This window comes from Chrysemys picta, chromosome 1, assembly GCF_011386835.1.
Source record: "Chrysemys picta bellii isolate R12L10 chromosome 1, ASM1138683v2, whole genome shotgun sequence".
Classification (NCBI taxonomy): Eukaryota; Metazoa; Chordata; order Testudines; family Emydidae; genus Chrysemys; species Chrysemys picta.
In genome coordinates, this window is record NC_088791.1 from 297,240,909 (window position 1) to 297,385,087 (window position 144,179).

At 44.6% G+C, this 144,179-nt stretch overlaps 2 protein-coding genes across 5 annotated transcripts; one reads left to right on the top strand and one right to left on the bottom strand.

Annotated features, from left to right (window-relative positions):
• The first annotated feature begins 2,300 nt into the window (after positions 1 to 2,300).
• Positions 2,301 to 69,315, top strand: CYSLTR2 (cysteinyl leukotriene receptor 2). 4 transcript variants are annotated; one of them, XM_065581233.1, is made up of 3 exons: positions 23,271 to 23,632; positions 52,895 to 52,980; positions 64,224 to 69,315. In XM_065581233.1, exon 3 carries the CDS (start codon positions 64,265 to 64,267, stop codon positions 65,186 to 65,188), a length of 924 nt encoding a protein of 307 aa, XP_065437305.1. In that variant the 5' UTR covers positions 23,271 to 23,632; positions 52,895 to 52,980; positions 64,224 to 64,264; the 3' UTR covers positions 65,189 to 69,315. The 4 variants fall into 4 exon arrangements, with proteins under 4 accessions (XP_065437306.1, XP_065437305.1, XP_065437304.1 ...); XM_065581232.1 differs by lacking the exon at positions 23,271 to 23,632 and adding an exon at positions 50,950 to 51,489; XM_065581234.1 differs by lacking the exons at positions 23,271 to 23,632; positions 52,895 to 52,980 and adding an exon at positions 2,301 to 2,875.
• A 15,186-nt stretch (positions 69,316 to 84,501) lies between these two features.
• On the bottom strand, positions 84,502 to 85,906 carry LOC135981065 (tigger transposable element-derived protein 1-like). Its single transcript, XM_065582394.1, is given in 5 exon segments — positions 84,502 to 84,650; positions 84,653 to 84,868; positions 84,871 to 85,191; positions 85,194 to 85,388; positions 85,391 to 85,906. Coding segments are annotated over 5 exon segments (1,023 nt in total). The 5' UTR covers positions 85,533 to 85,906.
• Between the last annotated feature and the right edge of the window lie 58,273 nt (positions 85,907 to 144,179).

Here is a 144,179-nt window from a genome sequence, read left to right on the forward strand (position 1 = left end):
AGCCACACACCTATCCTTTGCCTTGTGAGAAAAGCCCCCTACATTTGCACAAATGACAATCTTTTCACTGAGACAAGGTAGGTGAGGTAATATCTTTTAATGGATCAATTTTTGCTGGTAAGAAGACAGGCTTTTGAGCTACACAGAGCTTGTCTTCTTCAGGTCTGGGAAAGTTACTTTCCCCAGGTACCTTTCAGACCTGAAGAACAGCTCTGTGTAAGCTCAGAAGCTTGTCTCATTCACTAACAGAAGATGGTCCAATAAAAGATATTTACCTCACCTACATTTTCTTTCTAATATCCTGGGACCAACATGGCTATAACAATCTGCAAACAGTCTTTCTATGTGAGTAAAAGGAAATTTGTCCTATCACCCGTGTTTTTTAAGTTGAAATATCACCGACTACTTCGTGAAATCCTTCAATGGCCATGTCAGATATCAAGATGCCAGTACTAAGTTTCAGTTTTTGTCATTCTTAATAAAACTGTCATTAAGAATCAAAATCCCCAATGTGAATGTGACATTCTCAGCATTCAGGATATTTTCACACTCATTTTTGAGTTTCACATTCATTGTAGATTCCTAAGAAAAACTAGAATTGAACACACTTCCACCACACATCTACTTTTACAGCACTTTTTAGTTTGTAGGCACTGTTTGCATCAGCTGTTTCATAGGGAAAGTATAATTGGGTTTTTGACTTTCCCCCCCAAAGTTTCATGGTTTACCTCACACTCTGGCTGTTGTTTATGCTACTGAAACTGACCACTACTGACATCACGGCCCTAGTCCTGCACCACTAAAATTAATGAAGTCAATGGGATTTTTCTCATAGATTTCAATAGGCACCACGTGTCAAACATGGAACTCCCTCTCTGCTGCTGACCCTAGTTAGTGTTGAAACAATGATGTTAAACATGGCAGTTCCTGCAGTGTAAACAGGACCCTACACATATATTATTGATTGTAGTCAGTGCTACAGCACAACTGTTGTAAACTATTCAGATAATAATGAAACTGCAATTCATGAATAAAACAAAGTCACACCATTCCCTTGTGCTCAACTCCAGGCTATGGAATGAAAGGAAATTGAGTGTGCAGAAGGAAATGCCCAAACACTTGTACTCCTGCAGTATTGTCAATCACATAGTTCAGCAGTTCACAACCTCAATCAAAGGCAGTGCTAAATATCCATGAACCTTTCCTGGAGAAGTCCTATCATAGTTTCTTTACTAAGAGCACAGAATGTGAATAGACATTTAGGGCAGGATTTTCAAAGTACTCAGCACTAAACTTCAATGAGAACAGAGAGAAGCCAATGCTGAACACTTTTATCAATTGACTTGAAAAGGAGCCAAGCTAGGCCAGTGCTGAGGAGGGTTGAACTGATAGGGTTTTTTTTTCCCCTGAAGAAACAGTTGTTGGAAAATGCCTATTCATCAAAACCCAAGTGTTTTTGCAGGAAAGGGTCAGTTTCAATGAGTTTTCTGTTTAGAAAAAGTTTCAAAAAAACTATTGAAATATCCTGTTTTGAAAGGTTTAGGGTTTTTTTGTTGTTGTTCAAAATTATTTTTTGTTTCTTAATTAAAGTTAGTTTATAGTAAAAATATAAAAAGGAAAAAAAAAGATTGAAATCTAAACAAAGATTTTTGAAATGATCAAAATTAAGCATTTTGGTTTTTTTCAGATTTTTGGTTTATTTTTTTTTTCTTTTTAGATTTCAAATTTTTGGTCCAAATTGGAATGGGAAAACTGTTTCCCATCCATCTCTAAAGCTCAGTACTGTTGAAAATCCTGCTCTTATTATTAGATATAATATCTTATCAAAACAGCCATTCACTTAAACATTTCAATAATAGCCTAAACATTTGGAAGCCCACAACACACTTAGGCCATTTGGAGTCTGGCCCAACTGCTCACACTATTCCTACAGCACTGGAAATTACTTTGTAATCAAAGTGATTTGTAGAGAACTATCTATTTCTATATTAAGACAATGTTTACATATCTCTAAAACTAGGGAGATGTGATTCATAGTCATATGAAAGTTCTCAGTTCTGTTTAGTGATAGCTGGTAAGCATGTCAAATGATTAAATTAAAATGAAAAATGAAGGATAATTAAATAATAAATTATATTTGTGACTTCAAGTACATTGTAATTTAAGTACCACTTGTGATGGGGTGTCCTCCTCCCACAGGACTGGAAGGGGTTATGGCCAGGTAGCCGATTAACTCCACAGACTGCACCTGGAGGAAGACCCAGGGAGCAGGGAATCAATTATAAGTAGGTTCAGCTGTGCAGGAATAGGCAGGGCCTATACAGCCCAGAAACTGACAACAGATAGGGACTGCTTCTGGGTAAGGGCAGTCATCACCTAGGAAGAGGGAGGAGTGTTTGAAGACTGCTGTGATGTGTAGGTTGTAGTCACTCCCTGAGAGATAGGGTTGGAGCAGTTACACCCAGAGAAAGGTGGAGAACCAGAAGAGTAGGAAGCAGTCCAGGGAAAGAGCAGTTAGGGCTGGGAGAGTAAACCCCAGAACTGGGTATATGGTCCCTAAACTGGAACCCAGAGTAGAGGGTGGGCCTGAGTTTCCCTACTTGCAATTGAAGGAGTGGTACCAAAGGCAATGAATGAATGAATGAGAAGACTACCTGTGACTGCTGAAGGAAAGACTTGGATACAGCCCAGAAGGGGAAAAAGCTGAGTGACCTACCTGGAGGGCTGAGTCATGAAGAGGATGCTGTAGTTCCTGGGATGAGAGAAGAGCAACAAATGAGAGAGAGAGTCTGTGTGATGGTGTGGGACCATGGGAATGGGTGTTGACCTGATAAGCTAATCCCTAGTGTGACCAGGAGAAGGCACTGGACTAGTGGTGAGTGGCATGCCCTGTGACACTGCTAATAATTGGTAAATTCAGAGCTATACTTATTAAGCCATCTGCCCCTCTGGCCCAATTCAGAAGTCAAACTTCACCTGTGGCCCTAACTTAGATGAAAAGGTGTTTAACTTCTGTGTTCATGTACTATGTGATTTATCCTTGAGTTATTTTCTCACCCACTGTAAAGGAACCTTAGTCACTTGTTTCACAAGAACCTTTTATTAATCCTTTCAGTACACGTGTCCCATAGGTTTGTTGAAAAAGGCAAGAGGTGTGATACAGGAATAGAAAGGGACCAATATATTGCATGTTAGCTTTTGGAAGAAATGTTTTAGGGCAATGGGTCACTTTAGGTCATCACAATTTAAATTAAACTGAATTTAATATCAGAAGGCTTTATTATATTTAAAACCTCAAATTGCTCATCCTGTTGAATAATAACCTTTGAAGTTTTGGATTCCATTAAACTAAAACAGATAAAAATTAAAACAAATCAAAAGTGTACTGTTCAATTAAATACCTGTTCATTTTCACTGCACATGCACATTCCACCATCTGTGTTGAAGACAAATAAACATTGCAGCTTTATGGATGATTCTGAATAGACCACTAAATATGGATAAACACAATATGTATAAATATATGGCCAGATGGTGAGTCTTAAGCCACAGTCTCTGGTTGGAAATGAGAAGAGAATTGAGGTGCGATGCATCAGCAGGAGTCCCAGGAGGAATTCTAGTTGACTGGGCCCTAATTCCTTAAGGGACATCTGGGGAGAATAATGCTTGGTCCCTTTTAAATGGATTTTGAGTGTGCTCCCCCTCAATGATGGGCTGGGCTTGTTGTCTGGTGTATGGGCAAGGAAAGGCCAGAGCCCTGAGCTAATGGGAGACTGGAACTGCTAGTGGTGATGTCTGGGAGTAGTCTATGTTCCCCAATTAAATGTGGTGCAGTCACTGCACATGTGAAAAGGCTCTGTGTACCCTTTCTGCTCTCTGGAGTATCTATAGATTTAGCTCTGACAGTGAATAGCTTTACAGAATAAACCTATTCTTGGGCAGATGGTCACCTTGGAAGTTACAGCACAATGATCTTATGAACTTAATAAGAATGTTTAATGATTTCATTGGAACTACAAGTTATGATTGTACATATAGAGGTGTGTATGAATAAAACTAAACAACTATCTGAGTAATGTGACCCTGAGGTAGAGTGAGTGTGTGTGTGTGTGTGTGTGTGTGTGAGAGAGAGATCTATATCTTCCCTCCACTCTGTGTTTCAGTGGGGTTTTCTTGATTAGCAAAGCCTTTTTACTTGGACTTTACTCCCATTTACTAGTTTATGCTCAATGTTAGGCAAACCTATTATGATTCCTTCAGGAAAAAGGCTAACACAACCTCTCACTACATGATTTTTATCAGTACTCAAACATTTTATTCAAATATCTAGGACATTTTTCCTCTCTGGTAACTTTCTTATTTAAACAAAAGTTTCCCAACCTTTCTTTGGTATAGCACCACAAGAAAGTCATTTTAAGGAATCTCTTCTGGATAAGATCAGTACTTAGTAATTCACAAATGTAGTGAATTGCTGAAGCTGCCATTCCCCCTCTCTTCTCTCCTCCTCTCCTCTCTTCCCCCAATTCCTAAATCTTAGACCTAATTCTTGCTATCTGTCGGTACAGGCATCCTAACTTTCTCTGGTTTGGATTTTTGTGGTTTTATGGATTTAATAATTTCCTCTATTGGTTTTACATACCCTCCTTGAATTTACTGATACGAGATGCCCAAGACTTGTCCTATTATTCAACAGGCTGAAAACAGAAGCCATTTTGCCTTAGCTCAGTCTCAGAATAGACTTTTCAGGGCCTTTTTCAAGAGCAGTTAATGAAATTGAGAGATTTTTAGATTTATTTTCTTGGACAGGCTTTAATTTGATCTCCCTGCTTTTTGTGAACAGGGCAGTTGCTCCTATAACGTACACTTTTCATGCACCATTATTATAGTTTTTATTTACACTATGGTAGCATGTATAGGCCACGGCCAAGACTGGGGCCCCATTGTGCTAGGAACCATACAAATATGTGAGACAGTATGAACTGCAAAACCAAAGGACCATTGAATTAAACAAAGATTTTGATGAAGAATGCCTTTTATGCTAATTAGACCGTGGGGAACATTCAGCACAAGATAACCCACAATGCAACATCATTGCACCATGAAAGGGTCCAGAGAAGAGCAACAAGAATGATTAAAGGTCTTGAGAACATGACCTATGAAGGAAGGCTGAAAGAATTGGGTTTGTTTAGTTTGGAAAAGAGAAGACTGAGAGGGGACATGATAGCAGTTTTCAGGTATCTAAAAGGGTGTCATAAGGAGGAGGGAGAAAACTTGTTCACCTTAGCCTCTAAGGATAGAACAAGATGCAATGGGCTTAAACTGCAGCAAGGGAGGTCTAGGTTGGACATTAGGAAAAAGTTCCTAACTGTCAGGGTGGTTAAACATTGGAATAAACTGCCTAGGGAGTTTGTGGAATCTCCATCTCTGGAGATATTTAAGAGTAGGTTAGATAAATGTCTATCAGGGATGGTCTAGACAGTATTTGGTCCTGCCATGTGGGCAGGGTACTGGACTCGATGACCTCTCGAGGTCCCTTCCAGTCCTAGAATCTATGAATAACCCATGAAATCTGTTATGTGTGATGTCATAGCATGATGTATTCTGTGATATTTTCACTGGAAGAGGAAGTACTTGGAAGATTTAGGAGGGAGAGCAAACATTCAAAATCTATGCTTACATCAAGTTTAATTCTTACTGTTCAGTTCCCTTCTAAATCAGACTACACTAGCAATCCAAAAATAGGTTGCTATCCTCTTTGTTAGCCAGGCATTATTATGGGCCATTATTAGTTCCAACAATACTAATTCTCTCTCATCTCATAGTTCTTGTCTGCTGAGGAAGGAATTTCCACTTACATTATCTGGATGTACTTCGAAAGGGAAAGCAGCATATTTTTTTTTTTTGAGGCAATATAGAGTTGCATTCTCACAACTAATGACTGAGCTTTCTTCATGTTAGATACTCTTCTTTTTTCAGAGTTACTGATGATACTCAGATGTGGAAAGCCAGATATTTTGAGAACACCATTCTATTAAGGGTATGTCTACACTACGAGAGTAGTTCGATTGTACTTAAATCGAATATGTGGAATCGATATTACAAAGTTGAATGTGTGTATCCACACTAAGGACAGTAATTCGACTTTGTGAGCCCACACTAACAGGGCAAGCGTCGACATTGGAAGCGGTGCACTGTGGGCAGCTATCCCACAGTTCCCGCAGTCCCCGCTGCTCATTAGAATTCTGGGAAGCCCCCAATGCCTGCTGGAGGAAAAAAATGTGTTGAGGGTGGTTTTGGGTAATTGTCGTCATCCAACCGTCACTCCCGCCCTCCCTCCCTGAAAGCGCCGGTGGGCAATCAGTTCGTGCACTTTTCTGATGAGTGACAGTGTGGACGCCACCACACTGCGAGCATGGAGCCCGCTGCAACCATCGCTGCAGTTATGGCTGTTGTCAACACCTCACACCTTATCATCCACCTTTTCTAGAGGCAGATGCTGAGAAATTGGGCGAGGAGGCTACGGCAGCGCGATGAGGACATGAAGTCTGAGAGTGGCACAGACCTCTCACAAAGCACAGGACCCCGCGCCGTGAACATGATGGTGGCAATGGGTCATGTTGATGCTGTGGAACGGCAATTCTGGGCCTGGGAAACAAGCACGGACTGGTGGGACCGCATAGTGCTGCAGATCTGGGATGAATCACAGTGGCTGCGAAACTTTCGTATGCGGAAGGGAACTTTCCTGGAACTTTGTGAGTTGCTGTCCCCTGCCCTGAAGCGCAAGGACACCCGGATGCGAGCAGCCCTGACTGTCCAGAAGCGAGTGGCCATAGCCCTCTGGAAGCTTGCAACGCCAGACAGCTACCGGTCAGTCGCGAATCACTTTGGCGTCAGCAAATCTACCGTGGGGTTGCTGTGATGCAAGTAGGCAACACAATCGTTGAGCTACTGCTCTCAAAGTTAGTGACCCTTGGAAACGTCCAGGTCATCATAGATGGCTTCGCTGCGATGGGATTCCCAAACTGTGGTGGGGCTATAGATGGAACTCGCATTCCTATCCTGGGACTGGACCACCAGGCCAGCCAGTACATTAACCCAAAGGGCTACTTTTCAATGGTGCTGCAAGCACTGGTGGACCATAGGGGACGTTTTACAAACATCAACGTAGGATGGCCGGGCAAGGTTCATGACGCTCGTGTTTTCAGAAACTCTGGTTTGTTTAGATGGCTGCAGGAAGGTATTTACTTCCCGGACCAGAAAATAACTCTTGGGGATGTGGAGATGCCTATAGTGATCCTCGGGGATCCAGCCTACCCGCTAATGCCTTGGCTCATAAAGCCCTATACAGGCACCCTGGACGCTGAAAAAGAACTCTTCAACTACCGTCCGAGCAAGTGCAGAATGGTGGTGGAGTGTGCTTATGAACGTCTCAAGGGGAGATGGAGAAGCTTACTGACTCGCTCTGATCTCAGCGAAACCAATATCCCCATTGTTATTGCAGCTTGCTGTGTGCTCCACAATCTCTGTGAGAGCAAGGGGGAGACCTTTATGGCAGGGTGGGAGGTTGAGGCGAATAGCCTGGCTGCTGATTACGCCCAGCCAGACAGCCGGGCGATTAGAAGAGCCCAGCGGGATGCGCTGTGCATCCGGGAGCCTTTGAAAGCTAGGTTCCTCAGTGAGCAGGGTAACCTGTGGCTATTAAGTTTGTTTAAAGAGAAGCAGAACCTGCCCCCGTTTCTTTACCCACTTACTGTTGATTATCCTCTCCAGCTACATACCCCGTTCACCCCGTCCCCCCCTTCCAACACACATTTAAAAATAAAATAAATGGAAATTTGTCAATGAACACAGTTTTCTTTATTACGGATTTCGTGGTAAAGTGTTGAAACTAGGATGCAGACTGTGGTGGGGAGGGGGCGTAGTGATGGAAAGGATGCTTCTAAACTCGAGGAATGACAGGCTCCTGCTCCTAGAGAGGTCCGCAGTGGTGGACTGGTTGTTTCAACAGAGCCTGCCACCCCTCCTTTTCGGGACTCTGTGTGTGTGGGGGGGGGGGGCAGCTATGTGACTTTGTGGCAGGGGAGGACAGTTACAGATCACCTGCTGCGTGGCTCTGTGATCCAGGATAAGGACCGCAGCGTAAGATCTCTATCCACCCTCCCCCACCACAAAGTCACATGGCCCCCCACACACAGAACATGAAAACCACCTCCCAGACTGACCAGGGTGCCTAGTGACTGCAATGTGTGTGTGACCTTCTGCTGAACCTGCCCCCGTGTCTGTACCCTGCTAAAGGTGACTGTCCTCTCCAATTACCAACCCCCTTCTCCCCCCCCCTCTTCAAACACACTCTCCCCTAAAAGAACATGATGGAAACAGTAATTAACAGAAACTTATCTTTTATTAGCAACTACACAGTTAGGGGATGAAACTGGGATGGGGGCTTGGGTGAGGTGGGAAGGAAAGGACTTATCAAATTTTTGGGAATGAGAGCCTTCTGGTACCTGAGCAGTCTGCAGGGGTGGAGTGACAGTTTTCACGGCCCCTGCCACCCCTCCTTCTTGGGACTTTGGGTGAGGGGGGTATGGGAGTTTGTGGCGGGGGAGGGCGGTTAGAGATAGACTGCAGCGGGGCTCTGTCCTCCTGCCTCCGTTCCTGCAGAACATCCACAAGGCGCTGGAGCGTGTCCGTTTGCTCCCTCATTAGTCCAAGCAGCGTTTGAGTCGCCTGCTGGTCTTCCTGCTGCCACCTCTCCTCCCGTTCGCTGTGTGCTCGCTGGTATTGCGACATGTTCTCCCTCCACTGGGTCTGCTGGGCCGCATCGGCTCGGGAGCAGCCCATAAGTTCTGAGAACATGTTGTCCCGTGTCCTTTTCTTTCTCCGCCTGATCTGCGCCAGCCTCTGGGAGGGGGATGCCAGGGTAGGTCGGGAGAACGTCGCAGCTGTGGGATGGGAAAAAGGGAGTGAATTCCTCACAAAGATAATTTTTTGTGAACAATGAACATAGTTTTTCTCTGTGAACAAGACCATGCACAGCACCTATCACATGCGCACTTGGGACAAGGTTGAATTTTCGGCCTTCACATTCAGTGCCTGGGGTCTTGCAGCGGAGATCAGACAAGCAGGGCAGGACAGCGGAATTTGGGTAGCAGGCTGACATGGTAAGCTGTAGACTTTTGGCTGCTTAAAACTAGGGTTACCATATTTCAGCAAGCAAAAAAGAGGACGGGAGGAGCCCCGCCCCTGTCCTGCCCTAGCCCCGCCCCTGCCCCGCCCACTTCCTGCCCCCCTCAGAACCCCCAATCCTCCCCCCTGCTCCTTGTCCCCTGACTGCCCCCTCCTGAGACCCTCCCCCCCCATCCTAACTGGCCACCTAGGACCCTACCCCCTACCTGTGCCCTGACTGCTCCAACCCTTATCCACACCCCCACCCCCAGACAGACCCCTGGGACTCCCATGCCCCATCCAACCACTCCCCACCCCCTGACAGCCCCCCCCAGAACTCCCAACCCATCTAAACCCCTCTGCTCCCTGTCCCATTGACTGCTCTGATCCCTCTCCCTACTCCTGCCCCCTGACAGCCCCCCCCAGAACTCCCAACCCCCCCCCCCCCACTCCTTGTCCCCTGACTGCCCCCTCCTGGGACCCCTGCTCCTAACTGCCCTCCAGAACCCCACCCCTACCTAAGCCTCCCTGTTCCTTGTCCCCTAACTGCCTCTTCCTAAGACCCCCCCCCCACATCCTGACTGCCCAAAACCTTATCCACACACCTCCCAGAAAGCCCCCCCGAACTCCCGACCCCCCCCGTCTCTTGACTGCCCCCTCCAAAATCTCCCTGCCCCTTCTCCGACCCCCTGGCTCCCTTGTTGTTGGCCTTCGGTTCGCCTAAGGTCTCTCTGGGAGCTTGCTGAGTCTGAGCCGTTCTCCCGGCACGCTAAGCAGCAGTGGGGGAGGAGCTCCAGACTGCCGGAGGTGAATGCAGGGAGGGAGGGAGTGAGTGAGTGAGCCATGCTGCATGGGGAGGAGGGACTCTCTCTCGCTGTCGGAGCCCCATGTAAGTGGCACCATCCGGCTGCCCTGTTAGCCGCACGTGCTCTGCATGGGGGGAGGGGGGAGAGGGAAGTCCGGACATTAACAAATTCCCCCCCGGATGCTATTTTTAGTTCAAAAATCCGGACATGTCCGGGGGAATCCGGACAAATGGTAACCCTACTTAAAACTTAAATTAGAGCAGTGCCCTCCTTTCACGTTCAAAGCAATGCTCCTATCGTTGGGCAGTTCCTGCTGCCGGCAATCCGGCAAGCATGAACTCTGCCCCTGTCCCACCCCCTCGTGGCTGTCCCCGGGAAAGATCCCGGTATGCTGCCCCTCTCCCGCCTCCACCGCGTGGCGGTAAACCGCCAGTGACAGTTCTGTAAAGGAACAGGCAAGCAGTCCCAATAGTAACATTCCCCTAATTCTAAGCAGGTCACCATGAGCGACATCACTCTGCTGAGAATTTCTGAGACCGAGAAAGAACACATGCTGCCTGAAAGCCAGCAAAAAACAGGGCCATATGCCGCCATGCTCTGCAAGGCAATGATCCCAGAGTATGTGATGATAGCCTGGCGAGGAAAAGTTTCCTACCACGGAGGACACAATAAGGCCGCTCTCCCCAGGAACCTCATGCAAAGGCTTTCCAATTACCTCCAGGAGAGCTTCGTGGAGATATCCCATGAGGATTTCAGCTCTATCCCCGGACATATAGACCTTCTTTTCCAGTAGCTGCACTGGCAAGGACTAAAAAGTAGAGTGCCTAGGGCAAACAAATCATGAAAAAACCCATTGTTAATACTCCTGTTCTGTTCAAAATAAATGTTTACATGTTTAAAACACTTACCGACTGATCCATCCCCTGATTCAGGGTCTGGGTTAACGCCTGGGGACGGTTGGTAGGGGATCTCTGTGAGGGTGATGAAGAGATCCTGGCTGTCTGGGAAATCAGCATTGTAAGCGCTGTCGACTGCCTCGTCCTCCTCATCATCTTCCCCGTCCGCTAACGTCTCCGAGGAAGCGGCCGTCGACAATATCCCATCCTCAGGGTCCACGGTCAGTGGTGGGGTAGTGGTGGCAGCCGCACCTAGAATAGAATGCAGTGCCTCGTAGAAACAGCATGTCTGGGGCTGGGATCCGGAGCGTCCGTTTGACTCTTTGGTCTTCTGGTACGCTTGTCTCAGCTCCTTGATTTTTTTCACGCAGCACTGCGTGCATCCCGGCTGTATCCTCTCTCTGTTGTGGCTTTTGAGATCTTGTAGATCTTTGCATTCCGTCTTTTCGATCGCAGCTCCGAAAGCACGGACTCATCGCCCCACACGGCGATCAGATCCAAGACTTCCCGATCAGTTCATGCTGGGGCCCTCTTTCTATTCTGAGATTGCATGGTCACCTCTGCTGGAGAACTCTGCATCGGTGCCAGTGCTGCTGAGCTCACCACGATGTCCAAACAGGAAATGAGATTCAAACTGCCCAGACAGGAAAAGGAATTCAAATTTTCCCGGGGCTTTTTCCTGTGGGGCTGGTCAGTGCATCCGAGCTCGGACTGCTGTCCAGAGCGTCAGAGTGGTGCACTGTGGGATAGCTCCCGGAGCTATTAGTGTCGATTTCCATCCACACCTACCCTAATTTGACATGGCCATGTCGAATTTAGCGCTACTCCCCTCGTTGGGGAGGAGTACAGAAATCGAATTTAAGAGACCTCTATGTTGAACTAAATAGCTTCGTTGTGTGGACGGGTGCAGGGTTAATTCGGTTTAACGCTGCTAAATTCGACATAACCTCCTAGTGTAGACCAGGCCTAAATCTTCAAATCCACCTTGAGGCAATTAGAACAATTGTTCAGAGGGAATATTACTTAATCCTCACCAATTGTACAATCAGATCTAGTTTTTTGTGAATTTACAACCTAGAACTGCACTGGATTGGTTTACTAACTGAACTCTGTCAACACAGTGTTTGGCAGTATCTGCTGAACTTTGGCAATTGGATCTATATTATTTCTGTAGATCTTAGGATCTATGCACTTATGTTGGTTTTTACAGAAAACAGTAGTTTTTCCCTTAATGGAACTGACCTAATTTTCAAACTGCATCAGATATTGTAACTTGACTGAAGCAGTTAGTCTTTATTTAAAAAACAAAACAAAACAAAAAAAACACCAAACTGGCAGGCAGCTAGCTGAGTTTTGACTTTCCCTCAGTACTCTTTATACCAAATGGAAGTCTTCCTTCACTGCTCTGACTGTGCCATTCCTCCAGTGGCTGGTAGGGGAGCCCACACCCACCCGCTACTCTGGGTTCCAGTCCAGGGACCCAATCTCTAACAATGGAGGCCTGCTTACTCCCAGACCATGTTGCACTTCCCCTAGACTCCTTCCTACACATTCCTATTTCTTAGCTCTACCTTCTGGCTCTCCCACTCTCTGGGTTACCAATCCAAATTCCCTTCTCCCATGGAATGACTGCAGACTACTTCCCCTACAGCCTCCTTTCTGCTGTCAACTTCCTGTCTTTATACAAGCCTTGCCCGTTCCTTCTCAACTGGGCTCCATCTCCAGGCAGCTTTTCCATCCATGGTTCTCTCTGAGGTGCAGCCTTTCAATTTAATTGGCCCCTTCTCAGCCTCATTAACACTTTCAAGGCTGGTATGGGGTGAACACCCTGACCCAAGCCTCCATGCTCATCTAACCTGCACTGGGTCTGAGCCAGGGAATTGTAACTCCCCACGCTGCTGTGGGGCCTTTTGGATTGTTGGGTCCAGTGGAAGTTGTATGCAGCAGGGGATCTCCCACAGTATATTCACTTATTAGGTTACTCAGCATACTTTAATTATTCAGCATGCCTGTTGAACTGCTACACAGCAACAGTATTGGTGGTGATACTGTCTCAAGTACTACATTATGATACAAAATCAAATTCCTCCTGATGCTTCCAAAAGGATTGTAGAGATCACGTATGGTGGGATTTACTAAGTATGCCCAAGTAAAGTCACAACCATAAAACGTGGCATACAAGCTGAAAATACTCAAGTCTGGATTCACCAGTATACTCTGTCTGTCTGCTTTGCATTATTCTGGTGACAAAGTGGCCTTGCATTGTTGGAGCTATGCAAAGCAGCTGGAATGTATTTGTGAATCTAGACTAGCCAGGCATCACTCTGCCTCTACAGTACTGTTTTGTCAACATACTCTAGTTCAGAATTCCCATACAAAGTCAAATGAGACAATGAGTTAAAGTGTGCAGCTGAACAGAGCCAGCAATAATAATGTTTTCAGGGTAGATTTAGTGTAGTCAAGTCCACTCAGTCTCTGTCTGTGAGATGTAATCATTAAGCTATATGCACCAGAATGAAATAGGAATGTGTATTGTTGAGTACACACTTATCCAGTGGATAACTATAGTAGTGCCTTAACCTCTGAAATGTAATTAAAAACAAACATTGGATAGTGACAGAGGGTGGTTATATATGAAAGATATTGGCAACTACAGGGAACTCTTGTTTCCAAGTATTCAGATTATTAATTTGTATTAAAAATAGGATCCATTTTCTTTATGAAAGCTTATTGAGCTGATGAAGATAGCTTGTTTGAATTTCTCAATATACAGAACAAAAATGTGGAACACATTTTTTTGTTTTAAATCATCCAAATACATGGGGCCAGATCAGAACCTAGTTTACATGGACTTGGCAGGGACATAAGGGTGCATAAGACCATAGACATACTATCCTGCATGGCCTTCCTGGACTTGGTCTTCTGGCATGTGTGGGTGAACAAGCTCTGTGTGCCTACTACTCACCTTTAGCAAATGGGCCGGAGTGGTGGAAAAGAACATTGGCTCAACCTCTGCATTGCAGTGGCCACTGTATCTGAGCTAGGGCAGGGTTGTCTTAATCTGGAACTAGTCAGTAAGCGGAACAGAGGAATATCCCAGGAGCAATGGAAAAGAATTCTCTCTGTGGGCAACACAGCTATGCACCATTCCTTACGCAGGGCAGATTGTATAAATACCGACCCACCCTCTATTTTTATTAAGATGGGTATGAGTTTTTTAATACAGTGACCATTTAAACTGGACATTTTGCCTATCTTATTTAGACATGCAAATACTGAGTGAACATGCTTCTATATTGATATTCCATATCAGAAAATAAATCTATTGAATCCTACATCAATAAATCATTAATTTAACTGTAAGTAAAACCACACAATACAGAATAATAATGTAATATAAGAACTAGGGGCCACCAAATGAAATTAATGGGCAGCAGGTTTAAAACAAACAAAAGGAAATTCTTCACACAGCACACAGTCAACCTGTGGAACTCCTTGCCTGAGGAGATTGTGAATGGTGTCCCTAGCCTCTGTTTGTCAGAGGGTGGAGATGGATGGCAGGAGAGAGATCACTTGATCATTACCTGTTAGGTTCATTCCCTCTGGGGCACCTGGCATTGGCCACTATCAGTAGACAGGATAATGGGCTGGATGGACCGTTGGTCCGACCCAGTGTGGCCGTTCTTATGTTAAGCGACACGTCACACTACTTGTAGCAATGTTTCAGCAATGCTGCCACCTGCAGGACCAAATTCCAGTGTCTTAATATTATCTCTCAGGTTTATAGAAACCCAATACTAAATATTGTTTAGCTGGTATAGCACCCCAGACCGGCTTTACCAGTTAGACATTGTGAACTAAAAGGCACACTGGAACATATACAAAGCTGTGCAAATGGAACCTGATTACCCTTGTGACTGGGTCCCTGAGGTGCATCCTGTACTGTGGGACTGCTGAGCCCTCCAAACCCACCAACCTGGGCTGCCTCTCACACTGGTGCTGGTGTCAAGCTACAAGCCTCTGACAGGCCCTGCACTTAGACATCCATAGGCAGGGACGCACCCAACTCAGTTACATGAATGATCTCCCAACCACTCATGAACCATCAATAGGGAGGCTTCAGCCAGTTTCCCTCACCCGAGCTTCTCAATCTTACACCCAAGAACTGTACTGTCTTGCACTGGTCAGAAGTGTGGCCAGTGTAAGCTCATTACCTAGTTTACCACTTCTTCATAGGAAAGTGGACATGCACCAGCCTTTGAAACCTGTGTTGAGATTTTTCCCAAGCACTTCAGCCACAACATACTGTTTTGGGTTAAAATATAAAACACATTTATTAATTATAGAAAGATTTTAAATGATTATAAGTAACAGGCATAGAGATCAAAGCTGATTACACAAGAAATAAAAATAGAATTTAAACTCTGTTTCTAACTTTAACAGACTAAGCAAGATTTGAATGTCTCACCCTAACAGATGGTACAGACTGGACCACTTTCCAGCCTGAGACCAAACTTCCCCAGTTCTTAATCTGTGTCCTCCAGACATTCTTCCGGATGTTGTGATGTGGGACGGAGGCGTGTGTCTCCTTCCCTGGCTCCCCTCCAACAGAGTCAGAGGCCCTGCCTCTTATACTTCCTGTCCCGCCTCTCACATTCCGGCATGAGGGTTAGATCTCCCTCCCCAACAAAAACTTATAGGGTTATTCAAGAGGATTATATAGAACTTCTAGAGGATCAAGTGAGAAGAATAGCCGAAACCAGCAACTATCTCCTTGTCTTCACTGAATCCATCTCCACTCAACCTGCTGATTGCAAAATGTTTCAGGAATGCCCGTGTTAGCAGATTGTTTATGCACTATGTCACAAGATACTAGATATCTTAAAGTCCTCCATGCCTGGAAGATTGGCCATGCCAACTAATAAGTGCTGTTGGAGCCAGCAATATGTCTATGGTAGATACTGGCATTAGCAGTGTCTACCTCTAATAAGGCAGAGAGATAGTTTCAGGTTCTTTCAGTTGGGTTTGAATATCTCTACTCACACCCAATACCTGGATCCTTGGTGGTAGCTGCAGTGCATGAGCCATCCAGGCAGCAAGGGCCTCAGAAAATGATTTCAAAAGAAAAGGATCCCAAAAAATTTAGATTTGGCAGAAAGAACTATTTGTGGTCAAGTTTATAAACGCACTTTGCTAATTACCAAGCACTCCTGGCCAAATAAGATTCTTATCTGGGACATGGTATCACAATTTGTTGGAAAACTCCCTCAAGACAACAGGGAAGAATGAAAGTCCATTATTGGTGATTAACAACTGGTGACCTTTACATCTTTGCTGACTGATGTTAGATGCACCATACACAGTGGCATGAACAATTGCCATCTTCAGAGATACCAAAGGAGGTCCAGACAACAGTTGAGGAGCTCACATTCAAAGATTGTGATTTCTTCAGTGCAAAAAACAATTAAGCCCTGCACTCCCTAAAATGCAGCAGTGTGGGAACTGACCATTAGCCAGAGCAACTTGGTGACCGATTGCTGTAGTACCAACTTCTCATTATTGTCCTTTTAACATGAAATTTTCTTAAAGTTTTAAAAAACCTACTTAGATCCAGTCTCTACTCCTCAGGCTTCTCATCCTAGTCCGTCTCCTTGCACAACCAGTCTAGTTCCCCCTCCTGGCTCCTTTCCTGGTATCTCTCATCTCCTCCTGGTCTCCAGTTGTCCCTGTTTCCTGCCCTCCATCTGGTTCCCAGTCCCAGTTTCAGTCATCCCGGGGTTTATCATAAAATCTGTCATTCCCCTACCCATGCTCTGGTTCCTTCTCAGTCTCCACCCCTTCCCTGTTTCTTCTCCTTGGCTCCTTGTTCTAATCTCTTTTCCCAAACAGACCCGGTTCTCCCCATCCAAACAAGCTCCTTGTCAGATGTATCACCTCTGCCCCCATTCCTCCACTCAATGGCTTCCAGTATGTCTCTTTGTACAGACAGTCCTAGTCTCCTCCTCTTCCCACAGCTTTTTATCTGATTTCAGTGTTCTCCCAACTGGCTCTCAGTCCTCTTGCTCCCCCCTCCATTTCCCTCACCTTCTCCCAGTTCCTGTCTCCCCCAGCTCTGTCAGTCTCCTTGCCCAGCAACTCCCAGTCTCCCTCTACTCCTCCATCCTCCCAGACCCAGTTTTTCTCCCCACAATCCCACTCTCAACAGGCTCCTTGTCCAAATCTTTTTCCTTTTCTTCCTCAACCCAGTTCATCGCTTGTCCCTTCTGTGTTTGAGTCAGATGGCTTCTTCCTCCATGCTGCTTGGGGCTAGTCTCTCCTGTGCTCTCAATGATACCCTACAAACTCCCTGTTCTCAGTTATGGTGCCTGGCCCCACCTTATATTATGGTAGTCTTTAATTACATCATCACTCACTATCTTTTCCACAGAATCCCTTTGTCCTTCAGTGCACAGAATGTGGATCTGCTCTAGGGATTAACAAGAATTGTGTAATGAAGGGTTGTCTGTAAGACCCCCTGCTCCATTTGTTTCGGATGCTGGAAGCTGTGTGCCTTTTGTGAACTGGGATAATGGCAGGCCTATGACTGCTCATAGCTCAAAGGCCCCTTCCTCAACTGAGGGGAAGAGGCCAGTGTAATTGCAGGGGACAACAAATGAAAAAACACAGATGGGAGTGAAGGTCAGAGGATGAAAATCAGATAACCGGAAGGGGACATTGAGTAGACACCCAACATTGCCCATTGCTCCTCAAAGATGTCTAAGGAGTCAGTGGACACTAACCAAGAGAACTCTGCTTGGAGGTGTGACTGAACAAGGGAACAGAAATAGGACCCACAGTTGCAGAGTACCCCCTGTCCAACTTCCTCCTCCAGGTATGATGGATGGCCATTTGGTCAGCACCAGGAGGAGGTTGATGAGGTGGTCTTGCAACTTTGTGGGGCCATGGCTAGGATGTACATAAATCAGGTGTGTGACGGGTTGGATCACAGAAACCCCCTTGGGAACTGCCAACTGATGTGCCAAGATTACTTCTGCCACTGCTTTCCCTGCCAGCTTGGGACTCCAGCACCCTGTCTTGTTGAGCCAGACATGCCAGTCTGCTCCAACACAGACCCAGGGTCTGAACCACATGCCCCAAAGTTGCAGACTTAACTGAAAGCAGGTTAAGAAGTGTTCCTGTCTTTAACACTCAGATGCCCAACTCCCAATGGGGTCTAAACCCCAAATAAATCCATTTTACCCTGTATAAAACTTATACAGGGTAAACTCATAAATTGTTCGCCCTGACTAACACTGATAGAGAGCTATGCACAGCTGTTTGCCCCCCCCCCCCAGGTATTAATACATTCTCTGGGTAAATTAATAAGTAAAAAGTGATTTTATTAAATACAGAAAGTAGGATTTAAGTGGTTCCAAGTAGTGACAGACAGAACAAAGTGAATTACCAAGTAAAATAAAACAAAACATGCAATTCTGAGCCTAATACAGTAATATAATAAAACTGAATACAGATAAAATCTCACCCTCAGAGAAGTTCCAGTAAGTTTCCTTTTACAGACTAGTCTCCTTCTAGTCTGGGTCCAGCAATCACTCACACTCCCTGTAGTTACTGTACTTTGTTCCAGTCTCTTCAGGTAGCCCCTCCACCCCCAAGGATATCTCTTTAGCCAGCTGAAGATAAAATGGAGGGGACTCCCAGGGGTTTAAATAGACTTTCTCTTATGTGTGAAGACCCCCTCCTCTCTCCTATACAAAGTCCAGCTTCAAGATTGAGTTTTTGGAGTCACATGGGCAAGTTACATGTCCATGCATGACTCAGTTTTTACAGGCAGCAGCCATTGTTTATATGCTACCCTGAACGTCCTCAGGTAGACTTCTTATGTGGATTGGAGCCTTCCAAGATTCATTGTCTTTTAAGTGTTTCTTGATTGGGTACTTAATTTGCACATTCCTTTCTCAAGAAGCTGACCAAATGCTTTACTGTGGATCTAAGGCTACTTAGAAATCAAGCAAGTACACAGCCAATATTCATAACTTCGAATACAAAATGATGCATGCATACAAATAGGATGAATAGATTCAGTAGCTCATAACCTTTACAGAGGTTACATAGCATATGTAGCATAAAACATATTCCAGTTATGTTTGTTTATTTTATATATATATATATATATATATATATCACACACACACACACACACACACACACACACACACACATATTCCTAAGCATATTTCCATAAAGCCTTATGGCGTGCACTGTCACAAGGTGATGTGGATTAAAGTGCAGCCTCTGGAGGAGTCGGAAGAGGGGCTGCAACCTGATCTACGTAAATGTGCACCAGGGTCTCCCTCTCACTTCAACAAGGACAGGTGTCTGACTTTTTTCCAGACTAAGACTCAAGACAAGATGACCGAGCTATAGGCTAAAATATCCTTGCACCATGTTTCTGCCTGATTTTAAAGCAGGGACTTTTTGCATGTGAAGCAACTGTGATAACCATTACATTACAGAAACCCACCTTGGAATGTGTTTGGTGAATGAGGCAGGTGATTGCAGGGAAAAAAAGGACAGTTTCATGGTTAAGTCAGTTGAGTGCTGGCCTGGAGAACTGGAGACTATCCCTGCCTCCGCCACAGAGTTCCTATGTGATGCTAGGCAAGTTGCTTGAACCAGACTTTTCCCAGGTAGTCACTAGTTGTGAATTCCTCACTTTTGGGGTGCTCAATTTTGAAATCCTGATGCCTGATTTGCAGAAGAGCAGAGCTCTCTCAGCTGAAACTGAAGTCAATAGGAACTGTATCTTGAGCAAATAATGTGCTATATAGTGCTAAGTATTCTGAAAAATCAGGTCCTAAATGTCTCATATTGGGCAGTCAAATTTTTTCTCTTAATCTGTTCCCCATCTGTAAAATAGGGAAAACAATACCCACTTGTATCACAGGGATGTTGTGAAGATTGATTGATATTTGTTAAGCACTCAGATCCTATAGAGATGAGCACCGTAAAACTCATGTTTGAAATTAATAGTTCTGTACTGAAAGCAGGGTTTGGCTAGTGTGTAGTAAATCAGACCTAGGGCCAAATAACGAATATTTAAAATAATTAAAAATATTGAACAGCTGTTCATTAAATGAGTACCATCCCTCCTGTGCCCTGAATCAGGCAGGGTTTTGTGTTAAAAATAGTATTCAGTCATGTAATTAAAGACTGTATCATAAGGCATGTGTACCAGGGAGCCAAAGTAAGGTTTTACAGGCATATTTTTAATTACTATATAAATTGTTGGAAGGCATGTCTGTGCTACAAATATAAGCAATGTGTTGGTCAATATATGCTGGTCCTGTAGTCATTATTTAAATAAAGCCCAAGTATCCACTTCCTAATATGTACCTGTGTATATAAATGTTTTATCTGCACCATATATACATTAGTGTGCATTAAGCACAAATAGTATAGCAGTTGTATAGCCTAAATTTGCCTACACCTTTACTATAATCCTATTCTTATTCTAAGTATCCCATAATACTTGGTATTTAACTAAAGTAAGTTTTGGCTTAAGTTGATAGGAAAGTTGTCAAGATCCGTCATATGACTATTTTATCATAGCAACAAGTAGAGAGTTTTTCTCACAGGCCAGTACTGGAGTGTCCCAAAGGAGGACAAGACATATGATTGTTCTATCCTATTACAAACCTGGGAGAGTTGCCTTAATGCCCTTTGGTACCTGGAATGTATGTGTTCACAACAAAGATAAGGAGTACAGCATGGTATCAGAAAAACAAGGTAGAAAGCTGATTAGTTAAATCTAGTTTCAGATGACATACACAATACCTTTTACTGGTAAACAAGTAAGGTATAAAAGGGTGTAAATTTGGGAGCACACCTGCATAAAGTGAATGTAACAATGCTGCATGAGACTGCTTCCCAGACAGGTTCTATATGATATCAGATTCTCCTATACTATAGTTAAATTGTCTTATAGCAATAAACCTGACTGACATTGGTTATTTGGTCTCAAATAGATTCCATAACAAACCAAAGTCTGGTCATGCAACTGACTAAATGTTTTACCAACAAATGAGATTTCTGTCCTGGAAGTACTACTGATTGCTAATTTTATCTTTCCTTTTCTCAGTAAACTCACACTAGAGTATTTAGGCATAACCACAGGCTGCAGAACTTTTGATTCTTCGGAAACAGTATGCAATTTGAATTTTCATATATACTTACAGCTAGCCAGGTTTCTGATAAATGGTTTTTCCAAAGTATTTAACTTGAATTGTGATTATCTAAATTGATCATTTGGCATTGCAGTACTTTATAAAGCATGTTTAAAATCAGAAAATGTGTTGTGTCTTTTTGCAAATATTCACATAATGGAATAGCAGATTCCTCCTCTTCAAAGATGTTGAGCTTCAGGGAGACAGAAGTACTTAAATACAATAGTTGGCAATACTTATTTATAGTGACATGTGTTCTAATCTAAACAGTTTAAATGTTGAGCTGTGATGGAGTGACATGGTTCTTGTCCTGTTGGCTAAAGAGAATGGCCTTCTGAGAGTCAAGCCAGTAAAAACCATTTCTTAACCTACTGTTTCTGTGGTTCTTTGTGTTGCCCACATGTATTGTACTTCTGATGACCATGCCCCCCATGTGCATGAGATCAGATTCTTTTGGTCAGCAGTGTTTGCTGAGGCCACATGTGCAGCCTAGATGTCCTCATCCTTCCCCGTGCCACCTAATGGTATAAAGGATAGAGTAGGACCAACTGTGCCTCAATTCCTTTGCCAACACAGAATCTGTTATAGGATGCCACAGTAGCATGGAAGGAGGGGATCATGGAATAGATATGGACAACACTTCTCAAAGAACCAGACTTACCATAGGGTAAGTGACCATTCTTTCTTCCTTGAGTGATTGTCCACATATATTCTACTTCTGGTAACTCACAAGAAGTAAGCTCATAGACGGGAAGTGGATACTTGGACTTTATTTAAATAATGATTATAGGACAGCTCTACCAAAGTGGGCATCAGATCTTGATGCGTTAACAAGGTAACAGTGCTGTGTGAGAGTTTTGAATGTTCTTCCTGTAAATGCGCTGCAAATTTCTGAAATTGGTATACTTCTCAGGGAAGCTGCAGCAGCTATCTGAGCCCTGGTGGAGTGGGCTTTAACCTACCTAAGCAGATCCAGTCTAGATCACTCATAGCATGATTTACTGGAACTAGATACTCATATAGATAGCTTTTGGGTAGATATTGCCTCGCCTTTCATCTCATCTGCATATGCTACAAACAGTCTAGGGGAATTCCTGAATGACTTTATTCTGTCACGGTAGTATGAAACCACCCTAACATCCTGAACTGTATAGTTTGGCTTACCCATGGCTGGGATAGGGCTTGGGAAAGAGAACTGGCAGATGAATCATCTGGTCCAAATAGAAGTCTGAAAACCATCTTGGGTAGAAACCTAGGTGGAGGCCAAAGGGTCACCTTATCCTTAGTAAGGTGGATCATCCATAAGTGCTTGTTTTCCTCTTACCCTTTGGGCTGGTGTTAAAGCTACTAAAAAGATTATTTTCACAGATGTAGTATGAGACCCCAATAACCTGACTAAAACTATATTAAGATCCTAGGAAGGATGGGGCTCCCAGTCTGTGGGAAACACATTCCTTAAGGGTCTCATTTATGTATCAGCTATAGGATGGGAAAATATGTTGTAATCCTGAGCCCTGGTGAGGAGATATTGCTGCTAAGGGTACTCTTGTGGAGCTGACAGATCGCTCTGAATTTTTTTAGGGATAGCAGATACTCCAGAACAATGAGACTCTTCTATTTGGCTGCTTAGGTCAGCCTAGCAAAGTCCTTCCTGCGGTGAACTAATATATGCTGGGCCTCAGCAGAGCAGGTTTTTCAATGGTAGTTAACTAGCAAGATCCATGATGTCAGATGCAATGATGTGAGGTCAGGAAACAGGAATTGACCTTCATTCTGGGAGATTCTCTCTCACCTGATGTGATGTTATCAAGAGTTAGACATAATGAAACTTTCAACTTGAGAATTGTGTGGGCCAAGCTAGTGCCAGGATAATCATTACTGCTGAGTCCTGCCTGAGTTTCCTCAGGACCCTTGGTATTAACAGGATTGATGGCTAGGCATACATTATCCCTGGGTCCATGTGATGAGGAAAGCATCTGACAGAGCCTGGGCTCAGACACCCTGTGATGGGGTGTCCACCCCAAACAGGACTGGAAGGTGGCCAGGTAGGCCTATTAACTTCACAGGCTGCACCTGGAGGAAGAGCAGGGAGTTGATTGCAAGCAGGTTCAGCTGTGCAGGAATAGGCAGGGCCTATAACACCAGGAAGCTGGCAACAGACAAGGGCTGTTCCTGGGAAAAGGTAGGAAGTTTTGGAGCTTGTACATTCAAGGCAAGGAGGGAAACCAGGAGTTGTAGGAAACAGTCCAGGGAAGGAGCAGTGAGGGCTTGGAGAGGAAGGCCCAGAGCTTCTGGACTGAAATCCGGAGGAGAAGCCTGGCCCAGGTTCCCCTCCCTGCCACTGGGGAAGTGGTGCCAGCAGGGGAGTGAACCGGAAGACTGCCTGGGTCACTGTGGGAGTGACAGACTTTGGAGGACTGTACCCAGGAAGGGGGGGAAATGCTGAGTGACCTAGCCGGAGGGCTGAGTCAGTTCCTGGGACAAGAGAGGAGCTGAGAGAGAACTGGTGTGATGGGGACCAGGAGGAGGCTCCAGACCAGTGGTGAGTGAAGCACCCCATCACACATCCCCTTGAACAGAACACTTAACCCTTATTCCTGCCTGTAGTGAATAGATCTACCCGGGGGGACATGCTCTGCAGGATTGTGTCCTTAACAGGCCATTCCTGGTTGCTTGTGAATTGCCCACTGAGTTGGTCTGTAAGGACATTCTGTAAACTTGGCAGGTAGGGAGCTAGTGGTATAATCTGGTGACAAATGCATCAGTTCCAAAGAAGAGCTTCTTGGCAAAGGGAGAGAGTATGAGCATGCTCCTCTGTCCGACAACAGAACATTACTGTTCTGTTGTCCATCATGACCTAGACATGTAGCAGATGAAGAAGTGCTATACAGCCTAGACAAACAGTTCTGATTTGCAGAATGGTTATGTGAAGGTGAGTATCCTTGTGAGTCCAGAGGCTTGGGGTCTGAATATGGTCCAGGCAAACTCTCCATCTGAGCACTGAGGCATCTATCATCAATCTACTGGTAGGCAGAGCTGGAGAAAACAGTACCCTCTGCATATCTGGAGAGGGTCCTTCCACCAATTTATCCAAAGAAGGTCTTCTCTGTGTCTGTACCTTCATGTTTTTGTGATGTCCATGTGGTAGACAGGGCTGGATTAACCTTTTGTGGGCCCAGCACCAACCATATTTGTGGGCCCCCATGGAGGCAATGGAGCATGGCACAGGGAGGTCAGTCCCCAGAGCGAGGGGCCAGCCAAGGGCAATGGGGCATAGCATGGCGGGGTGGCCCCACTCCACCCAGCCCAGTGCAAGGACACTATTTACAAACCAGCATTTGCCAGACACACAGTGGCCTGCCCAGCCCCATTCTGCTAGCATGCCCCTATCCCTCGGGGTGGGTGTAACGATGCTGCCTCTGGCAGGACACCACTGAGAGTATCAATTCAGGATAAATTCCTTAGAGCAGGGCAATCACAGCCCAAAAGCTGGGCTTTCTTTATTACTAAGGCACACCAAACACAGAGGATTCTGGTTTACCCCACTGGCTAACCCGAAATCATACAAGCAATTCCCTCAGATACTCCAGTTCCCTTGTATCACCACCAGCGCCACTCCTTGTGGGGATGAATGGTTATGAAAACCAATACCCCAGTAAAAGAAAAAAGGTTCTCCCGATCCCAAAGGACCAAGCCCCAGACCCAGGTCAATATGCCAGTTAGATCTTACCCACAAATTACACTGTTGCCAATCCTTTAGAATCTAAAGGTTTATTAATAAAAAGAGAAATATAGATGAGAGCTAAAATTGGTTAAATGGAATCAATTACAGACAGCAATGGCAAAGTTCTTGGTTCAGGCTTGTAGCAGTGATGGAATAAACTGCAGGCTCAAATCTCTGGAGTACACCCACAGCTTGGATGGGTCATTCAGTCCTTTGTTCAGAGCTTCAGTTTGTAGCAAAGTTCCTCCAGAGGTAAGAAGCAGGATTGAAGACAAAATGGAGGGGATTCCAGGGCCTTTTATATCCTCTGTCACGTGGACGGACACCCCTTTGTTCTTACCGTGGAAAATCACAGCAGCAAGATGGAGTTTGGAGTCACATGGGCAAGTCACATGTCCATGAATGACTCAGTTCTTTACATGGAGAGCAGCCATTGCTCACATGCTACCTTGAACGTTCCCGGGAAGATTCCTTATGTGGATTGGAGTCTTCCAGGGTCCATTGTCAGTTAAGAGTTTCTTGATTGGGCACTTATTGAGAAGGGACTCTTCAGATTAAGCTGGCCAAATGCTTCACTGGTGCTATTTAGAATCAAACACATTGAGATACAAGTACATAGCCAATATTCATAACTTCATCTACAAAAATGATACACACATACAGACAGCATAATCATAACCAGCAAATTATAACCTTTTCATAGACAACTCACGTGACCTCCTTTTGTACAAGATTTGGTGCAACTATAGGACCTTGGTTGCAACAATGATCTATAGTCACAGTTCATGTCAATAACATCATACCCCCAATGCAAAATTGATGCAGGAAGGGATGACACAAACATTGCTAACTACATCCCAAGAGCTTCCCATCTTTGGTTCTGTCTTACTATAGCTAGTATTGGTGTATAACAGAAATGGTTTATTCAAGTCATGTTCAACAACATGATTGAATCTCTTTACAAACTCAAGGTAAAACTTGATTAGAACAATAGTGGATTGGATTTGCTCTTGCAGCAGGGTTCCTGTATGTCTCATGACATTGATCTTGCCAAGAGCTAAAGAACATAGCTACTTTATTCATACAAGCTCTGGCAAATGTTTGGAACCCAATTAATATCAAGACAATGTAGATATTAATGCTGTCCATACTATAGGAATCTTGGCATTTAGCCATGAAAGCAATATAGTAGTGTGCCCCAGTTTCCCTCTTTATATACTATCCTGCTGTTAATTGAATTGTCTTATTAGACTGACCTTACACTTGGTAAGGCAACTCCCATCCTTTCATGTACTTATACCTCCCCCTGTATTTTCCACTCCATGCATCTGATGAAGTGGGTTCTAGCCCACGAAAGCTTATGCCCAAATAAATGTGTTGGTCTCTAAGGTGCCACAAGGACTCTTCGTTGTTTTAGCTATTAGCAAGTCTTTCTCCCTATCAGCCAGGAAATTTGTATCAACACAGGAGCCTGTTCAGCAGTTTTCAGATCCTTAACTGCTACCAATTTCAAGGCTGGACACTCATTCTTCCCTTCATCAGGATTGGGTTTTCTCCCCCCCCCCCTTTTTCCTAGAAGGTTGAAAACTGAAACTTCCTGCTCACAGTAATGCCTTTGCTGGCTAGGTGCATTTACCAACTGCAGATCCTCTGTGCTATGAACATCATCACCAGGGGTAGGCGACCTATGGCACGTGTGCCGAAGGCGGCACGCGAGCTGATTTTAAGTGGCACTCACACTGCCTGGGTCCTGGCCCACTGGTCCGGGGGGCTCTGCATTTTATTTTAATTTTTAAATGAAGCGTCTTAAACATTTTTAAAACCTTATTTACTTTATATACAACAATAGTTTATATATTATAGACTCATAGAAAGAGACCTTCTTAAAATGTATTACTGGCACATGAAACCTTAAATTAGAGTGAATAAATGAAGACTCGGCACACCACTTCTGAAAGGTTGCCGACCCCTGATCTACACAGACGCTCTTCTGCATGCTTGGTTGTGAATCTACCATGACCAGCAATTTAGACTGGATTCTGTTTTAAAAAGATACCAAACCAATTCAAAGCACCTAAGGGTGAGAGTTTGCTTGCTGTCCCCTGCATCCTTAAGCATTCAGCCATAAAACTGTTCTGCTCTGATACACCAGTAACCAAATCTGTCCTCAGACCCTGAAGCACAGGCTGCTTACTCAAAGAATCAGCATGGAGCCAGTCCTTTCCCAATACCATTGTTTTCACAACAAGCTGGTCAAACACAGCCACTTGGTCTTAGGGCTGGTTAAATTCCCTGACAAGTCTCATTTCATCTGAGACCTTCTCTAAGCGATCCACACTGGATCTTTCAAAAGGAAAGTCAGTGGATCCATTTACAATGGAAAATTTCTGGCTGTTAAGAACTGAAACTTCCTTGATCAAATCACTTCCACACCCTTCAGTTGCAGCAAACTGCTTGCAAAGATTACCCTGAAAATTTTTCTCTTTAGGAATCTTTCTAAGCACCAATTCACCTTTACCTTGCTCCACAGAAGCATTGCTCTGCTGAGCCACTACCAACTCCTGAGTTTCACTTACGTCCACAATCACCTTTTGGCTTATCAGGTGGACTCCTACACAATCAGGGCTGGTGCTACCATTAAGGCACACTAGGCGGTTGCCTAGGGCGCCAAGATTTGGGGGCGCCAAAAAGCGGTGCTCCCAATTTCTTTTTTTTTTTTACAGTGTTCCTGGGCTGGGCTACTGGTGGCGCACTGACACGTGCGGCTCAGACTCCCTCTCCCAGTGCAGTGGCCGCTCCACTTCTCCCGCCTCCCAGGGGTTGTTCGGCGCCGTAAACCTGGGAGGGGAGGAGAATTAAAGCGGGGGCAGCGTGCTCGGGGAGGAGGGGGCGCGGGGCACAAGGTGGAAGTTTTGCCTAGGGTGTGAAACTTCCTTGCACCGGCCCTGTACACAATCCCCTTTTAGACAAACTGCTAGATTTCATAGTCAAAAGGTCAGAAGCATTCTCCTTCCCCTTGCCACCCACAAGTTCAAGAATTTTTTCCTTCTTGCTACAAGTTTCTAAACTGTCAGTAGGTAACACAATTAAATTACCTTTATGCTTTCCTTGTGTCCCAGAGAAATTGATTTTTTTTTTTTAAACTCTTTGGGCTGGTCACTTGCTCTTAGTGTAAAACTCTCCTGACATAGGGGGAGGAGTGGGGGGAGGGGAAGGGGAGAAGGAGGTTGGGGTTTACGGAAGAGGCTAGCTCTGCAATGTTCCCTTCGTGAATTTCCTCCCACACTGTTCCATCTGGGAATTGGGTTTGTCATCACGGGGAATGAACTGTGGGGACCACCACCCCAAACTTGGAGAACCCAGGGAACTTCAGAAGGCCAGGGTTATCACCCTATACCTCTGTACTAGCTGTTGAGTTCAAATATTTGCCCCTACCCAGTGTTCCCTTTGACTTTTCCCACTCATGTGCAGAATTAATTTTATATGCACCCATATGGAGGTGATGTGTGACACATCACCTCCATATGGGCGCACATAACAAAATTCATGCAGTGGGCGTGGGCCCGAGCGGTTCAGAGTGTGTGTGTGTGTGGGGGGGAGCTCAGGCCTGGGGAAGAGGATTGGGGGGTGTGAGGGCTCCAGGGTGGGGCTGGGGATGAGGGGTTTAGGGTACAGGCTGCCCGGGGTTATGGTAGGGAGAGAGGACTCGCAGCAGCACCTGGGCTGGGGGCAGGGATGAGAGGCGCCATGGGGAGATCCGGGGCTGGGTTGGGGCCGGAGCGCTTTTGCCATGGCAAGTCTAGAGCAGGTCTGTGTTGGGTCCAGGGAAGTGGCACCTCTCCCCCATCTGCAGCAGGTCCATGCTGGGGGAGAGGTACCTCTCCCTGCTGCAGCCCTGAGCCCCTGCGCGGGGCTTAATAGGCAGCTGTGCAGCCGCACAGCTTAGAGGGAACTTAGCCCTTACCCCATATCCTTGGTAGCACAGCTCAATGGAACTATCCCATTGATACCTCCCTTGCCCTGGCTGCCTCTGGAACTGCTACCCCTTTAAATGAGGGTCCCCGTTGCAGAGGCGGATCCGTGAGAAAGGTAATCTCCCCAGAGGCCAGCATGTCCCATCTGTACCTCCCACATCCTCTACAGAGATACCTATTCCCGTCCTCAGCATCAAACCTCCTTAAATGGTCAGTTTTCAGACTGGAGAGAGGTAAATAGCAGGGGGCCCCCAAGATCTGTACTGGGACATGCGCTATTCAGTATATTCATAAATGATCCGGAAAAAGAAAAAAACAGTGAGGTGGCAAAGTTTGCAGCCAATACAAAATTACTCAAGATAGTTAAGTCCAAAGCAGACTGCGAAAAGTTACAAAGGGATTTCACAAAACTGGGTGACTGGATGCCAAAGTGGCAGATAAAATTTCATGTTCATACGTGCAAAGAAATGAACATTGGAAAACATAATCCCAACTATACATACAAAATGATGGGCTCTAAATTAGCAGTTTCCCAGATCAGTTTCTTGAGTGGTGTCATGGATAGTTGTCTGAAAACATCTGCCCAACATGCAGTAGCAGCCACAGAAGTTTACATAATATTAGGAAATGGATGGATAATAAAACATGTCACTATATAAATCTATGGTATGGTTATACCTTGAATACTGTGTGCAGTTCTGTTGCATCATCTATAAAAAGAGAGGCAACAAAAATGATTAAGGGTATGGAACAGCTTCTATATGAGAAGAGACTAAAAAGATAAGGACTGTTCAGCTTGGAAAAGAGATGACTAAAGGGGGATATGATAGAGGTCTATAAAATCATGAATGGTGTGGAGAAAGTGAATAAGGAAGTGTTACTTTTCCCCTTCACATACCACAAGAACCAGTGGTCACCCAATTAAGTTAATAGGCAGCAGGTTTAAAACAAACATAAGTACTTCTTCACACAATGCAGTCAACCTGTGGAACTCGTTGTCAGGAGGTGTTGTGAGGGCCAAGAGTATAATTGGGTTAAAAAAAGGTCATGGAGGATAGGTCCATTAATGGCTTTTAGCCAAGATGGTCAGGGATGCAGCCCATGCTCTGGGGGTCTCTAAGCCTCTGGTTGCCCAATACTGGGACTGGGTGACTTGATAATTGCCCTATTCTGTTCACACCTCCTGAAGCACTAGGCATTGGCCACTGTTAGAAGACATGATACTAGGTTATATGGACCATTGGTCTGACCCAGTATGGTCGTTCTTATGTCCCTAATTCAGCAGAGTGCCCTCCCCACAGTCCTAGGCTGGGTAGAGGAAGATCTCTGCATAGGTAGCTGATACCTATATGCATAAGAAGGAGGTTCCCCTCCACTAGTGTACAGGAACTCCTCACTTAAAGTCATCCGGTTAACGTTATTTCGATGTTAAGTTGCTGATCAATTAGGGAACATGCTCATTTAAAGTTGTGAAATGCTTCCTTCTAAGTCGTTTGGCAGCCGCCTGTTTTGTCCACTGCTTGCAGGAAGAGCAGCTCCTTGTAGCTAACTGGTGGGTGGTTGGAACCAGGGTGGACCAGCAGCCCCCCATCAGCTCCCCACTCCCCTAAGTTCCCTGTGCAGCAGCTGTTCCTCCCCCTCCCCCCACTGCCATGTGCTGCTCCTGCCCTCTGCTGAAGCTGCTCCAGAGACTCCTGCTTGCTGTACGGGGGGAGCTAATGTCAGGGTGTCTCCCCCTCCCCGCTGCTCCTGCACCCCACTTACCCCATCTTCCACAGAGCAGGGGGGACACACGACCAACAGAGGGAGCTTCTAGGCAGTAGCTGCGGGTCTCAGCAAGCTGATTTAATTAACAAGGCAGTGTACTTAAGCCTGGGGTCAGCTACTTAAAGGGGAAATGCACATTTTTTTTCTCTCACACACAGGGTGTGTCTCTGTCTGCCCTCCCTCCTTTCCTGCTGCCTTGTAGAGTGTTGAGAGTTAACCCTTCAGGGCTCAGTCAATTGCTAATTCATTTAGCAGTAAGGCATTCCCTGGGAAATATCCACCCTCTGACTCCTCCACCTCAACCAAGCTTCACAATCATCATCACTGTGTACCAGTATTAAATTTTTTGTTTAAAACTTATAGTTTGTGTGTGTATTTTTTATATAATATATATAGTCTTTTGTCTGGTGAAAAATTTATCCCTGGACCCTAACCCCCTCATTTACATTAATTCTTGTGGGGAAACTGGATTCGCTTAACATCGTTTCGTTTAAAGTCGCATTTTTCAGGAACATAACTACAACGTTAAGTAAGGAGTTCCTGTATCTGGGATGTCTGATCTGACCCTTTGTTTGTTATTAACAATTATTTAACTCAAATACACAAAACAGAATTGAGTAAAACACTGTACCTTCAAAGTAAAACTGGAAAACTTTAGATTTTCTTCCCATTTGCAAAGCGGCAAAAGGGGAGTGCAGAAAATTAATTTGTGTCCTGTTTTTTTTGTTTCTTTTTCACTCTCAGCAAAAAGTGACATTTGCTAGTTGGGCTGAGTCAGTCATTGTCCAGTTACTAAGATCATGATGATATGGGGACAATTTTTCCTCTTGTTTATGTCCAGCAACCCCATTGATGACAATGAAGTCTCATTGTTTTGGCTCAGTGGAGAATCTGGTTCTTCATTTTATTGCAGCAATGATGCTGAGTATTCTAATATAGAACCAGGGTTAGAAAAATTACATATTCACTGTGTTGTTCTTTTAAATAAGGAAAGACATAAAAGAGGAGTTGATGCTAGGCATCTAGAGCAGGAGGAAGCCTTTTTATGAATAAAATCCTTTTCTTCTGTCATGTGAAGAATGAGTCATATTTTTTTACAATCTTGCATGAGAAATGGTGCGGCTGAGGGACTGAGATAAAAAAGAAGCAGACTGATAAAAGCTGGAACCTGCTGAACAAACAGTTTATTTCGTTTTATTTATTTGTTTCTAACACACTCCGTCTCTGGGTATTAGGAAAGCTACGCAAAATTATAAGGAGAGGCTTAATTCATCTCTGGTCGAACAACCCTGACTTCCTTGGAGTTACACCAAGGAATGAATTTGGCCTAATAACAAAACCAGATTGACCTAATGTCCCAGAAAAATCTGCTGCTCTAACAAACAGAACTGAACAAAAACCAAAAAAAAAAAAAAAAAACCCCACTCCAAAATCATGCACTTGTTTAATTTCCCCCTAGAAACAAGCCAGTTAGCCATTGCACAGCTTATCTTCACTGCACTAAAGGCTCGATGCTTCCCTATGCAGGAATAAATGGTAACTCTCCACCTTTGTATCTGTAGAGTTTCCATCTACATATTTTGTCAGGGGATAGGTTTTGCCCACAGTAGATTTGGCTCCCTAGATCTGAGGAGCTTGAGGTGCTGTAGATCCACAGAATGGTTTTTGTGAAAGCACTGTGACTCCCCCCTTTCCCCACCTCCTTTCCACTTCCAGCATGCATCTGTCCCTTTGACCTGTGTTGCTAACGTTACCCTCAACCACTGCTGCCTCCTAGATCCCTCTTGATTGGGTTTGATGACAGCATAGTAGGGGAATCATAATAATTAATTTTTACTGGTTTGCCCCATTGCTTTTTGGGGGAGGATTCTGTCCAGTATGATCAGCACTACTCATCCTGTTCTCAGCCTGTCCCCTCTCCACAAGTAATGTATGAATCCTGAAGAGCGTTCACAAAGGGGTTTCTACAGAGGGAGAGGTGGAGCATGCTGCAGAGCAGGTACTGTCCCCTTCAATGCCCCCAGACAAGGATCTGTGGGTGCAGACTCTCCTATTACCTGCATACATGAGTAGGGTTACCATATTTCCACAATCAAAAAAGAGGACACTGGGGGGAGGGAGCCCCACTCCCCTCCACTCCCTCCCCACTTTCCACCCCCTGACTGCCCCCCTCAGAACTCCCAACCCCCCCTGCTTCTTGTCCCCTGACTGCCCCCTGTTGAGAACCCTCCACCCTAACTGCCCCCCAGAACCCTACCAGTCCCCTGACTGCCCCAACCCTTATCCACTTGCATGGGTGGCAGAAATTTTGGTGGTGCCCAGAACCCGCCCCCTCCCACCTGCCTAAGGCTCTGGGAGGGGGGTTAGGGGTGGGGTGCAGGTCCTGGGCTGGGGATTAGGGTGCAGGAGGGGTGCAGGCTCTGGGATAGAGTTTGGGTGCTGGGTGCAGGCTCTGGGCTGGGACAGGGGGTGGATGTGCAGGAGGGGATGAGGGGTGCAGGCTCTGGGCTGGGGCAGGGGGTGGGTGAGCAGGAGGGGATGAGGGGTGCAGACTCTGGGATGGAGTTTGGGGGTGTGAGGTGGTGCAAAGGGAGGGGGTGCAGGCTTTGGGAGGGAGTTTGAGGGCAGGAGGGGGTGTGTGGGAAGGGGGAGGGGTTTGGAGGGAGTTTGGGGATAGGAGGGAGTGCAAGGGTGAGGGCTGTGGGTCTGAGGATGAGGGGTTCATGATGCAGGAGGGGGCTCAGGTCTGTGGCAGAGGATTAGGGTGCGGGGGAATGAGGGTTGGGGCTGAGGATGAGGGGTTCATGGTGCAGGAGGGGGCTCAGGGCTAGGGCAGAGGATTAGGGTATGGGGGGATGAGGGCTGGGGATGAGGGGTTCATGATGCAGGAGGGGGCTCAGGGCTGGAGCAGAGGATTAGGGTGCGGGGGGATGAGGGCTCAGGGCTGGGGCAGAGGATTAGAGTGTGGGGGGATGAGGGTTGGGGCTGAGGATGAGGGGTTCATGATGCAGGAGGGGGCTCAGGGCTGGGGTAGAGGATTAGGGGGCTGGGGCTGGGGATGAGGAGTGTGGGGTGTTGGAGAGGCTCGGGGCTAGGGTGGAAGGGCAGGGTAAGGGCAGCCTGTCTTGCCATTAGTGGATGGGGGGCACTAGGACCCGGGGGCAGCAGACAGCAGTTGCTTCTGGATCTGGCAGTACAAGCAGGCAAGGGAGAGGCAGGCAGGGAGTGGGGGGATCCACGGGGGGACGGACACGCGGAGGGGGGTGGCAGGTGGAGGCCAGGGACCCATCCAACCCTCCCCCTGCTCCCTGACTGCCCCCTGGGATTCCCCTTACCATGCCCATGTCCACGTGTAGGCAAAACATGCTGCAGGGCTGCAGGCGGGGGAGGAGAGCAGGGGAGGGGCTCTGGCTGCTGGAGGCCAATGGGAACGGCTCAGTCAGGCCCAGCCACCCAATCAGCAGCCGCACTCTGCATGGAAAGGAGGGAGGGAGGAGAGGGGGGAAAATCCCAGACCTTTTAACCTTGTTATCAATTCCTCCCGGACGGCTAGTTAGAGACTCAAAAGCCGGACACGTCCAGGGAAATACGGACGGATGGTAACCCTATACATGAGGGCACCCCACCTTTCCCCAATTCATAGGGCTCCAGGCAAAAAGCATCTACCCTTACCCAATTCGTAGGGCTCAGAGCCACCCGGACCCAATTCGTAGGGCTCAGGGTGTAACTAACCTGGTCAATTTAATTACCCACACCCTTTCCCAATACGTAGGGCTCCAGGTGTACACTACTTCTACAGGTTTGCAGGACCTTTTACCGGTGAAAGAGCCTTACACAGTAATATCCTTATCCTCTATTTATTAACGATCACCAAAAACAGAATGCGCACACTACACATACCGTGCTCACCATTCCCAATAAGACAGATGAACTTTTCTTGAGGGCCAGTCAGGATCAGGTCCATCTGGGGGACTCCAGTTTCTGCATCGTGTCATTGGCAGAGTGTTGAGGTCTGGCAGCTCTGATCTTTGGGGCTGTGTTCTGGAGTTGATTCCCAAAGAACTTCCTTTTGGACCCCAGTTTATATAGTGAAATTTGAGTCCTGTTTAGCTGTACCTTAACTAATCATTATACTAAAATTTTACTAACCAATCCTAACATAGTGTAACAAAATTCTCTAATCAATCCTACCCTGACACCTTAATTAATTTACACCTAGCAAAATGAATTATGTAACAGACAAACAATTAAAGAACCAGACGGAGACCATACAGATAAACAATAGGGAAGTGGGGACCATAATGACAAAACAATAAAGAAATGAGGATTTCACAACTACAACTATTGATAAGTCATTTCTTGCCAGACAGAATGCTATCAAACTAAGTTTTCTTTAACCATCTAAAGATCTGTTTCTTTATCTGGTGATAGTGGGTGCCATTAGGACAGGGTTCTTCTTAACAGCCTGATATTACATAGTTTTAGTGTAGTTTAGAAGGAATGTGAGGATGTGACTTCCTGCTTCTCACCTAATGGCTGCTGCTTGGCTGCTCTTTTAATCTGGCTGCAGAGGAAGGCCTTAGGCTTTAGTAGGGTGACCAGATGTCCTGTTTTTAAAGGGACAGTCTCATTTTTTGGGACTTTCTTATATAGGCGCCTATTACACCCCCACCATCCCCTGTCCCGTTTTTTCACTGTTGCTATCTGGTAACCCTAGGCTTCAGGCCTTACAATATGGCTGCCGACAAAGGCCTTATCCTTACACTCCCTTGCTAATGAAAATGAGGGAAATATTTGGCTCTGTAGCAGCAGTTTTTTATGGGGGAGATGGCTGTAAGATGAGGGACCCTTATCTACCCTGGGCAAGAATTTATTACAGGAATCTTATGTTTTAGTTAGTTATATTAGTTGAAGAAAGCACTTGCCTGGAGACAGAACACTGGGTTCACAGTGAAGAAAAGCCCTAGTGTGGTAATACTTAGGTCTGTTTACAGTAAATCATGGGCAGTAAAACCCAAATGTTTGTTTTGACCTTAATTCTTTTCAATTTTTTTTTTTGACATTGCCTGTTGGGTGTAATGTTTAAGTTGAAATCCCATTTTATAACAATACTCATTCGTTTCTCATCCTATGTATCTTGTTATCATAGAAAATTAATACTGGCTTTAGAATAGTATAAGTATAGAGTTTATACGTAGAGCTGTATGAATAATTGATTTTTTTTTGTTTGTTTGGTGGCTATTCTGGAAAAAAATTCCATTTATAACCTAATTTGAAATTGTTCAGAATTTTTGATGAATTGAAAAAGTCCATTTTGTGTCTGTTCTAGAGCAGTAATTTAAACCTGGGTCTCCCACACCTCATCTGAGAGCCCTTACCACAGGGCTAAAGGTTATAAAGGCATGGAGCTGTGAATGGTACTACCAATGCCAACAACTTCTCCTCGTTCTCTGACAGTTTTGTGAATGGCCAAAATTGGTGTCAAATTCCCAAATAGTTTGGGTCAACCAAAACTGCATTTTTCAGTGAATAAATTCTTTGTCTGAAAAATGTCACCCAGATGTAGTTATGTGTGATAATGATGCTATGCAACCCTCACGCTAACCACAGAAGCAGGGGCAAATTCAGCCTTGACTATTCAGGCACAATTCTAACTTCAGAGCGGAGTTTGGACTATAATAATTTAGTCTTAAAAATGAGGAATTCTGAAAAGATGTGAGGTTCGTCTTTTAAACCAGACAAATTTTGTCAAGTGTTCCTCTGTTGCTAGCTAATATACACCAAGAGAGGGAGATAGTCTGGATTTCGTTGTTATGCACTTAGAAGTGGCTGTGACAGGTTATATTGGGGAAATCTAGATTCAGCTATATGAATGGTGCTGTAAAACAGATTGTTTAGGGATGTAAGAGCAAGGAGCAGCCATTAAATTTTCACTTTTATTACTCTGGTGACATCATTAAATTTTACAGTAATTTACATGAAGAGGGCAGAGTAGGAGAAGAATTTTGTTACTGTGAAGTCCACTGTGAACAATCACCATGCAGATCTAATTGACCTGTTCAGTGCTTAGATAGCACTTTGGTGACAGGCAGTATAGAAATATCTAAGAGAAGAGAGAGAGAGAGAGAGAGAGAGAGAAACTGCCAACTAAAAGGAAAAACAAAACAGATTCCATTCTGAGTCTAGAAAGAAGAACATAATACAAGAAAAATAAAAGTTTCAAAAATTCTAACTTACATGTAAAGATGCTTCCATGCCCTTTTGATATGAGCCAGATCAGAATTTTTGCAAAGTTTAGAAGTGTTCACATCTGTGACTTTGATTCAGCCCATGTAGAGAGAGGGGATAGCTATGATGTTCAAATCCAGATACAAACTTTTCATTTCTGGAGTTTTGGTTGAGGGTCATTTCTAATTATATTTAGTACAATGAAAACTCTGCAGCAAGAACAGCCCACTGGTAAGAATTGGGGGAGGAAAGGAGCAATCAGTTGACATCCTGAGCAATAAACTCCATTCTGTTCCTTAAATAGGAAAGATACTCCCTGTATAAACGAAAGCTTTTGTGGTAACTTCTATTGTGTGCACACAGTTATGCTGTTCAATATATGCTTGTAAAATATGATGGGGTTACTTAAAATCAGCATTTGTCTTTGAAGCATACCATTGCTATAGTAATGTTAGCCCTTTTTGACCCGAGTGGCTAGTCAAAGTTTGAAGCCCTGAGGATGTTCCAGTTGGGAGTGGAAATTGCCACAGTCTGGTATTTTCTTTGATGCAATCTTGTTTATTAGCAAGGAATTTGCAAAATCCTGGATTTCCAAATGCAGGAGGAACCAAAAAGACAGTTTCTTTGCTTACAGTCCCAAAGTCTCTTTTGCTCATGTTGGGATTCCCTCCGAGACCTTTTCCACTCTGTTATCCAGAACTCCTTGTCCATTTCTAGGAGGGTATGTCATCCGGTTCTCTGGGATCCAAAAAGCTCAGTTCAACTCTGGATTTCATCATTCAGGTTCAGTTGGCATACAGAAAAGCTACTCTGAGTTGAACAGACTTAAGTGTAAGGGCATAGCACACATCTAAAGTTACCCAGCAAAACTTCAGCTTCTATACATTTTTACTAACACTAATAACACATGCATTCTTAACCATACATTGCATCATATGCCTCATGATTGGCTTGGTTATTTTTCAGGAACCAATCCCTGTACAATATGCTCTCTGTCCATGCATTGCCCATGCTTAACCTCATCTCTACATTCCTAGCTTATCTTGTCCAGTCTTATCTTCTTTGTAGTAAGTGGTTCCCCAGGGTGTTCTCCCTCTTAGTTAGCTGGCTCAGACGTCCTGACTCCAGCATACTGCTTCTTAAGCCCCTATTTGCAACTTAACCTTCCATTCACTTTCCCAATCATGGCCATTAAAAAATGAGGCAAGTTACTTATGTCAAGCCAGGCCTACAACCCGCACCAGATCCAGATTCCATCTCTCTAGCTTCTTGCAGGGTCACACACCCAGTTTGTCCAGACTGTCTCTCAGGGCTCGTTGACAACATTGCAGTGTAGACAAAACTTTTGTCTTTTGCTGGGGGGGGCTTTTTTAAGTACCCCTGAAAGACAAAAGTTTTGCTGACACAAATGGCAGTGTGAACGCAGCTTTGTCGGCAGGAATGCTCTCCTACTGACAAAGCAACTGCCGCTTGCGGGGCTGGAAGTATTTTGTCAGCAAAAGTGCCGACAAAATACCAATAGATAGTGTTCACACACGCTGACTTTTAGCAACAAGGGTGTGTCGACATAGCCTTATCACTAAAATCTGCATAGCGTAGACAAGCCTTCCATTTCTCCCAGTCTGCCTTGCTTCATTTTGTCTTGTGCCTCTCTCTGGCAACACATACAAAATATTTGCACTAATCAAAGCCTTAGTCCCTGTGTTTGAAAACGCTTGGGCAACACGATTCAGCTTCTGCTCATGTTTCTATGTGCCTGTGTTTAAGTGCTGCTGCTATTGTTTCAGCACCTGGTTACAATGGCTTATTTACATTTATTCTTAATGGAAGGCGGCAGCTAGGCCTGACCTATAACAAGGTTTAGCCCAATCCATTACACTATCATTGTAAAATAAGTAAATATTGCAAAATATTATGGACTGGTTTGAGCAAATCTAAGGCCCACTAGAAAGCCAGTCAGCTGAATCCTCCTGGCTTCAAATCCCAAAATTCAGCATGCAACCTTGTCCCCCCAGTCCTATCATAACTACCATGCCAAGCTACTTGTGCTAGTAGAGGTGTGCGTGTAGATTCACTCCCATGCAGGGAACAGTGGGGATATGTGAAATATACCCAGGAATAGGGTAGCCAATGCTGTCAAAGCTGTAATCATGTGGGGTCTGATGGGAATTTGATTTACCTCTGTTACTCCAGAGAATCTGGCCTTGCAATAGAGTTCCACAGGCATAAAACTGGGGTAACAATAAAGTAGAGGTGAAAGAGAGCCAATGTGTCCAGAAGTACTGTGTGTGTTTGTGGGGAGTTAGGAAAATGTACTTATAGCCCTGTGGACCCTTGTGGCTGCAGGTGTGACAGTACTGGATGATCTTGCACAGGACATACTTCACATATTCCCACAAATTCAGAGGTGATGTGTAAGGCGGCGTATTGTAAGTTAGACTTTGGCCAGTAGGTGTGAGTCCAAATGAATCTAAGGGACTTGTTTACACGGGCTATAAGGGCTTGTCTGCACTAGCCTTCTGTGCACCAACTGTCTGTGTGGACCCTTGTAATGGGGTCTAGAGGCCCCACACTGAACCAGAGCTGGGAGTAGAGCAATACTGGACTAGAAAGGCCCGCCTCTTCTCAGATACAAAGTGTGTTGTTGTCTGAGTGCTTGCACATGTCCATTCTGATTTTAGGTGTGTGCATGCCCCAAGCACAGCTGTTGGAGATTTTTCACCTACTGGTTTCTGTGGGTTTGGCTTTGGCGCCCCCTGGTGCCACGCGCTCATAGCACCGGTATAAAAGGGCCCCGCTGAGCCTGCACTCCTCAGTTCCTTCTTACGGCCCAAGCAGCTGTTGGAACTTTCCCTCTTTGCCTTGAGCAAAGCATCTTAGTGGTTTTCTGTTGTTTTTTATTGTAAACATTTCATAGTTTATAGTTGTAGTAATTTCAGTTGTTTTAGTATATTTAGAGTTGTAGGTTAGGATTCCTCTCTGTATGCGGCGAGGCAGTCCCTCCCTCCCCCGGTACTGGGGCATGCCTCAGGCGCCGGGGTTCAAGCAGTGTTTTTCATGTGGCAACCCTACTGCCACCTAGTGATCCGCACTTCAGTTGCCTCAAGTGTTTGGGAGAGGGTCAGAGAAAATAACGCTGCCACATTTGTCGGGGATTCAAACCCGCAGAAGGACAGAGCGGCAAGACTGAAAGTTCTCCTCATGGAGGCAGCACCGAGATCTGCCTCGGAGCCGAGATCAGACTTGGCACGGAGTACTTCAGCATCAGTGCATAGTGAGCCACTGGCCACAAGCTCTCAGCACCATTCCTCCTCACCAGTGCTGAAGAAGGAAACATTGAGGCCACTGGGAGAAGACCTGTTCTCTGGCACTGAAGGGAGACAAGCGGGCAGAATGGGATAGAGCAAAACCCATGCCGGGCTGCTCTCCCTCCCTCTCCAGTACCGCGGCAACCGTCGGCAGTGTCAGCAGCACTGGCACCCCAGACTCCAGATGTTCAACCGGCTGCCTGGCACTGGACAGACTAGTTCATGGTGCCATCGACCCTCGAGGCCTATGTGGCAGCAAAGAACATAATGACTTTGCTGGTACTGAGCCTGGCTGGGAGGCAGGACGCAGCACCGCCGGCGCCACCCAGTGGCACCGAGGCATCAAACAGCTTTAGGCTGGTCTCAAGGCCAGCCTGTAGGGGGAAGCCCCCTTTCATTGACTCGCCGGAGATGTCTCCACGGCACCGATCACTGGCACCAGGAGGATTGGCGCTGCCATGGTCACTGTGGTCCTCCTCCTCATTTTTCAGTTTGGACTTGGGGTCTGACTTCTTGAGATGCCGGCACTGGTGGGAGGTTCCACGTCAATCTCCGCACCCAGCTCTGCCTTCAGGGGTGCTGGGAAGAGTGATGCCACAGAGTACCTGGCCCATGGGTCCATGGGGTCCGGCACCACTGCAATGGCCATTTTGGAACCTATAGGGGTTTCCCCTGGGCCAGGGCATCCGCTCAAGGTGCTTCTACTTGGTGTGCTCGGAGACTACAGTGGCACCAGGGGCATACCAAGAGACTCTGGGACCAATGCCGGAGCAAGTCCCAGTACTGAACACAGCACTGACCCGGGCCTACTCCACAGTACCGAAACCAGCACCGGGGCTGGTGCTGGTCAACAAGAACAGGCTCCTCAGGAGGAGGTTGCATTGGATGCTATGGCAGCACATGCCTCCTCCTCATCTTCTCCAGAGGACGAGCTGATGCTCAAGGGTCCTCCCTGCCAGTGGACGACCTTAGAGCCCACCAGGATTTACTAAAGCGGGTGGCCTGTAATCTAGGGTTGCAGGCGGAGGTCGTCAAGGAACCATCAGATGGATTCTTGGACATTTTGTCGGACGCAGCCCCTGCACAATGCCATCATGGGACCGATCAAGGCCCACTGGCAGAATCCTGCTTCCATCCTGCCTACGGCCAAGAGAATAGAAAGGCAGTACTTTGTGCCTTCTAAAGGCTGCGAGTTTCTGTTCTCGCTTCTCCTATCAGGGTTTCTTGTTGTAGTGGCTGCCAACAAGAAGGACCACCAAGGCCAGATGGGGTCTACCCCCACACCTAAGGAGCCCAGAAAGATAGACCTTCTCGGGAGGAAGGCCTACTCGAGCGGGGGAGGGTGGACTTCAGTTACGGATAGCGAACCAGCAGGCGTTGCTGGGTCGCTATGACTTTAACATGTGGGAGGCTATGAGCAAATTTAAGGACAGACTTCCACATGACAGCCAGCAGGAGTTCTCAACCCTTGTAGACAAGGGCAAGACAGTGGCTAGAGCCTCCTTGCAGGTGGCTCTTGATGCTGCAGACTCAGCAGCTAGATCTGTGGCCACAGCTGTGACCAAGCATAGGAGTTAGTGGCTGCAGGCATCAGGATTCCCTCAAGAAGTACAACAACTGTCATTTGCCTCTTTGGAGCAAACAGATGCCAGGCTCCATGGCTTCAAAGACACCAAGGCAACACTGAAGTCGCTGGGTCTGCAGTCACAATCACAGCCTAGGAGACAATATAGGCCACAACAATATGGTCGTTTCTACTCCCACCAGACCGTTAAAACCACAGGAGACGTAGGAACAAGGAATCGGGATGTAGGCCTCCCCCACCTTCCTCCTCCTCTGCAGGGTCTGACGCAATTGGCTGCATGTCACTTGGGCACCTCAAAACACCTGCTTTGAGAGGTTTGTCGAGGGCAGCATACTGATTCCTCACAATCCAGATTCAGTTATTCCTAATTTTTCCGACCGTCTTTCCCACTTCCCAGAGGCCTGGAAACTGGTCACCTCCGACCGCTGAGTTCTAAACACAGTGGAATTTGGTTATACCCAATTTATTTCAACCCCACCTTCCCACCCACCTTCCCCGTCCCTCGTAAGGGACCCTTCTCACGAGCTTCTGCTAGAGCAAGAAGTTCAATCCCTCCTCAGAAGGGAAGCAGTGGAGGAGGTTCCACTATATCTAAGGGGAAAAAGGTTTTATTCCTATTATTTTTTTGGGAGGTCTAAGATCCATCTTGGACCTGTGTTGACTCAGCCATTATCTCAAGAGGTTGAAGTTCCGTATGGTATCCTTGGGGTCGATCATTCCATCACTGGATCCAGGGGATTGGTATGCTGCCCTCAACTTAAAAGGTGCATACTTCCACATATCGATCTTTCAAGGTCACAGAAGATTCCTGAGGTTCATGGCAAACCAAGGACATTACCAGTTTGTGGCCTGCCGTTCGGCCTCTTGGCAGCCCCAAGAGTTTTCACCAAATGTATGGCAGTGGTAGCGGCCTTTCTCAGGAGAAAAGGAGTTCGTATATTTCTTTACCTCGATGACTGGCTCATCAAGGGCAGGTCTCGAGTACAAGTGCAGTTGGACATCGCCCTCTTCCAATCAACCTTCCGTGCGTTGGGCCTTCTGATCTACGTTCAGAAATTGACCCTGATACTCATTCAGAGAATAGAATTAATCGGGGCGGTCCTCGACTCCCAGCTGGTGAATGCTTTTCTCCCAGAGAGTCATTTTCAAGTGATTACAGAGTCAATACATCGCATTCAGTATCAACCGATCACCACAGTCAGACTCTGCTTGAGCCTTCTCGGCCACATGGCTTTGTACACATATGTCATTCATCACATGAGGCTGAGACTCAGACCTCTCCAAGCCTGTCTGGCTAGCGTATACTCCCCTGCAAGGCACCACCTGGACAAGGCAGTCACAGTGCATCCTCATATCCATGGTTCCCTGTCATGGTGGTTGGATCACCAAGTGGTCTGTGAAGGGATTCCCTTCACAAAACCTCAGCCAGCGGCACACCTGGTCTCTGACGCCTCAGAACTGGACTGGGGAGTCCACCTAGGGATGCTTAAGACCCAGGGTCATTGGTCCGCAGAGGACTTATCACCAGTGTTCCCTCTAATTTTTCCCATGCATGTGCTGAATGAATTTTGTTATATGCACCAATACGGAGGTGATGTGTGCCATAGACAGATGCAGAGACAGATAAAGCCTGGAGCTGAATGCCTGGCTGCGAGGATGGTGTCACCAGGAGGGCTTCAGCTTCCTTGGCCACAGGATGCTGTTGCAGGAAGAAGGACTGCTAAGCAGAGATGGGGTCCACCTATCAAGGAAGGGGAAGAGCATATTTGGCTACAGACTGGCTAACCTAGTAAGGAGGGCTTTAAAGTAGGTTCAACACGTGCAGGTGCAAAGCCCACAGGTAAGTCAAAAACATGGAGACCTGGGAGAAGGGTCAGAATCTGGAGGGAGCATGGGCTGTTATAGCAGAAATAAGGAGAGACAAGACAGAACTTGGGGGGGGGGGAATCAAATCAGTATCTTAGATATCTGTATACTAATGCAAGAAGTGGGGAATAAGCAGGAAGAACTTGAAATGCTAGTAAATAAACACAACTATGACATAGTTGGCATCATGGAGACTTGGTGGGATAATATGCATGACTGGAGTATTGGTATAGAAGGATACAGCTTGCTCAGGAAGGGCAGGCAGGAAAAAAGGGAAGAAGTGTTGCCTTATATATTAAAAATGTATACACTTGGACTGAGGTTGAGATACAAATAAAAGACAGACTTGTTGAAAGTCTTTGGGTAAGGATAAAAGGGGTAAAAAACAAGGGTGATGTCATGGTAGGGGGTCTACTACAGACCACCTAACCATGAAGAAGAGGTGGACTAGGCTTTTTTTAAACAACTAACAAAATCATCCAAAGCAATGGTGGTGATGGGGGACTTCAACTACCCAGACATCCATTGGGAAAATAACACAGCAGAGCACAAATTATCCAACAAGTTCTTGGAATGTATTGGAGACAATTTTTTATTTCAGAAGGTGGAGAAAGCTACTAGGGGGAGGCTGTTCTAGATTTGATTTTGACAAATAGGGAAGAATGGATGAAAACTTGAAAGTGGAAGGCAACTTGGGTGAAAGTGACCATGAAATGGTAGAGTTCATGATTCTAAGGAATGGTAGGAGGGAGAACAGCAAAATAAAGACAATGGATTTCAAGAAGGCAAACATTAGCAAACTCAGGGAGTTGGTATGTAAAATCCCATGGGAAGCAAGTCTAAGGGGAAAAACAATTGAAGAGAGTTGGCAGTTTTTCAAAGAGACATTATTAAGGGCACAAGAGCAAACTATCCCACTGCGTAGGAAAGATAGGAAGTGTGGTAAGAGACCACCCTGGCTTAACCAGGAGATCTTGAATGATCTAAAAATCAAAAAAGAGTCCTACAAAAAAGAGTCCTCAGTCAAATTACAAAGGATGAATATAAACAAATAACACAAACAAAATGTAGGGACAAAATTGGAAAAGCCAAGGCACAAAACGAGATCAAACTAGCTAGGGCCATAAAAGGAAACAAGAAAACATTCTACAAATACATTAGAAGCAAGAGAAAGACCAAGGACTGTGTAGGCCTGTTACTCAATGGAGAGCGGAAAGACAATAACAGAAAATGTGGAAATGGCAGAGGTTCTTAATGACTTCTTTGTTTTGCTTTTCACCAAGAAGGTTGGTGGCGATTGGATGTCTAATATAGTGAATGCCAGTGAAAATGAGGTAGGATCAGAGTCTAAAATAAGGAAAGACAAATCAAAAATTACTTAGACAAGTTAGATGTCATCAAATCACCAGGGCCTGATGAAATGCATCCTAGAATACTCAAGGAGCTGACTGAGGAGATATCTGAGCCATTAGTGATTATCTTTGAAAAGTCATGGAAGATGGGAGACATTCCAGAAGACTGGAAAAGAGCAAATATAATGCCCATCTATAAAAAGGGAAATAAGGACAACCCAGGGAATTACAGATCAGTCAGCTTAACTTCTGTACCTGGAAAGATAATGGAGCAAATAATTAAGCAATCAATTTGCAAAGACTTAGATGATAATAAGGTGATAAATAACAGTCGTCATGGATTTGTCAAGAACAAATTGTGTCAAACCAACCTGATAGCTTTCTTTGACAGGGTAAAAAGCCTTGTGGATAGGGGGGAAGTGGTAGATGTGGTATATCTTGACGTTAGTCAGGCTTTTGATACTGTCTCACATGACCTTCTCATAAACAAATTAAGGAAATACAACCTAGATGGAGCTCCTATAAGGTGGGTGCATAACTGGTTGGAAAATCTTTCCCAGAGAATAGTTATCAGTGATTGACAGTCATGCTGGAAGGGCATAACGAGTTGGGTCCCGCAGGGATCAGTTCTGAGTCTGGTTCTGTTCAATATCTTCATCAGTGATTTAGATTATGGCATAGAGAGTACACTTACAAAGTTTGCGGATGATATCAAGTGCTTTGGAGGATAGGATTAAAATTCAAAATGATCTGGACAAACTGGAGAAATGGTCTGAAGTAAATAGGGTGAAATTCAATAAGGATAAATGCAAAGTACTCCACTTAGGAAGGAACAATCAGTTGCATATATACAAAATAGGAAATGACTGCTTAGGAAGGAGTACTGTGGAAAGAGATCTGGGGTCATAGTGTATCACAAGCTAAATATGAGTCAACAGTGTAACGCTGTTGCAAAAAAAGCAAACATCATATTGGGATGGATTAGCAGGAGTATTGTAAGCAAGACGTGAGAAGTAATTCTTCCGTTCTACTCTGCACTGATTAGGCCTCCACTGGAGTATTGTGTCTAGTTCTGGGCGCCACATTTCAGGAAAGATGTGGACAAATTGGAGAAAATCGAGAGAAGAGCAACAAAAATGAGTAAAGGTCTAGAAAACATGACCTATGAGGGAAGATTGAAAAAAATGGGTTTGCTTAATCTGGAGAAGAGAAGACTGAGAGGGGACATAACAGTTTTCAAGTACATAAAAGGTTGTTACAAGGAGGAGGGAGAATAATTGTTCTTCTTAACCTCTGAGGATAGGACAAGAAGCAATGGGCTTAAATTGCAGCAAGGGTGGTTTAGGCTGGACATTAAGAAAAGTTTCTTAACTGTCAGACTCGTTAATCACTGGAATAACTTGCCTAGGGAGGTTGTGGAATCTCCATCATTGTCCAACCTGCTCTTAAAAATACCCAAACACCTGTCGGGGATGGTCTAGTTAATACTTAGTCCTGACTTGAGTGCAGGGGACTGGACTAGATGACCTCTCGAGGTCCCTTCAAGTTCTATGATTCTATATTAGTGCACATAACAAAATTCATGTGGAAAGGGTGGGGCTGAGGGGTTCAGAGTGTGGGAGGGGGCTCAGGACTGGGACAGAGTGTTCGTGTGCAGGGGGAGAGGGTTCTAGCTAGGGGTGCGGGCTCTAGGGTGGGGCAAGGATGATGGGTTTGGGATGCAGTCTGCCCTGCGCTGCAGCGGGGAGAGAGGGAACCCCCAGCTCTCTCTCCCCACAGCAGCTCCAGGACTGGGGCCGGGGGAGGCATGCCTCTCCTTCAGCAGGTCCAGGCCAGGGCTGGGTTGAGGGTGGAGGAAGGGCACCTCTCCCCAACGCCGCAGGTCCAGGACTGTGGGAGAGGCATCTGTCCCCACAGCAGCCCTGAGCGCCTGCGTGGCACTTAATAGGCTGCTGCGCAGCCACACAGCTTAGAGGGAATGTAGCTTATCACTCCATATCAATGTCGGGGAGCTTAGGTCAGTCTGACTGGTATGTCAGGCTTTCTTACCCCACATTGCTAAAACACTCTCAATCCTCATGGACAATACATCGGCTATGTACTACATCAATAGACAGGGAGGGGCTTGTTCTTCCCCCTACCCCCCATGTTGAGAAGCAGTCCGTCTATGGGAATTCTGCATTGCATACTTGATCGAGAGCGAGGCCTCATACCTGCCAGGGGTGCAGAAGCAGCTCACAGACCGGCTCAGCCGGTCCTTCTTGACTCATCACGAGTGGTCCCTATGCCTGAATGTTGCGATGAATGTCCTTCACAGGTGGGGCTTTTCCCGCATACACCCGTTTACCACATGGTCCAACAGGAAGTGCCAGCAACTCTGCTCCCTGAGGAGTCCCAGCCCCGGCTCCATGACAGATGCCTTTCTACTGAAGTGGTCTCATCACCTTTCTATTCTACACCTTTCCTCCCATCCCACTAATCCACAAGGTGCTGACTAAGATCAATACTGTAATAAAATATGTGTACTGCTTTCTCTCTCTAATTACATGTATGTAGATGTATAAAGTATGTTTCATCATTGGACAACAACATGTGAGATTTACAATGTCCAACTATCCACTTCCTTGTCACTAGGCAACCTTAACAGCTGTTTTAGTTTTAGAATGATATACAACTCTACCCCGATATAACACGACCCAATATAACACGAATTCGACTATAACGTGGTAAAGCAGTGCTCCGGGGGGGGGGGGGGGGGGAGGGAGGGGAGGTTGCGCACTCCGGCAGATCAAAGCAAGTTCGATATAACGCGGTTTCACCTATAACACGGTAAGATTTTTTTGGCTCCCGAGGACAGCGTTATAACGGGGTAGAGTGTATATCGGTGAACATAACAAGTGTTGAGCAACGTTGGCTGGGAAAATAGAGAATGTAATAAAAAGGAGAGGGGTATGTGAGGAACAGGTAAACCAGTATCGTTAATGTCCAATATTGGCTGTGAAATCAGTGTTCCAAGTAAATGCCACTTTGTGACAGTGGCACAGTGAATTTGGTTCTACAAAGGGATCTTTGTATGGGAAGGCTCGGAGGCCATGTTTCAGTTATACTGTGTGGCCATTGAATAGGGGATTGTGGCTGCAAAGTAGTTGTTGGTATTTCTGATAAAAATGTTGTTAGGGATTCTGGCCTGGTCTGGTATGTTGTAAAAGGCAGCAAAGGAGGATAAGGGTGGAAAGTTGGCTGTTTGGCTACTGGCTTAAAGATTTATTTGGAGAACCAGACCAGCAGGATATTATTACAGTTCAGGCTGAACCTTTGAAATACGGTAAGCACAAACCACAAAACTTTGTGGGTGGGTGACTTATTGAGAATCCACCTACAAGTGTCAATATGTACTGTTGCTCTAATATCCTGGAATCGACAGGGCTACAACTTCACTGCATACAATATACGCAAGAAGCAGAGCTGGCCTACTAGTTTGCAGTGCCTACACATGCACCGCCTCTAGGAAATAGCTTAGATTTCCTGTTAGATCTAACAGATTCTGTGTATTAGTCATCTTCATGATTTGCAGTTGTTACTATAGCCCTAACCAGAATTGAAGGGATAAATTCCAAACCCACTCAATGAACATAAGAAGGGGAAAACATACAATATATTAAACCTCTTATTGCCCATTTTGTGAAGACAAACTTTTATCTTTACATATAGGTGACTGCAGCTATTACTCTATTTACAATGCATAATAGTTACTCATGTAGCATTGTGCTAATATTAGCTTTGCCAGTGCAAGGAAGTAGGAGAAAATAACTTCTAAAACCAAACAGCAGGGAATGACTGCTTATCTAGCTAAGTTTATCTGAGTAAAAGCATGGTATTATACAAACAATATGCCACAGGTGATAGTGTGATTGTGTAACAATAATAATAAACTTGGTAAAATATCGTCATTCAAATGAATTAATAGTGGTTGCAGTGTTAGATAATACAATTATTTAAAATAAATAATGCAGATACAAAGGCAAGTTGACACTAAGGGTAGGTCTACACTTACCTCCGGGTCCGGCAGTAAGCAATCGATCTTCTGGGATCGATTTATCGTGTCTTGTCTAGACGCGATAAATCGATCCCGGATCGATCCCGGAAGTGCTCGCCGTCGACGCCGGTACTCCAGCTCGTCGAGAGGAGTACGCGGCATCGACGGGGGAGCCTGCCTGCCGTGTCTGGACCTGCGGTAAGTTCGAACTAAGGTACTTCGAATTCAGCTACGTGATTAACGTAGCTGAATTTGCGTACCTTAGTTCGAAGTGGGGGGTTAGTGTGGACCAGGCCTAAGATGTTAGGTGCCTCAGAAATAGATAGGTAGAAGACAATTTTAAAAGGATAAGCAAGGAAAAGGATAGAATTTTAATAAAAATACCTGTCATTTGCCATGCTTGCTGCTGTTACAGACTGATATGCTTTTAGTTAGTTAAACATGTTCTTTTTTTATCAGGATCAGTTTTTGAGACAATCTTATTGAAGCTGTGCTCTAAAGCCCACTGAAGTTAATGGGAATCTTTCCGTGGACTTCAGTGAGCTTTAGATGGGGGCCTTAAAGAGAGTTTGAAATATAAAAAGACAGATAGGCAATCTGTTCAGTGTTAAGGATCTGATCATACTACAGAAAGTGTGAAAAAGTTTCAACCGCTGTTGACTTTAATGGCTTTTAAGGGTTACCAGTACCATGGAGGGTCAATGTTGCAAAACTGTTGTACTTCTAAAGTTGTATTTCCACTCACTCATAACTTCCTGTAAAATGTTTGTTTTGGTTTGAATTTATTCTATATTTGGGCTCTTCAGAAGGTGATTAATTTTTTTGACAGTTTGATGAAAATCCTCTCCAACCCTTTCTGCGTTCTGCAAATCTGAAAAACATGGCATGCTTTCCTCTGTATATTATTACTGTAATACTTTTCAGTACCACTTAGTTAACTCAAATTAGAAACAGCTGAACTTTGAAATTTGTCATGTAAACTGGTTATTTTTGGACCACATCCACAGCTAAATTTAATAAACATCTGGAAGGATAATCAAATTATGATTTATCAGTTGGTTATAATGCTTCTGAGCATGCTCAGTAGGCATCCACTAAGGTTTATTTATTTCTAAGCACAGCTGAAGAAGTCACTCTCCCCCCTTTGTGACAGCACAATGCACGTATTCTCTTTGCCTGGCATAACAAGGCTGATGCTCACATGTGCTGCTCACACAATTTAATTGAGGGAGATTCTAAGGCTTGGTCTACACAAGCTTTTGTAGCAGTATGACTTGTGGGTAGGAGTGTGGTTTGTTTTTTTGTTTGTTTTTTAACTGAAATATTTATATTAATACATCCCCAGTGTGCATGAAGTTATACTGGTATAAACATGCCTTATACCAGTATAACTATTCCCATTCAGGAAGAGGAATAAATTATACTGATAAAAGGCACCTTTACACTGGTATAACTGTATCTTTATTAGGGATTTACTAATATAACTATTCTGGTTGAAAAGAAAAGTCACAGAAGGGTGATTGTATCCCCTTCAATAGCATGAAAGCTATTGAGGAGGTATAAAGAAAGTGGACACAGATTCACAATGTAAACTATCTAGGCAGCAGAGATATAGTGTAATGAAGACATCCTTCAAAAATGCTCATTAAAATAAAATTTGATCAAATAAAAAAAAAATTCAGTTTGCCGAGTTTGTGTATTTTACAGCAGTTTTGTACGTCAATTCCAGTGTTTTAACCACTATGGACCCAATTCACAGCTGCCCTGCACCTTGTATAGTTATTTACAAGGTGGAGTTGGTAACATTTTAACACACTTTGCACTGGTAGTATTCACAACACACAAGAGGCCTGATTCTCACTTATTTCATTCCTGCACTTGTGGCTTTAACACATGTTTGCATTCTCTGTATTCTGGGGTGTGGTAGACACCATCCTACCACAGCCACTAAGGGGTAAATAGATAGCCACCTCCTCCACTGCATCTCATTGCTGGGCTATTGACTGCTGAGATAAGAAGGCTGCATGAAAAGACAGCTCCCAGGTAGACTGAGAACTGGTGAGGGGCGTTTTCTCAGCAGCAGATTGGTAGGAAGCTGCACAAGGAGCTCGCCTTCCCCTGAGAGAGTACTGGAGGAAGTATTCCTGGGAAAGGTACCTGTGGACTGGTGGAGATAGAAAGCAGCCCAGGGAAGCAACAAGGAATTGTAAGGAGCAGGTTTTAGCTTCTTAAACACAGAATCCCTGGGATTCTGCCAGAAGGGAAGGCAGGTGTGTGTTCTCCTACCCTCCTGAGAAAAAGGGATATGAAAGCCTCTCTGAGGAAAAGGGTGCAAGGACTATAAAACTCAGCCTGGGACTGATGACTTGATACAGAGTCACTGGACTTTTGCCCTGTGGGATTATTCTTTATTGCCTGAGGAGGGGTGAGATTATAAATGACCTGGCTGGAATTGTGAGAAGAAGCTGACTGTCACAGGGATAGACTGCTGTCTGGTGGGGGCAACTGAGCTGGAGTCACTGCAACACCATGCCTGGCCATGAGAGGATATGTTGGCAGGTAAGTGACCTGTGACATGGGGCCATGAAGGACCCTGCCCAATCCCTGGAGTGACTAGGGTTACCAGTTTTGGTTGAATGTTAGTGTTGCCAACTCTGACTGAAGCTATTCTGGGAGATTTTTCCCCCCAACATGACATAATGTCATTTTCTTAAAATATCTTATTAAAATCTCCCGAATTGCTTTCAATAGTCACTGGGAGCTCAATTCTGATTCCAGGCCTATCCTGGAGGGTTGGGAACCCTATTGGATGTATTCCTGGAGATTTCATCACATGACATTACCTTTAATTAAAGATTAAGCTTTAATTCCTGTAGACTCTGGGACAATCCTGGACAGCTGGCAACCCTAGGAGTGATTTGGAGCAGTTTCAGAGCTGCTCCAACTTACATACTGCTTCCAAGGGGCCTTGGAAGTAGAGAATGTCTAGTTATGTCCCCAAATCCCACCCCTTACATGGAGATCTTTGAACTATGTTCACAGGGCCACTGTACAGGGAGTGTTCTCCGAGGGCTACTTCTGTCCACTCTAAGGCCCACTTCTGGTGCCAGAGCACTGTAAAGGAGCCTTAGTAAATGAGAATCAGTAACTATGGTACTAGGTAACAGTGAACTGGGCCACACCTAGGATTGTCAACATTGTATTTCAAATATAAGGGACTGTTTTTTTAGCACCTCACCTGTCTTCCTGATTTTATCATTATTAAGAATAATAAGCAGTACTCCCTTACATTCACCAGAGGTATTTCTTGCTGCTTTTTGCAGCACTCAGCAACTCCCAATCTTATTGTACAGAGATGAAAAAATCAGGGATATCCCTTGTAATAAAGGACTGTTGGCAACCCTATATACAGCACTGAGATTTAAAAGGAGCCTAACAGAGTTAGGTGCCCATCTCCCATTGAAATTCAATGGCAATTGGGCACCGCACTCCCTATGGCTCCTTTGATAATGCCAGACTAGAACTGTAAGCCGAGTTAGATTACATGGTGCCAGTGGGAACAGACAGGCAATCTACATTAGGGCTCTCAGTATTGCAAACACTAGTGGAGCTTACCCCGTTCTGCCAACAGTCAAAAGATTTGAAAACCTTCCCTAATATAGACTGGACTAAAATACTATCTAAGTATTACATTTTCCGAAAACTTGTTTACAATTACTGCCAACCTAATATTTCAGACATGTTTGATTACTGAAAGCCCATATTTAGAAATGTGAGTGGCTGAACCGCAGAGCCTTTTTTAGCACTTTGTGTGAAAGATGAGATGGAATGCAATGTGAGAACAAATGCCAATTCTTGAATTGACAAAATATCCTTAAGAAAATAAAAGCTGTGCTATTATGCTTACTTCCTCTTTCTTGCTATTGGTTTTGCGTAATTTTTGTTTTGTTTTTACCCACACTAGCAAGCTAGCAAGCTGCAAGTTTTGGATAGCTAAAAGCAGAAGAAGGAAGGGTCTTATTGAATTAACTGAAAGGAACAAGAACTGAGGTAGGGCAAAGTTAAATTTTTATATATATATATATATATATATATATATATATATATATATATATATATATATATATATATACTTTAGTCTTTTCCTTAAAAGTAGATCAAGACTATTCAAAATAAGAGTAGGAGGAATTTTAGTTATCACCTGTTTCTTGCATGAAGTTTTGTAGTTGCTAGAAAAATTAAGCATCAACTCAATTCATCTATGTTAGAGCTAGTCTAGAGTGTTTTCCTTGAGAAGGGATATCCATGTAAGATTTTGTAAATAAAAAATATTTTGGAAGATGAAAGATAATAAACTAATGGCAGAGTTGACAAAGTGAATTTCCTTTGCTTTGTACTAGCAGCCAACTGCAGATTTTGTCAACCGTAATCTTTTGGAGGGTGGGGATTTTGTTTGTGTATGTATATGCACATGTGTGGGAAGAGTGAATAAAATGTCATGCATGTCTTGACAAATGTCCAATTTAATTCAGTACAATGTTAATTACAAATGAAATATAAATGAGTAATATTTTCATAGTTCTGATCCTGAAAAGATACGTAGTATTCCAGTGAATGGTGACGTGGCTGGCCGTTTAATGTTATTACATCGGGTTTTCTGACAATGCAATGGCTAATGCAAGTTATATAACATTAATTAGGCTACGTCTAGACTGCACATCTTACAATTGTGCAGCTGTGCTGATACAGCCGTGCCGTTGTAAGGTACACAGTGTAGCCGCTCTTTGTCGCTAGGAGAGAGCTCTACTACCGATGAGGCGCTGTCCACACCGGCACTTTTTTTGTTGTTAAAACTTTTGTTGTTCAAAGGGGTGGATTTTTTTCACACCCCTGAGTGACGATGTAGCCTAAGTACTTGGCATTGCTATTCTGATAGTTCTGAGAACTCACACGAGAGCAGATCGTATTCAGATAAAATATATTTTGATTAAACAGCAGAGCATCTGTACTTCATATTTCATGTTGAGAAATTCATTTAGCAGTGTGTACATTGTACTTCTGAAATATTGAGCTCATGATCCTACTTTGTAAGCAGCTCCCATTGACTTGAGTTGGAATTGTGGGTGCTCTGCACCTCTGAAAATTAGACCAGAAAACTTTATATTTACACATGTAATATGCATACCACTATTCAGGAGTGTTCATTTCTATTAAAACATGGTGTGAAGTTATTTTCTATTAAGTACAGAAGTTATTGATAGTTATTTTATTAGATGTTTTAAGATCTACTCACCTATTTGAATAGGGGCTTGTGAATGGCTGAAGTCTGGGAAAGAGTTGTTTTAGTTTCTTTGCCTAATTTGTGTGTGTGTGGTAAGTGGGATCTGCCATTGTTTTGTGTTTTTGTTTACACTAATTCTGGTCTCACTAACATCAGTGTAAATCAGGAATAACCACTAAAGCTAGTTGAAAAGATTTTGGCAAAATATATTTTCATTAAAAAAAAATGCAATTTAGAGAACCCTGAAATTTTGCTAAATTGGGACTATTTTACCAAAATCTTTTGACCGAAAATCTTGGTTTGTTTTTATTTAAAATTTATAGTTTCATTTAGGGTTTTCCTGTAGCCTGTAACGTGTTGAATGGCTGAGAGCGCACCAGTACAGGTTAGCCCAAGGGTCGGCAACCTTTCAGAAGTGGTGTGCCGAGTTTTCATTTATTCACTCTGATTTAAGGTTTCGCGTACCAGTAATACATTTTAACATTTTTAGACGGTCTCTTTCTATAAGTCTAAAATATATAACTAAACTATTGTTGTATGTAAAGTAAATAAGGTTTTAAAAATGTTTAAGAAGCTTCATTTAAAATTAAATTAAAATGCAGAGCCCCCCGGACCACTGGCCAGGACCTGGGCAGTGTGAGTGCCACTGAAAATCAACTCACATGCCACCTTTGGCACGCGTGCCAGAGGTTGCCTCCACCTGGTTTAGCCACTTACCCCTCATGACTGAGGGGTTTGTTCATGGCTGTGTCTGCAAGCAGAGAGAGCAGACTGGTTCTCTTTGCATTAGTGGCTTTTTGGGGGGATTCCCCAGCACAGCAGGTTACAGGTACTCTTTTTTTTTTTCTTTTTTTTTCACCTGTGGTGGCTCTACTGCTGTATGATGGAGTAATTATTGACTGCACATCACTCCCAGAAAGCCTGGCTGCATTTCCCTGTCCCCTCTCTTTTGCAAGATGAAAAGAGGGACTGTATGCAGTAGTTGTCAGTCCCCAAAAAGAGAGAGGATTTTTGTTCTGATGCTGCTGAGCAGTCTGAGAGTTGTGTTAGTGGATCTGGGAGATGTCCACTTGACGCTTGCAAAGCCATGTCTTCCATGGAGCACTTCAGGGGGTGAAAAAGAAAGCAATCTTCCAGAAGTGGTATGGAGCATGAACAGCCGCAGGTGATGGTAGGGGAACCAGAAAAACACACTTTGCCTGAAGAGGACTATTTCCATGGGGCACAGTCAACCACTCCGGGTGCAGGAGGAGGTGGTGAGGAGGAGAATGGTGCATCTCCAGTTAGTCCAGCACCACATGAGGCTAAGCCTCAGCAGCAGGGCACTGGCCAGAGACCATCAGCATCCTCTGAAACCTTGTTCCACTATGCTGCTTCTGGAATGGATGTAGTTGATGCTGGTACTCACACTCCCAGGTGGGAGGAAGGTCGCTGCCTCCATCTCTGCTGTGCATGGTTTTGATGGGAACTCTAAGGGGAAGGCGGTGTTCCCACGCTGCATTTCTCTCAGCAGCAAAAGTCACCACCATCTACAATCCCCCCCAACCCCCTGACAGTACCAGTGTCATTTGCTAACTCCTGAAAATGGAGGATGAGTCTGGGTGTGACCCGAAGGGGATGGGGATATCAGGGATGGTTAAAATCCATCAAGCACAATCAAAGAGTGCACATGATGCAACCGGTTAGCCCAGAGCTTACAGAAAAGCAAACAGCAAACTCCAGAGCAGAGGCTGACTGTGACACCCCCAATATTGTCCATGACTTTGTCAGCTAAGTCCAGCAGCATCACTCAACAGTACCTAGTGGAGTGTATTCAGAGGGGGCAAAAACACGAATGCAACCACCCTGTGACTGTGAAACCTGACCACAGTGAGCAAGGATGCTGGCTGTGGAAATTCTTCCTTTCTCTCACGTGGAGGGAGATGGCTTCAGACACTTTGTGGCTGCAGCTGCCCGCAGGTGACAGATCCCTAGCTCCCCTTCCTGGCAAAAAAGGAAATGCCAGATCTGTGTGCTGCTATGAGAAGTACAGAATGGTGTAGCCTAGGTGGGCAAGTGGCTGTTATGGCCCACTGGGTGAGCAGCAGCGGCAGGAAGTCTAACAGCAGCATTGGCACATATACCCTCACTCGACAGCATGCTATGCTTTGGATGTCTGGGTTTGAAAAACAGCACACCTTCTGGTACATCTTGGATGTGCTGTGCTGTCATGGGTGGTGTGTGACTCGCTGGCTCGGGGAGGCTAGCCCCCAGGGCCGCCCCTTCCACCCAAGGCCCAGCCCCTTATGCACCCCCACAGCCCAAAGGCCCCGCCTCAGCTGCTGGCCCCCTCTCCAGGCTAGTATCCCCTAGCCCCGAAGCGCTGGGAGGGCAGGCAGCCCCCCTCAGCTGCTGGCCCCCTCTCCAGGCTAGTACCCCTCAGCCCCCAAGTGCCGGGGCCACAGCACAGGGGGAAGAGCTACAGAGTGGGAAGCAGCTGGAAGGTGCACTGGGGGCAGAGCATGGGCGGGGCCACAGTTGGTTGTTTGGGGAGGCTCAGCCTCCCCCAACCTATGATACCCACTGCCAATCTGTGCTGTCATAGAGGGGTGGCTAAGGCCCCCCCCCACTTCTTTGCTGTGTCTGTGGCAATGAACTACGGAGTCAATTGTGTTGTGTAGGATGGTGACTTCCAGCATGTCCCTTGCCTCACTTGCTGCTTCAATCTGATAGAGGGAATTTCTGGAGGAGGGATGCAGAGTTGCAGGGACTGTCTCAGTGGCCAATAAGCTATATGGTCACTTCAGACAGTCCTATCCAGTGTGCCACAACCTTAAAGACCAGCAGGAGTCACTCAAACTGTCATCCACCAGTTGGAACACTCCCTTTTACATGCTGGAACAGCTCTACGGGCAGCCTGCAAGCATTCTGCGTCCATAAAGTTGAGGCAAGTGTAACCCACACACCTCTTGGGTGTGGTGCTCTGTCCCCTCTAGAGGCACAGAGACCACTTAGAGATTAATGAGTCTGCTACAGCCTTAGCTAAGGGCCATGTGGCTTTTAGCTCATGCAATAGAGGCTCATGCATTTAGCTTCAGAAGTCCCAGGTTCAGTCCTGACGACCGGGGTCTGTCGGTGTTACACGAGCACAGACATCCTGTGACATCCTACGGCACACTGACCTCACACTAGTCAGTGAGGATGACACAAGAATCAGCCAAGTAATTCCCTCGCTGTGCCTGCTGAGGGGAGAGAACTGAGATGCACAGAGATCTACTTCCAGGAATGGGATGACATCATTGGTGAATCACCGGTGCAAGTCATGCTGACTACTCTTCTGGGAAATTGCCGTCTTCAAGGCATCAGGGAAGAGTGCTGCTGGGTGATAACATATCTAAGCCCCCTGATTCAGGGGTTCCTTCCTGTGAGCAGAGAATGAGGAGGAAAGAATATGGCATATGAAAAAACAGATTGATGGAGGTAGCTAAAGTCTGCTCTGCTGAGTTTTTAATTTGCTGGGGCTGGAGAGGTGGTGTTGCGAGGAAACAAGCCTTTCTCCCCACTTCACAATGTTTTTCTTCCCATGTACTATGAAAACAGCAACAAGTTTTGGAGGACACTTGGTTTTACTGTTTCACATTCACAGAATAAATCCACATGTAGCTTTTCATAATTCCCCTCACATTGGTCTAGCTCTGGCTTCAGTGTAGAAGCCACACTGTAGGTGGGTGGAATGTGTGAATGTGGCATTTGCATGGATCCTAAGGGGGAATACTGGGAAGAATTTGAATCAGTTCTACTGTAACTGTAAGTGAGCCCACAAATCAATTCCAGAAGTTATGCTGTTTGCTGGAATGGCTACCTTAATGCATTTCTATAACTTAACTCTAGCATAAGGATAGGTTATTGCCTTACTGCCGAAGTCCCAATGTGGAGGGCCAGTGGACTGCTTTTCTGCACCTTACACTTTAACCTTCTGGCTTCAGTAACCCTCCCAGGAGCCAAAACTCCCACAGGCATAGCTCTGTGTTATTGGAGCACACACACCTTCCCAAAGTCCGCAGGGAAAGGAGTAAAAGTTAGGGATGATAAAAATTCCCATTTGTAGTTATGGAAAACGCTTTCCTAAATAAAACAACGTTTGTTAGGAAATGAGTAAATCATTCCAGAACAGTGACTTCAGAATATCTTTAGGTGCATAACAAAGATGTCCTCGAGGACACCCCAACCCTCAAGGCAGGAGGCTGAGGAATTGCATAGCCTGATGGTGGTGTAGTAGGTGCCTACTATAACATACATGTGTGGTTGGGGGGGGGGCCAACATTGGGCAGTAATGTTATGGCTCTGCTCCCCAAGTAACAACACTGTAACAAAGCTATTAACTAATGGATAAAGGTTTGAGGGCCCCTTTATTCCCCTTCCTCATTCTGTGGGTCTGGAGGCAGGTTGGCCCTGGACTCCAAGGCTGCAGCATGGTCCAGAATCAGGGTGATGGCCCCAGCCTGCCACTGGAAGAACTTCTCCAACTGGGCATGGAGGTGATCTTGGGCATCCTCTGCCTGCTTCTGTGTCACAGCTGCCCAGTCTGGCCTCAGACTAGAACTGCTGCCAGGCCCAAGCTGCAGTGGAGAGCAGCTCAGCCACCTGCTCCCTTGCTGCTTGCAGGCCCAGCCATGCGCAGTCCCACTCCTCCAAAATAGGAGCCAGGTGAGGCATTTGGGCTGCACCAGCAAGGGAGCTGGTGCTGGGGCAGTGGCCCAACTCTGATGCAGAACAGCATGGGGCTAGCAGCAATGGGTGGGAGGGGGTTGGGTTTCACTCCCCGCACCTCCCAGGTGCTGCCACCTCAGATGGGACTACAAAGCTGTGGTCCCTGATTTCCTCTCCTAGTCCACCAAGCAGTCACTGTCATAGTGGTGACAGACAGCCACATTCAGCTGCCCTGCCGCCATGGTGAAGTGCTCACACCCTATGGTGCACTGGCAGCGCCTTCAGGAGCATCAGTAGGATCCCTCCTTCTCCCCATTTGTCCTTTTCATCTGGCCTTCCTCCCGTTCATACCTTATTACTAGGGGCCTACCAAATACATGGCCGTGGAAAAACACGTCACAGACTGTGAAATCTGGTCTCCCCTATGAAATCTGGCTATTGTAGGTGGCTGTGGTATTGCCACCCTTATTTCTGCTGCTGCTGGTGGCACTGCCTTCAGAGCTGGGTGCCCGGCCAGCAACTGCAGCTCTCTGGCCATCCAGCTCTGAAGGAAGCACCGCCGCCAGGAGCAGCGGGGAAGTAAGGGCGGCATGGTATGGTACTGCCACCTTTACTTCTCTGCTGCTGCTGGCAGCGGCACTGCTTTCAGATCTGGGTTCCTGGCCAACAACCATCACTTTCCAGCTGCCTAGCTGTAAAGGCAGCACAGAAGTAAGGGTGGCAATAACGCAATCCCCCTACAATAGCCGTGTGAACCCCCTCACCTGACCCTGTTTTGGGTCGGGACCCCCGTGGTAGAAACACCATGAAATGTAAGATTTAAATATCTGAAACTGTGAAATTCAAGATTTTTAAAAAATGCTATGACAGTGAAATTTACCAAAATGGACCGTGAATATGGTAGTGACCTACCCATCATTGCTTTTTGGTATGTGAAAGATTTTTAAAGACAGCTCCCTCTCTCTTCCCTTTCTTGCGTGGAATGACTAGTTAATATCAAAATAGCCAATAGTGCACTTCCTGTTACAGGTCAAAATATTTTGGTATTTCCATTCTGCAAGAAACTTTGGCTTTTTGCCCCAATTCAGAACAAAACTTCAGGGAACTGCAAGGTTTATTTATTTACTGTGGAAAAGAAATGCCATTTTTCAGCCAATTCTAATAACTATGATGAAATCAAGTGAGTTACATTGATGTGATCATGGCAGAATCAGGATCTGTATTTTTAATGACTTTTCAAGGTGCCTAGAGCCGTGTATAGGCATCTTTATGCATCTAAGTCTAAAGAATTAAAAAGCAGATAAGAGAGGCCCCTGTGTAGAAGGTGCACAACCACCAGCGCTGCTGCCTAGTGGTCAGGTGGTGGTTGGCAGAACATCTCCCCATTGAAGCATATTCCTGTCCTTCAGAACCCTCATCCCAAGAGTTTCCAGTCCCCCACCCCCACTCCCACCCCCGATAGCACAGGGGCTTTGAGAGCTGGGTCCTTGAACAGCCAATCTTTTCCAGCTGGTCTCTCACCAGAGGTGAAGGCTCTTCTTGTTGTATTGTCCACTCAGAGTGGGTAGGGGAACCCAGGTCCACCTTCTTCACCGTGCTCCAGTCCTGGGCGCAATGGTGGGCAGTTTGTGGTGCCAAGCCACTGCCCCTCCTCCCCAGACCATTTCCTACCCCAGTCTCCTTCAGCTTCCCAGAGTAAATCACTCAGTCAAGGTTCTGACCCTCACACTCCATCCCCTGCTTCTTCTTTGTGGGTGTGCACAGGGCTACATTGTCAGGTCCTGGGCAATGAGCTCTTGAGTCGTACTTTTCTCTCAGATCAGCCATCCACTCCCTACCTCTGAACTGCTCTGCTTCCCTTTTTAAAGCTATGCCTTCAGGCGGGGCTGCGTGGGCCCAGAGCTGATCCTTAAACCCTTGCTCTCTGGTGTGTCCCCCCCCCCATATTTATTTCAGAAATGCTTTAGTGATATGACTGTGAGTTCATCCAGAGTTTACTAGAATAATTATTAAGGATCCGGTTCAGCTCTCATTGAAGTCAATGGAAAGATTCTTGTGACAATGGAATGACTTCAGTGAGAGTTGGATTGAGACCTAAGGAAGGAGAATGTCCCATAATGTGCATAAACCCTAATCTGCACTAGTATTTGTTCCTGAGGCTTTCTTTGACACTTAAAAGCGTCAGGTAATTAGATGAGCCAGAGTGCAGAATCACGGCCAGCTCCTACAAGCTGGTTCCGTTATTATAGACAACTATCTAGTATCCTAAAAGCCAGCTGGCACAGGAGGACTCAGCAATGCAAACAAGTTTCGGGGCTGCTCTCAGCTAAAGCACATAAACTAAAGAGCCTTCCTGACACACATTACTTATAGCACCTGAGGCCTGCTCAGGGCCCCCCTTAGTATTGTGGAACCCAGTTGGTCCATGATCTGAACTTTGCTTATTTCATCTTGCCTGTTACCTCCGACAGGATCATGCCACAGCAGGTTGTTGATAGCTCTGAGCACAGGGCACTCACTTGCTATGTGACCTTCAGCAAGGTACCTAACCTCCCTATGCCTCTGTTTCCCCATCTTACTTCACAGGCTTAATTCATTAATGCTCATAAAGCTAAGCATTGCTACATGAGAGCGCCGCCTAACCATATGTATGTCAACGCATAGCTGATCTCTCCAGTTCTACAGTTGTGGTTGAATGGTTGGCTGGTTGTTTTTGTAGAGCAAGTACTTCTAATTTTAGCAAAATAAACTATAAAACTTCTGTACTTGGAGTATTTTGGGCTAGTTTGTATCCCTGTAGAAGGGGAAGGCCCATCCGAGCAATCCCATAAGGGAGAAAATCCTGTTCCTGATTCCAATCAGACAGGCATCAGATGCTGGTGAGTTTTTTCAGAGGGGAAAAATTAAACTGCCTGAAATACCTTTGATACCAAAGGATTTATCTTTCTTTTCAGTAGGGAGTTCTACCAGAACCCTTCTCTTCTCATTAGGGGGGAATTAAATAGAGAAGAATTTCTCTACTAGGATTCAGTCTCTGAAAGTTGAGGCCTATGGAGTACAGTTGTCCAGCTCCCTGAGGCCCAATTGAGGAAAGCACTTAAGCATGGGTGTAAGTTCCTTTAAGTTCAATGAGATCTAAGCATGAGCTTAACTGCTTTTCTGAAAGAGCTGGTGATCCACACAGTTCTAACAGCTACAGGGTGCAAGGAGCCAGGTAAGTGTTGGCTATCCTAGGCCAGGATCCCAGTGTACATAGGATCAATCACGTCTTAACCTGCCACTGCCTGTGATGTTGGTAGATATTATTTTCATTTCCCAGATGGATAATTTGAGACATACTTAAATGCAGTAGCTTCCTTGTCCAAAGCCACCCAGCAAGTTAGTTACAGAGCTTGGAACAGACCTTGGAATGCCCTGAGTCTTGTGCTCTATCAACAAGAACACACCCATTTTCACTGTTTACAGTGGGACAAATGAAAACACCTATTTTTCAGTCATTTTCTGATGTGTGTTTTTTTTTTTGGGGGGGGGGGGGGGGGAGGAGGCTAAAATTGTCCAGACTTGGTATCTGCCCCAAGATGAGTATTTTGGGAGATGCTGAGCAAAAATGCTTCAGCCCTCGCAAATACGTAGGAGTAAAGTGACCCATTTCCCCATGACTGCTCAACCAACCAAAATATTCTGTAGCTTTTATTTATTTAAAAACACTGCTCTAGCTGGGTAGAAGAAGCTGAAATTTAGTAGGGAAATAGCTCTTAGTGAGAAACTATTCATTTTAGTGTTCCAGTGAACACTGACTTTTATTTGATTGGATTATGACCTGGATTATTAAAAACTCACTTTGCACATGTACAGTACAAATCCTAATCAGAAAATTCTACAGAACTGTAAAGTGTGCAGCTATGGACAGCCATTCTGTTCACATGTGAATGGCTGATTTATGGCAGCTGAACATTTAGTTCTTCGGAGAAGCGAATGAGGCAAGGGCTTCATGTTCACTGTGCACATTAAGACAATGAAAAATACAGAATAAAGATATATAAGTAATAGGAAGGGGGGAAGGGAAGGAGGCATAAAATCAGGAGAAACTTTTAAAATGATTTAACATGACGTTTGACAGCAAAATCTCAGTTATTAAAAATACACAAGTTTTGGATACATTGCATAAAAATGAGGCTGACCATGTTTTACTGGAATTCCCATAGCTAGAACACATACCTCTGCTCACTAGAAGGAAGAGGTGGTAAAACATAAGGGACTACATAAAAGTTAGTACAGAAACTGGTTGACAAACTTCAAGTGAAATATTTTCTTGTTGGAAATTGACCAAATCCCATTTTCCATGGGGGGAAAATATCAACTTCAGCATAATCTCCTACCAGGAAAATCTCTACGTAAAACACTTTGGTTTGGGCCAACCCATCATGTACTTGAACTGATGTTTTACCTTCTAGGAGTTATAGTTCTGGCTCCCTCATGTTCTGAATCTTCCATAGGGACCATGCTCCCTGGCTAGATTGCATCTTGCATCATGCACCACAGTCTTTGTCCCTGTGGTTGAATCACTGCAGAGCATCTTGTGAGTCCCATGGGGCCACAGTGGGAGATTGTGGTGCGTTGTGGAAGTAAGCTTCATAGCAGAAAATGGAGCAGTGATGGACCTGGAACGGCAAAGCCTATTAAACACCATGACAGTACAGGTGAACACAGAGATTACATCAACCCAAAACAAAATATTTTGAGATTTAAAAATAGAAATGTTTTGGAACTTTTCACGCCACAGAAAAGTTTAGATATTGACTTTTGCTTTTGTCCTGAATTGGAGTGAAATGTCCAAATATCGGAATTTTCCATTGGATGGAAATTCCATTTTTGATCAGCTCTAATTATTACCAACGTTGCATCTGCCAGTCTGACTCAAGATCTCCCATCCACAAAATGACCAGTGATAACTTGCTTAGTTTGCATGATCAAAGAAGAGCACCGCATCAGGTGCTGCAGCTGTTGGCACTGCACTCACCTTTAGAAGACTGAAACTTGAAGCTTTTACTCGAAACTTTAGCTTTTATATTGCTAGGCAGTAGGCACTATCCATAAACTGCAATAACAATGACACTTAGCATATATAGCACTTCACATTTTGAAGTTCAATACAAACATTAACTGATCTATATTCACTGGGGCATGGTGAATAGTTATTAATTTAACTAGCTTTTATTTTTCCACTGCTATTTACTGTTTTTAACTTTCAGTAAAATGGTTACAATGCTGAACTTGAGGGATGATGCTGTATAAATTTCATAACAGGTTTTTTTATTTTCAGGAAGTCAGAAGACCTCACACTTGATTGAGTTAGTTTCAGAGATGTGCCAAAATGACACCACCAGGACAAACTTGGTCAACTGCTCTGTTGATGACTTCAAGCAAGCTGTTTATCCCACAATATATCTCACAATATTTGCCTTAGGTGTCTTTGGAAATGGCATTTCCATATATGTTTTCCTGAAGCTTTACAGGAAAAAGAGTCCAGTGAATGTTTTCATGCTGAACTTGGCTATTTCAGACCTCCTGTTTGTGTGGACTTTACCCTTCCGGGCCACCTACTACCTAAACAACTCTCAATGGGTATTTGGGGATATATTTTGCAGGATTGTGTCTTATTCCTTGTATGTCAATATGTACTGCAGCATTTATTTTCTAACTGTGCTGAGCATTGTTCGTTTTGTGGCTATTGTTCATCCTTTCAAACATTTGAAACTAACCATCAAGTATTCTAGAATCATATGTGCGGTGATATGGGGTTTTGTGATGACAGTTAGCATTGTGCTGCTGGTCAAGGAATGCCCTAGCCCGGACTACCCACGCAGGTGCTTAGATCTCCAAGGTGAGAGCGTAGAGAAGATGTTCGTGATGAACTTTATTGTCCTGGTAGTAGGTTTCTTCCTCCCATTTTGCACAATAATTTGCTGCTATGTGCTTGTGATCAAAGCTTTGCTTAAGCCCAGGGTTCCAAAAGTGAAGATAAGAGCTTCTCATAAGAAGGCAGTGTTAACCATCGTCATCACTTTATTCATGTTTCTGCTTTGTTTCCTGCCATATCACATACTAAGAACTGTCTACTTGCTGGACAAATGTAAGATCATTATGGTCAACTCTTGCAAGTTGCTGGCTAAAGGGACAGTCATCACTCATTCCCTTGCTGTAGTGAATAGTTGCCTAGATCCTGTACTCTACTACTTTGCTGGAGAAAACTTCAAAGAGAGACTCAAAAGTATATATAAAAAGTAGAGGATGAAGAATCAAATGGACATTCCTTATTGGGAGAATTTTCTAGTGATCAAACCCCAGGACTAGAGGTTGAAAGATCATAGGTCTTTTAATCTATGTCACTGACTTTCCATGTGACCTGGGGTGAATCACGTAACTCTGTGCCTCCATTTCCCTATCTGTAAAGTGGGACTATTCAGAGGGGCTAGTATCTCTGAACACCGTGTGAATTTTCTTCATAAACAGTTGTAAAGGGGTCCAAGATCCCACCCTGAGATCATGCCTATTTCTCTTCCACCTAGTAAAAACCAGCCCAAAAGAGGCTTATGTCCTTTAAGAAGCCCTCTACTCCAGAGGACTTCATTTACTGGTAACACAAACTGACAAAATAGACCTTTCATTTTGGGAAATAGACTGGGTCTCTAGTTTTGTCATCTCTAAACTCTTGCTTTTCTCTCCCCAAAAGCACCTACAAGCCCCTTGCATTCTGGGTCCACCTGTTTCCCAAACCTGGGATTACTGGTCCCTCCATCAGAGTTGCCTCTCCATTGGCTACTCCAACCCTCAGAGCATAGTCTCAGTGTTTTTCAATACCCTGCTCCCTCCCTAGGCATTACCTTTAATTTCAGGCCTCTTTTCTCTAGTAACACCTCTTTTTTTCTTTCCCATCCAGGGAGCATCTTTAGACTGCTCAGGCATCCTTTTTATTGGGATCAGGTGCTGCATCACTAACTGGCCAATAAGCCACCACTGGGAGTACGTAATTGCTCTCAGGTGGAGTTTAGGGGGCCATCGTAGGCCAGTTAAGCCTCGATTCGCTTTGAAGGGCTACTTGCCCCAGGATAAAAGGGTGTGGAGAAACTTGGAAGGATGATATTATAGAAATGCAAAGTATTATTTTCAATAACTAACACTGAGATAGCTTATCAAAAAAATACAGTGGCTTTCAAATATGTACTAATATAAACATTTCTGAATCTTCCATTATTCCACACACACTTTCTAAGATTTTGTCTAATGAACATACTCTTAAAGAGCACCACAACAAACCATTTCTTTGTGACATTATATAAAGTAATTGGACTATTAAAACATAAGAGCAATATTCACATAGACACACACAGTGCTTTTTGATTCTTGTTTACACATGACACCATTTTAGGTGACCCCTGCAATGTTTTTATGCTTCACTTTGCTGGAAGTTAGTTGAAGAATTGGCCAGTTTGTGGAAGTTGCTTACCTAAAGGTAGGCAGCTAAATCTATATTTAGGAGCCCAGGGCCAGACTTTTAAACTTATTTAAGCTCAGCTAAATGCCTAATAGGATTTTCAAAAGCACCCACATGCCTAACTCTCACTTTTGAAAACCCAGTAGACATCTATCTGCATCCTTAAGTACCTAAATACCTTTAAAACCTTGTTTTTTAAATATGAAAAATTAGGCCTCTTAGAGAGGTTTCAAGCAGTTATAGTGGCCAAATAGAAAGACTTGACCACATGAAAAACAATAATAGATTCTGCTCCTTTTTGAGCAAATATCAGGAATTTTCTGGGTTGAAATTTGCCACATTTGTCATGAAAACAGCCTGTCATGTTTGAGACAATATTGAAGAAAGGGTTTTTTCCCCCCTCTCCCCACAATCCATTCAAAACAGATGATTTCTGGCAGTGTGAATGTTTTCCCAATACTCTATTCTTCACAAGAATAAAGCATTATGTAAAAAAAATTGTTAAACAAAAATAGCTGCAATCAGTTAATTTCAGCTCTATCTCAAATGCAAGGAAAACAAATCAATACTTGCCAGATGAACAAGTGTATATCATTATAATTGGTAGAGTCATATTTTTCTTAATTACTCAATAATCAATCTGTTTCCATCATTTTAGTACACCTTTGGTAACAGTAGAGAGTTTTATCATAATTCTCAATATACTAACTTTTTGTTTATAGAATATGTATCTCTGTATTTTAAATAAACGTGTTACTCCTAGGGGAATTCTGCGCCACTGCGCATGTGCAGAATTTATGTCCCCCACAGATTTCTTTGCTTCCCCACAGAAAAATGACTTTCTGATGGGGCAGCAAAGGGAAGCCACAAGAGCGGTCACGTGACCCTTCCCAGGGCAGCCAGCAGAGAGGTAAATCACTATGGGGCAGGGGGTGGAAGTGGGGAAGACCTGGCTGGTGGCTCCTACCCAGCTGCTAGTCCTGACTGGGCTGGGGAGGACAGGACTTCCTCTTCCTCTTCCCCTGAATGGCATCCAGGGCTGTGTCAGACCCACTCCCAGATTTCTCCCCCCGCTGTAGGAAGCTCTGCAAACTCTCCCCTCCCCACACTCCTGTGCTTCCTGCACCCATTGCTCCTCAGCTGCAGGGGGACGGATCACTGTACAGGGAGCTGTTCCCCCATCTGTCCAACTCCCATGCATCTAGACCCCCTTGTACCCAGACCCTCTGGCCGAGCCTCACTGCCCCGCACCCAGAATCCCCCTGATGAGCTCCACTCCCCCTGCATCTGGACCACTCCAATGAGCCACCCACAACTGGATCCCCATCCTACTGAGCCCCAACCAGCTGCACCTGGATCCTCACCCCACTGAGCCCCACGCCCCCAACATCTGGACCTCCCCACTGAGGCCCCCACACCCAGACCCACTGCTGAGCTCTGTCGCCCACACACCCAGCCCACTCCCTGATGAGCCCCAACCACCTTCACCTGGACCCCTCTACATTGTCCCATTACCGTTGCACCCAGAACCCCCCAACAAGCGCCTGTGCATCCAGATCCTCCCTGCACCCAGATCGCCCAACACAGAACCCTCTCAATCCACACCTGGATCCTGCCTTGCTGAGCCTGCCTGCCCACACCTGGTGCACCTTGCGCAGAGGCACAGGGTCCTGAAGTGTTTCTGGGGCAGGCCCGGTCCTTGCGCTGTGTCAGGGGTGGGTGTAGCCTCACCGCTGAGTCCATGTCCTGGGGGGAGCTGCAGAGTGATCTCCCACCTCTGTGCAGCCAGTGGCCTGTGCTCCCCAATGCCATGCTGGAGCCTCCATGTTTATTTGACAAATAAAATTTGCAGAATTTTAAAATATTACAGAAGTTTTATTTTTTGACACAGAATTTTTAATTTTTTGGCGCAGAATGCCCTAAGGAGTAATGTGTGTATGTTCTTGTATCCCAGTGACTGGTATCATGTCCCAATCCATTGACTCTCAAGAAGTTCAGTTAGGGCCTGATCTTGTACCATGGAGGGCAATGGGAGTTTTACTGCATTGGGAATAGGATCAAAACCTTAGATTAGTAGTGGGGAGGGGAAAATCAACAAATATTTTCTGGTCTTTTGGGGTGGATCAAGCTCTTTACTTGTGGATTCCCATTGATTTCAGTGAAAGCTCTGTGCTGGGTTTACAGGATTGGACCCATGAACTGGCTGGGCATATGTATAATTGAATACTAAAGTTTCTTGTGAATAATCTGACTTGTGTATAAAGGATTCCCATCTCCATATCAAAAGGCCCTTTTATAAGGTGCTATACACCTAATTACAGGAGAATAAAGTGGGGAAATATTCAATAAATTGAGTGGACAGAATGTCTGAATATCTGCTTCTGCCAGTAATCACACTGGGTTTTTACCCCAAATGCCCACTGTCATGCTGCAGTTCTTGTGTGTGTTCATAAAGGGGGATAAAAGAAACATTCTTTACATATGGATATGCTATGCACTCGCCTACTTTTTTTATGAACTTTTACTGGTTGTTGCTGTGATGTTTTTATTGAGAAAACTATTACACAGGTTGAATAACCATGAGAAATATTTGTAAACTCCTGGGTGCAGGAACAAGTATACACTCAGCAGATAGCACATAGCAACACCAGTCCTCTTCCCACAAAAGTTGAAGCAACAGAGAAATGTCTTTTAAAAACATGACAATGTCACAAAAGCCAACAGGATTTCATTAAGCTGATCAATAAAATGATCGGGAACATTAATCCAAATTTTCAGAACATGTAAATATAAAGCTATTCCTTTTTCTGTGTTTTGGGGTTTGTTTGAGTTTTAGAAAGGATCAACCTCATCCTTATAGAATGTTGGTTGCAAATTGAATTAAATAACCACAGCTGCATAATAAACCACACCTACATACATCATTAGGACTAAAGCTTCCATCCTTTATTTTCAAAAGCACACATCTCTTTCACGGGAGATGAAGAAAATAGGGTCTTTCTATAGCAAAGAACTAAGTTGCAACTGGTCAAAAAAAAGATATCAGTATATTTCCACACATATTGTGCCTTATCTTATTTCTAGTTAAATCAAACCACTTCAATTTATGTCAATGGAGCAGGACGGAGACCTCAAACCACCCTCAAGAAAAATTGTTGACATATTTTCTCAATCGTAACCTATTTTCTTCAAGCACAAAAGGTTCCAGAAGATCTAACGCTAGGGAAAATTTGAAGCCATTATAAGCTGGAGGGGGACAAAAATAACAGACAAATAAAAATTTCAAATTTGGATAATTTTTTTAAAAAATGACCTGTAACTCCAAACAAATTGATGTGCTTTCTACAACCTTTGAGAAATTTGTCCTTTATCATCACAATAAACCTACCTATTTTCAGACTAAAACTAATTTTCCAAGCCAGCATTATCCAAGGGGCAGACTAGGACTGTATAATGCAGTCTGACTGGTACATTAACAATGGAGAGGCTAGAGCTGGAGCACAAGGAAATATTGCTCCTCATATTTATCTTTTATTTGCATATCCCCAGAAAGGGAGTGGTCACAACTATATTTGTACAAAGTGACCACATGAAATAGCATAACACATTCTAAGGGAATATTTACATGCCTTTGAGCAGCTTTGTTTGCCTCGTGTCTTCAGAAATGGGAAGCATGGTATTGCCTCACTAGAATTACATTACACGCGCTACAGTGTAAATTCTCTTTTTCTGTATTATAAAAAAAGGCCTTCTATATATTTAAAATGGAAACTTTTACAGTTTAAAGAATATATTAATTGGCCAAATGCTGACCACCACCCGCAAGAAAGATATGATAAAAAAAATCTAGTAGGAGTTGAAGAACTTAGATTCTCTCGTTATGCAAATGATAAAAAGAAATCATTCAAAGAGTCACTTTCTTCTAACAGGGCACTTTATTAGAATAAGAAATAGAGGATTTTCTTATTCTATCTCTCTCTCAGCTTCCCTGTACCATCTCTGGCTACAACCTTTCACAGTCTACCTCCGAACTAGCACATTATGATTACTGATTTATTATTTTGGTGGCTGAACGGAAAAATTAGGGGGAAACATTGTTTCAGGTCAACCTGAAATGGACATTTTTCAGTGAACTGAAAAGGCAAAAAAATAATAATAATAATTTAGAGTTGAACAAAATGTTTCATTCAACCCAAAATGAAATGTTTTGTTTCATTTTTGATTTTTTTATCTTTAAAAAAAATAAAAATAAAAGGGAAGTAAAATTTGAAATGAAAAGTCATTTTGAATTGAACAATTGAAACATTTCTAAAATGTAAAAACAAAACATTGAGACTTTTTGGAGGTACTTTTATTTTTATTTTTAAGGGAATAATTTGGCAAATTCAACGCAAATTTGTGAAATGTTTCAGTTTATCCAAATCTGCATTTTTGGGGGGTGAAAAAAGTGTCACCCAAACAATTTCACCCAGGTCTTCTCGCAACACATACGCTCACTCCCTAAGCCCTCTGGCAAGGGTGGGATATCCGCAGTGCTGCAATGCAGGACTTTTGAGCAGTTGATCCACATAATCCATGGAACAACTGCCCACAGCTCCCTACCCCTCTTGACCCACCCATCCCCCACTTAATGGATCTGGGACTGCCCTGAGCAGCTTGGCTGTGGTTACCCAGATAAAGCTGAGGCCCCCGACCTACCATTTCCACTATCAGGTCTGCATGGACATGAAACTAAAAAGCCATGTCACTCCAATTCAAGAGAGAAAATACCTCACGTTCATGTACACGCCTCTCTCCTGGCCCACTTTCAGTTTTTGGAAGGGAGTTGCTTATTACAAAATCTGTGCCAGCTTTGCAAGTGCTCCTTCTTTCCTGCCATTCTCATGTGGGAGCAACTTTTCCTCTACCCTTCCTCAAGCGACTACGGATGCTCCCACCCAGCTCCTCTAAGCTGCATCAGATCCTTGTTCTGATGCGGGAGGGTGCACAGGGCTCTCTCCTAGAAGCCGGATTAATCAAAATAGCCAGAAATATACACATAAAGTCAAAGGCAAGGCAAATTGGAAACGTGCGGTATATCAGCTGTAACTTCATGATTCGACTAATGTTTTGACTCCTAATGGTCATTTTCTGAGCCAGACCTGGATACGCATTAGCCCTTTTAGTCTTTGATTTATATCATAAGTAAAATAGGAGTTTTAAAGGTCCAAATTATGACAGAGTGGGAATTAGTCATAATATTTTGTATGAATATTGTGTATGCCTCAGTTTCCCCTGTGTGATGCATGGTTAACTAGGTGGTGGAAAAAGATTGGTTGTTTTTTGCAGAGACCCAGAGATACAGGCACAACTGATGCCTAACTTTCTGGGGTCCCATGCTCATGGAAAGTCCAGGAAGACAATGGCCACTCCAATGCCTGGACATTTGGCACGTAGCAACAAACAACCCTGGATGGCCCACCTCCTTAGGCAAACAGCTGAGTATGACCAGCTGGAGGACAAAGGACTGGGGACGGTTGAGGTGGGGTTGTTAAGTGTGGAATGCTGGAGGCAAGAGAGAAGCTTCTGGACTGGGACTGAAGGGGGATCAGAAGGCTTTGTGCTGACCCAGATGGAATATGCTGTAACTTTCTGTTCTCCATGTTAACTAAGGACATGGGTAGCGGGTTAGGGACCTGGGTTAAGTGATGACATCTCAGAACATGGCATCCCAGAAGGGGCAGTGAGTGTCCAACAGAGGCAGCAAGCGACCAACAGCAGCAGAGAAGAGCAGCGGCAGCACACAGCTAGTGGCAGCAGAGAAAAGCAGAGGCAAACAGCCAGTTGCAGAGGTGCACAGCCACCACAGGGACGTTGCTCAACCCCTCCCCTCCTTTCTTGGGTGGGAGGTGAACCTCTGTGAACACACCTCTGAAGTCTGGGTCTTCGCTAAGCAAGGACAGCCAGCTGTGAGTGGGGTGCAGAGAAGGGAGAGGGGAGTGATGTGTTAAAGAGACATTTGTTCATCAGACTCCCACCGTAAGGTGGGAAATTGAGGCAAAGGACAATTCACTGTGGGAGTCGGGTTTTTGCTTATGGTTACATGCTTTTGAATGTGGTTGTGGTGTTCTCACAAATGAATGTTTGGTTCCCTTTCCTTTTTATTAGAAGTTATTTTTTGTTATACACAGACTCAGTGCTTGCGAGTGGGGAAGTACTGCCTCTTAAAGGTGGGTGTCAAATTTTCCCAGATTACTGGGTGCGGGCTCGAGCTGGTTCTGTTTTGGATTGTTAAGAGGAACCCCTAGACATTGAACCTGGCCCTTGTTGTTGTCATCACTGCCCGGCAGAAGAGTTACATTTATATATATTATTTATTTTTATTTCCCATTACTCCAAGGCTCAGTCATTATGAAATGACAACCACCCAAATTTCAAGTGATAAATATTACTTAAACGTCTAAGTATCTGGCCGCAATTACACATTTCTGTGTGCTTGGAGGCCAGGTTGAGCCAGTCTCCAAAATAAGGCTCATGGAAACACAAAAGAGTGCTTTAAATGAGTAACTTCTATTTTATGTTCACACCTCTCTAAATTTACAGTACCCAAATACCGTATGTTCTTTTTAACCCTTAAGAAAATGTATGTGCAGGCTGAGACCTTGTATTCTTAGCTTCAGGCCAAAGCACGTTTTTATGACCAAATTTTAAATTCTGAGAAACAGACGTTCATAAAATCACTGACAGTTTCTGATCTGTAGCTGCCTATAATACTAGGTTTGGCCATGAAAAGTCTCTACTGTGCTGTTTCCTTTCTGTATTCTGTTTCTCCTTGCAGCTGGTCTTTCATTGTTTTTACATTGGGTGGGTGGAATTGTTTGTTAAAAGGAACATTGTTTATTGCTGGTTGGAAATCTCATCAGGGTTTGAGTAAGGATTCTCTATAAATACTGCTCGTATTCAGGGTGGCAACTTTTTTCCTGGGAACCACAAGGGAGAATAATCCACAAAAAATGTGAAAAAAAATAGTCAACCTGAGAGCCATTATGTGCACTCAGAATAGCTTTTTGATTGCCAGCTGAGAAATCTTTCTGATTGCTCCTTCATTACTGGAAGAGAAAATAGTAAACTCTTGTTTGAAAGGAAAATAAACTCTAAAATTAATACTTCACTCTCACAGGTTTTAAAAAACTTTGTCTATGAACCTAGATTTTCCAGCCCACTCCAGCCACTCAGCATTACATTCTAGCTACAGATGAGAATTCACATAGTGTAGGGGAACTATCTGTTAGTGTAAATCTGACTGAGGTGGCATAGCTTCCTCCCAGCTCCCTCCCCTTGAGAGATGGAGGGTGTCCATTAGAGATGTGGCAGGGGTGTGGCAGATTAGAGCTCTGCTACACCTTTCCTTTGCTGGTGAAAGGTCACTGTGACATTATCTGATTACAATATAACCATATAGATCATTGTTGCAACCAGGGCTTTGGAGCTGTGCCCCGTCTCCAGAGCAAGCTCCAGGCAAAAACCTGCAGCTCCACTGCTCCAGAGCTGCTCCACGCTCCAGCTCCAGGCTCCACTCCAAAGCCCTGGTTGCAACTATTGTTATATATTTGCAGCAAATATTGTACAACGGTTGTCAAGTTAGGTGTCTATAAAAACGTTAGTTTTGCTCGTTATGAATATGTTATCTGTATGCATGTATCATTTTTGTATGTAAAGTTATAAATATTGGAACATCCACCAACTTTATGGGGATTGTCTGCCCCATTCTTTGCAGTTCACCCTAATTGAGTGACCACAGCTATCCCCCACTGGGACACCGGGCACAGCCAGATATACTATGTAAGATATTTGCAAAAAGTTATAATTTGCCAGATATGATCATCTTATTTATATGTTTGTATCACCTTTGTATTATGAGTTATAGATATGTATGTATGTCTGTACTTCAAACCTGTGCTATGCTTCTGGGTGACACCCCCAGATAGTTTGGCATCAGCTCTGCCTAGCCTGCTTGATGGCCCATTAAGGACCATCAGCTATACAACTGACCCATTGAGAGAAGGCAGATAACGCCTTGTAACTCAGAAAGGCATGCAGGGACATGCCTGTGGAGAGAACGCTAAGACTTCCAAGCCATGTGCTGGGTAGCTTGTGTTTGAAACAAAGGAAGCATAGGCCACATAGCAAGAGACTATAAAAGGCAGCTGCATCTTCTCCATTTTGTCTTCAATCCTGCTTCTTACCGCGGGAGGAACTTTGCTACAAACTGAAGCTCTGAACAATGGACTAAATGACCCATCCAAGCTGTGGATGTGCTCCAGAGACTTGACTTAAGCCAGCAGTTTATTCCATCACTGCTACAAGCCTGAACCAAGAAGTTTGCCATTACTGTATGGAATAGATTCCTTTAATCAATTTTAACTCACCTTTCTTTCTTCCTTTTTATAAATAAATCTTTATATTTTAGACACTAAAGGTTGGGCATCAGTGTGATTTTTGGGTAAGATCTAAGTTATATATTAACCTAGGTGTGTGGCTGGCCCTTTGGAATCAGAAGAACCTATTATTTGATGAGACTGGTTGTAAAGAACCACTCATCTCCGAATCCAGTGTTTTTGGTGGTGATATAAGAACTGGAATCCCTGAGGAAACTGCCTTTATGTTTTCTTGTTAGCCAGTGTGGTGAAACAGGAGTTGACTTTTGTGGCTGGTTTGGTATATCTTATAAAAGAATAAGCACCAGTTTTGGTTTGTGTTTGCCCTATTTCTCAGCAGTTTGTCCTGAATTTGGCATTTTCAGTTGTGACCCACTAAGACATGGTTAAAAGCAACAGAGGGTCCTGTGGCACCTTTAAGACTAACAGAAGTATTGGGAGCATAAGCTTTCGTGGGTAAGAACCTCACTTCTTCAGATGCAAGCCTCCCAATACTTCTGTTAGTCTTAAAGGTGCCACAGGACCCTCTGTTGCTTTTTACAGATTCAGACTAACACAACTACCCCTCTGATACTTAAGGCATGGTTACAGTCACTTAGGGACTTTATGCCAGCGTTGTAAATTAGAGCAACCGCTTAGCTGTTCTAACTTATGCCACAACTGGATGGCAAAAGATTGGGGAACCGCAATGGGCTTCATGGTGTTCCTCACTCCACCTTGTGCCAAGCAGAGTTCAGAGTAGGTTTCAACCCCCAGACATCAGCCAACCCCTTACATGCACCCTGAAGAATAGAACTAACAAGCTCCAAAAACCATATCTCTATTGCTTGAGCTAAAAGAGAATCTCTATTAGCTCTCCTTAGTATAGGGATTATATAGCTACCTTACAGGTCAGCCACTGAGGCGGAAGTAATTCTTTCCGTAGAGCAGAGGGCAGTGATACTGTAACAGAGTTACTGTGCTGGCTGGGTCTCTGTGTATGGCACATCTACAGACAGTCCCTAAAAGTGAGTCTTCTGCCAGAGGAGAAGCAGTGTTATCAACTCTAATGATTGTTTTCACCTGTGACATGATTTTGGTTCTTTGGAGCCAGTCTTTGCAATGATGGGAGAAGCTCCAACCCTAGGGGACCAGATAGCAAGTGCGAAAAATTGGGACGGGGGTGGGCGAGTAATAGGAGCCCACATAAAAAAACAAACCCAAATATTGGGTGTCCCTATAAAATTGGGACATCTGGTCACCCTATCCAGCTCTCTTGTGAATTTGAGCACTCTAATGGGCTGCCCACCCCACTTGCCTACCTTCTGGGGCAGCATAACCAATCAGAGCTTCTGCAGGCAGGGCCTACAGCACACTCTCTCTCTCCTCTGCACCCCTCTCAACCAAAAGCCATTCTCAGGGGAGGGAGCCAAAAAGCCCAGTGACAAAGGGTGCTTTGTCCAAGCAAGCAGGATGGTATCTTTGTTCCTCCTCCTCTGCCTCCCTGCAGCACCTGGACTGGGAAGAAGCAGGGGGAGCAGAGTAAAAGTCCCTGCAGCTGCCCACCCCAACCCGGAAGGGGCAAAGGGGATCCTGCTGCAGTTCCCCCCTGCAGGACTGGGAGAGGGGGGGTGAAGAAGCCCAAGGGGAGCTGAGCTGCAGGGGTTCGAGGGGGGATGCAGAACTAATGGGATGAGGGTTGGAAGTGAACTGATGGGAATGGGTGGGGGGAATTAATTGCTGGGCAGGAGACATGCAGTAGTGGGGGTGAGAGCTCCTTCAGCAGGGGACAAAAATCACAGTTACCCAATACATTTGAAAGAGTTGGTAAGACTAATATTGTGTCTCTCTCTCTCTCTCTCTCTCTCTCTCACACACACACACACACACACACACACACACGATGGGCAGGAGTGTAGTGCAAACATCAAAAGACAGACCTAACAAACCCAATCTAGTGCTTTTTAAAAATCTCATGATTGGGGGGCCAATGTCATGATTTTGGGGGATGAGGGGGGAGGGTGTCTGACTCATGATTGTTGAGCTTTTGAGATGAGCAATAATGGGGAAGTAAGTCTCAGGAAGTAACCTTGAGAGGAAGTTTCAGAAGTACCCATGCTTCCTGCCTGGAGAAAAAGCAGAAGTGTTTTGGGGTGAGCAACACCAGCAGTAGGTCAGGAGGAGCTTCTTCTATCCCCTTTCCAATAATAAATGCATAGTCTGTTCCCTGAGCTCCTCCTTGCCAGTGTCATCACTCCTAACAAACAGACTCTGCTTTTTTGTGTTAACCTGCCAGTAAGGCCACGGAGTCAAGAACAACATACGAGCCGCTCCAGTGCTGACTGAGCTGGGTTTAAGTGGCCCTTAGCTGAAGACTGTGGCCTCTGTATATGTATGAGACCATGGAGCTTAACTTGCAGAGTCTGAATAGCTTTGCCAGACTACTTAACCCTAATTTTCTACTCCAAAAATACTGTTAATTTCTCAATTAAGGATTTTAAAAATAAATTATATACAGAATCCATTGGTCATTCTCCCCTCCCACTCTCGACCCCCCCGCCAGATTGTAATACCTTTAAGGTAGGTGAAACTGTGGTCCTTAATTTTTGTACTTAAGATTGTGCCTTCAAGATTGAAAAAAATCACCTCTCCTTTATAGTTTGGTAAATTTTACTTAGCATTTGGTTAATGAGCAAAGTTCCACACTCAGTTTCCCCCGTGCCAGACCATTAGCTATAATGTGGCACTTGGACATTTTGAGCAGCTACTTTGTTTAAAAAAAAATAAAAAAAATAAATAAATAAAAAAAAAATGTGCAAAATATTTCAAGTAGCTGTAGTGGCACGAGTGAAACTAGAACAGATTTTGGCCAGCTATCTATACTCTTAGAAATCACACCCACTCACAGTCGCTCACTCTCTCTTCATGACTGCCAGAGCATTCAGTTTCACTGCAAGAAAGATAAGATGATTTAACAAAAATTCTGTGACTTCAGCACTACGCTAAGAAAAATAAGAGTGCTAATAAAAGATTCAGAACTTTAACCTTCATATACCCACCCCCGACTGCACCAATGTTCCCAGTCATAACTAATTTGGAATTGTCCTGACTCTTCCCTGTGTTTTCAGTTTCTAAACTAGATTAAAAAGATGAAAATCTAATCCCCAAAAGTAAAAAGCACAATAAAATTATACTGAAGACTCAAGAGAAATTGAAATTGATTTCAAGGCAAATATGATCTTCCTCCAGTAGAAGATATTAGAGCCTCTTGCCATATACAAATGTGTAAGAAGCAATCATGTTTTATTGTTTCAGAAGAAGATATTCCTTAAGTGGAAGAGGTAATGGAATGCAGTAGAATTGTTCTGCTCCTCTGGGGACTTTGGGTCATACATTGTGGAATTGTCCAGATTCTAGCAGCTTTTTAAAAAAAGGTGAAAACTTCACTGTATTTATATATTTTTAAACCTGAAACCATACGGGCAATAAATGTTAGACAAGTAACACAAAAGAGGATGTTGATAATGTGGTATCTGTCAGGGCCGGCTCCAGCTTTTTTGCCGCCCCAAGTGACGAAGCGAAAAACAAACAAACAAACAAAAAGTCGATCGGCGGCAGCTCAATTGCGCCGTTTCATTATTCTGCGGCAATTCGGCGGCGGGTCCTTCGCTCCCTCTCTTCCCCTTCGGCAGCCCTTCGGCAGCACTTCGGCGACAGCTCAAAGAGGAAGAGAGGAACTGAGGGACCCGCCGCCAAATTACCGCCGAAGACCCGGACCAGCTTCCTTCGCTGGTGCCTGGAGCCGGCCCTGGTATCTGTTATGTTAGGAGGTGTAATGGGGTCTACGACCATACTGAGCAGAGACAGAAGGGGGAGGGGAACCTCTCCGGCTACAGGCAAACAGCCTGACCATGCCCCCACACAGCTGCCACAACTGCTAATCATGGAGCCAGGCACCTATAGCTGCAACCAATAAGGGAAACAAGGCCTGCTATAAAAGGAGAGAGCTGAGAGAAGGAATGGGGTAAAAAGGCCTGGGACAGTGAAGGGGCAACAACCCTGTACCAGGCTGCCTCCAGAAACACAGCCCAAAGGAACTGAAGCAGACCACTAGGCCTAATTAGAGCAAGGTCAAGGACCAAGAACTGTCTTGACTGGGGCTAACTAAATAAAACCAATCAGGGGGCAGTAGAGACCCCTGAAACACCATATCCAGGACCAGTGACAGGAGGTAGAATAGGGTTGCCAACTTTCTAATTGCAAAAAAACGAACACCCTAGCCCTTGCCCTACCTCTTCCCTGAGGCCCTGCCCCCACTCACTACATTCCCCCCCCCTTGATGGCTTGCTCTCCCCCACCCGCACTCACTTTCACTGGGCTGGTGAGGGAGGGGGTGAGGGCTCTGGCTGGGGGTGCAGGCTCTGGACTGGGGATGAGGGGTCTGGGGTGCAGGAGGGGGCTCCAGGCTGGGGGGTGAGGCCGAGGGATTTGGAGTGTGGGACGGGGCTGTGGGTTGAGACAGGGGGTTGGGGTGAGGGAGGGAGTATGGGCTCTGGGCTGGAGGTGCAGGCTCTGGGGTGGGGCTGTGGATGAGGGGTTCAGGGTGTGGGAGGGGGCTCTGGGCTGGGGTCTGGGGGGGTGAGGGCTCCAGCTGGGGGTGCAGGTTCTGGGGTGGGGTTGGGGATGAGGGGTTTGGGGTGCAGGAAGGGGCTCCAGGTTGGTGAAGGGCTTAGGGCTGAGGCAGGGGGTTGGGGCGTGGACTTACTTTGGACAGCTCCTGTGCAGCGGGGCTAAGGCCCGCTCCCTGCCTGTCCTGGCTCCGTGTGGCACCCTGGAAGCAGCCAGCAGGTCCGGCTCCTATGCGGTGGGGCCAGGAGGCTCCATGCACTGCTCTAGCCCACAGGCACTGTCCCCACATCTCCCATTGGCCGTGGTTCCCGGTTGAGGAATGCAGTTTCAGAGATTTTCAGATCCATTGTACAGGTTAGATCAAAGGTGAGGTTCTGTTTGGCTTTGCTGCTAAGCTCCACTACCTTGGAGTGCCTCTGGTTAGGTACCAGCTTTCTTTGCACTTTGTGTTTTAGTGTCTGATTTTGCTGTGATTTCTCGTCTAGAATTCAAAAAAGCTGCTAAGAACACTCCAACACTCCTGTCCTTTTGTATAGCATGGAGATTGGCTGATGGGCTACTGCATACCAGACTAAAGGATTTAGGCCAGGGGTGGGCAAACGTTTTGGCCCGAGGGCCACATTGGGGTTGCAAAACTGTATGGAGGGCGGAGTAGGGAAGGCTGTGCCTCCCCAGACAGCCTGGCCCCCGCCCCATCCGACCTCTCTCACTTCCCACCTCCTGACTGCCCCCCAACCCATCCAACCCCCCTGCTCCTTGCCCCCTAACCGCCCCGTCCCGGACCTCCTGCCCCTAACCGCCCCCATCCAACCCCCCTGCTCCCAGTCCCCTGACTGCTCTGACCCCTATCCACACCCCCACTCCTTGACAGACCCCACCCCAGACCCCACGCCTATTCAACTCCTCCTGTTCCGTCCCCTGACCCCTATCCACACCCCCGCTCCCTGACAAGCCCCCCTGGGACTCCCATGCTTATCCAACTCCCCCGTCCCCTGACCGCCCCCCAGAACCTCCGCCCCATCCAACCGCCCCCTGCTCTCTGTCCCCTGACTGCCCCATCCGGGATCTCCCACCCCTATCCAACCCCCCCGGCCCTGGCCCCCTTACCATGCTGCTCAGAGCAGCATGTCTGGCAGCCGTGCTGCCCGGCCAGAGCCAAACAAGCTGCCGCACTGCTCGGCAGGAGCGCGCCGCTTTGCCGCCCAGAGTGCTGCCCATGCAGCGGCATGGGGAGGGAGGACAGCTGGGGAGGGGCTGGGGGCTAAACTTCCCGGCCAGGAGCTCAAGGGCTGGGCAGGACGGTCCCGCGGGGCAGACATGGCCCGCGGGCCGTAGTTTGTCCACCTCTGATTTAGGCAGTAGTTCATTGGTAGCTTACTCAGAAATGTCTCAGCTGCTACTCTGCACCATGAAACTTCTCTGCCACTTGCTCGTTGCATGACCTTGGACAACTCATTTCACTCTTCGGCACCTCAATTTCCCCATCTGTAAAATGAGGATAATAATAACCACTTCCCTAATTTGCAGGAATGTTGTGAAGACTAACTTTTAAACAAGTTCTTTGAGAGCCTCAGCTGAGAAGCCAACTGTAAGTGTGAATTATTTTGCTCTGTTACAATAGTGTAAAGTCAGAGTTGCTCCATTGAAGTCAGTGGGGTTACTCCATATTCCTACAAATGAAACTGAAGGCAAAATTTAGCTTGCTTTATAGCACTTTGAATACATATGGGAGAAACTCTGATCCGGTACCTACCTCCATCATTCAGACATGTTAATATACTAACAGTTAATAATTTAAAGTCTATTTAGAAACATCGAAGTGCACATATTTTTAATAGAACAATAAAGTTATTTAAAATACAGCCATCAGATGGCAGCAGACACAGCCAGCTCATAAAGCTAAATTTATGGGTAGAGATAGCATCTCCAAGCTTTCTAAATTATAAACTCTTATATTACCTTTATATTGGCTCAGAAAGCTATCTGGCTTGTCAACCTATGATACTTGGGAATTGCATGTGCTTAAAATACATAGTGAAATACAAATAATAGGGCACTCAAGAAATCTAGATTTTAGCTGACAAATATGGCCCTACAGTGAATGTGAATTATTTAAGATTACTGTAATGAAGTTCTTAGACAGTTAAAAATAACATTATCTTTAAAAAGGCTGAGAGCCCCTCCAGGAGTTTCTGGTAAATGATTGGTGCCTAGACTGGTGGTGTTTGATGCGTTAGGTTCAGAAAGAGAATACAATGATATGCTATATATAGGCTGACATCAAAATGTTTGGGGCCTGATTCACCATTCGGTCATACTGGAGTTATGATGGTGCAAAGCTGAAGTGGCCAAGTGGAGAGTCAGGCTCTTGCTTTTTTGACACAAGAATTTCAAGTCCCAGACACACTACAAAAGTAACTGCCTGTTTTATTTATCAGTTGCAGCACTCCAGTGAGAGATGAGGCCAGGCTGAGCTGTGTTAGATAAGATTAAAAAACAGTAACAGCTTCACTGTATTTGAGATGATCCATAAAAAGAAAAATGAGACTCAAAAGTGACTCAGAGATTATTACAAACTTTTAGAAAGGGATAGAAGAGTCCTGCAAGGTAGCCAGCAGGGAAGAATGTGACACTATCCAGTGGCCGGGCATCGGTCCACAATAGCTCAGCTTTATAAGCCTTTACTTTTAGAAAATTGGTCCACATTCAAGGTCTTAAAAACAACCATGTCGCACTGCAAGTGGCTTGCACAGAGTGGATAAGTTGGTCAGTCCAGTAGTCCTGCTGGACCCTGCTTCAAGGATGCCCTAAGAAAAAGCTCTGCCAAAGCAGACAAGATGTGAAGTTTTATTAGGTTAAATCCCAGCAGGAGTGTTTGGAGTCCCAGCTGGCAGTGCCTGCCAGAGCAGAGGGAGTCCAGGTGCAGCTGAGCCTAAGACTAAAATGGGGTTGGACTAATCTCATGAGAGAGCATGAGAGCAAGCACCATGGGACTATAGAGATTAAAAGCTGCCCTGTGTGTCCTCTCTGTGGTTGTTTAAAGTTGACAGACTCAAGCTGCCTGAAGGAAATGTGGCCAGAGACGCTACTTGTTCGTTATTTTGGTTGAACAAGAATCTTGTGACTAAACCACCACTTTTTTTTTAATGCTTAACCTTCACCTCCTGTGACCATTCCAGTTTCTCAGCACTTGGCCCTACCATACATGGAAATATACAGACAGTTGTCGGACTTAACGACACAATTGGTGTCTTAAAATCGTGTCTTAAGTCAAAACGTCGTAAGTCAGAACTGATTTTCCATAGGAACAATGTTATAAATGGGGGATTGGTAAGTGAACCAAGGCCTGATACACTATTTTCACCAAAATAACCCAGATTTTTGTACTCAATTATAGACGAGTAATATAGCTACATTAATGTATTTATATTGTAAATAGCAATCATATTGACATTTTAAAAATCACATACGTTAAAAATACATAAAGAAATATAGTACTGTATATTACCCATACCTACAAATGATCTAAAAAGCATAGACAAATTTTAAAGCTTTAATTTTTTTTACATACCTTGTCGTCATCATTCTTGGGTGTTGGTTCTAATTGGGTTGCATTGCAGGGGGTTTTGAAGTGATTTGGAAGGACTTCTTTGAGGTTACTTTGCTGGACTTTTTGAAGGGCCCTTGTTTGGACTTTTTGAAGAGTTCTTGGCTGGAATCTTCTCAGGAGTCTTGGCTGCAGATTTTTCTGGAGTCTTGTCTGCTTTCTTAAAGAAAGTGTCCAAGGAATTTTGGACAGAAGTTCTCATCTTTTCCTTGTAAATTTCTTTGTAGCAGCTGTACATGTTGGATATGCCCCTATTCACAGATGCACTGTGTTCAATGTTGGGGTCATGTTCCTCAAACAGGGACATGGCAGCTTCCAAATATTGAAATGCTTCAGCCAACACTTCTGTTGTCAAGACTTTACAAGGAGGAGTCTCTTCAACAATGGGTGCATCATCTTCTTCCTCTGCCACTTTTTGCTGTTCCAATTCAATGAGGTCCTTATTAGTTAATTCTTCAGAATGTGATGTCAGTAACTCATCAACATCCTCTGGTACAACATCTAAGTTGAGTTCTTTTCCCATTTCAGCAACATTTTTGGTCACCTCTTCAACAGTGTCTGTAAAGCCTTGGAAGTCAGATACAAATTCAGGACACAATTTTCTCCAAACACCATTCAAATTGGATTGTTTGACTTCGTTCCATACCTCTCTAATGTTCTTAACTGCACGGTAAATGTTGAAGCCCTTCCAGAATTCCTTCAGAGTTGGTCCACCTTCCTTCTCAGTTGCCCTGATGGCCTGGGCGAATGTGCTCCTAAGATATGTGACAGACCCAGACCAGTGGGGTACAGGAGTCTGGTAGAGGGCAAATATACTGGTCACTGGATGAGTAGTTTTCTGTTCCCTGAGTGACCAGAGAAGGGGCTGCACTAGAGTAACCAGGAACCTGCTAGAACCAGTTGAGGCAGGCAGGCTAATTAGGACACCTGGAGCCAATTAAGAAGAAGCTGCTAGAATCAATTAAGGCAGGCTAATCAGGGCACCTGGGTTTTAAAAGGAGCTCACTTCAGTTTGTGGTGTGAGTGTGAGGAGCTGGGAGCAAGAGGTGCAAGGAGCTGAGAGTGAGTGAGTGAGTGAGTGAGTGAGTGAGTGGGCGGGCGGGCTGGCTGGCTGGCTGGCTGGCTGGCTGGAGGACTGAGGAGCACAAGTGTTATCAGACACCAGGAGGAAGGTCCTGTGGTGAGAATAAGGAAGGTGCTTGGAGGAGGCCATGGGGAAATAGCCCATAGAGTTGTAGCTGTCATGCAGCTGTTACAGGAGGCACTCTAGACAGCTGCAGTCCACAGGGCCCTGGGCTAGAACCCGGAGTAGAGGGCGGGCCCGGGTTCCCCCCAAACTTCCCAATTGACCTGGACTGTGGGTTCTTCTAGAGGGGAAGGTCTCTGGGCTGTTCCCCAACCCACATGGTGAATCTCCGAGGCAAGAAAATCCGCCAATAAGCGCAGGACCCACCAAGATAGAGGAGGAACTTTGTCACAGATAATAGGCTTTGAAGGATGCAATTATCCCCTGGTCCATGGGTTGCAATAATGAGGTGGTATTGGGGGGCAGAAACACCACTTTGATGTCAGGATGCATGTAATCAAGGATGGTTGGATGACCAGGAACATTGTTGAAGATTGACTGTTTTTGCTGCAATAATCCCTGACACTTGGCACAAAATGATGATTAAACCAATCCTCAAGAATGTTCTTATCGACTCCCGCTTTAGGATTGGATTTCCATATCACTGGGAGAAATGACTTGGAATATCCCTTGAAAGCCCTGTGGTTTTCCAAACGGTACACAAGCAAAGGTTTAAGTTTAAAGTCTCCTGCAGCATTTGCACAGAGCAAAAAATGAGCCTATCTTTAGTAGCTTTATACTCTGGCATGGATTTCTCCTCTTTGGCAATGTAGGTTCTCGATGGCATTTTTTTCCAAAAGAGCACAGTTTTGTCAACGTTAAAAACTTGCTGAGTACAATACCCATCTTCTTCAATGATTTCAGTCAATGTCTCAGGAAAAGCACGAGCTGCCTCCTCATCAGCACTGGCAGCTTCACCTGAGACCTTGATGTTATGCAAATTGGCCCTGACTTTGAAATGCATAAACCACCCCCTACTTGCATTAAAAGGCTCAGCATTAGAATTCTCCCCCTGTTCTTTCTTTAGATCACCATAGTCTTTTCCTGAATTATGCCTAAACTCACAGGAGTATGGCGTTGACTTTGATTCTCCAGCCAAATGGTTAACAGGTTCTCAACCTGAGCAAAAAGTCCAACACGCTGCTTAGTTATCTCAGGTGATTGCATAGGAGCCAAGCCCTTGACATGTTCCTTAATCCTTATCTTGTCATTCATGATGGTCATAATAGTTCGGGGATATCCAAAGCTCTACTGATTTCAGTTGGCGTCTCACCTTTTTCAGACCTCTTAATTATTTCCATTTTTGTTTTCATAGTAATTGTTCTGTGGTTCTTAGAAGAAGAAACATTACTTGCACCAGATTTATGCTTTTCTTCCATTATTATGGGCAAAGAAACACTACATTTTAAGAAAAAGTTTGGAAACACAAAGATTCACCGTAAATATGGCATCAGAACAGCAACTGAACATCTTGAGTCAGGAGATGGGAGGTGCAGAACATCGATGCGCACATATGAACTTGTTCGCTGGTGTGGCATTGCATCGGGTCGAGCATCATAAAGTCGAAACCAACATCGGAAAGTCGAAACAGGATTTCAATTTATAAACGTAAGTGCTGTTCATCATAACTCGCATGTCATAAAGTTGACGACTGCCTGTATTCTGATCAACCCATGTATAACAGTGGTATTTATACATTTATATCAGTGATACTCGGACTGAGCCTCTTGAGAGGCAGGTGGCTCTTTAATGTGTCCCTTGCGGGTCTTTGCAGCACATGATATCAAAACACTGTGATTTTAATTATTAACCAATCAGAATGCTTTAACTATGTTATTAACCAATTGTAGTTGATATTATAATATTTGGTCAGTCATTTTGCTGTGAGAATAATAAAAACTAAATATTTCTCATCACATTGTTTAAATATGAATATAAATAGTAAATAAAATCACACTACTGTGGCTTTTGGATAATGTTGATCTCTAATTTGGCTCCTGAACCACTGAAGTCTGAGTATCACTAGTATAGATCAATAGCCTTATGTAATAGCAAAGCGCAAGTGGTCCAGGTTAATTGAGCAATAACTTTTGTAGCATTGTTAGGAGTGCATGGTGTTGCTGTTATGTGGCTTTAGAGAAAGTGTGTAGAATTGCAGTTCCTTAACAATTTCTCCACCAGCAGGTTCCCAGCGCTCACTTTCCCTCCACATGAGGCCCCTGGCATTCCCACCACTTCTTTGTACGTACAAAAGTAAATTATTTCTTTGTTGCTTCTGCTCCCAGCCATTTTGATTTAGCTACCAAGGAGCAACAGAGGCAAGGAGATATTACCTGTAATCCGTTTCTTAATGTATTAGGCTTAGACTTGTGTGTTTTGTTTTATTTTGCTTTGTGACTTACTTTGTTCTGGCTGTTATTACTTGAAACCACCTAAATCCTACTTTTTATACTTAATAAAATCACTTTTGTTTATTAATAAACCCAGAGTAAGTGATTAATACCTGGGGGAGAAAACAGCTGTTAATATCTCTCTATCAGTGATATAGAGGGCGAACAATTTATGAATTTACCCTGTATAAGCTTTATACAGAGTAAAACGGATTTATTTGGGGTTTGGATCACATTGGGAGCTGGGTGTCTGGGTGCTGGAGACAGGTAACCTGCTGAGCTGTTTTTAGTTAAAGTCTGCAGCTTTAGGGGTGTGGCCCAGACCCTGGGTCTGTGTTGCAGCAGGCTAGTGTGTCTGGCTCAACAAGGCAGGGTTCTGGAGTCCCAAGCTGGCAGGGAAAATGGGCTCAGAGGTAATTTCAGCACATCAGGTGAAAGTCCCAAGGGGATCTCTGTGACCGAGACCATCACAGTCACCATCAACAACTCAGTTATCCTTCCTATTTCCCAGGCCTACACTCTTGTAATCTTGATTCTTCTCTCTCCTTCCTCCATCCCCCAGCTGTATCCAGACTCTCTCTGAGTCCCGTCATTTCTTCTTTAATGTAATCAAAAACTGCCCCTTGATCATAATCTCCAATCTTTGTCCACACCTTGTTAATTTTACACCCTCAGTATTGCAAACTCTGTTAGTGGATGGATAGTGGGGATGCTGCTTGTGTGTTTTGATAACAGAATAAAGATTATTTGTCCGTACTTTCTGTCTGATTCAAAATACCTGTTTGTGTGTTATGAGTGGTTTGTTATTCCATTATTAAGTGACTGCTCAATGAGCATAATTTAAGATGCAGTACTGTACTATATATTAATTATATTTTAACCCCTTTTGATCTGAGCTGCTATTCTTGAACAGAATTTTTGCATGGTATCTTGGATTTCTTTTTGGCACTAATAAGAGTGCTCTATGTTCTGTTTGCATCTTATTTATTTATTACAGTATATTAATACATTTCACGCCACCTCCTAAGACTGAATAGCCTCCTTCCTCCTACACTGCACACAAGATGCCTCCTCTGCTTTAAATCCCTTCTCCAATTTCACGACTTCTGGCTGGCTTTCCACTGCTAATCACCACTTGGATACTGCTACAGCTGTCTGTGATAAGAGAACTTTCTTTAATTACAAGACTATTCAATAAAAAATTCCTTGGTAGTACACTTTTCCGTCTCCTTTTGAGTTCTTCTCCTTGTATTCTCAACCCACTCCTTCTCCATTCCCTTCTTCTGCTTTGTAGTCATGTCTTGCTTGAGTGCTGTCTGTTTAAATGCCTGAGCCTATACCTATCAAAAGCAATGGAAGTTTAGCTGTTAAATGCAACTGTAGCAGGACCAAATCCGGACTGGGAGATGTGCCAATCAGCCCCAACTCCTATTGTCTTCAGTGAGACTAGTCTGAGTTCGGGCTTTAAGAGCAGACCCTTAAATTTAAGCTCTTAGAAGCCCAAGGATCACAGTCTTTGTCTGTAAAGCTCCATGTGCACCAATGGTGCTGTACAATAGAGGAGCTGGTAGTTAATCCTGTATTTAGATGGCTTAATACTTCCCATTATAAAAATCCACCTGTTTTTGAAGATCTCTAATGGTTGTTACTGTGCTTCACACCCTGATGTTTGGGATATCTTGGTGGTAACAGATATAGTACACAGATCCCCCTGCTCAAAAATAAAATAAAAATAAAAAAAACCCTACTAATTAAGTAAAAATGGACTCTCCATTAGATATTTGCAATATAGGACCTATGACACAAAGTCGAACATTTCTGGTTCCATCCAGTAAAGGACAGTGGACCTATTCATTACAACACATTTCTCTATGTCTGTAATTGAGAATAAAGATCACTGAGCTCTACAAAGGGGGGGGGGGGAGCGGGAAACATTGCACAGACACAGTTCAGGCAAATCTTTGTTCTGACCTGAAGGGGGTGGGAAATCTGACAACTAGTATTTTTTTCAATTTTGTGCTGTGGGCATATTTTACACACGCAATACTATATCAGCATTTTTCTGACACATGCAGACTAGACCTTTCATTTTAGTAAACTGCATTTGTGAACCTAGAGCACCTTTTCTTTTTCATTGGTGTGTGATGGTTGTGTTGGTGTTTTGTTTATTATTGTGTTGTAAATATCACCTTGGCTAGTGTTCTTTTAAAATAAAACTTGAGAACATGCAGAACAGTTTATTTGCCACGGAAGATGGCACTTTTAGTGAAAAAGCCATTTAATTTCATACGCTATTTTACTTTCCCTTTCAACGGAAATGGGAATTATGTAAAACAGATCTTTTTTTTCCCTTCTCTCAGGCCCTTTTAAGACTTATGCTGCTTGTATAAATTATATCTCACATATAACAGGTTTGATTATATTATTTAATCTGCAGCACAGAAGATAATTGTATATTGTATTTTTCAGCATCTCTTTTTTCACCTTTTATATTTTTTCTTGAAATAAACTGCATGCTTTTTTGAGGTTGGCTCTGATGTCTTCATCACTAGCTGCTGGATCCATACATTTTATAACAGAAAAATATAGGCAAATCGGGAACACACCTATAATTATAACTCAGGATTGACTTTGTTAATTTATTATAAAGTTACCAGTCCTGAGCCACTTGGTATATAGTAATAATAGCTTTATAATTCACAATTACCCATCATTTATGTAAACACTAATGATAGAGACACAGGACATTTCATAGAGATTAATGACCAGCTGGAGAGCTCATAACCTGAGGTAAAGCCAAGGTCCATTAACCCCAGCTAGTCATAAATTCCCCAGCACATGCCTTGGGCAGAGGTAATTATTGCTACTAGAAACTGAAATATATGGAAGAAAACGTAAGGCACTTCTTTTTTCCTGTCTCACAATTTCTCTGATATGCATATTCTAGTTGCACAGGAAGTACTGAGCATTGCCAGGGAATTAATACTTCTTATATTATCAAGATTCATTTTTCTATTCTGACTAATCCATTTATCTTACTTTACAGATAGCAAGATGCAGCCACCTGTAAAATAATTTAGTCTCTAGTTTTACCATATCTTGCTAGTGACAATATAAAGAAGAAAAATGCAACATATGTATAATAAAGATTCCAGAAGTATCAATCTGTATCATTCTGATGCCTAGAATGTCTGAGTCAGTGTGAAGTAATGGAAGCAGCTACAAGCATGATGGAGAGCTCTTTTTGTTCAGAATATCACCAGTTTGAATCATCATTGGTTTCTGTGGTCTGTTACCATCCAATTGCTATTTGGTATAGTGTTGCTACCATGAGTACTCCCACACTGAAAGCTTTAATGGAACTGCTCATGGTAGAAAGCATTGTAATGAGTCTGCTGATCAGCAAACTCACCACTGTTCTCGTTCCTTCTCCCCTTCGGGGGTGGAAAAGCAGAGCTGCAGTGGGAGCTGGAGAGTCATGCGGGGAGCAGACAGCCCAGTGAGGGGGCAGGTTGTGACTGGCACACATTGCAGGAGGATACAGGTCTGTGGGGAAAACAGAGACTGACTTGGGGCCTGGCAGATGAAGGCTGAGTAAATGGGGGGTCTGAAAGCAGCTATTGTGGGGGTGGGTGGAGTGGAGGGGGTGGCCAGCAGCAAGCCCAGGCTCTTAAAGGAGCTGGAGCATGAAGAAGGCTCTTGCAGTAAAAGTGACACAATCACCAAGGGAGCAGCCTGAGAAGTGGTCACTGTGCTCTGACTGGGCATGGGGGCCCAAAGAGAAGGTGCTGCTGTTTTTGTAAAAGGCAAATGCATTCGAACACGGACTTGAGCTGGGGACTGTAACCTACCTGCTGTCCACAGGCGGGATAGCCAGCTAGGAGGAGTTGGGTGAAAATCATGGCAGCAACAGGAGGGCCACAATATAGAGGGGCCCCAACAAGACACATCACAGACTGAGTCTGACCAGGAAGCCTGCAAGTTACCTACTTGCCTGTAATAGAGGAATGCACTGGAAAGTGCACACTAGGCATGAGGAGCCCTGACCCTCTACTGGACTGTCCCTATTGGAATGGAAGGCTAAACTATATTTTATTATGTTCACCCACTAGGTGGCACTGCGCATAAAATACAGTATCATATTTAGAGGATCCTCAGCCATGCCTGGCAGAACATTAAAGGGTCTTATGATGAACACATCGGGTGTGTATATAACCAAACTCGGTCGCCAGTCAATACTTGGTACAGACAAACATGACAATTCCCAGGTTAGGAATTGCTGAGTTTTAACTTGAAATATAACTCCATAAGCTATGGCACCTAGTGTATTTGTAGCCTTTCCTTGCCTGCCAGCCCTACTAATATATCCTTTCACGTTAGCCTTTTGGGAGATTATTGGGACCTACTAGGCTAGAGTCTATAGTACAGCTTAGCTGCTAAAGCATCTTCGCTGTTTGTCTTGGAGTCATGGTACAAGCATTGCCAACCCCAGCATTCAAAAATCATGATTGATTTTTAAAAAATAATAAACTTTGGACTCTTTGTATTTGCCTTCTGGGTTTTGAGCCATCAGGGAGCACTCAGGTCATGTTCTTCTGTGTAAGCAGGGGGGCTAGAAATGGACATTATTTTTTAATGAAAGCTGAGGTTCTCGGGTAATTTTATTACTCTTAGCAACTGGGGCTTTAAGAAAAACACCAACTATTGAGAGATTCATGATACAGTAGCAAGGGCTGGAAATGCTGGTGGCCCACCTGGCAGGCTACCAAGCACCGTAAGAGATCTGGAGTACAAGAGCACTGAGCAGCCACATTAATAACAGCACTGCATCATGCTTGCAGGACCTGGCACTTCCTGGGCAAAGGGAATGCAGTAGATTTAATTTACTTTGATTTTGGAGAAATTATTTCATATTGTGTGTCTCTGAAAATCATACTTGGAAACTTAATTACAATTGAAATGAAAATGAGCACTGTCAGATGGACTGAAAACTTGCTGAAGGACCATAAACAAGGGGTAATAAAACATGACAATATATCAAATTAGGGGAAGGTGTCTAGCAGGATTGGTGTTAAGTCCAGTTTTTTTTTATCATCAGCATTAATGATCTGGAAGAGTGAATAACCAGCATGTTAATTAAATTAAAGGATGATACTAAATTGGGAGGCATGAACACCACCAAGGACAGAGACATAATGACAGTGGACAAGCAATTACATAAGAGTTTGCAAGGCGCTATCACAGTGAAAAACAGCAATGTGATTTTGGTTTTTTGGGCTGTGCATACAGAGGTATCACGTCACAGAGTAAGGAGGCTATCATTGTCTATGTGGGTCTCATGAGACTGTACCTAGAATGCTGGTTCAGTTCTGGGCACTTTACTAACAGAAAGATCTAGCATCTAGACAACTGAGGAAGTTCAGAGAACAGTAACAAAAATAATTAAGAGACCAGAGGGATTGACTTGTGAGGAAAAATTAAAAGAACTAAATATGTACAGTGTGGGTAAGCAATGATGAAGTGGGCGGGGGGAGAGACATGAATAGCCCAAGGCTGGAGAGGTTTTTGTCTGGCATGTAAGTGGGTGTAAGTGGAATGATGGTATCCCATATCATACCTCAAGCGCATATCCAGTTAAGAAAAGGAAAATTTAGGCTCAATGGCAGGAAATCTCTGTCAGCTCCCGTTTCTATGAGTTTATGATCTAGATTAGTTAGAAATAGGGGCAAGAAGTAACAAAAATGAGAGTCAAGGTCAGACACTTGCAAGCTGATATGTCTGAGGTAAAATAAACCGGCACAAATATATGTAATGGGGTAACAGTGGGCAGATGATGGTATGGGATGGTGTGGGGGAACAAGGCAATTCTGGGCTGGGTCTCCAGAGGAGGGAGATTCTGATGAGACTGCATTTTAGAATCTTTGTTAAAGATTCCACACGTCTGTTTCCTCAGCTGCCCTAGTAATAGGCATGGTGTAAGCACCTAGACGGATAGATAAAGATAGCCAAGAAAGCTCCCATTCCAGTTCCCAGCGCCTCCAAACAGACCAGGAAAATCAGTGAAGGTGAAATCCTGTCTCTCTGAGGTCAATAGGAAATTTGCAATTGACTTCAGTGGAGTCAGGATTTCACCCCAAGAATAAGAGCAAGGAATCTCAGTGCTGGAAGGGAGATATGGTCTACGGACACATTGATGACAGCATGAATATGAGTGAGTGAGGGACACAAAGGGGCAGTTGCATGTGCAGCTTGGGCAGAGTGAAGGGCACAATGGGACAGTAGTAACACGCAAAGTGGACCATACCAGGTCAGGTGTTGATGCTTTTAGGTCATTTATTTGTGTTTCTTGATTTTAAAAACAGGCAGATTGTAAATAAAGACCTCTTTGGGAAGAAGAAGTATAAGAAAATTCAACCCGTTTTTTGCTGGGAATGTGTGATTAGCTGCCTTTTCTGGAAGCCTTGTTTTCTTGTACCTGATTGTCATGTCACAGCTGTCACTGTATCCCCAGATTGAAGTCTCAGTCCATTTAATTGTTAGTAAGTGTTTAATACTCCCTTACTGATTTGCGGGCTCGCATATCTAGGTTGCCAAGTCCTCTCTAGGTCTGTGTCTGACAGTTATTGTCAGTGAGAAAAAGTCACTCCTCCCCCCTGCTCAGTGTCTCTTCTTCCCCTGCTCCGCCCCCCAAACTCCTTGCTCAGTCTGAGTAGCTGTGGGTGAGGAAGAAGTTTATTTCTCCCCTCCCCCCCATCTTGCACCCCTCAGAAATGAGGGGAGAGTGAAGGGTTGAGCAGCAACTGGAGGGATGGGGTGGGGTTAGGAAGGCTGAGGAAGTGAAGGGTCATTAGGAAGCTGGAGGGCGCCTGGGGCAGCGTGACGGAGGGATGGTGAAGTGAATGTTGGGGGCAATGGTTATGTAATTGAAAGAGGAGGGGGAAGTGTGTGGAAATGCTTAAAGCCATGGAGAGCAGCAGGTACTGTGCTCCCTCTCAACTCCCCTTGCTTTAACTCCTGCCTGGGGTTGTTATGAGAGTCTGGAGCCGTTCTCCCCCATTCTGCCCCTGTCCTCCCTAGCCACCTGTCCTCTTTGAGCCCCAGCTGCTCTATTCTGTCCCCCCTGGTGTTCTCCACCCTTCACCCCTGCCCCCTTTCTCTCTCCCCCTCCTGGTTCCCTCGTATCCCTTGCCAGCAGGGCACTGGAGTAGCCAGCTGCACCAGCTGCCTCTCCTTTCCGGCTGCACCAGTGCTGGCTTGGATCCAGCTGGAGGAACAGCGCAGAGGAAGAAACTGAGGTCACTTGGCTGCTTGCAAGGTGAACAGAAATTAATAGGAGACTGCTTGGTTGTCCATAACACTTGTGTGATAGGTTTCAGAGTAGCAGCCGTGTTAGTCTGTATCCGCAAAAAGAACAGCAGTACTTGTGGCACCTTAGAGACTAACAAATTTATTAAAGCATAAGCTTTTGTGGACTACAGCCCACTTCTTCGGATGCATATACTTGTGTGATATATCTCCAACGCCCTCTACTGGTTAGGATTAGAACTGCTCAATGTCAAGGGCTCTGTACAGATAACAGCTAATGGAGATTTTTCTTTGGCCTAATTTTTGAGGGGTCTTTGCTTTTGGATTAGAAAGTTCATTATGAGTCCTATGCCACCTCTGCTGCTCCTATGAAGTTCTGAGTGGCTATGATGCATATTGGAGCTGTGTGAATCAGTCATAGGCAACAATTCATTTGACAAATTTAGCTTATTGTTTTCTGTTTGTGGAATATACACAAGGAGCTTGCAGTTTCTTTTAATGTAATCATTATTAACATTTAATTAACTGTCTTTGTGGGGTGTCTTTCCTCTCCCCATGGATTAAGCCAACAGTTCTCTGCACGTATTTGATACTCTATTGGAAATTTGGACTGTGTTGATCGGTTGTTTGATATTATTTCTGTTCTAGCTCTTATCATCAGAAACATAGCCTGAAGATGATACAGGGGTTTTGATTCTCTCAAACAACAAGATCAGTGAATTTTAGAAGACTTTAAACCTTTTCCTTTCTGGGCCAAATAGGCCTTGCCCATGGCTTGATTTCTACAAAAATCAGGGTACTGTAAGATGTCTTAGTTTATTGCTGAATTGAAATTGAAACTTTTCTCTGTCCTATTCACACACAATAAGTGTGTGTAGCAGAAAAGGAAATGGTTAGATGCGTGTCTGGCTCATTTAATTACCTTTTTATCACGGCTCTGGCAAAGGGTTCTGGGACCCTTGTTTCCGTGCGGTGTTGAGCAATGTTCCATACCATTAGCACTTCTGGTGCTAATATTCAAGCACTCAACATTAAAATTCACTTTCCTTGGTCACTAGTGTGAGTAAAACTTGGTCACTCAAATGTTTCCAGGAAGGAAAAACACACAGCTAAAGTTTCAAATTTGAGCTAACAAATATGCGGGGAAACATTTTGCTCTTGTGCGCACTGCAGAGAAAATTTTGACTACAAAGTGACCGTTGATTTATTACAATAAAAAAAAAGTGAGCAGTTTGCCAAATTACGAATCATAGGACTGGAAGGGACCTTGAGAGGTCGTCTACTTCAGTTTCCTGCACTCAAGGCAGGACTAAGCATTATCTAGACCATCCCTGACAGGGGTTTGTCTAACCTGCTCTTAAAAATCTCCAGTGACAGAGATTCCACAACCTCCCTAGGCAATTTATTCCAGTGCTTAACCACCCTGACAGCTAGCAAACTTTTCCAAATGTCCAACCTAAACTGCCCTTGTTGCAATTTACGCCGACTACTTCTTGTCTTGCAGTTCTGGACACAACTGATACAAATTAGCTACATTTTAAACAAATTGAACAAATATATTTTCAGTCTTGTAAAGCAGACAAAATTGCTCATTACCTGGAAATGTTCCAGAAAATAATGAACCGGATGGGGGGAAATGATGGGACATGGATTGTCACGACAGGATTAACATTTTGCCTCTCGGTTTTATGCCCACTCTACCCACTGTTTTTATACCAGTGTAACTATGTCAGTTAGGAGTGTGACTTTTTAACCAACATAATTAAGTTATACAGCCCTTGGCGTGGACACAGTTATACAGGCATAAGGCACCTTTATATCTGTATAACTGTATCCCACACTACTGGGTTTGCACTGGTTTAACTATACTATGTAGACAAGGCCTTAAATGGAAAATGGATCTGGGAAGGTGAGGTCTGAGGCCCAAGATGGCATAGAGGTTCAATTTCTTTTAACTCCAAAGAATTTCTTCTCCAGCTCATCGATGAGATCATTAAGGAAGGCACTGGAAAGTTCAAAAAGCAGCTGCCTGTGTGATATGTAGGCTGTAGACAAACCTGTTCCTTTTGATCTCGGCCCTTTTAAACATGGGGTTCATTAAAATGAGATAAAGTCAAGCACTGAGAATCAATGTGCTTTAACTCTCCTCTTTTATTTTTATATCACAAGAAGAATAGCTAACAGGAGCGATGAAGTGACAGGAGCCTGTGGAAAGGGTGCTGTGACCAGATGGCAAATGCCGTACAGTAAATTATCACTCACAACACTGCAAGACTTTGAAGATGTTTCTTTTGGTTTTGGAGAAAAAATCAAATACCCTGAGAATGTTCTGTAATCAGTGACAGGAGGAGCTCACAAGAGACTAGTTCACAGAGACACTTTTTTTTTTAAACTCAGATGCTTTTTTAAAATTCTGGAGCATAATTTCTACACCCAGATCCTAAACTTTCTCCTGCAAAAACTTAATGTACACGTGTATATGCGTGCTCAAGCAAATCCTTCATTTGCCTGTGCAGATACCTGTGTGTGAGTACAATTAACTGATTTCTACCCACAAATACAGATTTGAGCACAATATATACATACCTCACTTTAAAAAAACTATAGTAATGGGCAAGTTGATATACACATAGTATAAGGAGTTTCTTTCTTAACTCTTTCACTGCCTTGGAGCCAAAATTCCCACTGATGTCAATAGTGACCAATATATCACTTAATAATTGTTATGCGCTGCAATTGTACAACCCTTCTGGTGTTATGCTGTCATAAAACTGCTAAACCCAGGCAGCAAAGTAACATATTTCATGTAGGTTCCTTCCAGAATTGCTTGTAAAGGTTAAAACAGGAGACTAATGAACCAGGTTGATGCCCAAAAGGATTTAGGTAGTCAGAATTATACTCTGAGTTATAGTATAGTGCAACAATAGCCAGTAGCAATCCTATTCCAGTAAGTGGAAAATAATAAAATTGTAGTTAAATATATGGAACTCACTGTAAGAAATAAAATGAATTCAGTATCGTACTTACTTTGCATTGCTATAGCTCCTTCCAGCTGAGGATCTCAGTACTTTCCAGACATTAATGAGTTCATCCTAACAATTTCCATGTGAGGTAAGGAATTATTATCCCCATTTTACAGACTGGGAAACTGTGGTGCAGATGCTGAGATCTATTAAGGGACTCAAGTGTTGCAATGACAACATGTAAGTGGAGGAACTCTTATCTTCACCTGGTTTGCAGATCTCACTGGGGCTTAGGTAGGAGAGAACCATCTAGCCATTTACAGTTAGGCATTGTGCCCATGCCCAGAGGCAGAAGCCTAGGCACATGGGGAACTTTTACAGCCAAAATGTAGGTGTTGATGAGTTTAGATCCCTATAGATAGGGTTACCAGACGTCCCGTTTTCAAAGGGACAGTCTCGTATTTAAGCCCTCCTGCTGGTGTCCCGACTTTTTCTTAAAAACAGGCAAATTGTCCCATATTTTCTGTCTTCCCCCTCCTCAATACTGGCAGGTCCTGCTGCTGGCCAGATCCCTGCTCGCCAGCCACTCACCTATCAGTGGTGAGTGGGGGGGGTCCAGTGGCCAACGATGGGGGTGGGTTTGAAAGGCTGGTGGTGGAGCGAAGATGCAGCGTGTGGAGCCGACCACTCCCCGTGCTGGTCCATCAGCGCAGCCCCCGCTGTGTGCCGGCTCTCGGCCAGCAGGGCCCTGCTCCGTTTCCCATTTTCGGCCGGCGCTGGCTACGCAGTGCGATGATTGGTAAGTGCGGACAGGCACCAGGTAGGGGCCAGTTACATGTCACCTCTGTTCCCCACCCATTAGACCTTCACGTGCTCCCCCTCTCACTGTCCTCTCCCTACTTTGCCCCTTTGTCCCCGCCCCCTCAGCCCTGCTGCTCCTCCATATGCCCACTGGTGGGGCGCGTCCCGCTCCCAGCACTGTGCAGAGAACCAACCCCTGGTTGGAGCGCTCAGCTCACCAACAGCCTGGCTGAGAGGCTCCTTCCTTCCCCCACTGCCTCTGGCTGGGCCGGTGCCCTGGAAAAGCCCAAGACCGTCTGGCCTGGGGCACTGGCCAGGAGGAGACGAGCCCTGCACAGCACTGGCACGAGGAAGCCTCTCCACCCCTCAGCTAAGCTCTGGAGTGGTTGGGAGGGGGAAGCAATTTCTAGCCTGTTCATGCCCTGTACCTGCAGGCTCCACAGCAGCCCCCGGGCAGGGGCCTACCACCCTCTTTGCCCTCCCTTCCCTGGGTCCGGCACCCAGGGAGAGCAGGGCTGCTCCGTCCCCTAGGCACTCCCCCTGCTGAGCCACCTCTCTGGTTGGGTTTGCTGAAGCTCCTGCAGTCAGGTTCCCTGGCCCTGGTGCACAGTACATACTTAGGGCTTAACCCCTTCCTGCCAGCACTGGCTTGTTTTTCTCCCACTCCCAGAGTGAGGCATGGATGCTTGTAGAGCAAAGTCAACCCCCAGACATCTAGTCCAATGTCTGAAAATTCCCAGTAGCCACCAGCTCTTAGCCTCCATCATGTTTGATGAAACACAGTTTATGACAATCTGACTGTGGATTTGTCACCAAATTTTTGACGCCAAAATAAATGACTATTTCATTCCACTTGCAACATTCTAGACTCCAGTTCTTTGCAGCTGATTTCCTCGCTTTCATCTCACCTTAAAGTTTAAAACTAATCAGATTGTTGTTTTTCAATTACACAAGGGAAAATGTGTTTTGAATTAAGAATTTTTCTGGTTTGGCTCTATTGACTGCATGTTTATGGCTAAGATTTCAATCTTTAAAATAGTTTCTCATAATGAAATTGGGATAATAATTCCATAATGGCTGGGAGGATTGCAGCCACCACTCACAGGAAGAAACGTAGGGTAGTGGTGATTGATGACTCTCTTCTGAGGGGGACGGAGGCACCCATCGGTCACCCTGACATGGCATCCCGGGAAGTATGCTGCCTGCCAGGGGCACGTATCCAAGATGTTATGAAGGGATTGTCGAGGATCATCCAGCCCTCTGACTACTACCCCTTGATAGTCATCCATGTGGGCACTAATGATACTGCAAGGTATGACCCTCAGGAGATCAGAAGTGACTCCAGGGCTTTGGGAGTAAGGGTGAGGGAGTTGGGAGCACAGGTGGTGTTCTCTTTGATCCTTACAGTCAAGGGTAAGGGCCCAGGCAGAGACAGATACGTCCTGGAGGTGAATGCCTGGCTGTGAGGATGGTGTCACCAGGAGGGCTTTGGCTTCCTTGACCATGGGATGCTGTTCCAGGAAGAAGGACTGCTAAGCAGAGATGAGGTCCACCTATCAAGGAAAGGGAAGAGCATATTTGGATACGGACTGGCTAACCTAGTGAGGAGGGCTTTAAACTAGGTTTGAAGGAGGCAGGTGACGAAAGCCCATAGGTAAGTCAGAAACATGGAGACCTGGGAGAAGGTTCAGAATTTGGGGGCAGCATGGGCTGTTATAGCAGGGATAAAGGCGAGACGACACAGAACTGGGAGGAGAAACAAATCAGTGTCTTAGATGTATGTATAATAATGCAAGAAGTATGGGAAATAAGCAGGAAGAATGCGAAATGCTAGTAAATAAATACAACTATGACATAGTTGGCATCACAGAGACTTGGTGGGATAATACACATGACTGGAATATTGGTATAGAAGGGTACAGCTTGCTCAGGAAGGACAGGCAGGGGAAAAGGGAGGAGGTGTTGCCTTATATATTAAAAATGTATACACTTGGACTGAGGCTGAGATGGAAATAGGAGACAAACTTGTTGAAAGTTTCTAGGTAAGGTTAAAAGGGGTAAAAAACAAGGGTGATATCATGGTAGGGGTCTATTACAGACCATCTAAGCAGGAAGAAGAGGTGGACTAGGCTTTTTTTAAACAACTAACAAAATCATCCAAAGCGCAGGACTTGATGGTGATGGGGAACTTCAACTACTCAGACATCGGTTGCAAAAATAACACAGCAGGAAACAGATTATCCAACAAGTTCTTGGACTGTATTGGAGACAATTTTTTATTTCAGAAGGTGGAGAAACCTACTAGGGGGAGGCTGTTCTAGATTTGATTTTGACAAATAGGGAGGAACTGGTTGAGAATTTGAAAGTGGAAGGCAGCTTGGGTGAAGGTGATCATGAAATGGTAAAGTTCATGATTCTAAGAAATGGTAGGAGGGAGAACAGCAAAATAAAGACAATGGATTTCAAGAAGGCAGACATTAGCAAACTCAGGGAGTTGGTAGGTAAAATCCCAGGGGAAGCAAGTCTAAGGAGAAAAACAACTGAAGACAGTTGGCAGTTTTTCAGATACATTATTAAGATGTAGCGGGGTGACGACTCACCCTGCGGTGCCTCCTGCTGGTCGTCCAGGGAATTAGCTTGCCAGCCTCCGGAGTACCCTCTGCAGACCAGTGTCTCGCCTTGCCACTGGCTCCGGTGTCCCTCCCTGACCCGGTGCTCCTTCTCTTGGGGTTCTACCCCCTGCATTACCCCCCAATCTCACTGGGTCTCCCCTCCCCAGGAAACCCCCAACCCCCACCTCACCTCAGTCTTTGGCTACTGCCAGTCACCATCTAGCCCCTGCTCACTGGGACGGACTGCAGTATAATTGCCACTCATCATTGGCAAGGATGGTTTGGACCTACTGCCCCTACCTACCCTTGGGCTGCCCCTCTGCAACCCCAGTACCCTTCTTGGCCTTTAACAAGGCCTGCAGCCTGGGGGTTTCCAGGCCGGAGCTCCCCAGCTCCTCTGGCCTTTCCCCAGCCCTGCTCCACTCTAGGTACCTTGCCCAACAGCCAGGCCCATCCCTCTCAACATCTAGAAAGAGACTCCCTCAGCTCCAGCCTAGCAGCCCCTTTATAGGGCCGGCTGTGGCCTGATTGGGGCGTGGCCCCAGTTGAATCTGCTTCCCCAATCAGCCTTTCCCCAGCCACAGCCCTCTCCAGGGCTGCTTTCACCCTTCCAGGGCTGGAGCGGGGTGATCGCCCCACTACATAAGGGAACAAGAGCAAACTATCCCACTGCATAGGAAAGATAGGAAGTATGGCAAGAGACCAACCTGGCTTAACTAGGAGATCTTCAATGATCTAAAACTCAAAAAAGAGTCCAACAAAAGTGGCAACTAGGTCAAATTACAAAGGAATATAAACACATAACACAAGTATGTAGGGACAATATTAGAAAGTGCAAGGCACAAAACAAGATCAAACTAGCTAGGGACATAAAGGGTAACAAGAAAACGTTCTACAAATACATTAGAAGCAAGAGGAAGACCAAGGACAGAGTAGGCCCGTTACTCAATGGAGGGGGGAAAGACAATAACAGAAAATGTGGAAATGGAAGAGGTGCTTAATGACTTCTTTGTTTTGGTTTTCACCAAGAAGATTGGTGGTGATTGGAGGTCTAACATAGTGAATGCCAGTGAAAATGAGGTAGGACCAGAGGGTAAAATAGGGAAAGAACAATTTAAAAATTACTTAGATAAATTAGATATCTTCAAGTCACCAGGACTTGATGAAATGCATCCTAGAATACTCAAGGAGCTGACTGAGAAGATATCTGAGCCATTAGCGATTATCTTTGAAAAGTCATGGAAGATAGGAGAGATTCCAGAGGACTGGAAAAGGGAAAATATAGTGCCCATCTATAAAAAGGGAAATAAGGACAACTCAGGGAATTACAGACCAGTCAGCTTAACTTCTGTACCCGGAAAGATAATGGAGCAAATAATTAAGCAATCAATTTGCAAACATCTAGAAGATAATAAGGTGATAAGTAACAGTCAGCATGGATTTATCAAGAACAAATCATGTCAAACCGGCCTGATAGTTTTCTTTGACAGGATAACAAGTCTTGTGGATAGGGGGAAGCGGTAGACATGGTATATCTTGACTTTAGTAAAGCTTCTGATATTGTCTCGCATAACCTTCTTATAAACAAACTAGGGAAACGCAACCTAGATGGAGCTACTATAAGATGGGTGCAAAACTGGTTGGAAAGCCATTCCCAGAGAATAATTATCAGAGGTTCTGGGTCCAGTTCTGGGTTCTTGGTCCGGTTCTGTGCAATATGATTTAGATAATGGCATAGATAGTACACTTACAAAGTTTGTGGACAATACCAAAGTGGGAGCTGTTGCAAGTGCTTTGGAGGATAGGATTAGGGTGACCAGATGTCCCGATTTTATAGGGACAGTCCCAATTTTGGGGTCTTTTTCTTATATAGACTCCTATTAGCCCCCACCCCCTGTCCCAATTTTTCACACTTGCTGTCTGGTCACCCTAGATAGGATTAAAATTCAAAATGATCAGGACAAACTGGAAAAATGGTCTGAAGTAAATAGGATGAAATTCAATAAAGACAAATGCAAAGTACTCCACTTAGGAAAGAACAATCAGTTGCATACATACAATATGGGAAATGACTGCCTAGGAAGGAGAACTGCAGAAAAGGATCAGGGGATCATAGTGGACCACAAGCTAAATACGAGCAGGGCCGGCTCTAGGTTTTTTGCTGCCCCAAGCAAAAAAATTTTTGGCTGCCCTCCCCCCCCCCGCCGCCCCCAGCCCAGGGCTCGCTCTCTCCTCCCACCCGCCAACTGCACCCTCCTGCAGCCCCAGCCCTGGGTCACTGGTAACTCGCTCCCAGGGCGGGTCATTCAGCAGGAATTTTGGATGTGCACAGAACACAGACAGGATTGGTTCCCATATGGTTACAGAACTGCAGTAAAGTGGAACAATTTTCAGCTTGTGTGATTGAAGGATATCTGGATGCATATTATAAGACTGTCCTACATAAATGAGGAAAAGTTGAGGTGCCTTTATTATTCTTTTGTTCCATTCTTTATTTCTATGGGGAATTTGTCAATGCAATATCACTGTCTTTCTTTTAAACAAATAAAACTAAAAAAAAAAAAAAAAAAGCAATGGCTGTTGAAAATAGCAATTCCAGTCCTAATAACCACTGGGAAGCATTTCTTGCTCAATTTATTCTACTTTTTCTACAGCAAGTTACAGTGGATCAGTATATTTGATTTGGGAGAAATGAAGTAATAGCTGCCCAAATTGAGCTTAAGCACTCCTGAATGTTGAGGGTGTTCAAATCTGGAAGGCAGGTGCTAGATTCCCTTTCTGAATATTAGCTAAATCTGGAAAGGAAAAGTCAATTTCTGCTTCCATGGCTCAGAAGTGCAAATCCTCCTATGTGTCTGGTACTGTATCTAAAGCTGCCCCGGTCTTAGTAGAGCCTCCCCTCCCTTACTTTTCATTTTAAATTCAAGTAGGATCCACGTACCTCCCTTGCTAGGCTTCAGATAGAGAGATGCACTGTCCATTTAGTCCACCCAATTCTTTCTTTGGGGGAGAGCCCAGGGCTGGGGCGGCAGGAGGTGCAGGTGGGGGCCAGAGCTGGGGCAGCAGGGGGTCCGGGTGTGTGTGGGGGAGAAGAGCCCAGGGCTGGGGTGGCAGGAGATGTGGGTGGGGGGAGAGCCCAAAGCTGGGGCAGCAGGGGGTGTGGGCGGGGGAGAGTCCAGGGCTGGGGCAACACAGGGGTGCGGGGGGAGCCCAGGGCTGGGGTGGGGGGCAGCAAAAAACCTAGAGGTGGCTCTGTCCCTACCATTCACAGCAAGCTGCAGCATGAGGTTTCAATTCCACACTCCTTCCCCGTCCCTTTCCTGTTAATTGCGGCCGAGGGACTGCTGGGAAATGTAGTTCTTTCCCTGCTCCAGGGCTGGCTCTATAGGCAGGGAGCTAACCAAGGAACTACAGCTCCCAGGGCCCCCTGTTGGTTCTCAGCTCCCATGCTGGATTCTTGCGCCCCTGCAAATTTGCCGCCCCAAGCAACTGCTTGCTTTGCTGGTGCCTAGAGCCAGCCCTGAATATGAGTCAACAGTGTAACACTGTTTCAAAAAAAGCGAACTTCATTCTGGGATGTACTAGCAGGAGTGTTGTAAGCAAGACACGAGAAATAATTCTTCCATTCTACTCTGTGCTGATTATGCCTCAATTGGTAGTATTGTGTCCAGTTCTGGGCACCATATTTCAGGAAAGATGTGGACAAATTGGAGAAAGTCCAGAGAAGAGCAACAAAAATGACTAAAGGTCTAGAAAACATGACCTATGAGGGAAGATAGAAAAAATTGGGTTTGCTTAGTCTGGAGAGGAGAAGAGAAGATTGAGAGGGGACATGATAGCAGTTTTCAAATACATAAAAGGTTGTTACAAGGAGGAGGGAGAAGAATTGTTCTTCTTAACCTCTGAGGATAGGACAAGAAGCAATGGGCTTACATTGCAGCAAGGGACGTATAGGTTGAACATTTAGGAAAAGCTTCCTAACTGTCAGGGTGGTTAAGCATTGGAATAAATTTACTAGGAAGGTTGTAGAATCTCCATCATTGGAGATTTTTAAGAGCAGGTTAGACAAATACCTGTCAGAGATGGTCTAGATAATACTTAGTCCTGCCATGAGTGCAGAGGACTGGACTAGATGACCTCTCGAGGTCCCTTCCAGTCCTATGATTCTGTGATTGTAGGCAAACTTAACTAGAGTGCTGTAAGCTACAATGATGATTCTACTCACCTGAAAGAAAAAATATCTATCTGTGACATGCTGCATGCACCTGGGAATGGGAATCTTTCAGCCTTCATCTAAATATAATTGTGTTGAGGCACTATACTTTCATGACATCAGAGTAGGCCTACTTGTGCCTAATGTTTTGAGACGAATACAAAATTAAATCATTCGACAGACTGCTGGCTATATTACTGTACAGGTGGGATAACCACCTCAGAGGTTGTAATTCACTTATCCAGCTTTATTAATATCATTATCTGCAGAATGCAGCTCAACAATTTATGAAGAGCAGCAGAATTGTGAATTTCACGTGCCTACGGTAAGGGTGTCTACTGTTGTTATGTATTAGATACCATGCAGAAATTGAACATGCCAAAGTAACATGAGTGGATTACTGCTCAGTTGATTGACAGCTCTGAAGAGGCACAGCTCTGGAATACCAGAGTGAATTGCTCACTGGTGGAGATGCAAAGGCACCTTTGAGCACTGACCCTACAATTTACTTTTCACGGCTGGACCCCCAAGATGTCAATGGGGCTCTGGTGAGTCTAGAGCAGATTTCATTGCAGGATCAGGGCTTTGATCAACCCCTGCTTGCACTATGCCTGTCTCTAACCTTGCTTGTGTTATTAGTTTATCACTTTCACTGTAAAAAACAAAATTGTCTGGAAACGATTAGTCAAGGTTTTGCAATGTAGAAAATATGAACAAAACCTAATTTTGTGGATTTTTTTTCACATTTTTCAACCAGCTCTATTATGAATGTTGAATCCATTTATTCTGTATGGATAGAGCTGAGCAAATAATTAAAACTAATACTTTTATTTGATTTGCATCTTTTTCTGTTGGCAGGTTGTCTGTGAAAAGATGAAATAATTAAGTATATTTATTGAAATTCTGCATCACTCACAGGAATAATTTGTCTGCAGCTCACTTGCAAATGTTTAATATTTGTAATGCTGTGTTGATCACTTACAGTAAATAAGTTGTGCAACATCAATTCTTACTGGATGGCTTATGTAACAAAGCAGCGCAGCGGGGACTGTGAACTGCAGCTATTACAGTTGTATTTGCAAATCGCAGATATATTATTTAGCTGTAATAGTTGAAATTCACAGTTCCTGCAGTGTTGGTTACTTAAATAAGTAATCCTATCAGTGAACATAACCAATGTCATTTGACTTATTTAACTAATACAGTAACTCCTCACTTAACGTTGTAGTTATGTTCCTGAAAAATGCGACTTTCAATGAAATGATGTTAAGCGAATCCAATTTCCCCATAAGAATGAATGTAAATGGGGGGGGGTTAGGTTCCAGGGAATTTTTTTTTGCCGTACAGTACTATAGTTGGGAGGTGCTCCCGCCTTACCCCACACAGGCACAGCCCACTGGCACTGGAGACAGTGAGGCAGGCAAGGAGGCTGAAGGTGCTGTAGGCTAGGAGAAGCACATTGCACTGTGCAGCGGCAGCTTCCCCTACTCTGCAAGCACCAGGGGCGGGGGGGCTCAACCCTTAGCCCGCCCACGGCACCCCTTCCCCCGAGCCCCCACCCTTAACCTGCCTCTTCTTCCTCCCTCCCCCTTTACTCTGCACACCACGTCCTCGCTCCTCCCCCCTCCCTCCCCTGCCTCCTGCCTGTGGCAATCAGCTGGCTTGCAGCGTTCAGGAGGCAGGAGGGAGGGGGGAGGAGCGAGGACATGGCGTGCAGGCTTCCCCTCCATCCCCTACCTCCTGAACACCGCAAGCCAGCTGATTGCCGTGGGCAGGAGGCAGGGGAGGGAGGGGGGAGGTGTGCCGTGTCCTCCCTCCTCCTCCTCCCTCCTGCCTGTGGCAATCAGCTGGTTTGCGGCCTTCGGGAGGCAGGAGAGGGAGGGGGAGTCTGCGTGCTGAGTCCTCGCTCCTCCCCCCTCCCTCCTAAATGCCGCAAGCCAGCTGATTGCTGCGGGCAGGAGGTGGGGGGGATGAGGGGGAAGGCACTGATCCGCGGGGACTGCTGGCAAGCAGGATGCACCGGGGGGGCATAGGGGAGTGGATGGGGGGCTGCCAGCTGTGGACAACGCAGGCAGACAAACGATGTTATAGCGAAGCATTGCACAACTTTAAATGGAGCATGATCTGTAATTGCAGGGACATAAGATTGAAATAACGTTAAGTGAGAGGACGTTAAGTGGGGCGTTACTGTACAGCACAAATTTTGAATTATGTATTGGAATATAAAATTTGCAATACAACACTGTTAAGTTATGCATCCAACCAGCTCAATGCAAACTGTGAATTTTTCAATCCAACATAGAAATCATAGAATCATAGGACCTGAAGGGACCTTTAGAAGTCATTTAGTCCAGTCCAGCCACTGATGGACCGTTGTAGATAATACTTAGTCATGGCAGGACTAAGTATTATCTAGCCCAGGGGTCGGCAACCTTTCAGAAGTGGTGTGCCGAGTCTTCATTTATTCACTCTGATTTAAGGTTTCGCGTGCCAGTAATACATTTTAACGTTTTTAGAAGGTCTCTTTCTATAAGTCTATAATATATAAGCTATTGTTGTATGTAAAGTAAATACGATTTTTAAAATGTTTAAGAAGCTTCATTTAAAATTAAATTATAATGCAGAACCCCCCGGACCGGTGGCCAGGACCCTGGCAGTGTGAGTGCCACTGAAAATCAGCTCACGTGCCACCTTCAGCACTCGTGCCATAGGTTGCCTACCTCTGATCTAGCACATTCCTGACAGGTGTTTGTCTAACCTGCTCTTAAAAACCTCCAATGATGGAGATTAGATTCCACAACCTCCCTAGGCAATTTATTCCAGTGCTTAACCACCCAGTGCTTAATCACTCCTCCTTGTAACATGTAACATGATATTTGCTGTTCACAAATATTAGAGCTTAAAGTCAGCTTTTGGTGACTCTGCAAGCTATTGGAGTATTGTATGAATTAAAGTACTGGATGCTCAGATGTTTGCAGAAAGCAAATGTGAAAGCATTGTGAAAAAAGCTGCAATTCTGTCATGGAAATCACGGATTCCATGACGTTCCATGACCTCCGTGAGTTCTGCAGCTGCAGCGGCCAGTGCGGCTGATCCCAGGGCTGCCTGAGCAGCTCTCCCAGAAGTGGCCCCAGAGAGCACTGGAGCAGCAGCAGCAGCAGCCCAGGGAGTGCCCGAGCATTGGTCTTGGGGAGCACCACAAGCAGCAGCGGCCCCAAAGGCCGTTGGGAGAGCAGTTCCTGGGGGTCTTAGAGCACAGGGCTGCCAGTGGCAGTCAGCCCCCCCCAGAGCAGTGGGGCCCCAGGAGCAGTGATTTAGTCATTTATAGTACAAGTCATATTATAGAATCGTAGAAATGTAGGACTCTAAGGGACCTCAATAGGTAGTCCAGTCCCCTGCACAATCCCTGACAGGTGTTTGTCTAATCTGTTCTTAAAAACCTCCAGTGACAGAGATTCCACAACCTCCCTAGGTAACTTATTCCAGTGCTTAACTACATTTATGGTTAGGAAGTTTTTCCTAATGTCTAACTTAAATCTCCCTTGCTGAAATTTGAGCCCATTACTTCTTGTCCTGTCCTCAGTGGATAAGGAGAACAATGTATCACCTTCCCCTTTGTATCCTTTTATGTACTTGAAGACTGTTATCATGTCCCCTCTCAATCTTCTCTTCTCCAGATTAAACAAAAATTTTTTTTTCAATATTTCCTTGTAGGTGATGTTTTCTAGACCTTTAATCATTTTTGTCGCTCTTCTCTGGACTTTCTCCAATTTGTTCACATCTTTCCTGAAGTGTGGTCCCCCGAACTGGACACAGTACTGCAACAGAGGCCTTATCAGTGCTGAGTAGAATGGAAGAATTATTTCTCATGTCTAGCTTTACAACGTTCCTGCTAATAGATTCCAGAATGATGTTTGGTTTTTTTGCAACAATATTTCATTGTTGACTCATACTTACTTTGTGAGCCACTATAACCCCTAGATCCTTTTCTGTAGTACTCCTTTTAGGCAGTAATTTCCATTCTGTATTTGTGCAATTGTTTATTCCTTCCTAAGTATAGTCCTTATTGAATTTAATTCTATTTACTTCAGACCATTTTTCCAGTTCGTCAAAATCATTTTGATTTCCTATGCTGTCCTCCAAAGCTCTTGCAATCCTTCCCAGCTTGATATCATCTATGAACTTTATAAGTGTATTCTCTATGCCATTATTACTTGAAACCACTTAAATCCTACTTTTTATACTTAATAAAATCACTTTTGTTTATTAAATAACCCAGAGTCAGTGATTAATACCTGGGGGAGCAAACAGCTGTGCATATCTCTCTATCAATGTTATAGAGTGTGGACAATTTATAAGTTTACCCTGTAGAAGCTTTATACAGAGTAAAACAGATTTATTTGGGGTTTGGATCCCATTGGGAATTGGGTGTCTGGGTGATGGAAATAAATGACTTGCTAAGCAGTTTTTGGTTAAAGTCTGCAGCTTTGGGAACGTGGACCAGACCTGGGTCTGTGTTGGTGCAGACTAGCATGTCTGGCTCAACAAGGCAGGGTTCTGGAGTCCCAAGCTGGCAGTGGAAAACGGGCTCAGAGGTAATTCCAGCATGTCAGGTGACAGTCCCAATGGGGTCTCTGTGACTGAACCCGTCACAGTCAAAGGATATTAGGTTGGTTTGATATTTGTTCTTGACAGATCCATGATGATTGTTACTTATCACCTTATTATCTTCTAGCTTCTTATAAAATGATTGTTTGATTATTTGTTCCATTATCTTTCCAGGTACAAAAGTTAAGCTGACTGGTCTGTAATTCCCTCAGTTATCCTTATTTGCCTTTTTAAAGATAGGTACTATATTTGCCCTTTTCCAGTCCTCTGGGATCTGTCCTGTCCTCCAAGATAATTGCTAATAGCACAGAAATCTCTTCAGATAGTTCCTTAAGTATTCTAGGATGTATTTTTTCAGGCCCTGCTGACTTGAAGATATCGAACTTCTCTAAGTAATTCTTAACTTGTTCTTTCCCTATTTTAGCCTCAGGTCCTACCCCATTTACACTGATGTTCACTATGTTAGTTGTCCGACTGCTGCCTGATAGCCATTTGGGTGAAAACTGAAACAAAAAAGGCATTCAACACTTCGGCCATTGCTGTGTTTTCTGTTACTGTCTTTTCCTCTTCCATTGAGTAATGGGCCTACCTTGTCCTTGGTCTTTCTCTTGCTTCTAATGTATTTGTAAAATGTTTTCTTGTTACCTTTTATGTCCCTAGCTAGTTTAATCTCATTTTGTGCCTTGGCCTTTCTTATTTTGTCCTTACATACTTGTGTTATTTGTTTATATTCATCTTTTGTAATTTGACCTAGTTTTCACTTTTTGTAGGACTCTTTTTGAGTTTCAGAGCATTGAAGATCTCCTGGTCTCTTGCCATACTTCCTATCTTTCCTGTGTATTAAGATAGTTTGCTCTTGTGCCCTTAATAATGTCTCTTTGAAAAACTCCAACTGTCCTGAACAATTTTTTCCCCCTAGATTTGCTTCCCACAGGATCTTACCTACCAATTCTCTGAGTTTGCTAAAATCTGCCTTGTTGAACTCCATTGTCCTTATTCTGCTGTTTTACCAACAAAGCTGAATAACTCTTTCCTTTACCTGGATGTATTTGTTTTTTAAAGGTGTTTAAGAGGATAGTCCCAGATATTAAGCCCAACAGCTTGCTTAAGTGGGATCCTTCCCAATGGTGACTTACAGACATTGCAGTAAGCTATTAAAATTATGGTGTAAAGTATGAGTACATGGTAAGCTATGACAATGCAAATGTGAGTAACTCTTTAAAGGGATGAATCTGATTTTGCAAAATCTTTCAAGGTCTTTGGCTTAAGTCTTAGGCAGAGAGGCTGCAGACTGACTATCCAGTGGAAGTGAGTTACATTATGTTTTGTGGTGACTAGTGAGATAGATGACCTGGAAAATGGGACTTGGCACTGCTGCCCGAGATTGATTAGTGTGCTGCCTACATGCACAGGTAATGGGATCCCTTGCAGCTACAAAGTGTCTGTTTGGGTCCACGTTTGTTTTTGCCTCTCCCTTAAAAATTGAAATTGAACTCCTCATTCAAACCTGTCCTAGAGCGAAGGATTGTCCTATTGCAATTAAATTAGTAATACTGTGTTTACTATACAAAATAATATCTCATGCTTTGCAGGAGGAGATGATCCTAAACTAAGTAGAAACCAAAAGCTTGAATGAAAAATGTTCTGTTATGATGGTTTGAGGAGGCTTTTGTATTTTAGAGTCAGGTTTTAGGGTGGACAAAAATTCAAACCAGCTGAAGATCTATGAGTCCTTCTTCCTTTGACAGAGTCTGATCCTTCCCTTTCATCTCCTTCTGAACTCCTCCCTCCCATCCCACCCTCTTTTTGGAGGATTTAGCTAAAACAAGTCTGAGTTTTATACTAGCTCAAGACTCTCCAAATGCATATATGATTATGGGCCCGAGTCTCATCTTTCTTAAAGGACACGGGTTTTACACTGTTGTAACTCTGTTGATTTCAGTGGTGTCACTCCTGATTTACACTGCTGTTAAGTGAGAACAGAATCAAACCTTTGATATATGATCTTAACATGTGCTTGAAGAATCAGAGTAATTCCAGCAAAAGGCTGTTTAGATAAAATCAGTATTTGTATGTATTACGCATCATTTCACATCAAGGCACTCAGGATGCTGTGCAATGTTTCATTATAAAAGCACATACAAATATCAATTCCTAAAAACCAGAGAAACAAGATGGGCTGCAAGGAAAAAGCAGAGTTCTGTAAAAGATCTAACACTTTCTTTTCCCCTTTGACACCTAAGAAACAGTTTCTATGACTTTTCCCAGTTATTTCTCCATAGAGCAGAGATCTGGGCCATTATACAACGCACATCCAAAATACTCAAAATGTATAATTTTTGCAGACTTGAAAACTCTTTGTGGAGGGCAGTTTGGCAGGTTCCAACAATCCTTCATGCTTCATGCTCGAGAGCTCATCCAGGGCAGCGTGGGGCTTTAGAGAAGGCCAATTTTTATATTACAGGAAAACAGTTTTTAAAAAACACTAATAAAGGTGATTTTTTAAAATCTAAAAACAGAGTCATAATTGGCCAAAAAGTAAATGACTATTAGAAGAATAAAACCCTAAAGATGGGCAACATATTTCTGACCTACAGAGAGAGCCGCCTCCTGAAGAAAGCCATTGTCAGAAGTATTACTGAAACTTGGTGAAAGAAGTGATTTAAACAAGCCATAGGAGTCAGTCATAAACCCTAACCCAGCTTAAGTTGTCTTCTGAAAGAGAAACCAGGGGCTCTAAAAGTTAGCTCGTTGTGGCAGATAACACTAAAGGGAAAACTGCAAAGGAGGGGCATGGGATGGCAGTAGTTTTTAACTGGATGAAGAAATGGAGAGAGAATTTTTGAATTTAAAAGAAGGTGAGGGTGACCTAGGCCGTGATCCTGTATAATGCATCTACATTTACTTGCATGACTAGTTCCACTGACTTTGGTGGGGCTACTCATGTAAGCAAAGCTATGTGCATATGTAAATGTTTGCAGAATCAGGGCCCCGGTCTTGATTTTTGGAGTGCACTGGTAAAGTAGATTTCTGCAGAATGCTCTGGCAGTGACAATCTGTGTCATCTAAAGTTCAACAAATAGGTTTTTCTGGGAGATCATAAAAGAGAAATTAAAATGATGAAGACAGGAAGTGATTAAAGCATGAATAAGGATTGCAGCTGCTTCAAGGTCTATGTAAAGATGAATTATAAGTATTTTCCAAAGGCAAACTCACAGTTAAAAGATGTTGAAACGTTTAATTTATGGTAAAATGTAACTCCATCTTCTCCACTTTAAATAGATTATAAAGTCAGAAGGGACCATTGTGATCATCTAATCTGACTTTCTGTATAACACAGGCCACATGACTTCCCTAAATTAATTCGTGTTTGAACTAGAGCATATACACCTCTATCTCGATATAACTCTGTCCTCGGGAGCCAAAAAATCTTACTGCATTATAGGTGAAACCATGTTATATCAAACTTGCTTTGATCCACCGGAGTGCACAGCCTCACCCCCCTGGAGCACTGCTTTACCGCGTTATATTGTCATGTGCTCTTCTGAAGCTTCGTCCGTCTATATCTTAACTTGTCCCCAAATTAGGGATGTAAAAGGTTAACCAATAAGCATTAGGTTTACTGTTAACTTACCTTAACCATTAACCCCCTGCACACTGGCCAAAGAAGCCCCAGTCCTGACGGCCCCCACGCTGGCCAGAGGGACCCCAGCCATGGCCACGCCGGGCTAGCCGGCTGGAGCAGCCACAGCCTCAGCTGCCCTGCACCGGCCAGCTGGCGTGAACCCAGCCCCAGCTGCCCCACGCCAGCCGGCCGGAGGGACCCCAGCCCCAGCCACTTCGGTTAACTGGTTAAATGATATAATTTTAATTGTTTAACTGGTTAACTTTTTAAACGATATTTACATCCCTACCCCAAATGCCTGAAAATCCTTTGAGAATCTGCATAGGCTGTCACTCAGAGTCCAGCCAGTCTGGAGGGCAAAGCAGCTGGGTACCGTATAGACTTGCTCATAAGCCGAATATTTTTGGTAAAAAAGTGACGCATCAAAGAGCGGTGGTCAGCTTATAAACGGGTCTACACCAAAATCTGATGATTTAAACTCTATGGAATCATTGAATTGAATATCTAATACATTGTCGTTTTGTTTACCTGGAGCGTCTGCAGGCATGGAGCCCCTCAGCTCCCTGTGGCCTCAGCTCCCTGTGGCCACTTCCCGCAGCTCCTATTGTCTGGGAATGGCAAACCACGGCCACTGGGAGCTGAGGGGCTCCATGCCTGTGAACGCTCCAGGTAAACAAAACGTCCTGACCCGCCAGCAGCTTACCCTGACAGGCTGGGAGCCAAAGTTTTCTAACCCCTGAAATATAGGGTTGGCTTATGAAAGGGTCATACAGTTTTTGCTATTTTTACTTATCCATCTTGGGGGAGGTCGGCTTATAAACGAACGGCTAATGAATGAGTATATACGGTATGTCCAGGGATTGGGAAGATTCAGAGATTTCAAAGCCAAAGGGATCCTTGTGTCCATCTATTAATGTAGCGCATGGAGGACATTCATCTCTATAAGGCAGAGGGTTTTGGTTTTGCAGAATACTGGTCTACCATCTGTGGGGAGAGTGGGCTGTACAGTTTGGATGGTTTACATTTCAAGAGGAGAGGAACAAGTCTTCTAGGAGACATTCTGCATAACACAGTCCATAGAATTTCAGCCAGTAATTTCTGCATCAGTAGTTCAATATCTTATGGTTGAAGTAAAGCATATCTTGAAGAAAGACTTCTAGTCTTGATTTCAAGTGATGGAGAATCCACCATATATCTCTGTAGGTTGTTCTAGTGGTCAGCTGTCCTCTGTTAAACTGTGCACTTTATTTCAACTCTGAATTTGTCAAGCTTTAACTTACAGACATTGGATCTTGTTATGCATTTTGTCTGCTAGATTCAAAAGGATTCTAGTATCTGCTAGCTTCTCCCCTTGTAGGTACTTATAGGCCATGAGCAAGTCAACTCTTAACCTTCTCTTCAATAAACTACACAGATTGGGCTCCTTAAGTGTGTCATTGTAAGATATGTTTTCCAGGCCTTGAATCATTCCTGTAGCTCTTCTGAACCCTTTCCGATTTTAAATCTTTTCGAAGCAGGTGTTCTCTCTCTCTGTCTCCACTGTTGTGTAGCAAGAGGAAATGTATTTGTACTTGGTGATCTTCCTTCTTAAATATAAAGGTTGAGTTTAAAAAACACTTGGCTCAAAGTTTGTTTTTATTTTTTTAAAGTATTCTACTCAGTATTGAGATACAACAGGTCTGTCCACAGTGGCTCTTAACCCATTCTGTGGGTTCCCTACCCTATCACCAGGGCCCTACTAAATTCACTGCCATGAAAAACATGTCATGGACCATGAAATCTCGTCTCCCGCCATGAAATCTAGTCTTTTGTGTGCTTTGACCCTACACTATACAGATTTCATGGAGGAGATCAGTGTTTCTCAAATTGGGGGTCCTGCTCAAAAGGGAGTTGCAGGGGGGTCACAAGGTTATTTTAGGGATGGTTGCAGTATTGCCACCCTTACTTCTGTGCTGTCTTCAGAGTTGGGTGGCCAGAGAGTGGTAGCTGTTGGCTGGACACCCAGCTCTGAAGACAGTGTCCCACCCGCAGTAGCGCAGAAGTAAAGGTGGCAATACCATACCATGACACCCTTATTTCTGTGCTGTTGCCTTCAGAGCTGGGCGGCCGGAGAGTGGCGGCTGCTGATTGAAGGCCCAGCACTGCAGGCAGCAGCGCAGAAGTAAGGGTGGCATTACCACATCATACCATCCTTACTTCTGTGCTGCTGCTGGCGGTGGCTCTGCCTTTAGAGCTGGGATCCCGACCAGCAGCCGCCGCTTTCCAGCTGCCCCACTCTGAAGCCAGTGCCACCGTCAGCAGCAGCGCAGAAGTAAGGGTAGCACTCCAAACCCCTTACCCAGCCCTGAGCCCGCTCCCGCACTCCAAACCCCTTGGCCCCAGCCCAAAGTCCCCTCCTGCACCCCAAACCCCTCACCCTCAGCCCCAACCCAGAGCCCACACCCCCTTCCCCAGCCCTGAGCCCACTCCTGCACCCCAACCCCCTGGAGGCAGGGGGCAGGACAAGGGTGTTCAGTTTTGTGCAACTAGAAACTTGGTAACCCTAGTCACAGCCTGTTCCACACATAGCCCTGCCCACAGTCCTCGGGCTTCTCTCCAACCCCCTGCTGCCACCTACCTCCCACTCCCCAAACAGCATCTTGCCAGGCCACTTCCTCCTGATGCAATGGGGAGGAGGTTGATGAAAAATGTAGTCCCTGCTTAGCCAGGCAGAGAGGGATATATAGAGGGGAGGGGAATGATGGGAGTTGTAGTCCCCTGCTTTGTAGATCAATCACAGCCTTTCGAGTCCCTCCTTTTAATTACATGTAGTTATAGATTGCTGGTTGATTTCTGTGGCCAGACATGTGCTTTTCCCCCAGACCACGCTGCATCTCTTGCTTTCAATCACTTGCCCTCTAACTCAAGTCCTCCTTCATGGGAGAAGAGACGAGACAAAAGAGATTCTTCTACCTTTACTCAATTTACAATGGGACAGATGGATTTTGATCTTTCCTGCCACTCAGTGCTGTCTTCTCTGCAGGCTTACTCTAAAAGGCAAGTAAATTTCTTGTGCTGTGCAGCGTCTAAGAGGGTATTGGAGACAGCTAAACACAATTGAAACTTTCATTAGCTCCTGAGAGAAAGTTTACTGCAACACAGGGCACTCTGACTTTCAAACAATAAGATAACTTACGTCATCAGCTATTCAGTCTCCTTAGTAACAGATCTCCTAAATTTCCCTGCTGTATTTGCATGATCATAAGCATGGAGAAATAAGGGGTGGGGGGAGAGGGGTAATGGGAGTACAGGCTTTGCAGGGCACACAGTCTGATCGTAGCTGGAAATCACCTGTAATATTGTTTACCAATCAGTCTTTGCCTTATTTACTCATCTCTGTTATTTCTGTAGCCCCCTCACTGACGTAGCAGTATTCGTTGTAAGCTCAATGTGTGGGGGTAAGTCTGGAAAATTACTGACATCCTCTTTGGCTGATGTGCTGACACACAGTAAAATTGATTGTGGACTAATCTTTGTATTTGGAACATGTCTCACTACATTAACCTTCACTGAGATTAGATATTGCCAATTGTCCAGGGTGAGGTAAAGCAGAGGAGAGCACCAAAACCTTCATGTAGAAGATCTGTGTTATGCACTGTTTTTAGAATTTCTCTTAAAAGACAGACATGGTTTTCTTACAACAGACTGGGGATTCTGTATCGATGCAGGTATGAATAAACAGCTACAATCTCCTCCTAAACTATTGAGAATTGAAAGGAAATTGTCATATATCAAAGGAAAGATCAGTTCCCCGAGCTTTGTAATGAAGTCTACAAATTGACCTATGACTCCTTTAATCTATAACTGCAAAAGGTCACACTTGACCTGATTGATTAGGAATTGAAGATCATGCCATCTGTCATTCTAAAGGCACCGTTCCTGAAAGATAATTTGCAGTAAAGTTCCAGCTTTCCCCAACAGCCTCTAGAACTTGAACTATGAACCTGCATGGGCAAACTTGAACATTTACTAGAAAATGAAGATTGTGCTGTTTGTAACTGGGAAGGCCACCTTCCTTCCGTTTGCAGTTAAGTCTTGTATTTAGCCTATGGCCTCAATGGCAGAATAATTTGTTGATCTAGCCTGCCCTAGGATAGGTACTTTTGTGAGTTTGGAAATATTTTGAGACATTGACAATGGGACAAAAACAAGGTGGGTGAGTGTGGTTCCTGGACTGAAGGCCAGATTGTGGCATTTTGCCATTTGCCCGCATTGAAAGCAATGTGGTGTCAGATTGCCTCAGTAGGATGGTGCCTGAGTAGGCACAGACCTCCAGGAGGTGCAAGGAGAACAGAGGGAGGGCTTACCCTGCCTTATCAGCATGATGCTCTTCTGTCTGCAGCCAGCCAGCTCTGCAGGCCAGGGCAAAGGGGGAGCAGGGTCATGGCTATCCCCTACTGCTGATGGCGAGTGCAGTCCCTGCAATTCCCCCAAACACAATGACTGTATTTGTCCCTAGTCCTTGCATGAGGATGGAGGAAGGATCCTTGTGTCCTCCCTTCTGTGCACTCATTCAAGGGCCAGGGATAACTTGTCTCTAAGTAAACAGCTAGTAGCAATGTCTAGAGACAAATATCACACATGATTGTGCCTTGCAAGTTCCCCCATCTTGCCAAGCATTGCCAGCTGCCAAGCATTGCCTACAGAAACAGTCAATCAACCAGTTCTGAGAGTCTGTCTGAGAGCAGAGAACTTGTAACAAACAGTGATGTATTTTTGTCACGTAGATGTGTTTGCAAAGGACTGGGCTGAGACCCCTAAATTCGTTTCATAGGTGAACAGGTCTCCAGATCTCTAGAAAAGAAATAATAGTGCATTGTCTAACCCAGACATTGTTTTCTACATACTATATGGAGAAAAATCATATATAATATGTGCAGGAAAAATGAGGAGGAGAAATAATGTTAATGTGTTATGATTTTTGTCATATGATTTTCTTAATCTCTATATATAGTCTTATTTATAGAATGGACTAATGTAAATGTCAGACTAAAGCATCTCTTGCTAAAATGGGTATATTAAATATCAGCATTAAGAAAGTACAGGATATTTTGAGGGCAGTACAATTATATCATCAGGGAATATCATGAATATTAATGAAATGTTGTGAATTGTAATATTGCAGGTAAATGATAAGAAATTAAAATGTTCTTGGGTCCTCACTGGTAAGATAGAGTTTAAGTTTAAGTCATTAAGATGGACACATTTTATTTCAAGGCTGAGTCACAGAAAGATACACTGAATCAGAAAGGAGGGCCCTATTGGTAGAGCTGTGCACCAAGCGCATGAACTAGAGATCTGTCACTCTTTTTCCAGGACCTTAGGAGATAGAAATATTGCAGAAGTGGTTAGCTTGTTTTTCTGGGATATAAGCTCCATGTATCCAGTTGATCGATATCCTACCACTCACTCATACAGTGGCAAAAATTGCAAGTGCTAGAGGATGTTCCATGCAGCCCTTGTGGTAGGAAAGTTGCCGTGATCCAGAGCAGGAAGGGATGGGGAGCATATGGGGTAAATGTTGATATGATTTATATTTTTCATGTACCAACAGTTTTTTCTGCCCTTGCTTTTGAAAAAGTTCTATAGAATTTAGAGATAAACTAACAGTTCTTTGAAATCTATTGAATTTAATAGAAAATACTATATAGTGCACTCCTTTTATAAGATTCACATCTGTCCCGGATTATTTGATTCTTCTAAGTGGTTGATTCTTACAAATGGGGTCTTGTTTAGTATAGCAATGATTTTGTCCCAGTGGTTTTGATCACTATGTGCGGTTGATTCTTATATCAATGCTTCTTAAGAGTGCACTGTATAAGAATCAACCGCATATAGTGATCAAAACCACTGGGACAAAATCATTCCTATACTAATTAAAAGACTCTGCTTATAAGAATCAATGGTTTATAAGAATCAAATAAACCGGGACAGGTGTGATTCTTATAAAAGGAGTGAACTGTATATCTATAGAATTGTTAAACCATTCTAAACAACACAATAGAGAATTATATCTGTGCAGTTATAACTAATCCCTCTCCCCCCTGAACCCCCAGCTTGCTGGGGCACAACCACAGACCTATGATAGGCAGGGGCTCTTGTGCCTAAATCCTCCCACCCTCTCATGCTTTTAGTAGCAGAACCATTCCAGTCCTGCTGTGTATGGGCCTCCCCAGGAATAGAGAAGGGGGCAGACTTTTGGCCTTAGAGAGGAAAAAGTTATTAGAAACAGGTCTCTTTGTTTTTTCTTGCTATGTGCCTAGCACCAATTTCCTGACTGGGGTCTTTAAGCACTCCACTGTTAATTTTGATGGAACAAATGAGCCCAGAAAGTCAAAGGTCACTGTACAGTTGTTAAACAAGGCTTGAGATTTTGCATACAGAGACCTCAGCCTGCTTAGTCCTATGGCAAACACACTGGAAAATTCACGCCAAAGTGTGCAAATTTATTGGTCAGGATACACAAGAGAAAAAGAATATGAGTAAGCCATAAAGCACTTTGGAATTGAGTGGTTATACAGAGCAGATGTAATCAAAACTTGTCAAAGTTCCATTTTCAGAGAAAGGATATTGGTTAGAATCTCTTATTTTGTCAGATGCCTTTTCCTGGTGTGGGAGAAAGATTAGTTTGGTTGTTCAATTCTGTGTTATGAATGATGCTCACTTTCTCTGCTTTTGACAAAACTGACAGACACAGTGGGAAAAAGGAGATAGGACGGTAAAGTACCAGGAGGCTGTAGTTTCAGAGTACCAGGAGGCTGGTCAGACACAAAGGATGCTCCGGGTTGGCAGGTCAGCCACAACAGCTGTTTCTCTGGGTTCTGATCTGTTCTCATTTCCCTGATCTGGAAAATCTGTCTAGCTGATCTCCTCAAGTCCCTCTCCTTTACCAGTCTGTCACAGGCTAGTTGGCCCTCTAAGACAAGCTTGGCTCAGCTTGACAGTTATCCCTCAGCCTTGCCCCAGAGCTAGCCATGAAGGGGAATTAATGATCCCAGCTAGGTGAAGTGGAGTTAGAGTGACTGTCCCCAGCTGCAGAGGACTACTTAAATAGAGCTGAGCAGAGAAGACCCAGGAGTTTCTTCTCTCTCTGGGAAGGGTCTGTGGTGGGTAGACTGAGGAAGGCCACAGGGACAGGACTGATCCCTGTGGTGGGCCCTGGAAAAGGGGAAAGATTCAAGGAGAGACTGCAGAGGAGGCAGGATTCTTCTATGGAGACAAACCATAGAATCATAGAATATCAGGGTTGGAAGAGACCTCAGGAGGTCATCTAGTCCAACCCCCTGCTCAAAGCAGGACCAATCCCCATACAGATTTTTGTCCCAGATCCCTAAATGGCCCCCTCAAGGATTGAACTCACAACCCTGGGTTTAGGAGGCCAATGCGCAAACCACTGAGCTATCCCTCCCCATCAACCACTTCTTAACAGTAACTCTCTCTTGAGGGCATACAGGCTCATCTAGCTGTGGGAGGGGAAAGTCAAACTTGTGTGTGTTTCTTTCGAGTCGCTTTCTTTTTTACCTCCCACAATTCACTAGATCCAGGGACTAGAGCAGAGGTGGACAAACTATGGCCCATGGGCCACATCCAGCCCACGGGACCATCATGCCCAGCCCTTGAGCTCCCAGCCAGGGAGGCTAGCCCCCGGTCCATCCCCTGCTGTGCCCCCTCCCCCGTAGCTATGCTGCTGCACGGGCAGCGCACTCCTGCAGGGCAGCATGGCAGCGTGTTTGGCTCCGGCCGGGCGGCGTGGCAGCCAGACATGCTGCTCTAAGTGGCATGGTAAGGGGGCCGGGGAGTTGGATAAGAGGCAGGGGGTCCCGGGGGCAGTTGGATGGGGCAGAGGGGCGGTCAGGGGACGGGGGGGGGATTGGATAAGCGAGGGAGTCACGGGGGGCCTGTCAGGGTCAGGAATGTGGATAGGGGTTGGGGCAGTCAGGGGACAGGGAAGGTTGGATAGGGGGCGGTGTCCCAGGGGGCAGTTAGGGGCCGGGGTTTAGGGGACAAGGATCAGGGGGGTTGGATGGGTCGGGAGTTCTGAGGGGGGCAGTCAGGGGATGGGAAGTGGGAGACGTCAGATAGGGGGCGGGGGCAAGGCTGTTTAAGGAGGCACAGCTTTCCCTTCTCGGCCCTCCATACAGTTTTGCAACCCCAATGTGGCCCTCGGGCCAAAAAGTTTGCCGATCTCTGGACTAGAGTCTGCTCAGAGACATCAACCTTTGTAAGAAGCAACTAAACTATTAGTGATTTGCAGTACTTGACCTCAGTCATTGTTACAAGCCAACACAAGCCTGGGCTGCTGTTACTCTACAGGAGCAGAATAGCTCCTGTGGGAGCAAGCACTGAGATAGGGTTTGTAAGTGGAAGCAGAAGACTTGAGTGGCCCAAAGGGGACAGATGAATTATTTGGGTTTGTTTGGAATTTCATTTGGATCATTCGGTTACCCAGGAAGGGGTTTGAACTTTGTGACATGCTCAGAGGGCTGAGCCACAGAAGAGCTGGTGAGAGGCAGACAACCTGCAGGAGGTGCTGGAGCCAAGGATACCTGTGACATTACACATGGCCACAAAGGGGTGCACCAGAGGTGAGTGTGCCCACCACATGGTCTTTCTCAGGATAGGCAGAGCTGGATGGGGCATCTCATCTCATTGTGTTGGTGCCTTGCGGTACTATTGTTTTCTGGATCAGATGAAAAGCCAAGAAAGAAGGACAGAGATAGGACAGGAGGAGGAAGGTAGTTGGGGACAGAAAAGGCCAGATGAGGGAACAGGAGACAGAGTAGTGTCTTGTGTGTATCAGGCTTAAGTCTCCGCTGGCACTGTGGCATTGGTTGGGTGTTCTCTGCTGGTGCACTGATGTCTGGGACTTATAATGATGCAATGACTCTTGAGGCTCACAAGGGGAGGACAGAGCCCATGGAGCAAAGCAGATGTTGGACAGTCTTTCCCATTCCTCTGAGAATCCCTCAGCCATCCCTCCCCCTACCCCTCAAAGTATTATTATAGAATCCCAGAAAGGGGTGATGTGTGGAATAGCCCCATCTCCCATTATTTTGTCCACCAGTTCAGCCTAACTTCTGACACACCAGTTTTGGTCCAGTAATTTCTGGTCCCATGCTTCTCTTGTTTACCAGACATGAGCTCAACATAGTCCTTGAGTTATATCAGTAAGCCTTTTTGTTTGGACTAATTCAGACTGTCTTTAACTTCTTTTGCTGACTTTTATATGCAACTTGCTGAACAGGCTGAGTTGGACTTTTACCTTTTCCCATAATCATTTATTGTTACAGATGATTGGATCATTTTATAAACTTTTATCCACTTTCTCACAGTTAAGATCACAATTGGGGTAGGCCCACTAAGTCCTAATTATTACAAAGAACCATCACAATACAAATAAATAAATAGTAACAATAACTGGATACCTAAGTGGACAAACCTACAGTAAATGGGCCACATGGTTTTCTTTCATTCTGGATTAACACCAGTTTAAAAACTTTAACTAGTGAATCTGAGCAAACTCCCTGTGAGTGTGGGAAGCAGGTTGGCAAATCTGATGATTCCCGTTTTACTGACAGTGACTTCCCAAAGCCATATAACAAGTCAGTGCCAGAACTAGGATTAAAAATCAAGAGTTCCTGGCTCCCAGTTCCATGATCAATTCAATCCATTCTGCCTCTGCTAATGTAACTATTGCTGGAGTGAGCAGACCCGTGTCTCAAAGCAAAGCAATGCAAATTCATGTCTGAGTATATTTTTAATGCTGCTCCAAACAAATACTAGTTTTTCTCAGATGCATGGGAGGATATCCCTTTAAGAACATGAAGAGAATTGTCATGTCTGAATTGTTGCTTAGGTTACTGAGGCACATCTGCTGGAAAGCGGTAATATGAAAGGGCTACAGGAGGGAAAGAGCAGTTGAGGTTTTATGGTGTTGACAAGGTAACCTGAATTTACTCATCTCTGCCCTCCCTAGTCACTGGGAATTAAGGTTCATTGCAATGATCCACACATATATTTGCCATCTAAAAATCAAAATACATGTACAAAAATAACCCCCCAGAAGACCGAGACTTGATGCATAGTACAGGATTTTCCTATGAATTAAGCTGAGAGAAGGAGATTTTTTTCTTTTAGGTTCCTAGATGAATTCCTGAGTCAAGGCCAGAAATACATGTGACTGCACACAAGGGTGCTATTAGTAATACTGAGAGAAACTAGGCTTGCCACCTCTGATATGCAGAAAAACTGGCCACTGCCCACCCCCCTACAAGCGTAACCCTCCCCTTCTCCTCTCAGGTGCCCCCCCACTAGCCTGCCTCTCTCTGCCCCCCTCACACAAGCAGCAGCGCAGATGGGGGGCTGTTCAAGGGTGGGGGTCCAGCCAGTGGGGGAGGCTGCTCCAGGCCCTTGTCAAATCCACAGGCAGCCAGCAGGAAAGGTGGCCCCACAACAAACCCACTTTCCCACTCCATTTTATCAACGTGTCAGCTAGAAAGCCCAGCCAACTCCAGAGCATGCCAGGAAGGAGTGGAAAGCAGGGAGTCCTCAAAGGGAGACCTGGCTCTTAAAGGAATAGGCCCATGGAAAGTCTCTGCTGAGGGTGGGGGAGCAGGGAGAGGGCAAAAGCCCCAGCACATCTTCACTGGCAACCAGCAAGGCACTACAAAAAAAACTGGCAACCAGCAAGGCACTAGAGAGAACTCCATAAGATTTCATTTTCATCTGAATTTTCATAACTTCTTTAGAAATGGTGGGGTAAAATTCAGCTTTATACTTAGTTAATATTGTCCCTATTGTAATGTGACAATGGAAAAAAAGAGATTGGGTGGGTATTTTGCAGATGTACATTACCTGCTACAGAGTTATTAAGGGTTAGTCAATCCATCCAGGAACGGCAGCACTATTAATAATGTGGCAGGGTGCCTGTTCAGTAACCTGCTGGTAAAAATACCAAAATGTGGAGTCATAGAAGAGATGTTGGCTCCTCCTTTATCCTTATGCCTGGATGGTGGTGCGCAGCCTGGTGATGGTGGAACAGTGTTGGGGGTGGGATGGTGAGGACAGCAAGATACCAAGGAGACCCTATCTACAGAGGTTACCTAAATCCGTATTTAGGCATCTAAATAAAAATGCTCTGATTCTCAGAGGTGCAGAGCACCCACAACTCCCCTGGGCTTTCATGGGGCCTCTGAAAATCAGGGCACTTATTTAGTGCCTCAATATGGTGTTAGATGCTTAATGTGAGACAAGTGTGAAAATATTTGCCCAAGTGACTTGGTCAAGGTTGCATATTATTTCAATGACAACTGGCAGTAGAACACAGGACTCCCTTTCCTGTGCTAAGGCCAAATGCAAAGCCCATGGAAGTCAATGGAAAGATTCCCACTGACTTCAAAAAGCTTTGATCAGGCTCCAGATCACCGGACAAACTGCTTCTCTAAACAACTTTCAGCAGGATCATCCATAGGCCTAAATCCAGTTTTTAAAGAGTCATCAGCTCCACCTGAGATGAGAAAAGAAAGGCAGTGTGTCCAAAATCTTTGTACCTTCAATGGATGGTGTAAATTTACACACCAAAAAGGATATCTAGAATTCTCTGAAGTCCGTATCCTAGAAGTATGCTGTATGGGGATCAGCTTCTAGGTCTATCATCTCCCCACAACAGTCTTTGAGCCTGCATCTGTGGTGTCCCACATTGCTAGCATGAGTGACAGAGTCTTCGAGTCTGTGAAGTGACTAACTTACAATACGTTTGCAACTGTAAGTGATGTATTCATCCTAATAGGTTACAGAATTGAGGCAGCATGGATATCAGATGGCACTGTGACCAAGGTGAATACAGGTTGCTTGAACTCTGAAGTGGCCCACAGGGAATCCTCAAACAGGGTCCCCTAAAACACACCCAAGAAATACTGTGCCCAACTAGCAACGCCCCCAAGATACCCTCTAGCTCTGCATCTTCCTCTCTGAATCTGAAAGTACTGAAAAAACAGAGATTAACTTGCCTCACTTCTACAAACAAAATGGTGCCTAAACCTGATGGAACACAGCTGATGGCTGTACCAGAACAGGTGGCCACAGATACTGTTGAAATTAAATCTACAATTTCTAACCTACAGACCACCATGACTGAGATTCAGAGTGCACTACAAGCTGTGCAGACAGCTGGGTGAAGCAGAACACAGAATTTCTGAAGTGGCGGAGGATATCAAAGAGAACAAATTTATGAACTGTAATGATATCAAGACTATTAAGACCAACTTAATTGATCTAAAAAGCCATTCATGATGATGGAACATCAGGATTGTGGGTGGTCCTGGAGGAACAGAGAAAGGTAAACCCCCTGAATGTATCCCTAAACTGCTATCTAAGTTGTTGGATCTGCCGGTAGATTTTTGTCTTGATATAGAACAGGCACGCTGGGCCCTTGACTCCAAGCCAGTTCCAGGAGATGGCCTGAGCATTGATTGTGCAGTTCCTGAAGTTTACAAATAAGGGGCTTGTATTGCAGAAATCCAGAGGAAAAGAAAGGAGCTGTTATGGGGCAAACCAGCAATTAAAATACTGCTCTTTCAAGATTATTCTTGTGATGTAATTGCAATGAGGGCATCTTTTAACCAAGCAAAACAATTGGCCAGGAAGATGGACTTGAAGTATTGTATTAAATACCCAACAATGCTCCAAATTAAGAATGGCAGTAAGATGGTATCATTCAGTTCCCCTCAGGAGGCAGAAAAATACCTCATAAATCTCCAAATTCCTCCCTTCTCAAGAGGAGACATCTATGGAATGGTCTGACCATATATAATTCATGTATTGCTGTTTGAGATCTGGCATGGTTGCTCTAAACAAGTTGATGTGTGCTAGTTGATATGTTAGTTTCTTTTCTCTCTCTCTCTCTCTCTCTCTCTCTCTCTCTCTCTCTCTCTTTCATTGGGGTTCAAAGGTTAAAGGGTTATTATCAATTTACTTCCTAGAATCATAGACTTTAAGGTCAGAAGGGACTTTATGATCGTCTAGTCTGACCTCCTGCACAATGCAGGCCACAGAATCTCACCCACCCACTCCTGTATCAAACCCCTAACCTATGTCTGACCTATTGAAGTCCTCAAATGGTGGTTTAAAGACTTCAAGGTGCAGAGAATCCTCCAGCAAGTGACCCGTGCCCCACGCTGCAGAGGAAGGAGAAAAAACCCCAGGGCCTCTGCCAATCTGCCCTGGAGGAAAATTCCTTCCCAACCCCAAATATGGTGATCAGCTAAACCCTGAGCATGTGGGCAAGACTCACCAGCCAGACACCCAGGAAAGAATTCTGTATAGTAACTCAGATCCCACCCCATCTAATATCCCATCACAGGCCATTGGGCATATTTACTGCTAATAGTCAAAGATCAATTAATTGCCAAAATTAGGCTATCCCATCATACCATCCCCTTCATAAACTTATCAAGCTTAGTCTTGAAGCCAGATATGTCTTTTGCCTCCAATGCTTCCCTTGGAAGGCTGTTCCAGAACTTCACTCCTCTGATGGTTAGAAACCTTCGTCTAATTTCAAGTCTAAACTTCCTGATGACCAGTTTATATCCATTTGTTCTTGTGTCCACATTGGTACTGAGCTTAAATAATTCCTCTCCCTCCCTGGTATTTATCCCTCTGATATATTTATATCAGAGCAATCATATCTCCCCTCAGCCTTCTTTTGATTAGGCTAAACAAGCCAAGCCCTTTGAGTCTCCTTTCATAAGACAGGTTTTCCATTCCTCGTATCAATCCTAGTAGCCCTTCTCCGTACCTGTTACAGTTTGAATTCATCCTTCTTAAAAATGGGAGACCAGAATTGCACACAGTATTCCAGATGAGGTCTCACCAGTGCCTGGTATAACGGTACTAACACCTCCTTATCTCTACTGGAAATACCTCGCCTGATGCATCCCAAGACCGCATTTGCTTTTTTCACGGCCATATCACATTGGCGTCTCATAGTCATCCTGTGATCAACCAATACTCCGAGGTCCTTCTCCTCCTCTGTTACTTCCAACTGATGCGTCCCCAGCATATAACAAAAATTCTTGTTATTAATTCCTAAATGCATGACCTTGCACTTTTCACTATTAAATTTCATCCTATTACTATTACTGCAGTTTACAAGGTCATCCAGATCTTCCTGTATGATATCCCGGTCCTTCTCTGTATTGGCAATACCTCCCAGCTTTGTGTCATCTGCAAACTTTATTAGCACATTCCCACTTTTTATGCCAAGGTCCGTAATAAAAAGATTAATAAGAAATGTCCCAAAACCGATCCCTGAGGAACTCCACTAGTAACCTCCCTCCAGCATGACAATTCACCTTTCAGTATGACCCGTTGTAGTCTCCCCTTTAACCAGTTCCTTATCCATCTTTGAATTTTCATGTTGATCCCCATCTTTTCCAATTTAGCTAATAATTCCCCATGTGGAACCATATCAAATGCCTTACTGAAATCGAGGTAAATTAGATCCACTGCGTTTCCTTTGTCTAAGAAATCTGTTACCTTCTCAAAGAAGGAGATCAGGTTGGTTTGGCACGATCTACCTTTTGTAAAACCATGTTGTATTTTGTCCCAATTACCATTGACCTCAATGTCCTTAACTACTTTCTCCTTCAAAATTTTTTCCAAGACCTTGCATACTACAGATGTCAAACTAACAGGCTTGTAGTTACCCGGATCGATTTTTTTCCCTTTCTTAAAGATAGGAACTATGTTAGCAATTCTCCAGTCATACGGTACAACCCCTGAGTTTACAGATTCATTAAAAATTCTTGCTAATGGGCTTGCAATTTCATGTGCCAGTTCCTATAATATTCTTGGATGAAGATTATCTCCGCCCCCCCCACCACCACCACCGATTTAGTCCCAATAAGCTGTTCGAGTTTGGCTTCCACCTCGGATGTGGTAATATCTACCTCCATATCCTCATTCCCATCTGTCATCCTATCATTATTCCTAAGCTCCTCATTAAAGACTGAGGCAAAGTATTTGTTTAGATATTGGCCATGCCTAGATTATCCTTAACCTCCACTCCATCCTCAGTGTTTAGCGGTCCCACTTCTTCTTTCTTTGTTTTCTTCTTATTTATATGGCTATAGAACCTTTTACTATTGGTTTTAATTCTGTTTTTAAGGTCCAACTTTACATGGCTTTTGGCCTTTCTCACTTTATCCCTACATGTTCTGACCTCAATAAGGTAGCTTTCCTTGCTGATCATTCCCTTCCGCTTTTTCTTAATCACCTCTCTGAGATGCTTGCTCATCCAGCTTGGTCTACAACTGCTGCCTATGAATTTTTTCCCCTTTCTTGGGATGCAGGCTTCTGATAGTTTCTGCAACTTTGACTTGAAGTAATTCCAGGGCTCCTCCACCTTTAGATCCCCAAGTTCTTCAGTCCAATCCACTTCCCTAACTAATTTCCTTAATTTTTTAAAGTTAGCCCTTTTGAAATCAAAACCCTAGTCACAGATCTATTTTTGTTTATCCTTCCATTTAGTTTAAACTGAATTAGCTCATGATCGCTCGAACCAAGGTTGTCCCCTACAACCATTTCTTCTATGAGGTCCTCTCTACTCACCAAAACCAAACCTAAAATGGCATCCCCTCTTGTTGGTTCCACAACTACTTGGAGAAGGAATCCATCAGCTATTGCATCCAGGAAAATCTGAGCCCTTTTATTATTACTAGCACTCGTCCTCCAGTCTATAGTTAAAGTTAAAGTCTCCCATAATCACACAATTCCCTTTAGTATTTACTTCATTAAAAACATTAAAGAGGCCTCTATCCATATCCAAATCAGATCCCGGTGGTCGATAGCACACCCCAAGCACTATCCCAGGGGAGGCTCTAGTACAGTGTTTCTCAAACTGGAGTCGCCGCTTGCGTAGGGAAAGCCCCTGGCGGGGTGGGCCGGTTTGTTTACCTGCCCTGTCGGCAGGTCCGGCCGATCGCAGCTCCCACTGGCCGCAGTTCGCTGCTCCAGGCCAATGGGAGCTGCTGGAAGCAGCGCAGGCCGAGGGACTTACTGGCCGCCGCTTTCAGCAGCCCCCATTGGCCTGCAGCGGCGAACCGCAGCCAGTGGGAGCCGCGATCGGCCGGACCTGCGGACGGGGCCGGTAAACAAACCGGCCCGGCCCAGCAGGGGCTTTCCCTACACAAGCGGTGACCCCAGTTTGAGAAACACTGCTCTAGAAGCTTTCTTCCCCAATGTGATTTTTGCCCAGACAGACTCTGTCTTATCCATTCCATCACTTCTTATTTCTTTACAGTCTACCTCATCATTGATATACAATGCTACTCCACCACCTTTGCCTTTATTTCTGTCTTTCCTAAACAGCACATACCCTTCAATACCTGTACTCCAGTCATGACTACTAATCCACCAGGTTTCTGTTATCCCTATAATATCTGGTTTCACTTCCTGCACCAGTAACTCTAGTTCCTCCATTTTGTTACCTAGGCTCCTCGCACTGGTGTACAAACATCTTATTGCTTTAACTCATGGGAAAGGAACATCAATGTAAAATCCATCATTTGATTAGCAATTATATATTTTTATCTTTGCTTTATTAGTCCACAAGGAAGCACTCTCTAATGCAGGCCTGCACAACACGTGGCCCGTGGGCCCACTGTGCGGCCTGCGGGCAAGCGGTGGGGGGCAGTTTCCGGGTTCACCCCCTGCCCGGGGGGCCCGACCTCACAGCCCCGCGCGCCGCGCTCTGACCGCCCTGACAGTCAGAAGCGCGGCTGCCGGGTTCACCCCCTGCCGGGGCAGGGGGGCCCAACCTCCCCCACCCCTGGGCAGGAGGCGAACCCGGCAGCCGCGCTTCTGACTGTCAGGGCGGTCAGAGCGCAGCGCGCAGGGCTGTGAGGTCACCCTGCCCCCCACCCCCACACGCGTCTCCATCTCCCGCTCCTCCTGCCTGGCGTCCAGCGTCACTTCCGGGGCTGCTGAGGCGGGAAGCGCTGGGCACGAGGCAGAGCCGGTAAGTCCGAGCGAGGGGAGAGGCACCCAGCCTGGGCTCGAGCCGCAGCTCACGGGGGCTGGGGTCAGGGGGATGTCCAGCTCAGAGGGGCTGGGCTCGGAGCTGAGGTCAGGGCTGGGGGTGGGGTCAGGGGGGTGTCTGGCTCAGAGGGGCTGGACTCGGAGCTGGGGGTCAGGGCTGCTGGGGGATGGGGTCGGGGGGTGCTTAGCTCAGAGGGGCTGGGCTCGGAGCTAGGGGTCAGGGCTGGGGGGGGCTGGGGTCAGGGGGTGTCAGGCTCAGAGGGGCTGGCGGTCAGGGGGGTGTCCGGCTCAGAGGGGCTGGACTCGGAGCTGGGGGTCAGGGCTGCTGGGGAATGGGGTCGAGGGGTGCTTAGCTCAGAGGGGCTGGGCTCGGAGCTAGGGGTCAGGGCTGGGGGGGGGACGGGGTTCGGCGGGGCTGGGTGGCGCTGGGGGGGAAGGAGGGGGGCCTGTTTCAGCACGGCCGGTGGGTTTCGGCCCTCAGCTATTTTCTTTGGAGTAATATGACCCTCGCCGCTTTACGAGTTGTGCAGGCCTGTTCTAATGTATCCAGGTTCTATTGGTAATAGGTGATTACTATAGTTGTAATGTTTGGGATCCCAAGGGCTGTGAGGATCTCCAAGTTTTACCTGATCCAACTTCCCCCTTTGGATGTCATGTGTATCTTTGGGCTGTATAATTAGATTTTTTTTTTTGGTTGGTTGTATGGTACTAATGTGTATTTCTCTTTCCCACTATCTTTTCCATTTTGTTTTTCAATTATTTAATTCCTCTTTGTGTCCCTTCCTGTTACCCTCCCATGCTGGGAATTTCCTTTTTACTCCTGTAGAATATGTCCTGGGAAGTGATGCCCTATCCCTGGATTAAATAACATTGGCTGCTTAGATATGCAAGAGCTGTGTGTTGCTCAGGAAAATTTGGAATTTCTCATTTATTCACAAAGCGACTTTACAGTTTAGCTGGTTCATTTTAACAATGATGCCTCTGATAATTAAATGTGTCTCCTGGAACAGAAAGGGTTTTAATAACCCTATTAAAAGGAAAATATATACTCAAAGCTTAAAAAAAGAGAATGTTGACATTGCCATGCTCCAGGAGACACATCTGATAGAACTTGAAGCTTGTAAACTGAATTGGTTGGGCCTCTCAGTTTCTAAGTGCTTTCATTCTGAAATGAGGGGTGTTGCTATACTAATACATAACAAGTTGAATGTTAATATTCTGAGTGCAAGGTCTGGCAGTGAGGGCAGATTTACTGTTCTCCAGGCTGAAATTAGCAATTCTATAATCATCTTTGCCAGTCTCGACAGGCCAAACCAGAATGATCCCAATTTTTTTTCATAATTTTTTTTAGTATAAATGACATGGGCCACCATCTATTATTATCGATGAAGACTTTAACAAAACTCTAGATCCAGTCCTTGATAAGTCTTCTCCATCTTCGTATAAAAACACTAATATTCATCAGGTACTTCATACATACACAGCTGATTTAGGTTTACAAGGTGTGTGGAGGGTGGGTAATCCTACAATCAGAAACTGTAGGTGTTTTCTGCTGCAGCTCATTCAACATATTCAAGATGGGACAATTTCTTCATGTCATAAGATTTGATCAGTTCTGTCACTGATTGTGGCATTGGTACTATTGTTATATCTGACCATGCTCCTATACATGTCTTTTAGGCCCTGAGGGCATGCACCTTCCACTAAAATGTGGAGACTAAATACTCTCTGCTGTTTGATACATCATTTGTTAACTCTATCCATCAGGAGTTAGAACTTTTTTTTTTTTTAAACAAATGTCCCCACTTCTTCATCTGTTGCCATGCTTTGGAAAGCCTTTAAAGCTTTCATCAGAAGCCATATAATCTTTTATGCGATGTTAAAAAGAAATGGAGAGAACACAAAACTGATACCCTTGCGAAGGAAATTAAGGCCTGGGAGGTAGAATATATTTCTGTTCCCTTCCCCGAGAAACTCAGAACCCTCATCTATCTAAGATATGAAATCAACAAAATTCTGTCCCAAAAGGCTGAGTTTGCTTTATTGTATTTGAAGCAAAATTACTGGGAATCTGGTGAGAGAGCCGGCAACAGCTGTTGGCATATAGACTTAAGCAAAAGGCTAACAGAAATCAGAGTGCTATTTGCAATAGCGAAAAATTATAAACAACACTGTCAGATATTAATAAACAATTTCAACTGTTTTATTCAAAACTACATCTAGCTGAAAGGGGAATCAGTAAACATGCCCTAAATAACTTTTTATTGGATTGTCTCTGCCATAGATATCTGATTCTCAGAAGGAATTTTTAGGTGCCCCTTTGATATCACAGAACTGACTCATGCTTTAAAAGCAGTAAGGGTCAGAAAGACTCCTGGTGCAGACATGTTCCCAATTGAATTTTACAAAGTTTTCTGAAGCTTTAATGCCTAGATTATTGAATATGTTCAGTAAAATCAAGAACAAACAAACTCTCCCACCTACTCCAAGAGAAGCTGTAATTTCAGTTGTTCCTAAATCTTGGAAAGACCTTAGATTATGTAGTAATTACAAGTCAGTTTCTTTAATTGAGATGCTAAGATTTTAGCTAAAGCTCTTGATATGCGATTGGATAAAGTTATGTTACATGTTATCCATGTAAATCAGGTGGGTTTCCTTCATAATAGATCTGGCTCAAATAACTTGCATCTACTGATTGATATTATTGCTGCTTTGAGAGAGTCTAAAGAACCCTTAGTTGCATTTATTTAGATGCTGAAAAGGCCTTTGACACCTTTCATGTGTTGGCAAAATTTGAATATGGTAAACGATTTATTGCTTGGATTAAGCTTTTATACTCTAACCTGACTTCCAGAATAGTTACCAATCGTATTATTTCTGCCCCATTTCCATTACAGAGAGGTACAAAGTAGGGCTGCCCCCTTTCTCCTATTCTGTTTGATTTAGCTGGAACCTTTAGTCATTGCCATTCGAGCAAATCAGTATATTCATGGTTCAGAGTGAGCCAAACAGAGCACAGGATTATGCTCTGCATGAGGAGGAGGATCTTGTAATTGTATCTAAAACTAAAATTACCATTCCTAATCGTCTATCCACTATTAATAAGTTTGGACTCTTCTCAGGATATAAAATTAATTGAGATATATCAGAAATCTTAGACAATATGCTTACAAAAGCTTTTTCTCAAATTTGGACTTTCAATGACAATCCTCCTATATGAAATATTTAGGAATACTGATTCCCAAAAATATTCAAGACATCCCTAAGATAAATATAGATCCAATTATTGTCCAAGTGGCTAACAATTTGGAGAGTTAATCCCCAGTTTTGGGGATAAAATTAATATACTGAAAATGCTTGTCCTTACCAGAATTTTTTATGTCCAGATGGATCTCCGTATTTCTATTCCTGAAACTTATTTTAAGAAATTCAATAATATTTTCAGAATGTTCCTCTAAGGTGCAAGTAAGAAACCTAGACTGGCTCTGAACAAATTGCAGCACCCTCTATAGCTGGAAAGATTTCATTTCTTCAACTTGGAAAATTATCATAACTTTTTTTTTGTTAAGATAAGCATCTTTGTTGCTGTTAGATATGACCATGCAGACCCCACCTTGGGTTCAGATTGAACGAGAATTGTTATACCTTCTCCCCTTTTCAGGCATTATAGGATAAATTTTTGTAAATTTGATGGCTCCAGAGCTCCCACAATAATGGCTGTGAGGCAAAATTGGCTAGAAAGTTCTGCTTCCATCCATTCTTCCATGTAAAGGTAGTCCTATGGCGAAATCTGGTCTTTAAAATCAGTTGCAAAACCTTGATGTGGAGAGTTTGAATGGACAGAGGAGTTATGACTGTGTCGCAACTAACAGACAATGATAAATATAAACCCTCTTTAGATCTTTAGCAACAACTTGATTGCCCATCTCCGGAGCATGGAAATATCTCCAGCTGACGCATTTATTTATGAATGTATTTGGACTGGATGCACTGCGAGCTCCAGAACCTCCAGAACTTTTATTTTGGAGGGAACTTTCTGGATTTACTCAGCTAGAAGTATCCTTTGACGATATTCTGGCCCAAACCATAGACCTGAGAGAGACTATGGCATATTCATCAAAAGACACTATTTCGAATATTTGTGTTTGATGTTTATGTTAAAATATTTGTAAAATAGAGAAGATGTATCATGATCAGTGGAACTAGAGTCAGAGTTCCCATGTTCCCTGGAGGGTCTGTTATTGATAGGACACCAGGGAAACAGGGCATAGCAGGGAGTTAGGCTGGAAGCAACTCAGCCAAGACAGAGCAGTGCACAGGGTTTAATAAAGTTCTACCTGTTCCACATAGCCTGCATTCAGCATCTGTCTTTGTGAATGAAACAGTCATGAGCCAGGAGGAAGTTGGAGACAGTGAAGCCCAAGAGACAGGGGTGGTATTTGGGCTGAAATTTGCAAGGCTGCAGGCAGAGAGGGAAGAACTCTGCAGTCACTCTTGGTAGTAGAAAATGGAGAAACCTTTGGAAACAGGAAGGCTCCTGTAGGGTGAGGATGTAGCCCAATGCAGGGAAAGGAGAGATGCCAGATTGAAGCAAATTCCTGTGGCTGACCCTGACTCAAGGGTAGGAACCCAACATCTGGGAAGAAGCTTTGAGAGCTGCTCATTGTTACAGAGAGCCCAGGAAGGGGCTGGGGAAAAGGCCCGAAGACAGCTAACAGTAGGAGGAAGTCCAGGGAGGCAGCAGCAAGGAGTTTGATGGGGCTGACTTTGGCTACTGGTTATTGGGTCTCTGGACTGGAGCCCAATGTACTGGGAAGACCTGGCTTCCCCTGTTAGCCACTGGGGAAGGTGGCGTGGGGCCCCTGAGAATAAGATTATTCAAATCCCTGAGTGAAGGAGTATAAGGACTATGTGGCCCAGAGTTGAGGGCCAAAAGACCAGATGTAAAGACAGGTACTATTATTTATTGAACTTCCCTGAAAGAGGGGGACACATGTCCCTTGACACATTCCCATGCCTCCCGTGGGAGGCCTACTCATAGCATGAGAACCTCTGTGCTAGAGGATAGGAGGCTGCTACTCCACTCCCAGCCATGAGGGGGCATGGCAGTGTGAGTCCACTCTTGCGTGAGTTTTGCCCTTTACTTCACCTTAGAGCTCTTGATTCTGAACCTTAATAATGTAAAGGTTTTCTGTAACTTTCTCATCAGTCTCTGCTTAAAAAAAAATAAAAATAAAAAAATCTAGCCTCGTCAGCACTGTTTGAGTGAAACCTGAATGGTGAGATAGTGAACAACACTGTCCTTTAGTTACTTCTCACATATAACTGTCTCTCAAGCCTATCTAAGACTTAACCATATCACTGTATAATTCTTTATTATATCAATGCTGGCCAGTGATGTTTCTGATCAAAATAAATCCTATAAACCATAATCCTACAAAATAATACATGAAAATGGCAAAATATTTGTCATTCGTATTATTAAATGATTAAAAGAAAATCTCTCCTGGTATACAAAGGAATTAATGGCTGCTAAATTAAACCCTAACACAAAACAAAGGCATTTTGTCAATTTACTAAAGCCATTTATTGCTACATATATAACAAAGAGTTAGAGACTGAGGCTGCAAAATGAGTGCTAACGTGGAGGGGGGGGAGAGAGAGTGTCATTTTATCCTTATTTGCGTCTTGTGAGAATTAGAAGGGATGAGTGGCCAGTTCAGAGTCTTCTCCAGCACTTTATACACATGCACGCACATACTCTCTTTCCCTCGCTCACTGTTAGGAATAATTTTGCCTACCCCTGAAATGTAACCACTTCAGGAGTGGAGAAGCAATGCTGTTTAACAGCACCATGCTACTGCAGTGTTCCTAGTTACAGACAGACCCTTCTGTACATCTGCAGAGGAAAACGTGGGGACATCTCTAGTGTTTTCTGATAAAATAAAAATGACTCTTTGAAAGAGACCAAGGGTGGATACAGCATCCCTTGAGCCATGTAAATATCAATAGTTTTATGCACCTGAACATAATACTGTGGGCCAAATGCATCCTTGATGTAACTGCACTGTCAACTGTACCAGGGCAATTTCAATTGATTCCTGTGACCAAGAGGAATCTGGCCCATTGGTTTGAATGGAGCCAACAGCAAATATATTTATTATTAGGGCAGTGATTTGGTCACAGCCTTGACTTCCATGCCAAGACCCAGAACTTACATATTTTTTTCCTGAAAAGTAAGCTGTGGCTGCTATGCTCTAGCTGCAGTGCAGAACTGCCGGAGGACTGCTATCCATGGGACAGCTGAGGATTCTGCCGGATAGAGAGGAGTCGTCTAAAGCATAGAGCCAGCATAGCCACTTCTACCCACCCACTCTCCCACACTCCACTGAGGTGTGTAGGGGACAAGGAGAAGGGGAAGGACTAAACAGTCTGCCTGATCCTCACCTGGTACAACCGACCCTTTGGTGCTGCTACTGGTATAATTTAGAGCATCCCTTGGGTTAATAGGTATAAATTATGCTGGGGGCAGTTTTGGCCCCTTAGCAAGCATGACTGGGGAGTGGAAAAGTGGCTTAAGCCCCCTGTCCCACTCTAGCTGCACAGAATATAAACTTGGCACCGCTGAGGACTGAACCCTAAGTTTGAGCGGTGGAGCAAGGTGAAGCCCAGGCAAGTTGCCTTCAGAGAGGTCAGGCTGCTGAAGAACTTGTGATCTGATTTCCCATCTCATATTGCCCAGGTTCAGACTAGCCAGTTTTGGAGTGTGGCGGGGGGGGGGGGGGTGTCCTGCAGAGCATGTGGCACTTCCCTGACTTTACACATTTGGCAGTGTTTTATTCATGGTTTTATCACTCAAAATAAAATCCCCCTGAAAAAATGACTGCCCTCTGAATGGTGCTCCTATGTTGTTATGGCTCCTGCTGTATGTCTGTTAAATACAGAGTAGACATCTTGTACATAATCCCCATGTCAGGCTTTTCAGTTAGGCTGATGCTTCCTCCCTTTCCCCTTTGGAGGTAAGTGACATAAGTATTTTCATAGAATAGCAGGGCTGGAAGGGACCTCAGGAGGTCATCTAGTCCACACCCCTGCTCAAAGCAGGACCAATCCCCAGATCCCTAAACAGCCCTTTCAAGGATTAAACTCACAACCCTGGATTTAGCAGGCCAATGCTCAAACCACTGAGCTATCTCTCCTACTCAGCAGTATCAGCCCAAGGCTTCATATCAGAAATAAACATATGTTTTAGCCAAGGGTGAATTTTTGATTTCTATTCTTATGCAGAAATAGAAAAAGAAGCCTTTGCTCAGAGACAACTGAATCAAGTGGTCACAGCTGAAACTTAGTCACTGAAGTACTTAGAATGTTTTTTTGTAAAGGTCAGGCTAATACAAGCAGAGAAAAAACTGATCCATGTGATGTCCTGCTCACACAGTTCACTGGCTTGCCATTGGCTTAGCCTTCCTTGGCTTCCCTGAGATGTAGCCCTTCGCTACTTTTTGGTCAAAGTTTCAGAGTAGCAGCCGTGTTAGTCTGTATCCGCAAAAAGAAGAACAGGAGTACTTGTGGCACCTAAGGCCTTGGCTACACTTACCCGCTAGTTCGGCGGCTGGCAATCGAACTTCTGGGTTCGACTTATCGCGTCTAGTCTGGACGCGATAAGTCGAACCCGGAAGTGCTCGCCGTCGACTGCGGTACTCCAGCTCGGCGAGAGGAGTACCGCGGAGTCGACGGGGGAGCCTGCCTGCCGAGTGTGGACCAAGGTAAGTTCGAACTAAGGTACTTCGACTTCAGCTACGTTATTCACGTAGCTGAAGTTGCGTACCTTAGTTCGAATTAGGGGGGTAGTGTAGACCAAGCCTTAGAGACTAACAAATTTATTACAGCATAAGCTTTCGTGGACTACAGCCTATATGCATCCGAAGAAGTGGGCTGTAGTCCACGAAAGCTTATGCTCTAATAAATTTGTTAGTCTCTAAGGTGCCACAAGTACTCCTGTTCTTCTTTTTTTGGTCAAAGTGTACTTCATTTTTGATAAGCTCAAACAGGCATGAAAATTAGATGCATTGGATGTGAAAGTGAAGCTTAGGTTTTGAAGATGATGTTGAGTCACCTTGTTTGAAGAAAGAAAACATGAAACTGAAAAGAGAGAGGCTCTTAAGTTGGCTGCCAATTGCTGGTAGATTCTGTGAATTCTCTGAGATTATGTCCTTTGTACCTGTAGAAATGCAGGGAACATGTGAGAGAAAGACACAAGAAGAAAGGAGATGCTGCTGCAGGAAATGAAATATATCTTAGTTTCTCCTGATTATTAGGCTTATAAAAAGGAAGAGTGGGCAGCTGAGTTGAGGGCTGATATACCAACAGACTTTAATGTTTTCAGGGCCTGGGAAAGTTGTATATAATGGCCCCAATTCTGTAAAGATTTTATGCACGTTTAACTTTATGGAGTGTGAGTATTCCCAGTGGATAAAGTTAAGCATATGTGTATATTTTTGTAGGATTGACTATTTTTGTGTCCTGAAAAGCTCTCTCTGCTACAAAGGTGGACAATGAGGGATCAAATAGACATCTTTGTCCCCTTGGATTTGCAGACTTCTATAATATCCTTTCAGTGCCTGTGTGCAAAACTGCCATCACCCCTACATGCCTGCATTAAGGGGGAAATTCCCAAAGGCTCTTGTTCTCCTCTCACATTAAGGTAGTTTGGAGTAACTACACTGAAATCAATAGTTACATCAGTAAGTGAGATCCAAATCATGCCCAAAGCAGTTCTCATCAGATGTTAAAGTGCAGAATCATTTGTATCAAGTTGATGCTTTAGTTTACAGGGAATAAAAAATGCATCTTATAAAAGATGTATATCAAACAATAACATTTGGAATGTACATAGTGCCTTTCATCCAGGGATGTCAATATGCTTTATAAAGCTGAATAGGTATTATCACAATTTTTTACAGATAGGAAACTGGGGCTTAGCTCTGGACCTGATTTTTTCCTCAGTTAAACAGGTATAAATCAGGACTAATTTCTATATAAGTTAATGAAGTCACAGTGGTTTACAAACCAGTGTAGGTGAAGGCAGAATCAAGTCCAGATTTAGTGATTTGCCCAAGATCACCCAGCAAATCTATGGCACAGCCAGGAATAGAATCCAGCTCTCTTTTGACTCCCAGTCCTCTGATCTTTCTGTTAGAACATACGACCTCTAAAATAAGCCTTAGATCTAAGAAGAAAAGGAGTAAAATCTACAGCCATGTAAGATACTCAAATTGCTCAGGAAGCTATTGTAGAAAAAGCCCTGAGGCATTCAGGTAGTAAGAAGCTAGAATTTGGAATAATCCTCCAAAGATTTGGGTTATCCCAGACTCCCATGCACAGCAAGCAGTTCAAATTCACATGCTTATTGTTTTTCTATACCACTTTAAAAGTGCTGTTCTGCTTCTCGGTCCCTTCACAAGAGGAAGTGGTGGGCTTGTAAGACAGTACTCTTGTAATTAAGGGCTCAGCGGGCGTAATTTGCATAGCACCTGAATATAGCACTATACCGCACAGCGCTGCACTGCTCCATGCTCTGGGAATGATTCCTTACTGGGAATAATTGTGCCTCAAGAATGCATGGACTCTGCACCATCTATTAGGATGCCACAGCTTGTTTGAGACGTTCTGCCTCCTCCTTACCCCTCCCCGCACTGCCTTTCATTAGTGTCCTCATTATTTTTTAATTATACCAGTGCCTAGAAGCCCCAGTTCAAGACCAGCACCTCATTGTGCTTGTTGCAGAAGTAAAAAAAAAAAAAAAGTCCCTACTGAGACATGTTGCCCCCCTTTTAAGATGCCACCTGCTGTGCTGAGATGCCACTGAGCCCACCTGTTCTGCCAGCCTGGGCACCCTTTTTACCTGTCTTGCTGAGCCAAGCTATTAAGTCTCCTCCAGCACACACACAGACAGGGCCACACCCAACTGCAGCACGACACAGACACTGAGATCAGCTCTGGGAAGACTCAGCTTAAGGGACTTGCCCCAGCACTCAGGTGTCCACCTCCCTTGGAGTGCAGAGCCAAAAGTATATTATGAAATCCGCCTCCTCCCCCAATGTGGAGGAAGGTATGCACAGCCTCTTACTCCCCCCCCCATTATGAATTGCACAAACTGGGTTATATTATAAACAAGAAATAAGTTTATTAACTACAAAAGGTGAATTTTAAGTGAATATAAGAGATAACAGACAGAACAAAGCAGATTACTGAGCAAATAAAACAAAATATGCAAGCTAACCTCAATATACTTAAGAAACAGGTTACAAAATGTAATTTCTTACCCTAAATATTATTTTAGGCAGGTTGCAAAGTTTCTGTAGCTTAGAGTTCCAGTTATATCTCTTTTCAGACTGGACCTCTCTCTCAGTCTGTACTCCCCCTTGCCTGCCCTTCAGGTGTCTTTAGCAGTCTTTCTTCTTGGGCAGACAGGCCATGGAGTAGAGTCCCGTTTGCCTTCCTCCCCACCCTTAAATAAGTTTTATATAAGGCAGGAATCCTTTGTTTCACAAACTTGACCCCCCCTCAACCTTTTAGTGGAAAGTTACAAGACGTCCAAGATAATGTTTAGTATCAGGTGACAAGACCAGCTGACTTAGTAGTGTCACTGTTATGTCCCAGGACGCCTCCCAGGAGAGAGAGAGATTAGTACAGGGGTTCTCGAAGTAGGGGTCGGGACCCCTCCGGGGCTCACGAGGTTATTACATGCGGGGTCACGAGCTGCAGCCTCCACCCCAAACCCTGTTTTGCCTCCAGCATTTATAATGGTGTTAAAGATGTAAAAATGTGTTTTTAATTGATAAGGGGGGGTTGCACTCAGAGGCTTTCTATGTGAAAGGGGTCACCAGTTCAAAAGTGGATTAGTATCTTCACAGTCTTGTTGTTCCTTCCTAATGGCCCATCAGATCTGATGGCCTGTCATCCCAATACACACCCAGTTGTAATTGTTACACAGTCCATATTTCTAACTTCAGATACAGAAATGATACATGCATACACATTGGATAATCGCATTCAATAAATCATAACCTTTCCAATGATGTCTTACATGAACCATCTTGCATAAAGTACATCTCAGTTATGTCATAGCCATATCATAAGCATATTTTCATAAAGAATATGGAGTGTAATGTCACACCTACCTCAATAATGTATAGCCAATCTTTATGGCAAGACAAGTTGAATTCAACAACAAAAAAGAGGGTGGGGAAGATGAGATAACAGTGCAGTGAGAAAATTTTGATTCTGCTACTGTGACATTTTGGGGATCACCCACACTAGTAGGGGGTTCTCTCACTGACAGCCCTGTAACTTTGGGGTGCCTTAATGCTGTGCTGCTAGGACTCTGATCCCTGATACCAGTAGAATCATGGAATTGTAAGACTGGAAGGGACCTCGAGAGATTATCTAGTCCAGTCCTCTGCACTCATGGCAGGACTAAGTATTATCTAGACCATCCCTTACAGGTGTTTGTCTAAACTGCTCTTAAAAATCGCCAATGATGGAGATTCCACAACCTCACTAGGCAATTTTTTCCAGTGCTTAACTACCCTGACAGTTAGAAAGTTTTTCCTAATGTCTAACTGTAGTGGGGTGGATTGGCCGCCCACAGACCCAGAGGGGGAGGAGCCCCTCATTGAACCCTGGTGGGTGGAGCCACACCAGGCTCAACCCTCCTGCCGGAAGTTAGTGGGCGGGGCCAGAAGTACAAAAGGCGGGCCGGAGAATTTAGTTGGGAGACAGCCGCCGGAGGAGCCAGATGCCTCCTGTGAGCTCCCAAGCTGAGAGGCTGCTGCAGACCTCGAGGGAGCTGAGGATAGGCCAGGACCGCCAGGGCCATTTACGGACCCGATCACAGAGGAGCTGCAAGCACTGATAGAGGTCTTCTTCCCCAACAACCAGGACAACCCTCTTCAGAGCCAGGTACACCCTGAGGGGGAGTTGGGAAGTGGCCTGGGATAGCTGACCCTGTCTGGCTGCAAAACTGCCAGTGAGGGAGTCAGCATGTTGCTGTCAGGATCCCCGTTCTGCCACTGCTAGGGCCCTGGGCCAGGATGCAGTGGAGTGGGTGAGCCTGTGTCACCCCTTCCACCCCAATCTGTGCGTGGCAGTCTCCCCCTCTCTTAGGCACCAAGCCTAGGCTAGGAGGCCTGATTGTTTGCTGCCCAGCCTGAGTACAGGCCTGAGTCAGTGATTCTTTGCTGCCGCGCCCCGACCGGGGGCTGGGGCTCCGTAACTGTGTTTGTTGTTCAGCCCTGATCACAGGCCCAAGCTCACGTCTCCTGTTGTGCTGCTGATTCCCCACATTAGGCGACACCCAGAGATGTAGTGAGGTGCATTGGCAGACCACAGACCCGGAGGGGGCGGAGCCAACAGACTACACCAACCTAAACTGCCTTTCTGCAATTTAAGCCCATTGCTTCTTGTCCTATCCTCGGAGGTTAACAAGAACAATTTTTCTGACTCCTCCTTGTAACAACCTTTTATGTTCTTGAAACCTGTTATCATGTCCCCTCTCAGTCTTCTCTTTTCCAGACTAAACAAACCCAATTATTTCAATCTTCCCTTGTAGGTCATGTTTTCTAGACCTTTAATCATTTTTGTTGCTCTTCTCTGGACTTTCTCCTAATCAGCATGGAGTAGTGCAGAAGAATTACTGCTTGTGTCTTACAACACTCCTTCTAATATATCCCAGAAACATGTTTGCTTTTTTTTCACAGTATTACACTGTTGACTCATATTTAACTTGTGATCCACTATGATCCTTTTCTACAGTACTCCTTCCTAGTCGGTGATTTCCCATTTTGTATGTGTGCAGCAGATTGTTTCTTCCTCAGTTGAGTACTTTGCATTTGTCCTTATTGAGTTTCATCTTACTTATGTCAGACCATTTCTCCAGTTTGTCCAGATCATTTTAAATTTTAATCCTATCCTCCAAAGCACTTGCAACCCCTCCCAGCTTGGTATCATCCGCAAACTGTGTAAGTGTACTCTTTATGCCATCATCTAAATCATTGATGAAGATATTGAACCTAACCAGACCCATAATTGATCCCTGTGGACCCCACTTGATATGTCCTTCCATTTTGAGTATGAAACACTGATACTATTCTCTGGGAATTGTTTTCCAACCAGTTATGCACCCACCTTATAGTAGCTCCATCTAGGTTGTATTTCCCTAGTTTTTTTATAAGAAGGCCCTGCAAAGCAGCATCAAAAGCCTTAGGCTATGTCTACGCTATGCACCTCTTAGCGACACAGCTGTGCCACTACAGCCATGCTGTAAAAGGTACGCTGGGGCTAGAGGCGGAATTGGCCTGAGGGTGGAGAGGGAATGAGGGCAGAGCTGGGCTGGGGCGGAGCAAGGGGAAGAGTGGAGCTGCAGCTGGGGCCGGGCTGGGGGCAAATGGGGCTGGATGGCACTCCCTCCTCAGCTCCATGAGAGTTGGCCTGGGATCCTCAGCACCCCACTCCCACGAACATTCCTCTGTGCTCCCCTAGAGGACCATGCCCCACAGTTTGGGGATCGCTGTTTTAGTTCATGCCTCCAGCATCCACATGGGGGAGTTACAGTGCAGCATTTTGGTGCACACTACTATTCATACCCCTATAGTCTGTACTGTAGTCACCATTAGACCACATAAGGCAATATTTAGACTTCACTGTACCTGCCATTATTAGTACAAGTTAATACTATAGTAGCCTCCAGCTTACAATCTAAATAGTATTGGGATGCTACAGGTGGAAGACAGTAGTAGGGACACAGGTTGGTAAGCTAAGTGTACAATTTGGTGACTCTATGGTTTGGGATTTTTGTAGGATTTTTCAAAAATAAGACAGTGATTCATTAAGAGCACCTGTTCACCTATCAGGCCACATGTCTAGCCATTGTCTTTACACAGTTTACCATGTGCATCACATTAGAGCAGGATCGTAAGAAGGAAGACAGGCAAATGGCTGTCCAGTCTGATTGAAGCAGGTATTCCATGTATAAGGGCAGCATGGAACAAGGTGTAAAGCTGTATCCAGTGCCTTTGTCCATATTAGAGATAGCCTTGAGCTGCCAAGTTTGAGTTCGGAATTGGATCCAAATCCAAACTTTTTTAAAGTTTGAGGTTCTGGTTCAGACCTTACTCTTGTCGATATAACTCAGAGCATGAGACTCAGCCTGTCCTCAATTGTGACTTATATTTGAAGTAACCCAATTCATCAGTGTCGGAGGGGCAGAGAGGAGTGAAGAATTAAAGAAACTTTGAAATTGAAAAATGTTTCAAATGGATTGTGTGTGAGGAGCAATAACAAAAGGGATCACACTAGGTGGGGACTGCTATGGGGATCACCCTCTCTTGTCAAGTATTGTAGGTGAAAAAAAGTAGCTAAGCAGATAACCTA